This window comes from Peromyscus maniculatus, chromosome 3 (assembly GCF_049852395.1).
Source record: "Peromyscus maniculatus bairdii isolate BWxNUB_F1_BW_parent chromosome 3, HU_Pman_BW_mat_3.1, whole genome shotgun sequence".
Lineage (NCBI taxonomy): Eukaryota > Metazoa > Chordata > Mammalia > Rodentia > Cricetidae > Peromyscus > Peromyscus maniculatus.
Window position 1 is genome coordinate 162,421,336 of NC_134854.1, and position 126,379 is coordinate 162,547,714.

Consider the following 126,379-nt stretch of genomic DNA (forward strand, 5'->3'; position numbering starts at 1 on the left):
GTAGCTTCTCATACTACTTCTTGCTGCATGGGGGTGATGGCAATCTAATGGGGATCCTGAAAAAATTAAGAATTATGGTTAACTCCTGACTGGAGTAGTCTGTGAGGTTGCATTGTCTGAGCCAGTTGCCTTGAAGCTGATCTGGATGATGGATCATCTGGAGACCTCTCAGGGGGTCTTCCTTTATCAAACCATATTATCCTGGAAGCAATTCATAGGTTTTCATCTCCTGTGGAAACAAAAGCAGACCCTCCTTTCCAAAGCAACATACACTTAGACACAAATTTTCAAGTCAAGATACCTTAAAATATACATATTGGTTTAACTGAGTAGCCTTTACAATGAAATGTCTTTCTTCAAAACAATATAATCCAGACTCTGTGAGTGATTTCCATCTTTATGTGGCTTATTTTTTATATTACTTTTATTGTCTCTTTAAAGACTTTATTTTTTCTCTATATAACTGTCTATATTCATTTTACTCTCTCTTCCAAACCTATGTACATTTTATACACACTGTAAACCATTTAAAGTTTTATTCCATCTAATTCTGCCTTATTGTGAATCTATTATTTTGAACTGCAGTAGCTAGTACTGAAGTGGCAGCTTTGGCTGCTGACTCTGCCCACCTCAGCTTCCCAATATGGCAGAGGAAATTCACTGCCAGATCAGGGAGCCACACTCTCTGTTGACTCTGGGAGGCAGTGGGTCCGTGCCTCCATCCAGCAGCACATAGCCCACAAACCTTTTTGTTTTTTGTTTTGTTTTGCTTTTTCTAGCAAAAGCAAAATCCACTACTCAGTGCACTGTACAGCTTGGAGACATCACTGTGTACTGTGGCTGGAATCCACCATGCTGCAGGTCAAGCCCACATGCCGCTGCGAACCCGCCATACTGTAGCTCATGGCTGGCCTGAGACACAACTAGGACTCTGTTTTTAGCTCCATTTTAGAATCTCTTAAGTTCTCTCAGGCTTTAGGTGGAAACCCTTGCCACCACGTCTGAGCACTCTTTGTGGTCAGAAGGTTTCTTGGGGTCCTGCCCAGCCCTGCAGTCCCATGGCCACTTATAAAATAATCACTCAAAAGCTTATATTAATTAAAACTGCTCAGCCATTAACTCAGGCTTATTACTGACTAGCTCTCACACTTAAATTAACCCGTAATTCTTATCTATATTTAGACTCGTGGCTTGGTGCCTCTTCTCAGTTCTGCCTTGACATCTTGCTTCCTCTGAGTCTGGCTGGTGACTCCTGACTCAGCCTTCTTCTTCCAGGAATTCTCCTTGTCTGATTAACCTGCCTATACTTCCTGCCAGGCTACTGGACAAACAGCATTTTATTTATCAACCAATCAGAGCAACCCATTCACAATACAGAATGACATTCCCCAGAACCAGACATAGGGGTGAAAGCCCGAGAGAGATCAGGAAAATATGGAAAGCCACAGCTAACCTCACCTCACCAACTCGGCAGCTTCCACATGCAAGCAACTCCCTGTCTAACAACGCCTGTGTGCCTTGCTCTTCTGTCATCTGATTGGCTCTCTCTGTCCAGCTACATCACTTCCTCTTCCTGCCCAGCTCTGTCACTTCCTATCTGTCTATACAGACCTCCATGATTAACTAGTGTTGGAGTTTAAGGCATGTGCCACCATACCTGGCTGTTTCCAGTGTGGCCTTGAACTCACAGAGATCCAGACAGATTCCTGCCTGCCAACTGATAGGATTAAAGGCCTGTGCTACCATTGCCTGACTTCTTGTTTACTTATAATGGCTGTTCCTATTCCTCTAATCTCCAAGCAAGCTTTATTTATTGAAGCAAAAATAAAATATCAGCACAATTCATCACAAATAAAATATCACCACATTTTCCCTTTTTTTGTCTAATTAAAAAATAAAAGTTATAACTAATATAAGAAAAACTATATACAATAAGTATAATAACTATATACAATATATACAAATACATCAACAATGTCTAGTCCATTTGCATTTGACAAATTCAAAGAAAATATTCCATTATCTATCCTACTTTTGTGAATCCAAAATGTATCTAATTCAGTTTCTATTCTACCTTCTATTACCAACAGAAAACTATTTTATGATGTCTTTCAAACTTATACACTTAACACCTCTTAGTGAGTTTCTTTTCTAAAATTTCTTAACTACAACTATCTAATCTTCAACTCCCTCAGAGACCTGAGGAGAAAATATTATTACCTAGTAAAACAGGAAGTGCAAACAAGCGACTTCGAAAAAATGAGTTATGACAGAAACAGCCAGCAGTCTAGACAGTCACTTGAGGTTTCTCTGCAACATTGGGGCATCACCTTTGGCCTACAGGTTTAGCATATCTGACAAACTCATCTGTGAAGCAGGATGTATGCAAGGCCTACTGCTCGACCCCACAGTTGGTGTGAATATTCCATGTACCAGATAAACTTGAATTCCACCAGAGTCATGTCATGATTCAGGATTTTAAATTCTGGAATTTGCTGGTGTTTTTGGAATTCAGCTTCCCATTCTTCTCTGCTTGAGGGTGGTTTCATCTCCTTTATTAAATGCCAGTCTGCCATTGAGAAGCCAGACTCAGTCAGCCTAGTTACTCCTTCAAGAATAACTGTTCCAGCCACTGTTCCACTGCATTCCAGAAGCCATCAGCCCCCTGCCTGTTCAGCTGCCTTCAAAGGAAAGGGCACTGTACCTTTTCTGGATTGCAAAGCCACTTCAGCAATGGTGCTATTTCCATTTAAAAACTAAAGCTGTCCTTGGAGTTGGAGAATGGCTCTCTCCTTCTCCAAACCCAAGCATGTTTGTTAAAAAGAAAATGAAAAAATCTCTGTATCATGTTAGAGCAGCCATCTGATATGGAACAGAAGAAAACCAAAATTAAGGGACTATTCTATTGTTACTAATCTCAGTTCTTATGGTTCTATTTTGATTTTTCTATTTTTCTATTTAAACTTTAAAAACTCACTCCGTAGACCAGGCTGGCCTCGAACTCACAGAGATCCATCTGGCTCTGCCTCCCAAGTGCTAGGATTAAAGGCGTGTGCCACCACCTCCCAGCACAATTGCAGACTCTTAATGACTTTCAAAAACTACTGGGAAACATTAACTGGCTATGCCCTGCAATTGGATTGAAAACTCAAGAACTAAGTAATTTATTTCAAATCTTTCAAGGTGACAAGGTCTTAAATAGTCCAAGAAAATATCAGCTGAGGCTGAGAGAATTGACTTTGGTAGATAGGAAATTACAGGATGCACATGTGGATCGTTTGGATCTAGAGCTTGATTGCATTTTGGTTATTTATCCTTCTAGGTATTCTCCTATAGGAATTTTAATATAGAGTAAATATAATATCTTAGGGGGCTGGAGAGATGGCTCAGTGGTTAAGAGCTCTGACTGCTCTTCCAGAGGACCCTGGTTCAATTCCCGGCACCCACATGGCAGCTCACAACTGTCTGTAACGCCAGTTCCTGAGACCCAACACCCATGGCAAAACACCAATGTATGTGAAATAAAAATAAATAAATTTTAAAAAAAAATATATAATATCTTAGAATGGATATTTTTACCACACAAACAAAATAAAACATTAAAGACCTATGTACAAAATTTTTCTGAGTTGATTCTAAAAGGAAAATTGAGACTTTATCAATTAGTAGGAATAGACACAGCAGAAATTGTGTACCTGTTACTAGTGCTGAAATTGCCTCTTTAATAGCAGAAAAATTAACATTGGCAAAAAGCTTGTAGTAATTTTTGGGGGGAGAGAAAAAAACAAATACCTAAAAGCAAAGAATTCAGTTTACAAAGAGAACTAACTGGATACTTCTTCACATTGTATAAGGAACACCAATTTCTGGAGTTCCTACATTTAATACTGATGCAAACAAATCAGGAAAGGCAGGTTATAAATCAAAAAATTTAAATAAAGTGACTTAAATCCCTTATTACTTTGTTCAAAAGTCAGAATTATATAGTATTCTCATGGTATTATTAGATTTTCATATATATATATATGAAAAAAATATATACTTTTAATATGCAGAAAGAGATTTTTTACATATTGAAACTGCCGAATTTATTCAGCACGATAGAGAATTGACCTTAGTATTTATTCAGTTACAAGAAGTAAGCAGAAATAGAAATCACCCCTTATATATAACACATACTACAATCCATACAGGTCTACCAAGCCCTCTAGAACAAGGTAATGATGTAATTGATCAACTATTGGTAGGAAATGTGCCAGAAGCATCAGCATTTCATTAAAAAAATATCATGTCAATAGCAAGGATTTGAAAAAAATTTCCATCACTTGGCAACAAGTCAAGGAAATTATAAGAAAATGTCCTACTTGTTCCTTGTATTCCTGTAGGAAGTAACCCAAAGATTATCCAAAGAAATATAATTTGGCAAATGGGAGTGTTTCAACTTGCAGTGTTTGGGAAATTATAATATGTATACCACACCATAGATATATATTAAGGATTTCAATGAGCAACATCATTGAGTTCTAAAAAAGCTGATTCTGTAATCACACATCTGTTAGAAGTTATGGCCAACATGGGGATACCTATACAAATTAAGACTGGCAATTCTTCAGCATATATCTCTAGTAAAATGAAACAATTTTTTGTGTATTACAACATAAAGCATATACAAGTATACCACATAATCCTACAGAGCAAACAGTTATAGAAAGACCTAATCAAATTCTAACAGATATGCTTAATAAATAGAAAGCAGTAATAAAGACCCCCAGAGACAGATTTCATAATGCTTTATTAACTTTAAATTTTCTAAATGCTAATGAGAAAGAAATGACAGCTGCAGAGAGACATTGGATAATAGAAAAAAAACTACTGAATTAAATCAGCCTCTATACTTTAAAGATGTGTTGACCTCAGAATGGGAAGCAGGATATGTGTTACATTGGGGAAAAGGTTTTGTTTTTGTTTCCACAGGAGAAGAAAAGCTATGGATATCATCAAATATGATAAAGATTATATTTCAGCAAGGGAGACGTCCTGATGGGGAGAGGTGTTAGTTCATCAAACAGCAAGACCATTCATTCTAAACTAACTTATAAGGCTTACAAATACTTTTCATTTGATCAGATAGGGAAACTCCCCAAAATTAGGGTTGTGGCAGGGTTTTGTTTTTGTCTTTCCAGGAGAGTGAAGGCATCCAGCTAAGGAATCTGAAGACCACTGGATAAATGAGACAGCTGAAGAAAAATAATGAATCATCCAGAGAAAGTGTCCCAAGAAAAAGAGTAAGTTGACCTATTGGTATAGCACATTTCCAACAGGATAAAATTTCATAAACCTTCCCAAATGTTTGTTTCTGCTTTTCTTTACAGGCATATAATGCAAAATAGTCTTTTTGTAGTTCCATTTCAATTAGAAACTAAGCTGGCTTTAGAGGTGGAGCATGGCTCTCTCCTTCTCTAAACCCAAGCATGCTTGTTAAAGGAAAATCCAAAGTCTCTGTCTCATATCAGAAGAGCCACCTGAGACAGAAAAAAAGGGACTATTCTATTGCCACTAATCCCATAATCCACTTGTTTTATTTTGACTCTTTACAACTTTTCTTAAGGTGTAATATCATCTCAAAATTTATAAAATTAATATATATTTATATATTCTAAAATTTTGTCATGATAGTAATGGTCATATAGAGAACTAATTATAGAAAAAGGCTTCATCTAATTTCTTGTATATGACTTTAGGTGTGAATATCTATCGGGTAACTAGGAATTAAGCTTTTGTTCTTTGGATGTACATAAAAAAATGTGGTCCTTTAACCTCTTTGAGATCTGCTGCATATGACAGGTAAAACTAAAAAACTAAACTAAAAACACATTAAAAAACAAAAAAAAATAAAAAATAAAATCTAGGGTTCAGTAAAAGACCAAACAACTAGACAGAGTTTTACACATGGTTATTTATGATTTATACACTATGTATGGACAAAAATGTCCCTCCCTACATAGGTGATATGTAGATACACATATTTATATGCAATGCAGAGAGGTGACTTGAGCTATGTGCAACTGTACTAGCCTCATCAAACTATTTTGTATCTTGAAAGTAGGATATTTTTAATCACCATTGAGGTAGTCTGCCTGTAATTGGCCCCCATAATCCTATAGGAAGTAGCACTAGTCGGAGGTATGGCTTTGTTGGAGTGATTATGGCCATACTGGAAGAAGCATGTCACTGTAGTGGTGGGCTTTGGGATATTTTTTAATACTTAGGATACTGCCCAGTGTCTCAGTCTACTTCCTGTTGCCTGTAAGATGTAGGACTCTCTGCTACATCTGCCTGCATGCCACCATGCTCCCCACATGATGATAATGGACTGAACGTCTGAAATGTAAGCAAGCCACTTCAATTAAATGTTTTCATTTGTAAGAGGTGCCTTGGTCACAGTGTCTCTTCACAGACTAGAAACCCTAAGTAAGACAATCATCAGAGTCTTTTAATTTCATACTTATTCCAGAAATCATTTCAACATACCAGTATGATTTCTCAGCAGTATCCACAGCACTAATTTATGAAAATCCTCTGAACAATGCCCATTTAACAAGTAATCCTGAATGGCTTTAAGTTTGCTCTATGTTTTTAAAATATAAGTTCCAAGTCCCAGGTGCCTCTGAGGGATTATATATGACCATAGACGTCTCTACTGCCTTGCAGTGCAATGAATTCTTACTTAACACTTGCTATGTACCAGTCACTCCATGAAACACCAAGACCGAAAAAGGACGTGATAAGCTTGTTATTCTACAGAGAAGTGAAGTTATTTACTTTGCCTCAGTCACCACACAAAGTTACTTGGACCCAGATCCCAAGAAACCTATGGTTCTCCTGGGAAACATAAAGTATTTTTAAATAAATAAATGTACACTGGGATAGAAAGGGACCATGTAGGCTGAAGTATAATTTACTTGCTGTGAGGGAAGAAAATGTATAGACTATAGATGTAAATTATAGAGACTGTCCAGGAATCTCTCAATGTTAGTGGTTATTATCCTTTCATTTCACCAATATTTATTTTGCCTTTACTCAATTCCCATCAGAGTAGTAGGTATCAGGGATCCAAAGATAAATATATTGTGCTTTCTCTAAAGGTCTTAGAAGCTATTGGAAGAGATAGATAATTAAGTGGTGTTCTAGTTAATAAGACAATAACCCCCAAAGAGAGTGGCACCATTAGGAAATGTGGTTTTCTTGGAGTAAGTATGGACTTGTTTGCAGAAGTGTGTTACTATGGAGGCAGACTTTGAGGTTTCATATATGCTCACACCACACCCAGTGAGACAGACCACTTCCTGTTGCCTTCAAGTGAACATGTAGGAACCTCAGCTACTTCTCCAGCACCATGTCTGCCTTCACACCAGCATGTCCCACCAGAATTTTAATGGACTAAACCTCTAAAATATAAGCCACCCCAATTAAATGCTTTTCCATTATAAAAGTTGCTATGGTCAAAGCATCATTTCATGGCAATAGAAACCCTAACTAAGACAGAAGTGTGGTATGGTTGTGATAGGCCTGACCATGTTTTGGTTTCAAAGAATTTGGACTTTGGGTTAGGAAAGCAGTGGAAAGTTTTAAGTGCTGTTTAATGGGTCATGATAGTGGGTGCATGGAAGATTTGAACTGTGAAGGCCTGGCTCAAGAGGTTCAGAGGGGAAGAATATTAATTTGTGTCCTGGAGATCATTCTTATGATATTTTGTGAAGAATATTGCTGCTTTTTCCCTTGTTCAGAGTCTGCCTGAGGCTAAAACAAAGAGATTAGCATTAATTCCATTGCCAGTGGAAATCTCAGAACAGCTTAGTATAGACTCTGTCATATGGTTATTAGTGGTAACTCTAATGAAGATTTGTAATGAAAAGAAGGAACAAATCAGGAAGAAAGATAACACCAGGAAGTAGAATGGAGCTAAGTCCTATGTTCAAGGAAATAAACAGATTAAGAAATGAAATAAAGGGAGCTGTGACCTCAGGGCGAGATCCCACCCAGCTAAATTTCCAACTTGTGAAAACAAATTAAAGAAAAACATAGGTAAAGATGTGATAGAACACACCTTTAAGAAGAGCTAGAGAGCTAATGCTTAGGAGTTCTTGCTGCTTGGCCTGAGAACTGCACATTGGATCCTGGCATTGGCCAGAGGATTGTGCATGGGACCCCAGCAAACACATCAGGTAGCCTTCAAACACCTGGAGCTCCAGCAAAGGATGCAGAAACCAAAGCATGTTTATGGCTTACATGGGCACCTACGCACAAGTGCACAGACACATAAGTAAATGAATAATTTTTTTTTAAATGATAGTAAGAACAAGCCTATAATCCCAGTTTTATCACTTCAGAGGGAGAGGCAGGAGGATGGTTATAAGTTTAAAGTGACCCTGGTCTTCATGGTGAACTCCATGCTAATCAAAGTACACAGGAGGAACCTTCCTCAAAAAGAAAAATATATATATAACAGTTGTAAAATTAATCAGTGTTACTGGAATTGACCTTTTAATATAAACAGAATACTATGCACTTCTGAGCCAGACTGATGTTACATGGTAACTATTTTTGTTAATTACCTAAATATTTTTATTTCACTCTGCACGTCTGTTCATTCTCCTCATTTGCTCCCTTCTCTTGCTTTACATAGATTTGAGTTTAATGAGACAGTCCAAGGCCATCCTAAGCTTCTAAGCAGAGACACTGAATGACCAACAGGTGCCTTGAGTCACCACTCAGAATGCCCTACTGGCTGCATTTGTTAGAGGTCTCACACAGTCCTTCAGGTCAGCTTCAGGTCACTTGGTCATCTGCTTGATATGAAAAGACAAGTGTCTCCATTGAATGTAACTCCAGCACAATGTCAATGCTGAAGATTCATAAGCAGCAATGGAAGAGGTCAAGGGATGCACCAGTATGCATGACCCACATCCATTTCTATCATCATTACCATGTCTTCCCCCATGCTATTCTGTCCCACTGGAACATCCTGCTTTCTCTCTTGCAGTATCCCACTGACACCTCAAAGTCAAATATGTATGCATGGATGTGTATGCATGTGTGTGCATACGTGTGTGTGTGTGTGTGTGTGTGTGTGTGTGTGTGTGTGTGTGTATGTGTGTGGGGGCACACACATGAAACCAGCTGAAAATACCTCAGGTCCTAGCTTTTTGCTTTGTTTTTATGTGCTTTTACATGTAAGATTCTGAATTACAATTTCATTCTAATTAATTCATTTTGGTTTTATGTACTTGCACTGAGGATTAAACCTGGGGTTTTGTGCATGTGAGAAAAGTACTCTGTCACTGAGCTATCTTTTCTTTTCAATCTACTTAAATTAAATTAAATTTTGGTGAGCCAATTGTGTTTAAAAAAATTCATCTATTTCTTCTTCTTTCCAGTATTTTAGTGTGTAATTTCTCATAATAGTTTCTTATGATCTACACTGTGTAAATATATGTCACTGTGATTAGTTTAATAAACAAGCTGACTGACCAATAGCTGAACAGGATACAGTTAGGAAGGAAAGCCAAACTGAGAATGATGGGATGAGAAAGGACACAGTCTGAGGAGTCACCAGCCAGATGCCCAGGGAGTAACAGATGATTCTGTGATGCTAATAAAGGTACCACCATGTGGCAGAGCATAAATAGAAATATGGGTTAATTTAAATGTAAGAGTTACCTACCAACAATCCTGAGCTCTTCAAATTTGGTAATTTGGAAGCAGCTACTGGGATGGGGAATGGGCAGTCAGGATAGGAAAGTTTCCAACTACCTATGGTGGCCTAATGTTGGGTAGGAGTTACCATAAAAGACCTAAAAATGCTTAAAATGGGTTCTATACACAAAAATGGACTCAAGAGCAGCTTCATGGTAACTGTCTTTTCTCTGGTAGGCTCTGTTTGCTGGCAGCAAGGAGAGGTGTGGCTCCTTTAAGAGATGGCTTTCTGGCTCAGTGCTAGCAACAAAGACAGGCATCTTTTGAGAGTCCCTACCAGCAAACACTTATGTGGTGTTGATGAGCATTTGGTGTCATCTACTCTGTGTCTGGCTGGACCCAGAAACTTCCCAGAGTTAGGACAATAAACACGGCTCCCAGAACTGGCAGTAAATATGCCTCAGCCATGAGATTAGACGCTCGGGGAACAACAGGGGAAGAGCCAGTACAAGCATGCCATGATCTGAGCAGTTGGTTTTGTTTGTTTGTTTTTTGTTTTTGCTCATGCAGACAGAATTGGTTACAGATGTGCAGTAAGGACAGATTCAGATAAAAGGAGCCTCTAAACAGGTCATGGTGTGTATGTATGTATATATATATATATATATATATATATATATATATATACACATATATATATATATAGAGAGAGAGAGAGAGGCATGGAAGAGAGAAGAGAATAAGTATATACAGTCTTCGATTTAAAAATAGTTTTAAAATAACAAAATTAAGTCTTTAAAAGGGGAAATAAAGTAATATAAAGGAAATAAGCCATGTAAATATGAAAAATACACAGAGTCTTGATTATATATATTATTGTGTTTGAAAGTTTTGGCTAAGAAGGGACCTTGGAATATGGAAAATGCTAGATTAAACCAACTTATAGATTTTAAAATTATCTTCACTTCAAAATTAAGTCAAAAGATATGTCACCTTGGGAGAGAGGGTATGCTTTTGTTTCCACAGGAAATAAGAGGTGATGGATTCATTCTATGTTAAGGAAAATCAGATTTAATCCAGAAAGACCCCCTGAAATCCTGGCTACATACATAAAAATTAAACCTATGAAAACTATAAAGCATATAACATATATTTTACCTGCTCAAACACATAACAAAAAATCATCTTTGGCTGATTTGTGTACAATGGATAGTCTATACTTGTATTAATATAGATATGTATGTTACCATTAAAATTTTGTGTGTTTTCAGAGTAAGGAAACCACACACCAATAAAAACTGAATGGCCTAGATGATCCAACATCCAGAAGGGCTTCAAGGCTGCTAACTGAATTGATTCAGCCTAACAGAATACTCCAGTCAGGAATTGACCATAATCCTGAATTTTCTCAGGATCCCCCAAAGATTACCAGTTCCCCCAATCAACAGGAAGTAGTATCAAGAACTGTGCCACATTCCCCAAAAAAATTAATTATAGAAGTTTGTCTTTGTTTAGGGGGGTTGGTTGCAAGTTATTCTTGGTCATGTTAAAAAAAAAGGAGTTAGATTTAAAGATCTCTTTCTAAAGAAAAGGGAGAAATAGGATACAGAAACATGGGAGAAAAAGGTAGATTATTGAATCTACGTTAATTCAAAAGCAACTATTAATCTTAAATATTTCACATTGGTATGGATTTTGGTTTATGGATATAAATTTAAAGTTAATTTTGTTATACTATGTGTGTATTTCTACTTTTGTGTGGGTTGTGTTTATAAAGTTTAAAAATTCAATGCATAATAAGAAATACAGTTTAATAGTCATTTATAATAAAACATATACTCACGTTAAGTATATTTTCAAGGTTAAACAGCTATATTTAGACAGAGATATGGTCTTCAAACACTTCAAAGATCTACTGAATATGGCATTTAATATGTTTAATAACCAAAGGTGTTTCATGACAGTAAGACATATCTTCTCCAGACAGCACTAATCTACTTCAGAGAAGATATAGGCATCAAAGATACTCCACAGGGAGTTTGTTTTCTTTATGGCAAAAACTGGCCAGTGGGGCAAGAAACTGCCCTTGCCGCAATTGCTGACAATTACTGTCCAAATTGAGCCAGGAGAATACAAAAAAAGTCAACTGCAAAACTTTGCCAACGTAATGTAGGACAGTCCTTCAGAATTCCTACCTTCATAGGAAGGTCTGTCAGATATGTTAGGCCTGTAGGCCAAGGTTGGATGCTCCAATATTGCAGAGGAAGCTTGAGTAACTATCCAGGCAGCCTGAGGTCCCTGTCCTTAGGTAACATTTCACCATTCTGAAGTCTTTGATGAAGCTAAAGACTAGATAGTTGTAGTTAAGGCTTTCTAAGTTGTAAGAAGATGTAAATTAGATATAAAACTTTAAACTCTCCCAGATAAGATAGATAATAGAGTATTTTCTCTGATTTTGCTAAATACAAATGGACAACATTGTAACTGCAACTCTTACTTGATAACTGTTTTTGTTGTATATAATTTTACTATGTTGAAGTTAAGACCTTCTTTTATAATTAGACAAAAAGGGGGAAATGCTTTGGAATAATCCTTCTTTACCCTGTGAATGTGCATTACTCTCATTAGTTAATAAAAAGCTGATAGACAAGTAGTCGGGCAGGAAGTATAGGTGAGGCAGCCAGAAACAGAGGACTCTGGGAAGAAGAAGACCAGAGTAGAGGAGATGTCAGCCAGCTGCCAAGCAAGCAGGCTCTGTAGAAAATGAGGTAACAAGCCATTAGCCATGTGGCAAAGCATAAATAGAAATATGGGTTAATTAAAATATAAGAGTTCGCTAGTAATAAGCCTGAGCCATTGACTAAACACTTATAAATAATATTAAATCTCTGTGTGGTAATTTGGAAGCAGCTGCCATGATGGGGAGCAGGTGTTCAGGACAGGAAAACTGACTACAGCTATTTCTGACTCTTTTGCTGGCTTTTGCAACCCTTATCCTCATACTGGGTTGCCTCATCCCACCTTCAACACAATATCCCATGTTTGTTTGATACCTGTGGGAGGCCTGCACTTTTCTGAATAGACATGGAGGAGGGCTGGATGGGGAGCAGGCATAGGGGTGTTGGGCAAAGGACTAGGAGGAGAGGAAGAGGGGATGCAGAGGGGAGGTGGTAGTGTAAGGACTGGGAGGAGAGGAAGGTAGAGAAACAGCAGCTGAGTTGTAAAAAAGTAAAATTAAAAGAAAGAAAAGGCAGACAGGTTTGCCTTCCTCGCAGGTTTCATATAAAAGAATAAACAGATTTCATGTGTAACTGTCCCCAAAAGGAGCATGCTTTGCAATGATTGTTCTAAGTAAAAATTACTCATGTCTCTGGTAAATGATTAGATTTTTTGAAAGTCCATGCAAGGTCTGAGGATATAAAAGTTTAAATAAGTTCCGAGAGTCTAAGAAATAATTTAGGCTATATACATCATGAGAGTTATTTCAGATTTGTCTGTCCACTTCTATGCTATTGTTACACTGAGATTTCAAAGATTCAGTTTTAACATTGATCAATGGAGTTCTAGTAGAGCACTGACTACTTACAAGTCAGTCACAAGCTCAAGATTTTAACTTTGCTTTGTTTTTTAAGTGTATACTTAAAGGTGCTTTTCACTGGGCTAAAATCATCTCTGTCCGAGTTATATATCCTGCTCTTGAAACAGAGCAAATAATGTTCATGCTTTTTATCCCAAAGCTGAAGCTTTCACTAGGACTTCAAAGACATGAGTCTACTCCTGCGGTTTTAAAGACAGATGTTAACTGCTTTTTCTACAATGTGGATTTCAGTACATTGATAATGTTAATATATCTAAAACATTTATCCTTTTTTAACTAAAACATTTATGAATTAGGGAGTTAAAGAAATCATCGACTTGAATCCACCTGTCAGAGGTCAAATGGCCTCCAGATAAGTACAGCCTAAGTTTCCCTACCTGTCTATTCCTGAACTTGGGCTCTCTCTCCACTCATCTTAGGATGGGGTGTTGCTGGAGAGCTTCTCTCCAGGTTCCCCAAGCCCCGCAGTCCCACAATCCACTTATAAAATAATCACTCAGACGCTTATATCACTTATAAACTGTATGGCCGTGGCAGGCTTCTTGTTAACTGTTCTTTTATCTTAAATTAACCCATTTCTATAAATCTATACCTTGCCACGTGGCTGGTGGCTTACCAGCATCTTCACATGCTGCTTGTCCTGGCAGTGGCTGCAGTGTCTCTCCTCCTTCTTCCTGTTTCCCCAATTCTCCTCTCTCTTTGTCCCGCCTATACTTCCTGCCTGGTCACTGGCCATCAGTGTTTTATTTATATAGAGTGGTATCCACAGCAATGGGGTGGTCCCAGTGTCCCAGACCAACCAGCTTGGCTACTACCTAGACCCACATCCTAGGCCTTGGGTTGGCCCACCCTAACATCTACCTCATTTGTGACCTGCTGGAGTGCATGAAGGAACTTGTCCTGCAGAATGATAACTACAGGATCTCCCTGACTCTGGGCGACAGCGAGATATTCAAGAGGAATTTCAGTGAGGTCCAGTGATGATGGTGCACCAGAGGCCCTGGAGCAGAGCAAAGACTCATTGCACTGATCATTTTGCTGGCGGGGTCGATTGGACAGAAGGGTGAACTGTGTGGCACACCACAGCTCCGGATGACACTGACATGAATGGAGAGGTGTTGGAAAGACAGAGGAGTGAGGTGGAATTTTTTATTTGCTTGCTTTTTGTTTTAATTAGTGTGGGGAGACATTCTGCAGCATTGAGGGGAGGATACGGAGGGACTGGAAGGTGAGCAGGATTGGGGTATGCAATGTGAAATTCCCAAAGAATGAATAAACAATTAAGTTTAAAAATACCTAAAATGGAGATAGCACATCTTACACTGGCTTTGTCACCCTTTCCCGGCATTCCAATGACTGTTTGAATAGTCGTGTGCATTCTCTCACCATCTTCAGATGGAAGGTTTCTTGGGGGAAGCAATACTGCATCTAGGACACAAACTCAGATTCCGGTGTGTTTTTCATGAGGAGTGGTGGTCCTTTCAGCTAACTCAAAAAGACAATGTTCCATTTAGAACAGCTTAAGGTGCTGTTATTGCTCACTAATCAGTTCCCAAAATCCAGCCCCATGACTTGAATGTGAAGAACTCTACAGTCTGCTCCCATCACTGTCAAGAACATCTTCAAATGGAGATTGCCCTGCATTGATAGATCATGTTTTCTACTATCTTAAATCTATTAGTTTTCAGATTTACAGACCAAATTCTAATCTTAACTCTTTTTTAAGAAAAGTCTGGAAACACTGGCAAAACTCTTTAAAGCATTAAGTCATTTCTTTGAAGTACCGTGTTCATGTGTGCTACAGCTTCAAAGAAGGGATAATATCCCTGAGATGACAACAGATGAGAAATGTGGATTGCACTGAGTGTGGTGGCACACACTCGTAATCCCTGCACTAGAGAGGGGCGGAGGAAGACGATGCTGGTCTGAGATTAAAAAGTGGGAAACTGCTTCAAAAAATGAAAATGTTAAAACCAACATTTGGGTCCTGCAGTGGGCTTTCACTGTTTCTAACTATCAAAGAAGAACCTGTGCTTTTAGAGTGAAAGACTATCTCCTTCATAAGGAGTGAGTCCCAGGCACTGGGTATATGCATGTGAGCACATGTACCTTGAAGATCAGAGACATCATCCCCCAGAGCTGAGGTCAAAGGTGGTTGTGGGTGGTGGGAACCAAACTTAGAACATATGCAAGAGCAGCACATGCTCCTAAGGGTGAGCTCTCTCCATCCCCATGACATTTTCATGGTTAGGACACACTCACTAATTCAGGAAATCATAACATGAAGGTAACTGCAGAAAGCCCTTCAGTTAAGTTGTCTACATTCTCTCCACCGTTGTTTGCGTTTGGTCAATGCCCCAATGTGTTAAAATCTTAGTCTTCAGCAAGGTGCTGTTGGAAGGTGGTTGAAGCATTAAGAGGTGGGGCCTGGAAGGAAGAAGTTGGGTCCATGGCCATAAGCCCTTAAAGAGATACTAGGCCCTTTGCCACTTCCATCCCTCTCTCAGATTCCAGGTCAATATGAGGTCCCCAACTTCCTTCCTTTGAGTTTCTTCCCCAATGTGCTGTATAGACACAGCTCCAAAGCAGCAGGGCTGGGTGAGCATAGCTGGAGACCTCTGGAGCAAAATAAGCCTTTTCTTCTTGGAAGTGGATTGGTTTCAGTTCCATTAACAGAAACTGTCAACTCTCCCATAAACATTCTGGTTCCCTTTAATAGCTTTTCAGATTGTGGCTGCCTGCATTCTGCTCTAGCAGGTAGATGTGTTCACTTTATTATGCATAGATAACCACAGCATATTGACCTCCACCCCTCATCTTTCCTTCCTTCATTCTCCCCATCTTTAGGGATTTATGCCATTTTTATATTATGGACTTTCATTACCAAGGGAAGTAAAATGAGGAACAGAAAGAAATAGTTTTGATCATGCTATTATCGTGAACAATGGCTCGACAACAACAGACAGGCTTGTTGTTCCTTAAAATCTCTTCATTCTTTATCAGCCACGAAGTAAGATGGGTTCTGCATCAGTTACTTTTCAATGCTGTAATAAAACACCACAAAGCAACCTGTGGAAGAAAGGAGTTTATTTTTGCTTATGATTCCAGAGGGATAGAAGTCCCTCATGGCAAGGAGGCTTGACAGCCACCAGCAGACATGGTGACTGGAGCAGAAAGCTGAGATTTCAGATTCTCCAGCAAGACACAAAACATTGGGAACTGGAAGTAGGTGAGGCTTTTACCAATTGATGCCAGCCTAGTGACTCACTTCCTCCACTAAGGGTGCACTCCTAGTCCTCCCCAAGCAGAGTTATCAACTGGAACCCAAATGTCCAAATTCCCGAGCCTAGGAGGGACAGTTCTCTAACAAAGTACCACAACTTGATTTTGTTTTTAATGTGCACCTTAAATTGTATTAATCACAATTTTATGGCAAAAGACACACTTTACAACTTTCTACATTTTTTCATTTATTTATTTATTTGTAGATGAGGAAGTACAAGAAAAGAGGGAATGGAACAGCCTGCAAGAGATGGTTTTCTTTCTTGGTCCCAGGGATCAAAACCACCTTGTCAGGCTTGGCAGCAAACACCCCTTTCCACTGAGGCATCCAGCTGGCCCCTGTTACATGGTTTTACTCTAAGATGTTTTTGAATATTTGTATCCACGTGTTTTGAAGATACATGAGTAAAATGAACACTGGGCCAAAGAGGCCACCAGCACATGAGAAGGTAGTTTTTTGAGAACATCAACACTTCACCCAGTCTTTATTTTTATTTTATTTTATATATTATTTTATTATGAGTAGTAAATTCTACATTGTTGTTGAGCCCAGGGTCTCCTACATACTAGGCAAACATTGTACCAATGACATATTGCCCCATCTCTACAAAAGGGCCTTTGAAAGGCTTGGTTTTCTCAAATATTTGCTTTTAAGAAAGTTTCATTACCAGATTTGAATTTCTAGGGGAACAAAAGTTCCTACCATCTTTGCTACATGATTTTAAATAGCCAGATTAAATTTATCAGTGCTCTAACAAAATGATCAAACATGTGACGTGAGTATCGAAGAAGGGACTGAAAACAAGAGATGTCACATTAATGAGTAGACTAACTTTGGAAGCATCGTGTCTAGAATAAAAAAGAGAGCTTACAACTCCTAAATAGGTAAAGAGGTATTCATATGTCTTGTACATAGAAAAGATAAATTTAAATAAATTATCCCAATGTAACACAACCAAGATGTAAATTTTCAGCTCTAAATACCTCTAACATTGAAGTATAAATTTAATGAAATTGAATTGTGTTTCAGAAATGGACAAGTTTTAATGCTTTCTGAAGATATGTGAGAAATATCCACTTGCTATGATTGAGTTAAAAGAGAAAATGCTCTTTGAAAATGAAGACAGCTTTAAAGTTCAGTGTTGGGTCACCATAGACTTTCCTGGGAAAATCCTAAGTGCTACCCCAATGTTCTAATAATGCTACCAGTAAATATTTTTATCATGAGTAAAATAATTTTTGAGGTCCTTAAGGATAAGAAATGAGTTTGTATAATATTCTCATGATTCAAAAGAACCAAATGCACACTCTGTCATGGGCTTGTGCAGGCCAATAGAAAACTCATTACAGCTTAGTTTTCAGTTCTCTATCATTCTCAACCCCAGGACTTTTGTGTACATCCACGCACTCGCTTTTTTTCTCTTTGAGCTTTGTCTCTGCAAGTTCAGTTTCTGAAGAGTCAATTTCCCCAGGGAGTTGTCGCTTCCTCATGAGTATTAAAATGAAGAACGCTGGGAAAAAGCTTGATCCTCTTAGTGCTGCAGGCACGCCGATGTAAATGTTCCTATTGAAAACAACTAATCTGTATTAATATAATTCTTAATGAGTTCAGTTGAAGCTAATTTTCTATATCCTTACAGATCATTTATTCCTGGAAGAAAACATCAGGTGATTACTTTGCCCATGTACTTTATATAATCTATTTTGCTGAGTTATTAAGTCTGTTTAGTAGAATGTCAAAATTTTTTCCAACATAAAATCTTAAATGCATTTTCTTCATTTTGATGATGGCTAGTTTCCATTGTCAACCTGACTGGATGTAGGATCATTATAGAGAGACATCTCTGGATGTACCTATGAGAATGTTTTCAGAAAGATTTAGCTGAAAATGAAGTTCCTAATACAGCATGCAACATGACCAGCCCCCTCATACTCTGCCACCATTTGTCCTCTGCCATTACGTCACACTCAGCCATAGTTCTGCCATTATCATATGGTCCTTAAATAACGAGCCAAAAGAAAAAAAAAACCTCTATCAGGTAAAGGGAACTACTCTTTTCTATTTTGTTTGCTCTGATTTTGATGACACATGTATAAAACACATGTATAGAACAACATACAGTCACTTTTCAAGATTTCTACTCAGCATTTGTTTGCTGCATTATACCAATAGATTTTATGATACTGGAATCATTCTGTATCTGAAATAATCATATTACTCATTTGTACATTTAGTAGATTCAATTTGTTAATTTTCATGCAGAAGCTTGCTTTTGCAATCAATTACTTTATCTTACAGCATTTTGCTACCTTTAACTATGTGTATGTGCTGGGTTTCTGTGTGGATATGTGTCCACGAGTCCTGGATACCGGGGAGTCCGAGTAACAGGAACTTGTAGGCTGCCCAATATGGGTTATGGGAATTAAACACAGGTTCTCTGGAAGAGCAATGTGTGCTCTTAACCCCTGAGCCATCTCTTTAGCCCCAAATCCTTTCCATTTGCTGAACTTGTCCAGTTTAAGCATGAAGACTACAGAAGCTTCCTGAAATGAATTAGGTAATTTTCCCTTTCACCTTTTCTTAGAAGAACTTGTAAACTGTTAAAACTTCATTCCCTGTAATTTGATAAAATATGCCTTAAATTTCCAGACTTAATGAATATTGGAAATTTTTGACATATGAACATTTCTAAATTACTATGAAAAATTCCTTCATTTTCTCAATGTTTATAGTAAAATCTAGTGTGATGAATAGTGTTGTAAACTTAATACAATCTATAATCTCATGGGAAGGAAGTTTTAGTGAAGGACTCACGTGTGAATGTGTAACCTGTGAATGTATCCCTGGGAGATATTTTGATTACATTAATTGAGGTAAGAAGACCCAGTTCCACAGTGGGTGGTACCATTCCTTAGGTAGAAAATCCTAAACTATATAAGCATATAAATATGATCATGGCTACTTCTACAGTGGGAAAGTATAAGTTTAGTATATATGTATAGATGCTTAAGACCAGATATAACAGTCTAGAAATATAATTGAGTTTTTTTCTAGATGGGTAATAGATTAACAAATATCTTAGTTTATTTTCCTGCCACTGTTATAAAAGACCCTGTCAAAACCAATTTGAGGGAGAAAGGGTGAATTTGCTCATAATTCTAGGTTACTGTCCACCATTCTGGGGACGTCAAGGCAACTGGAGCTTTAATGCAGACACACTGACAGAAGTAGTTGAGGCCTTCCACACGTTTACTATAGGCACGCCAGGCTGAGAATGGGATAGTAGCCACCCCAGCCATACACATTCGTGGACAGGAAAATAGCCAGCACTTTTTCTTTCCCAGAATTTTTCAGTATCCTCCTCACCCAGAAACAGACAGAACTGGGTCATACCTTCAGAGAGCCAAAATTCCTTTTGGCAGAAGGGGTTTTACAAGCAAGGAGGAGCACAGTGCAGTCTGTAGCAAACACAGGTTCTCTGTGGGGTTTTTGGGGCCTCCTGCCCTATAGGGACAGCAAGGTAACAGCCTAAGCAGACTGTCATGACCTCTGTGTGTAGGTCAGCAGGGAACCCACAGTTCTTTCCTATAGTGTTAGTGACAGGGGCCTGTGAAGCACGAGAGTGGTGGGAACCATGCAGGTAACTGCCTTTAGTCTAAACAGCAGCAATGCCCGGATCTCAGAGGCCAGGCCCCCTGGTCTGCTGGCTCTTGAGGTTAATGGTTTCGGTTATGTATATGTGTGACAGCATCCTCCCACTTTGTGAAACTCTCAGCCGGTTTGTACCACAACTGCTCTACTGAGCCAGGTAATGTCCATGAGGCAGACAACCACTAAGTGCAGTGGAGCATCTGTGGGTTCCCAGAGACGAGACCATCAGTCAAATTCAGGTAGCAGGCCCCTTCTCAAGGAGGCCCCTGGTGACAGCACCTGGCATGCTGTTAAACTGCAAGGGCCGTCCACAGATTTGGGTTCTTATTATATCAGGCTGCAGGCATGAGAGAGCTGTGACCTTTCCAGGAGCTAGAACGTCAGAATCCCTGCTGCTTGAATGTGCTGGGACTGCCATACTGACCCCTGTGGAAGGGAAAAGTCCTTCTCTCTGTTCATAGGTATGGGATGGTGGGAGCCAAGAGATTTGTTTCCACCAACAGTGCCATTGGTCTCTGAATCTTGCTGTCCTGTTTATCTCCAGTGTTCTGCTATGCTAGCTCAGCTCCAGATGCAGCTCTCCCCCTACTGCTCCAGGGCCTCTACACAGACACCTGCTCCCTTTTAAAAGTATTATGAAAGGTTAGGTTAGGAAACCCACACATGCTTAATTGTATCAAACATTTTAGAAATAATGGGAAATATTAAAATACAAAATAAGGAAGTTATACCATCCACATGCATTCTGAAAATGAAGCCAAATGCCATCTTATCACTCAAGAAAAATGTTAGATTATGAATGGGGAAATTTTATGCACTACAAAAGTAGGTCTCAAAAATTATCTTTACCTTTGGGTCTGAGAGATGGTTCAGCAGTTAAAAGCACTGGCTGGTCTTCCAGAAAACCTGGGTTCAACTCCCAGCACCCACATGGCAGCTCCCAAACTGCCTGCAACCCTACCTCGAGGGGATCTGACCCCTCACACAGACAGACATGCATGCAAATACTCATGCACATGAAGTCCAAGAAAATAGTTAAAGATTATCTTTACCTGAAGTTATTTATATCATACATCCTGCACGCCCCTGGTTCTCCACATTTCAGAGTCCCCCAGTGTAAACAGGTTCTGTCTATCAAGGCACCAAAGTAAATAGGTGCTGGAATGCCAGCTGCAGTGAGAAGAGAAAGAAAAACAACCCATTGCCAGGAAGAGAGAAAAGAGAGAGATGTGTTATTTTATTTGGAAGTACTTCACTTTTTTCTCTTAAAAACCAACATAACAAATTATGAATCAAAAGTGCTACACTTATGTTTAGAAATTATAAGGTAATGTAAAGTTTCTAGATCACAACATATGAAAACTATGTATAAGATGCTAAGAAAGAATCTATTGAGTTCATAGCCGTGAGCTTCATGTATTTTCTGAAATGTCTTGTTCTGGTTTTCTATACATCTAACAAAAACATTTTCCATTTTATTTTATTTTTATTTATTTGATATAAAAGATCAAATTTGTAATTAAGTTCAAGTAAGCTCTTTAAAGACAAGGGGAAATATTTTTTCATGTCTGCAGTTACCTTATTCTCAGACTAATTACAAGTTGCCATTTCTAAACACATGTGCTTGTGAACTCCAGTGGGTACAGCACATGTTCATTGAAGATGCCACCAGATCATTGGGACCTCCTGGTTGAGGACAATTGGGATAGTGTAGATCCAGAGACAAACTACCTTTCATATTGATCATGCATTGCCCCTCCCTCTGTCTGACTTTACACCCATGTAACTATCACATGAAGCCTTTGGTGGGATATATTCACTTAACAGGTTGCTAGCCTCCACTCAAACAAACACTAAGAATGTCATCAGATATCAGCTGAGCCTACAGAAGAGAATTCCATGCTTTGCTCTCACCAACCCACTAGATATATTTGAGAAGTCTTGTATTAATGACTTCCTTTGTTCTCCAACTATAAATATAACTAACTGTCACCATGTTGGAGCCTGATATTCGGATGACCTGAATCTCTGTTCCCGTTATGATGACTTATGTTTGATTCCAGATCAAAGTCTCTTACTCCCTTTAAGATGAGGGTTGTGTTTTGAGTTGGCAAGAGAGCTGCTATCTTTTTACTGAGTGAAAATTAATTGGTTTACTAAGTACTTAATATTGGTCTGATATGATGGAGAAATTGTTCATACCAAATATTCTTGTGCAAAATGCATGTAACCCAATTCCAAGTGACTTCTCTTCAGACTTGATACACCTGAAAAATACATATACATAAATAAAAGTTCATCATGCAAACCCATATCTGTCCTAGCATCCTCCCAATGACAGGTGTAGTTCGTGATCCTAATGGTTACGTTTTTCATTCTGAAGTGAGGATAATACGGTTCTACTATTAAGTCCACACAGAGAGAGGAGAATATGACTTCTGAAAGCTGTCCTGTGACCTCCACACTTGTAAAGCAGGGTGGAGCCCCTTAACCTTGGCTGCTAACCTAGATGAACAGTTTTTTGGTTACCATGGAGAACACCATGCTATCCCCAAAACTTTGAAGCCACAAACCAAATAGATAGATCTTCTTCTCTTAAGTTGTTTGCCAGGCATTTTGTCATGTTGATTAAAAAAAAAAAAATACTGAGCCTGGCGGTGGTGGCGCATGCCTTTAATCCCAGCACTCGGGAGGCAGAGGCAGGTGGATCTCTGTGAGTTCAAGGCCAGCCTGTTCTACAAAGTGAGATCCAGCAAAGGTGCAAAACTACACAGAGAAACCCTGTCTCAAAAAACCAAAAAAACAACAAAAAAACCTACCATATTTTATATAAAAATTCAAGGTATAGTAAAGGTGATCCCACAGATAAACAAAGAAGGAAGACTCCATCATGTAGACTATGACATTAAGAAAGTGCCTTTGTTAGCTGGGCAGTGGTGGTGCACGCCTTTAATCCCAGCACTCGGAAGGCAGAGCCAGGTGGATCTCTGTGAGTTCGAGGCCATCCTGGCCTAGAGAGTGAGTTCCAGGAAAAGCATCAAAACTACACAGAAAAGCCCTGTCTCAACTCCCCCCCCCCAAAAAAAGAAAAAAATGCCTTTGTTTTACAAAGTTAAAAACATTGGACCTTTGTCTTTCCTGTACTGCCTACAAAATTAGATGAGATGGTTTGAAAATTACATACAAAGGGGAGACTTATAATGCAGTCAGGTTAAAATCTGACAAATGTTCTTATAAATTAGGAATGTAGAAGTCCTTTTAAAACATTGTCTTTCCTCACCAAATACACATGGGTAAGAAAAGCATAATAAATGCAACTATTGAGACTTCATTTTGGAAGTGATTCCATGAAGAGTTCAAGAAAACACAACAGACTAGAAGAGTAAAGATTTTGTGCACACAGTAGGACTGTGTCATCCCTCATTGACATCGCAATCATCAGTTCAGCAAAAACGAGCAAAGAAACATGAGAAAAAATAATTTAAATAGACCTTAACTTCATTAAATCAAGAAATCATACATTAGGGCCTAAAAGATGGCTCAGTGGGTAAAGCTGCTTGCCACCAAGCTTGACAAACTGAGATCAGTACCTGGAGCCTACATGGTGGCAAGAGAACCAAATTTTACAAGTTGTCCTCTCATTTCAACATACATGCCATGGAATACAAACACACACACACACACACACACACACACACACACACACACACACACACACAATGCTTTTTAAAACCATACATTAAAACATCAAGAAGCCACACTTTCATACCTAGTGAAGAGTCAATGTCAGAAGGTAAGATAATTGAGAAAGTAAAGAGCATGACAGTGAGTCATGGAAGTAGGAACAGGCATGCAGTAACAGGAGAGCAGACCTTGAGAGTGTTTGGAGGTTTTAACAAGAATGTACAACTGCTGACAATTCCCTTCAACTATAATGATCCTCGTCTATGAAGAAAACTCATCCTTATCAACTGAGCACGCTGCTTTGAAACAGAGGCACCAGAGTAGTGAAGGAGAAAGAAAACATCATGTAGCCACATCAGCTAAATCAGCCTGGCATGTGATAAGGTGATGTATGTCACAGCCAATACTCTCTCACTTATAAGTCTTAAGAGCTAGCAATACTGGTGCCTTTATCTGCCTGTGAACCTATGAACAAGGCATATACCACATCTCCATTTGTGTGAATATAGGAACATAACATCTTACAAAGGAAAATGAAAATGTAAGGACAGATAACAAGTTTGTCCTAGTGAGTATCTATGAAGTGTGGAAGCAGGGGAAAGGAAGAATTAGGGGAAGGGAAGAGAAGGGAAGGGAGGGTAGGAGAAGGGGAGAGGAAGGGAACAAAAGGGGGAGGGGAAAGGAGAGGAGAGAAAAAGAGAAGAAGGGGAGAGGAGAGGGGGGAAGCAAAGGAGGAGGAAAGGGGACAAGGATTTTGAAAAAGAGTAGAAGGAGAAGAGGATGGGGTAGAATGGGAGTGTTGGCAAGGTAACAGAAAAGCACAGGGAAAGGAAGGAGCGAGTAGGAATCTTGGTCCAGTCTATGGATAAAATACGACAAATCATCAAATGGTATGTAACATTGTGGTTAACTCAACATTGCTTCTGAATCCCAAAGATACAAGAAAAGGTGTTTGTGTGGGAGGGAACTGCTTCCCCGTTGTTAGTGGGTATGAAGTTTGCTAGGCTGGAAAGAATACCTACTTAATAAAAAATACCTTGAAAACTGGCTTTGAAACTTTAACACTTTATCTTAGAAAGCTGAGTATCTGTTATTGCATTCATATGTCTCCTGGTTAGATAGTGTCTATCACTGCATTCATGTTTTTTGTTAAAGACAGGTTGAGCTCAGGATGTCAAGGGAGCCTGGTCACTTTTACACAGAGGGTTTCACACTCTGCCAGTCAGTTAGCTGAGTCTAGGGAATGAGTCCTAAACAACTCCTCTCTCCCTGCCAAAACAAGATGTCCCTTAATGTAGGCTTAATACATAAGGAGGGAAAATAGGAAAGGGCAGGCAGGAAAATTCCAGAAAACTTTAAATAGCTGTTAAATATAGCAATGCTCAGTATAAGAACCTTGATAAAGGTATTTCAGAGCATTGAATTTCTGGGAACCTTGACTCCAAGAGTCTTTCTTGGGAAATGGAATTTCAGTAAATGACCAAAAAAAATCTAAATGGCATTGATGGGGTGCTCAGTATGTAAAGTTGCTTGCCAGAAAGGCTAGATGAACCAGAACCCAGGAGCATATGTAAAAAAAATAGTTAAAAAGCTCAATTCAGGAGCATACATCTGTAACCCCAGCATTCCCATAGTGAAATAGGAAAAAACAGCATTGCTTGGGAACTTGAGGGCCTGGTATGCTGGAGTACACAGCCAGGACAGCAACAGAAGAAAGAAGAGAGACCCTGCCTCAAAACAAGAGGAGCAGAGAACTGATTCCCCAACACTGTCTTCTGACCTCCCTGTGCTCTTAGTGGCACTCAGGAGCCCCCCCCCCCAGAGAGAGAGACATGGAGAGAGAAACAGACAGAGAGAGAGAGAGAGAGAGAGAGAGAGAGAGAGAGAGAGAGAGAGGGAGAGAGAGAGAGAGAAACATCATACACTTGCATATGCACATACTACTAAGAAAAAAGATAGAAAGATAAATGAACAAATCACTTATTACCTCAGAAGAACCATATATCCAGGTATGGCTGCTAGCGAGTAGATGAAACAGCCAATTACTGACATGATTAAAAAGTACTGCAGCCTGATAGTACAGTCAGGGCCTTTTTTACACAGCCCAAGGACTGCAGATGCGTTTCCTGAAGACTGAATGCAGCTGCAATTTTGAAACACCTGTAAAAAAAATGTCCTATTTAAGAAAGAAAAATATTGGGCATAAATCTTCAGTGTTTTCTACACAGCCAGTTAGATCAAAATGGAGAGTGTTGGGGTCAAAGACATGGCAAATAGGAAGACACTCACCCAGTTTGAATGAGGACCTTAAATTGAGCACAAACACCATTGAATAAAAAAATACTGAATAAGTAAAATAGAGGTTTACTTCCACCTTTATTTTCATCTCTCTTTTTGGTATATTATAATTTTATTATAAAATATAAAGTGGTACTGTGGTTGGTATGTAAAGTGATTAGAAAATTTCTTAATAAAAAATGAAAAGGAAAAAAATATAAAGGGGTAGATTTTAAAAATAAGTATTTTTTCTAAATGCATAGAGTAATTTGCAAAAATTCAATTATACTGAATTCACATTTATTTTGTTTTTTTATATTTATTTTCATGTGTGTTTGGTCTTTGTTGGTGTGTGTACATGTATGTGTGTATGTGTGTTCATGTGTGTGCATGTGTGTATGAACACATGTGTGCCACATCTACATACATATAGAAGTCAGGGGATAAACTATGAGACTAAGTTCTCTCCTTTTACCATGTGGGTTGTAGTTTTGATGGGAAGGTTTGGTGGCAAATGCCTTTACCCACTTTACCAACTTTCTAGCCTGTACATAATTTTATAACAGTCAATATACTGCTGTGTTTTGTTTTGACCCTAATACAAAGAACTAAAACAAAACATATTTCAGAATGATGATGGAATAGTTAGATGCTTACTAATAAACAAAGTCATGTTCCAAGAAAAGGAGTTTATTTAAACAATATTTCAATTCTTTTTTGAATTGTTATATTTCTGAGTATATTAAGAATCAAAATTTATATTTCACATTGATTACCAACCAAGTCTGTAAGTATTATAACAAGTTTAAGACAAGGAAAATGCTTAACTCTTTCCTGCTAAGCCATCATGAGGGGATGGCACAGTCTATAGAGTCCTGCACCAGCATGAGGACCCGAGTCCAGGTCCCAGTACACATGAGAAAGATGCACGTGTGGAGGATGTGCATGCAACACTGGTGCTCTGAAGATGGGAGCAGTGACTCCCTGGCATCACTGGCCAGGCGGCCTAACAGAATCGGCAAATTCCAGGCCATGAGATCCTGCCTCAGAAGCACAAAGTGGGTGGGACCTGAGAGTCAACAGCCGAGGTTGTCTTCTGACCTCCATGTGCACAAGCACCTGCATACACACACACACACACACACACACACACACACACACACACACACGACTACAATAAATAAATAAATAAATAAATAAATAAATAAATAAATAAATAAATAAATAAATGACATTCATGATACCAAAAGATAAGTTTTCTGCCTGCCTCAGCTATGTAGCTAGTTTGAAGTCAGCCTTGGTTTCATTAGATCCTATCACAAAAGGGGCAGATTTTTTAAAGTTGTAATTTTTATGTTTTCTTATGTGTCTGCTTCTTTGTCTGTGTATATACAAGCAGGAACATGTGGGTGTCTGAGGAAGGCAAAAGAGAGTGTCAGATTGCCAGGAACTGGAGTTGGGAGATGCTCCAAGTGGGTGCTGGGAAGCAAACAGGTCCTCTGAAAGACCAGCAAGTGCTCTTAACAGCTAAGCTAGCTCTACAGCCCAGCCAGAGCATTTTAACTCCAATCATTTGAATAATGGTCTCAACTGCTTTGAAATTACAAAATAATTCCCAGACTCTGACAAAGTTTTACATAACATCTAGAAATTGTAAGGTCAGGTATAAATATATTAAGGAATTTAGTTATTCATAAAAATATATTATGAATATTTTAAGCATGGACTAATTTTTGCTTTTTAGCAGATGTAGGCTTAGATCATAGCACATATTAATGTAGTACACAAAACATCAGCCCAGATCACTGAAAGAGTGTTTACCATGTTGATTCCTGTTCCAACAGACTTCTCACAACCTGCAAGGCAGGCTGACATGTATGCTAGGCCATTCTCTCCACACACTGGGTCCCAGGTTTTAGTTAAGCAGTTACACCTTGTGTTGCAGTCAGCAAGGACATTATTCTCCACGTACAAAGGCTGCTGGATTCTGAAATGATTTTAAACAATGTTATAGATACTGCAAAAACCACAAAAGTACTTTATTTTCTTCTTTTCATCTCAGTACCTGCACACATACACACACACACACACACACACACACACACACACACACACACACACACAACAGTGTGACAGAGAGAAAGGGGGAGTGAAAGAGAGTAAGAGACAGACAGAAAGAGAAACATTTCATCTTCTCCCCAGGACAGAAACAGAAATCAACCATTCAAATATCAACTAGTGGTCTCTATACCATGTTTCGGTCACACAAGTAGCAGAACTACTTTTTCAATTACTTCAAAAACAAACATTAAGTGCCTACCCTATAAGAAAGTACCATGCTGTTAGAGCTAAAAAGGAAGATGGTAATCTCTAATTGACCTGCATGATAAGAAATCATGAAAGAGGGCTGGCTTGAGAAAAATCTGCAATTTCCATTTATAAAATAAATGCTGTGGTTTTGCCCCCAAAGCAGAGTGGTTTGAGTGACCAGGCATGCTCTTCTGAGATATACAGAACCCAGCACTTACAATGGGATTGAAAGAGGATAATGTAGGAGTCTAGAGTCTGAATTCACATTGTGTCACTCAAACAGAGTGTGGAGTCAGCATGACTGGAGATGGAGTGAGAACATACAGCTCTACCTTGGCATTGTTAAAGCCATTTTCTGTAAACTCACTAATTTCCCCCTGAGTTTCAATTTCTACATGTACAAAGTGAAAAGAATCAATCCTGTCTTAAAAAAAGATTCAAACAAAGTGATATATATTTTATAATACAAAAATCTAAGACTACAGCATATATAAGATTGAACTATACCAGTGACACACACACACACACACACACACACACACACACACACACACACACGTTGACTTACAATGTATTAGATTCAGTTGTGCTAAATTTGAGGCCATTGTAGAACCCTATGAAGACTTGCTGGCCTGCATAGTCAACTTTTAAAGCTAAATGCTGTAGAATAATCTTCTTATACATTGTAAAGATGTGTCGCTCAAACTGGTTTAATAAAATGCTGATTGACCAGTAGCCAAGCAGCAAGGATAGGTGGGGTGACCAAACTAAGGATGATGGGAAGAAGAAGGGCAAAGTCGGGAGTTGCCAGTCAGGTACAGAGGGAGTAGGAGATGAACATGCCATGCTAATAAATGTACTGCCATGAGGCAAAACATAAATAGAAATATGAGTTAACATAAAATCTAATAGCTAGTTAGTAATAATCCTGAGCTTGTGGCCAAGCATTTATAATTTATATCACCTTCTGTGTGTTTATGTGGGACTGGGTAGTTGGGACAGGAAATGTCTGATTATATATGGCACTCAAACATTTGGCAAGAATTTTCACATAAAGCCTGAAAAACCTTTAAAGTGGATTCTAAACACATAAAAATGGAGTCAAAATCCTTCTTGTTAACCGCTTTTTCTTGGATAGGCTCTGTTTGCTAGCAGCAAGCACAGGCACGGCTCCTTTAAGAGACAGCACCATGAAACAGTGTTAGTGGCAAAAAATGAGTGGTTCTTTTCAAAAGCCCTGCTACCAAGCACTTAAATGGAGTCTATGGGCAGCAGGTGGCACACTACTCAGTGGTGGCATGGACCCAGAACCTCCCTAGAGATGGAGTGGTAAACATGGCTCCCAGAGCTGGTTGTAAATGTCCCTCTGCCATAAGACTGGCCTCTCAAGGAACCAAGGAGCAGGGCAGAGCCAGCTGCCAAAGCTACTGCTTTAGTCCTAGCCACACTGCTTAGCAGTTTAAAGACTCAAGTAGTCAGCAAAACAGAGAGGACAGATTCAGACCAAAAAAAAAAAACCTCTAAATGGGTTACAGTGTATTTAAAAATATACACAGGCTTGGGAGGGGAAAGAAAAAGGGTAGAGAAATTCCTTTAAAAATAGAGTAATAAAAATATAATAAGCTACATAAAGATGAAAATGATGAAAAATACACAGAGAATCTGGATTCTGTATGTTATTGTGTTGTCTTTAAATTTTTTGACTACTAATGAACAAATAACTGCTGAGAGACATGTGATTATGAAAGATGCTAGGTTAAACCAACCTATATATTTTTAAAAATAACTTGACTTCAAAATTTAAGTCAAACATATGTTACTTTGGGAAAGAGGTTCTGCTTTTATTTCCACAGGAATTGAGAGGCTCTAGATTCATTCTGGGTTCAGAAAAATCAGGTTTGTTCAAGGAAGACATCCTGAAAAATCTCCAATGGGAATAGGTCGCCCAGATGATCCAATGTTTCAGAGATCATCTGTTGCAGTTTCCTCTGAATACTACATCCAGAACAGCTTCAAGGCTGCTGGCTGAGATGATGTAACCTCACAGACTACTCAGTCAGGACTTGACCACAATCCCAAATTTTATCAAGGTTCTCCAAAGATTAACATTGCCCCCAATCAACAGGAAGTAGTCTGGAGAATGCCCACATTTCCCAAAACAAATTATGAATGTTTGTCATCGTTTAGGGGGGTTGGTTGCAAGTTTTTATGGATAATGGTCAGGAAAAAAGCTAAAAAAGGAGATTAGATTCAGGAATATTTTTTTGAAAAGAAAAGTAGGTTATAGAAATGATAGATTAAAAGGTAGATTATTGGATCTACTTTAATCCAAAAAACAACTATTAATCTTACATATTTTACAATGGTATGGATTTTGGTTTATCAATACAAATTTAAAGTTAATATTGGTATACTATATGTTTTTCTACTCTTGTTTAAGGTATGGTGTTTATGCAACTCAGTTAAAAATATATAATGTATAATTAAGAAATACAGATTAATAGTCATCTATAATAGTCTGACTTATAGTTATGGTAGATATTTTCCAAGATCATAAACAGATATATTTACATAGATAGATAGTCTTCAAACACTCCAAATACCTACAAAATAGGCATTTAATATGTTTAATAACCTAAGGTTTTTCATGACAGTGATACACATCTACTTATGGCAGCACCAATCTACTTCAGAGAAGACAATGGGCATCGAAGAAACTCTGTATGAGTTTTTTTGTTGATGGCAAAAGCTAGCCATGTGGGCAAAGAAACTGCCCTTGTCTCAACGGCTGACAGTTACCATACAAGCTGGACCAGAAGGATGCAAGAAAGGTGACTGCCAAACTTTGCCGAGACTAGGTAGGACAGTTCTTCAAAAATTCTCTGCTTCACAGAAAAGTCTGTCAGATATTCTAAGCTTGTAGGCTGAAGATGGATGGTTCAGTCTTGCAGAGGAATTTTAGGTGACTATCCAAGTAGCTTGAGGTCCCTGTCATTAGGTAACATTTCACTCTTCTGGGGTCTTTGATGGAGTTGAAGACTAAATAGTTATAGTTATAGTTTTCCTTAGTTATAATAGAAAGTAACTTAGATACAAAACTTTACACTCACCAAGGTAATATAGATGATTAAGCATTGTCTCAAATTTTGCCAAATGCAAATAGATTAATAGTGTTACTGTAGTTCTTACTTAATAACTATTTTTGTTGTATATAATCTTACTATGTGAAAGCAAAAACCTTCCTTTTAATATAGGCAAAAAGGGGGAAATGCTGTGGAATAATTCTTTTGTACACTGTAAAGATTTGTTACTCGAATTGGTTTAAGTGCTGATTGGCCAGTATCCAGGCAGGAAGTATAGGTGGGGTGACCAAACTAAGGATGATGGGAAGGAGAAAGGCAGAATCAGGAGTTGCCAGCCAGATGCAGAGGGAGAAAGAGTGTGGGCTGATATAGGAATGGTGAGTTGAAGAAAAATACAAGATAACCATGTATCACTGCCACTAATTTGTAATAAAATGATCTTGTCATACACAATCCTTGAAGAAAATAGACTAGCCATTGTAAAAATATTATGATCTTCATTAGGAAGCAACATACCCTTCATAAGAAGTAGTTAAGCCAGCAACTGGGAAATTATCACAGGTCATCATGAAATTAAAGAAAGATAGAAGGTACTCAGTCAGGGATAGGCAGAATGCTATGTATGCAGCTTTCTTGACAGTAATCTTGAACTTCTTCATAATCAAGCCACCAATCAAATATCCAACACATATTGGAGGTAAGTTATAAAGACCTGTAAATGTGAGTAAAATAGTATTTTTAAAAGATAGCATTAAAATAAATGTGTTATCAATTTGTCTAATACATCTTATTTAAGAAACTATTTAGCTCTAATATAGTGACCCTAACCCCTATAAGCTCACATATTAAATAAAAAGAGGTTTTTAAGTGTCCCATAATGTCACTTTAAAAAGACTATTACCATTTATTGCAGCAAGTTATATATAAGTATCACACACATACATATATGATATTAGATATTTCATGTATTTTTTTCACTCTGTTTATTGGGAATTTGACTCAGCTCAAAATGATTTAGAAGGTCACTGTAATGTCCAAGCTTATCAACTGCAGAATATTCCATGTATTGTTGATATTGCCCATTATTCTTCCTCTCTGAAGAATGTTTACAGCTCCATACCATTGCATTTAATTGTACCCATCTAAGGGTAGTGGCTGGGATTTGGAGGACACAGAACTCTAGATAATATAGATGCTGTCTTCCTGTGATTATCAGTTATCAAGAGTAAAAATGACCCAGGAAAAATCCAAAGTTGGATATACCCCAGGATTTAATGTACTAACAAGAAAAGCAGAGTGTGGTTGCACAGACTCATCAGGCCAGGGGACCCAGTGACTAAATAAGGAGTCATATAGAGGGTAAGAATTGAAGCCCAGAAGTAAAATCTGGAAGTAAAATACCAATGAGTTAAGCCTATTCCTCTCTTAATTAACATATTTACTCTTGAAAACTGACTGATATGAGCATGCCCCAATATTTCCATAATGATGACAATTTTCATTCTGATTGGAGAGAGAATAGAGAGGATATTTCTGGCCTCTCCTTCTCTCTATAGCTTCTTGATTTCCCTGGAGAGTGGAAAGAAAAAATTTACAAGAATGTCCTAACAGATTTTAATTTTGTTGTAGTCTCCTAGTCACATTATCTTACTGTTTATCATGCCCTTGGGGTGCTGTTTATCATGTCCTTGTGGAAGGGAGAAGTGGTACTAAAGAAATAATGAGACTTCATACCTATGAGAAAGACTATCTCTGCAGTTGATTTTCCATACTGCTGTTCCAGGTATTTAGGCATGAAGGTAAATGTATTGATAAATGCATTGAACTGGAGCACACTTATGAGGATGAAAAGCATGTAAATCGGATTACAGGAGAGGCTCTTCATGAATGGCAAAAAATCTGAAACAAGAGAGTGTCAATACAATCAAGCTAACTTGACCTTGCATTTTATATCCAGTGTTCTCCTAAAATCTTCTCACAAATTCTGTGCTGTGACACAAATATATCTGATAAATCTTTACTCCTTGGGGATAAAGTTCTATATTATTATTTAATTCACTTCTAGAAGTTAGTGATACAATTGGCCATATAAGAAACAGAACCCAATTGTGCCATCATTCAAAACTATAAGGAGATGGAATCAAATCTATGGCTATACTTTTTATTTTTCTTTTCTTTCTTTTCCTTTTATTCATATCCTATATTCACTAGAGAGTGACTAGTCTGTTCTCTGGAATCTGCAAGGTACTTTTTGATGAATTTTGAGTTCAGACAATGATGCTATCACTCCTTTGTGCAAAAACAGACAAGTTAAATGCTTAGGAATGCTCCAGGAATCATGCTGCAGCTAAGCCTACCACAGCATTCTTGCAGCACTTCACAACAGAACATTCATTAGAATCACCTAGTGATATTTTCAAACATCTCAACACGAGGATTACTATAAGGAATGCTGACTCATTTGGTGTATACTGAGTACTTTTCAACTGATGTAACCAGAACTTTTCCCTGTTTAAAAAGCTGAAAGTCAAGTTTGTAGCCTGTCTCTAATAAATGGACTGGATCTCACAGAAAATAATGAACTTCATTCTTAATAGACTCTTTCCTTTTTCTGTCTTCATGTTTCCTATCTTGATTTTCAAATTTTGTATTATTCTTAATTAAATTATCTAAATTTTTTAGAGAGTAAAGTATAAAGAAGAAACAATTTAGAAGTTAAGGCAAAGACGTTTAATAAAAAGAAGTGAAATCTAGTGGTAAAATTTATCTTTAGGAATGAGAGGGTTGCAGTCAGAATTTCCAAAGGCTTTTGAACTCACTCATGTTTGCTGACATCTCTGTTCTTCTAAATGAATTTTCAAAATTCACATTTATTTTCTGTATCTCTTATATTATGCTAAACTCTTTTATAGTTTTGAAAATCAGGTTGACCTGGCACACCACACAGTCTAATATATCAGTATTATTCCTTTCAGAATTGTTAACATGACTATGATTCTAAGAATGTTCAAGTCTCTGAATTGGTTCCCAGTGTCCTCACAAACTTATCCCCAATCCTTAATCTTTTGGCTTCAACATGTCCCAACCTCCTACTAAGGCAAAGACTCTCTGATCTACCAGACGCAATAGCTGTAAGAAGTCAAGCCCCCAACGTGGGCAGAGAACCTTGCTCAACCCTAGTCCACACTGACCAGAAGACAAAATAATAAACAGAAACCAAGGGAACAAAATCCAAGGAAGACAAACTCAGAAATTGACACCTAGACCAACAATCACCCCAAACGTAGATTACTAGACACCAGCATAAGAAATAATCAAAAACAGCCAAAGAAATATGTCAAAGCATGACAAACACTGCACAAACTGCAGACCCATCTAAACCAAATACAGGGTTTAAAGTTTTCCTTTTGCCTTTAGTGATTCCATGTTTTTCCTCCTTGGCTTTTCCTCCGTGTTTCTCTTCTTTGTCACTTTTAGTCACATCCACATTATCCTCTAGTCCTTCCTTTGGGAGTGTTTTAGGGAAACAGAAAAAGGGGATGCTGGTCAGGACATTCACTCCTGCACAGATCAAAAAGCCAACCCACCAAGCACCGACCCAGCGTGTGTCAGTGGGAGTTATGGTCAGGTCATCTGTGGAGAAATACAGACATTTTATTAGCTTGCACCATTCTTTCCTGTGTAAACTGCAGAAAATTATTAAGGATCCTAAGCCATCTAAACACAAAATTTATATATTATTTGTAAACTTTTCACACATTAGTTATTCTTATTTGGGCCTTGAACTTCTGATCCTCTGCCTCTGCTTCCTAAACGCTGGGATTACAGGCATCTGCTACCCCCTGGGTGAATTCAGACATTCAGAAATAGTGCCTGAGGTTAGTCAACTGGGTGAAGTTGAAATTAAGTAAGAAGAAAAAATTCTCGATTGCTACATGACATAATAGTTAAAACTTCATTTCAAAAAGATAGAAAAAGATTTGAGACATATTAAAGCAACCAGGTTTAACCCGATGTATTCATATCTCAAAACATCACAGTGGGGAAGACAGGGGGCTGGAGAGACAGCTCAGTGACTAAGAGTTATTGCTGCTCTGGTAGAGGTCCTGAGTTCAAATCTCGGCACCCACATGGAAACTCACTACTGCCTTTAACTCTAATTTTAGGACATCTGAATCCCTCTTCCAGCCTCAGCAGGCACACACACACACACACACACACACACACACACACACACACACACACACAAAGATAATAAAATAAAACATCACATGGTATCCATTTTTTTATGGTTTGTGTGTGCCTTAAAAAATATTATCTGATTTTATCTAGTAATATAGGTGATGTATTTTCCAGCAGTAAATGGGAATTTCAATCTATCTTGTGAAAAGTTTATAAATTGGTGCTTATCACATAACAGAAAGATCTGTTTCATTTTCCCCAGTGACTGCCTCATTGAGAAAAACCTGTGTAAGTAAATCTTTTAAGACCAAAGGTGTGGCTGAACTGTACTGGGAGAATGGTGGATATTTTTATCAGAAGGTGACATTTTGTCCTTGTCTCTGCTCCTCTTAGGTCTGTAATCTGTAAGTACTGATAATTTGTCAACTGAGGATCAAAGGAGGCAGTGGCATAGTATTCTGGAACATTCTCCCACACTCTAGGGACTGGACTATATAAATACAATGTGTTGTGTTACCTGTATTCACAGACCCAGTGTCTACGTAAATATTTGCACAGAAGGATCCCAACAAAAGTCCAAACAAAGGGCCAATGACCATTCCTGTTTCTAAAATCCCTGGAAGTAAACAAAGAGAGGAAGTTACACAAACACACAAAGAATTTGCTTACACAAAAAAGCCTTGGGGTTGAATTGTTTTTAATATTAGATTTATTTTTCTTCCTTTGCAGAGTTGGGTATCAAATCCAATAGTCTAAGCAAAAGTGCTCTACACCTGAGCTACAGTCCCCACTACCTCAGATATTTTTATATCCAACATATTAGAAAAATTAAGCTTGGTATGTATAAGTACATATATATATATATATATATATATGTGTGTGTGTGTATACATATATGTGTGTATGTGTTACATGTACACATGTGTGTTGCATGTACATATATTGGTTTTTATAAATATTGAGAAGGAAGCTCCCATTGTTTCACTATGGAATGTGCCCCAGAAATTCTTGTGTTACTGACTTCTTCCCCAGGGGACCCCACTGGAGTTCAAAGGAACCCTTCTGATGCAGGGCATGGTGGTGGGTATTCAGGTCATCTGGAGTAGAACCATAGCTCTTTCGGCATTCTGTTTTGCTTCCCAGTCACAAGATGAATGGTTTCACTCCACTCATCCTTCCACCACAATGAGCTGCCTCATGACAGGCCCCTAAAACACACAGCCCAGCAACATAGATCAAAACTTCCAAAGCACTGAGCCAAATGAATCCTTTATCTTTATAAATAACTATCTCAGTTATGTATTAAAATGATAGAAATCTGATTGACACAAAAGGTTTATCACTCAAAACCACCTTCCAAATTCTCTTTTATGCTGAGTTGAAGGCAAAGGCTGTACCATCACAGGCAATCCCATCAAGCCATGATGTGAGCAAGGTCATTTTGATGCTTCCATAGCCCTGTTTTCAAAGGGACTCTGATAAGTAGCTATAATTGTCAACTTGATACAGCGTTGATTTACATGGGGGGGGGGTAGGATTTTAATGAAGTATTGCCTACATTGGGTTTACCTGTGGCATGTCATCAGGAGGCTGTCTTAAGTTAATTGATGTGAGAAGAAGCAGCCCACTGTGGGCGGCTTCATTCCCTAGTCAGGGTGTCATCAGCTATGTGAGAGTGGGAAAAGAGCTGAGCACAACCATGCACGCAAAGACATATGCATGCACAATTCACTCCCTCTGCTCTTGTGGGTGTGGCTAGCTGCTTCAAGCTCCAGCTGCTGTGACTTCTCTGTTGTAGTGAATTGTAAGTCAAATGAACCCCTTACTCTCCAAAGTTGCAATTTCTCACAGCAACAGAAATAAAACTCACACAGTTTCACAAGCAGTGTGAACTGTGATGAATTTCCTGTGATGTGTCTTCATCAAAGTTCTTCTCCTGAAACTTCCTCCCAAAGAGAGAATGTGTCCTCATAACAGCACTTCTCTTGGATGCTATCCTGGTCCTCTTTCTTTTTTCTTTTTACATGTTTTTTTTTTAATTTATTTTACAGGCCAACCACAATTTCCCCTCCCTGCATTCCTCCCAATTCCTCCGCCCAACTCCCATCTACCCTCTTCCCCATCTATACTGGTCTTCTTTCTTATCTTATTATTTTTATTTCCTTGGTCCTTCCAACCACACCTGGCTTCTTTGAACCACCGCCAGCATCTCCCAACTTATCTGAGTTCAGAATCTCAGCTGAGCCATCCCTACTCACAGAAAAACTAGAGACAAACAACTTCAACTTCCTGCCTTCTCTTTATATTTTGATTTTTCCTCTTTCCCTGTGGTTCCATGGGTTAGTCCTCCTCTGTGTGCCTGACTTCTCAATACCAACCCTTCTGTCTTCCTTGTTCTCTCCAACACTCTTCACTGTTTGATGCCCTCTATGCAATGATTCCTATAAGATTTCCAACCTCCACTGAGTTCTTTCTTGTCCTACTGTGTCTGCCTTGACTCCTAACCTCTCATTCTGCTCAGACCCTTTCTAATTCTAAGATACTCTCTTGGTACCACCAGTGATCCCCATCATGGATCACTATCTTCACTTTTGATATTTTTATTGCTTATTATGAGTTTCACATAATGTACCCCCAATCATATTCACTTCTCAGTCTTCTCAAGTCCACCCCCTTCACTGTGACCTCCCCTAAAGAAAAGAAGAAAAAAGAAAAGAATACAAAGTCCAATTTGTGCTGCCCTAAAGAAAACTGAGTGATTCCCCACCCCTATTCCTGCCAGAAACCATCAACTATGAAGAGCTATACTTCTGGATCCCTAGCACAAATTTTAAGAATTCTCTTCAATGGATTCCTCTCTGGACAGTTTCTTTTCTTTTGGGGGAGGCGTGGTTGTAGGGAGAAGAGGCTGTCATAGAAGCCATCTATGTCTCTCATTCTCAACTGTGAGTCTGCAGTCATCAACACCACTGCAAAAAGAAGCTTTCTTGCTCTTTACAGTCTGTGGCAGTGTGGATCATGGACTTCCATATAGTTTCTGGTGGCAGAACAGACCACAAACAGCAAAAGCACCGCCCTCAGATGCAGCATGAAACACAGACACTATCATGTTCCTCGCTGGCAGAACAGGCCACAGACATCAACATGACCTCTAGAGGCAACATGGGTCAAGGACACCAACATGACTTCAGGTGATAACAGAGACCATGGACATCTACATGGTTTTCAGTGGTAACATGGACTATAGACATCAACATGGCCAATAGCAGGAGCACAAACGATATGGACATCCACATGGCCTTGGACAGATGTATGGACCACAGACACCATCATGCAGCCCCCTGTAGTAACAAGGCCCATGGACAACCACATGCCCTTTAGTAGTAAAACAGGCCACAGGCATGTACAGGGACCCTGACTGAAGCAAAAACACGGATACCAGCATAGCCCTAGGTGGCAGCAGGGACCACAGATATCAACATGGCCACAGGCAGCACTACAGGCCACACATATCAACATGGACCACAGACATCAACATGGCCTCCAGGGGCATCACAGACCTTGGAGACCTTTCAAGGAGTCCCAATCCAGAAAAAGAACCATTCTCCCTCTCTGATACCCTGTCATTATTCAGAGCCTGGGAGATTTGCAGCTGGGCAGGATGTTGGGGGTTATTAACTAAGAGATGCACATTTTTTTCTGATAATTTCAAGTAATACAACTCAAAGAATGAACTTGGCTATTTGTTAAAACTATGAAGAACCCCGTCTAGGCTGAGGGATTATAAGGAAGGACACTGTCATTATCTCCACAGAGGAGCAGGGTGCAGAGCTCTGAGTAGTAAAAGAGCAGATGGAAAATAAGAAACTAGATGGTATGGTGAACATGACTGAGAAGACACGATTCGGTATCATCACCTTTATAGCGAAGCAGGATGCAGAGACCCAAGAAGTAAAAGAGAGCAGATGGCAAACAAGAAATCACTTGGTGAACATGGCTGAAAAGACACGAATTTTTTTTTTACTTTATTTTTTTCCATTTTTCTTTATTATGAAATTTTCTACTCACTCTACATACCCCCCACAGATCCCACCTCCTCCCTTCTGCCACCCCTCAGCCCTCCCTCCCAAGCCATGATTAAAACCATACTTGGTAAAGCTTAAACTGCAAGAATGTTTATTAGAATGCAACAAGAGGAAACACTACAGAGCTAGGCTAATGGCTCAGGCACTTGTCCATGAAACCTGGCCCAAAGATTTCCCTTGGACCCCAGGCCAACTACCAAAAGCTGTCTTTTGATCACAACAATTTCATGCAAATTCACACACACACACACACACACACACACACACACACACACACACACGAGGAGAGTAAAAAGTGTAAAACTATATTTTAAAATCCTACAGATACAAAATGGCCAGCGTTGGAGCCATAATGACATATAGATGAAAGAATGAGAAGCTAAAAGCAGAAAAATAGAAAAAACAATTGAATTTATGGAAGACGTTCCAGGAAATATTGGTGAATCTCTAATGCTTTAAAGATAGTGTTGGCAGCATCAGAGAGTGTGCAGATCAGAGGGATTTCCAACAGTGAGAAGCAACTTGATGACACAGTTTGTCTGGAACTACCATTTAATTCCCTCATTGAACAATCTTATGACCTCTGCTCATAGTCCTGGAAACCACAATGCATCCAAATTAATAACTGATTTCTACCCTCCCAGAAAGCTTGATTTTTCAAACTTACTATGGCAGTTTGAAAGAAAATGGCTCCCAAAGGGAGTGGCACTATTAGAAGCTGTGGCCTCGTTGGAGTAAGTTTGGGCTTGTTAGAGGATGCATGTTACTGTGGAGGTGGGCTTTAAGGTCTCATATGTTCTCAAGCCATGCCCACTGAGACAGTCTACTTATTGTTGTCTGCATATCAACATGTAGAACTTTCTTCAGCACCATGTTTGTCTGCACGGCACCATGCTCCCCACCATGATAATAACGGATGAAGCCTCTGAAAATGTAAACCACCCCAATTAAATGTTTTTCTTTTATGAGAGTTGCCATGGTCAAGGTGTCTCATCACAGCAATAGAAATCCTAATTAAGACACTTACCAATGTATAAAGGGGAGTTTTCAGATTTAGCAAAATCTTCTATGTAGGAAATACCCAAGGGCATGATGGGAGTTTCACCAATTCCACGTATAACATTTCCCACTACTGCATATATCCACATTAATGATTTAATTTCTTTCACACACTCTGCATTAAAACAAGAGAAAATAACATGAATATTTTGACAGTCAAGTGTTGCTAACAATTAATTCAAAAGTTTCTGTAAGCCTTTCTCAAGTCACAAGCCCATGATGACCACCAAATGACTTAGGTAACTATGCTGGCTTTGAAACAAGGGGTCATCCCTACTGCATATTTGAAAAAATATTTGGCAATGGAGTAAAAGTGCTATGCTGGAACCAATTCCCACTTGGGTGGGAGAGATTACTCTACAGATAGACACCACTTTCCAAGTCAGTGTTCAGTGACAACACATTGATTGGGAGAATTTACACAAGCAAAATAGGAAAACAGTAAAAAATGAGGACTTTCCCTTACTTCCAGGGACCCAGTTAGTTAATATGTGCACTACCTCACTCCTCCATGACTTTGAGGGAGGAAATGGAGCACACATGTACATATATTTCTGACAATTCATGCTGTACTGACACAACACAGAGAACATTAATGCAAGTTTGAATACCCACCTGCCTCAATTACTTTATAGAAATTAAATAATTAGCTGAAGAGTAAACATATATTTTTTCTATAGATTCCATCTTTTGCTATCAACCAGCAGATTGAATAGCAGATAATCAGTGGAATAACACAAACTAGGCCAAATGGACTTGAAAGGCAAAAGGAATCATCTTTGAAGGTTTTCATGTACCTCCTAAGTTTGTTCTAAGCTAAATGAACTTCCACTCCCTAGGGAAGCTGGACATTGTATTTTCAGGGAAGTGAAGGACAATGTATCCTGAACTGTGGACTGGACGGAGGCTGCTCATAAACGTTCTAAGCACAACTGGGTCATGAGGTTTAACTCTTACTTACTCCTTGTTCAATAAAATCAGTTTTCATCTCTAGGAATTCAGATTCTTATCTTTGATAAACATAATTTCTGTCTACAGATCACAGGGAGACTATAAACCCTCCTCTAAGGCAGAACTGAAAGTATCAGACACTGCAAGAATCAAGTGCTTTGCCGGGGCTCTGCACATGGGAAGATTTTAACTTATCCACCATAATGCAAGGAGCAAAGGGAAGGTTTTTCAAATGTCAGTGCAGGAGGTGAGAACAAGCTAGCATTGAGGCCACTGTTTCTGGTTGCTTTGCTTAGAGGGTTTCTATGGCTCAGAGATTCAGAGATGGCTGCTCTTTGATTCTCAAGTTACTTTGATCTCCACCAATTCCCGGAAACAGTGACAGTCTAAGCTTTGGAGACTGCTGCAATTTCTGTGGCATGGATCATGACAAAATGGAGATGTTCTGGCCTGAGGTGATTCTGTTGAGACAGCTCCAGACTAAGTGTCCATGAGACTTGTTGGGTCCTTTAGCATCTGTGAGTTTTGTTGGAACACAGCCAAAAGAATGATGCATGGTGAACAATACCCTGGGGAACTGTGGCTCCAGGTACAAAGGCAGAGAGGCTTTTACAAGTGCATTTCATTCCCCAGATTGTTCATAGACATTATTTTGTGCTGCCTGTGACAAACAACTACATTCAATTCATAAGTTATGTTGATTCTTGTTGGAAGAGAGAACATAGCTATGGAAGCCAACCTGGTCAGTGTTCCTTGAATCTGGATATTCACTTCTGCCTTGCTTTCACGCTTTCCCAGATATAATCTACAGTCTGTGCCAGGCAATTGTGTTTAAATTGGCCTGCCCTGAGATAGATTTGGAGGGGGCTGCTCTGTTAACATTTAGTATGTGCTTACTGATGTTTATTTACATGTGTTTCTGATCCCAAACGATGCTCTTGAGACCATTGCTTTCATTGTTTCATTCATGTATAAAGTCAACTGAAACTGAAGCAAGGTTGTCTCAGCATCAGACTGTATCCACCCCATCCTTCTAGGTTCTCAAATCCTGATCCCAGGTACAGCAGATCTGCACAGGTCCACTGAAAAGTCAACAATTTTAATACTTTTTATAAATATACATGTAAATGTGTGTACCTTCATGTGCATATGTGCAACTTATGTGTGCAGGTGCCCAAGAGGGCCAGAAGAGGGCACCTAATTCCCCAGGACTGGAGTGACAGGGATTGTGAACAATCTGATGTCTGTGCTAGAAACCAACCCAGTCCTCTATAAAAATGATGTGCTTCTCTGAATGGAAATATCGCCCAGAAGCTCCAGTATTAAATAGTTAGTCTCCACTTGGTGGTGCTATTTGGGGAGGTGGAGCTGGTGCTATCTGGGGAGGTAGAGGAAGACTGTCACTGGAGATGGGCTTCAAGGGCTTAAAGTCTCACTTTAATTCCATTTTGCTCTCTCTGCCTTATGCTTACAGTTGAGATGTGAGCTCCTCATTCCTGCTCCTGCTGCCTTTCTCTCTACCATGATTGATTCTCACTCCTCTAGAGCAGTGGTTCTTAACCTGTGGGTCATGACTCCTTTGAGGGTCCAATGACACTTTTACAGAAGTCATCTAAGACCATCTGAAAATATAGCTATACCTTATCATTTATAATAATAGCAAAATTATAGTTATGAAGTAGCAATGAAAATAATATATTGTTGAAGTCATAACAACATGAGGAACAGTATTAAAGAATTCCAGAATTAGGAAGGATGAGAACCACTGCCCTATAAACATAAGCACAAATAAACTCTTCCTTGTATAAATTTGCTTGGTCATAGCATTCTGTCAAAGTCAAAGAAAAGAAACTAATACATACAGTAAGTACCTTTACCCAACATCTGACTGTGTCTATGAGTTATGTACAGAGACAGGTCACCATGGCTCTGATATAATCATTAATGAGCTAATCTGTTGATGGAGTTATGAGATGGGAACTATTGATAAGTACTGAAAGGTAGCAGGTGGACCTAATTGGAAGTTAGTCATTGGGGTAGCATGTACATAAAGGCTATATTTCACCACTTCCTGTATTTTGTTTTCTATTCTTCCTGCCCACCAAGAATTGAAGAACAGCATCACCCAACACTCATGTCACCATGATATTCTATCCATAAACATGGAGCCAAGTTCCCATGAACCCTCTAAGACAGTGAGTGAAAACAAATCTTTCCTCTCTTGAGTTGTTCTTTGAGGTTTTAATCACAGTGATTTAAAAGTTAATAATATAGCATATGAAGGGCAGGAGCCAGGACCACAGTGCCTGGGCCCCTAGGATAAGGGAACACCACTCTTGGTTGAACTGCAAAGTAATGTATCTGTTAAAGAGGGAAAAGGAGACTGAAAGACGAATTTCTGGATAATCAAGGGATTCTGAAATGTGGCATAGGCATGTGCTTTCCCGTGGTACATCAGGTGCACAGCATAGAATGATGGAAGCTTCTTTCTGGCTATATTTCTTATTTGTATAATCACTGGTATGGCTAGTTTTTGTCAACTTGACACAAATCTAGACAGACCTGAGAAGAGGGTATCTCAACTGAGAAACTGCCTTCATCAAATTGGCCTGTGGGAATGAATGTTTATGAGGCATTTCCTTCTTGGTTAACTGATGAAAGACAGCATAAACCACTGTGGGCAGTGCCAGGGCTGGGCAGATTGGCCTATGCTGTATAAGAGAAGTAGCTGAGCATTCCAGTATGCAAGACTCATTGGTGAACTCTGCTTTGGTCTCTACCCCCAGGTTCCTGCCATAGCTTCCCATATGATGGACTGCATTTTGTAAGCTATGTAAACTCTGTCTTACCTGAGTTGGTTTTAGTCAATGTTTTATTGCAACAACAGAAAACCAAACTAGACCAATCACATAGATCTCATCATGTGTCCAAATCCATCCTTTAAGTCATCTTCCCTTGTGGACTAATTCTGCAGTGGTGCTGCAGTGGATACCTTTGGCTCATTTTTAAAACACCCACTTTAAGAAACAAAGGAGTCTTAATAAGCATATTCAAACTCAGGAGGCAGAGCATTCTATGTTATTAGACAACTCCCTTTCCTGAAGAGGGAAATAAAGTTTGTCCATTTGTCTTGTATCCCTACTAAACCCAGTGTCACATTCAAAGCCCTTCATAAAAGAGTAAACATGAGTCAACCTGCTGGGTCATGCGTTGGTGTTAAGGTCTGGGTTCTGTTTCCCGAACACAAGAAACTGTTTGAGGACAAGTTGCTTGCAGGTGAAATTGTTGTTTCATATTCATATCTGTGTGAACACAAAAAACATTCATTGTGAGGATCTGAGTGCAATGGGAGCTTCTGCAAATTAGTGACTACTGCTTCCCTGAAAACATAGCATCCAGAACCTATACAGACACATTTCCACAGCAGTCGTTGTCATCATCATAAATCCTATTGCAGGGCCAGCAAGATAAAGAACTTTCTGCAGAACCCTGATTACCTGAGTTCAATCCATGGAAATCACATAAGGTGGAAGGAGAGGAATGACTCCATAAAGGAGTCCTCTGATCTCTATACTTGAACACCTACACACACACACACACACACACACACACACACACACACACACACACACACACACATACATAGAGGCAACACAAATATATACACAAATACATATGTATTTGAGAGAGAGAGAGAGAGAGAGAGAGAGAGAGAGAGAGAGAGAGAGAGAGAGAGAGCCATCTGTATCATTAGGCTGGACATGTAGTTCTAGGTTTAAACTCTAGAACTGCATAAACTGGTTGTAGTAACTCATGCCTCTCACCCTAGCACTTGAAAGATGGAGAAAGGAGAATCAGAAGCTCAAGGCCATCTTTATCTAAGCAGCAAGTTTGAGTCCAGTCTGGGCTTCATGAGATCTTATCTCAAAAAAAATAGGATGGAAAGAAAGAAAACAATGACCTGAATGAATAAAAGTAAGTAACCAATATCACCAAAAGAACTTGATAATCACCAAAAATGTGCCCCTCTTTTACAGTTAGATCTCAAGTCTCTACATGTAGGTAACATTGCTTTCAGATTCTCTAATGTTAAGGCTCTGTGATTTCTTTTTTTAACTTTATATTTTTATGTATAAGTGCTCTGCATGTTTACCTGCATGCCAGAGGTCATCATATCATTTATAGATGGTTGTAAGTCATCATGTGGTTTCTGAGGACTGAACTCAGGAACTCTGAAAGAGCAATCAGTGCTCTTAGCCTCTGAGACATCTCTCCAGCCCCCTCTGTGATTTCTAAGTGACTATTTCTTAGACATAATTGAGGTGAGATAAAGAAAGAAAGCAAGAAAAAAAAGAAACTCACAAAAGTAGAGTTAAGATGATAAAAGTTTTAGAAAGACACAAAATAACACAATAAATCAAGATACCTGTTTTATGTTCTCTGAACTGTGGTCCTACCCTTCCTCAAACAATCATTCTCCTGTGTATTCATTAAACCCAACAGAAGAAAATGTTCACATGTCATAACAAGAGATGGCATTATCCATCACCTGACAACACTGTGCCATGGCACCAAAGGTGCAAATAAACTGTGGTCATTTAACTCTATCAAATCACCAAAGGTCAGCTTGTCCTAGAGAGAAATGACAGAGCAACAGTAGAGGAGAATGTGTCAGCTAAGTCCCTCTCCATTGTAGGTATGCTGGATTTATCTCTAAGTGCTTTTTAGAAAAGTGATAACCAGAGAAAACCATGGGCTGCTAAATTCTATATGAGTAGGGAGCTATACTTGCCAAAAATCTAATTTCTATGCTGCATAATATAGCACAGAAGTCAGAATCACTTTCCCTAAGAACAACTGCCTAAATATCCCCACAGAGTTGGCCAGTGAAGTGTGGACAAACTTATGTGTCTCTCTACTCATGATCCCATGAGGCAAGTCAGGTTCAAAGAATAATTTGGGAGAATGTTGGAAAACACAATAATAGTCAAATATTTGTTGATGATTTGAATAGAATAGAAACTAAAAAATAATTTTTAAATTCCACCCACAAATTTTTAGTTCCCTTCAAAAACAACTGAGAAGATAAAATATCCTTCATTTAGTTCACTAACCACTTAAAGTTGAGTTGTTCACTCAAGGTCCATTTATTCCCCAATGGACAATAAAATTGCAGAAAAGTGTTTCAAAAAAATGAGGAAAGCTCATTTCCTCAAAAACAAAAAACTCCAGATATGGGGATGATTTCAATTGCTACATTGGTGCATGGCATGCACCAATACTGGGTTTGATCCTGAGCACAAAATAAAACAAGATATGGTGGTCCATACCAATAGCACCAACACTCAGGAGACAGAGGCAAAAGGATTAGAAGTTCATGAATATCCTTAACTACAAAGTGAGATTGAAGCCACCTTTAGCTAAATGAGACTCTCATTCAAAGAAAATAAAAATAAAAGTCTTGTGAGATACCAGGTGTCTCTATGTGTACAGGTGCTTGTGTACAAGCCTGACAACCTAGATTGCATTCCAGGACCAACAGAGTAGGCAGAGAAAACATAATCCTGAGAGTGGTTTCCTGACCTCACACAAAAGCACATACACTCCACCACCACAACATATACAACAAAATAGATAAAAATAAAAAACTGTAAGTGAGAGACTGAAAGTGTAGACAACTTAAGCTCAATCAAATCTTGAGATTGGGATATAGATGTGAGAACCAAATCAGAAGGTAAGGGAAATATAACCATCATGCTTTAGGGAGTAACAGGATATGTTCCAGGTCTCTATTGAAAGTTGCATGAAAAAAACTACTAATACAGGGCTTAGCTGGGCACACAAAGCAAAGTCTAAAGTGTGGGTTAAAGTGCACATAAGGAATAGCTAGATCCTCAGACTCATCCTCCATCTCTCCAAGTGGAAATGCTCATAGACAGGAGAGGAGCCAAACTGGTACACTGAGGACACAGGACAAAAAGGAGGATCATTATGTTTTAAAAGTCCACACAGTGAAAGATGATGTTCCCATTCCTTTCTAGATAGTAGTCAGTTTCTACCTTTTTAGCAAGTGCAGGGAATTCCTACCTAAGATCACAAATTATACACATTTCTGAGATAGCTCAAAATCAGCCCATCCAGCTCAGTTACCACCCAGTCCAGCTCAATTACCACCCAGTCTAGCTGAGTTACCAGCCAGTTCAGTTCAATCACCACCCAGTCCAGCTCATTCATCAGCCAGTCCAGCTTATTCACCATCCAGTCCAGCTCAATCATCATCCTTTCCAGCTCAATCACTACCTGGTCCAGCTCAGTTACCACCCAGTCCAATTAAATCACCACCCAGCCCAGCTCAATCACCTTTTGATTCATCCTACTGCAAAAGACAGAAGACTCCCATTAACCAAGTCTATAGTTGTATACAGAATTTCCAGTTAGCTTTCCATTGTAATTCTCAATTAAATATGAACCAATAACCAAGAGCCATCTATGGGGGACACTCTATTACAGTAAGTCAAAGACAAACAAGAGCTACACTTGAAGGGGCCAGAGACAAGAGAGACAGATAAAGAGAGTCACACAAGAAAAGATGCTAAATTCTTAAGAAAATAACAAGATGTCCCCTCAGAGGAGATAATCGAAGTAGAGAGGTGTCCTTGGGTGACAAGCCCATCCAAGAGCCTGATGACAAAGATAAATCTCCCAGGAAGTACCTAAGAGATGCAAAAACATGAAATTAAAAAGATGACAAGATATGAATGAAATCTAGGATACCAGTGCTCAAATAGGAGCTGAAGAAGAGTGGGAGAAGGAGAAAGTTATCATCAAGTAGAAAGGAGGGAAAAAAGTACAAAAACTTTACAGACTGTCCTGACTGAAGGCACCTGATGGAGGTGGCAAAGATCGTAAACCAATCGTCATCAGTGTCAGACAGTGGAGCTAAAAGAGAAACCAGTCACAGGAGTTAGAACTCTAATTCTACTTCCAAAACACACAAACTTTGAGGCAATGTCTACAAAGGCTGTAGGGGATCTTTTTTCTGTACAGGAAGAAGTGAGGGAGAGTAAGAGGGAAGCAGAGTAGGATGCTCCTCCAGTGAGTATGTAAGAGAAAGAAAGAGGCGAAGCAAGGCAGTTGTGGGTGCTCATCCTTGGAGTACCAACACTTGGAGGGCTGAAACAGGAGGATCACCAAGACTTTGAGGCCAGCCTGAGCTACATAGTGAATTCCAGCCTGGGCTACACAGCAAGACCCTGTCACAAAAAGAATGAAGCTGGACTGGAGAGATGGCTCAGTGGTTAGGAGCACTTGTTGCTCTTGAAGAGGATCTGGGTTCATTTTTCCAGCACCCACATGGTAGCAGACAACCATCTCTAACTCCACTTCCAGGGGAAACGATACCCTTCTGATCTCTGTGGGCCCCAGACGCACACATAGTTCAGACGTATACATGCAGGGAAAACACTGACACACGTCAAATTGATGAAAGATCTTACAAACAAAAGGAGAGATAGAAGAAGGAAATGATGAAGAGTAGAGGGGAGGCGGGAGGAAGAGGAGAGGGAAAGCAGACAGATTCATATGGAAGAGAATGATGGGGAATTACAAGGAAATAGCACTGAGCTGGCCTAGAGGTTTGCAGTTCAGAGGCAGGTGGAGAACAGCAGACACCAGCGAGAGGCATGCCCGGGACAACCGTGCAGCCCTGACCTGTTCTGAGGGAAGTTCACCCTGCCAGCCTGTGAGGGCTAGGGAGACGGGGAGAGACTCAGAGAGTCAATCTAATGGGGACATGAGATAAGCATTCAGTCTAGAGAAAGAATCCAGCTCCATAACAAAGAATAGCACGATCCTATGGTGGAAAGCAGTATTTCGTATATAATTTAAGGTTAAGGTATTAAAAACAAACAAGACTCATAGGCAAAAAGAAAGAACTGAAAACTTTCCCCAGAAAGCAGGAAAGTGGGGGGGGGACCACAACATAATTTCACTTTTATAATTTTCTGTATAGAACACTTTGGTAAACATGAAAATAAAATCAGCCTTGACATTGGTCTGTCCCTTGCTGCCTGTGATTAAGTCACACTGTAGACCCCTTGTAACTGTAGGGTCTAAATAGTCCTGATGAAGGACTCAGCACAAGCTTTGGCAGATTCACAGAATCTGTTTGGTATCTCAACTTCATGAAAGCAATGTCTCAAATTCCCACTTCACAGTGGACAGGACTGGACCTGAAATGGACCCAGGCTACACGAGTCACAGATCACACCAGCAGAGTGGAGAACATAACTTCTAATTTCCATATTAGCATTCTGAACTTTGGGGAAACATTGCTCCTCACAGAGACAAAATTCTGAACTTCATTTCCTGTAGGGAAAAGTTGAACCTAAAACATCAAAGAATGGAATACTCACCGGTCCATCAAGAAATGAGGTAGTGATATTATGAAACACCCTAGGCCCATAACCGCACATCCGACACCAATCACGATAGGCCTGTGCAGTTTTGTTCCAAAATAACTCACAAATATAATCAACAAAAGGTTTCCTAGGAGAGGGGAATGAGAGTGCTTGTTTCAGTAAAGTAATAGCAGATCTTAGTCAACAGCCTCTCCAGCATTTGGACTCTAAGTTTCATTGTTTAAACAACCACCTTAAGGATACAGGAATGGGTGCTTGGGAGGTTTGGGCATTGTTTGTGTGTTTGTGTGTATGTGTGTGTGTGTGTGTGCGCACGCGCGTGCATGCATGTGATCCTTCTCCTGTCTATTATGACCCTGATGGAAGGTTTTCCTCCATTTTGGAGAATATTAAAGGCTCTTTTCAGGATTATCCAGTCCTTGGGAATAGATACAAAAGCAGCTGTCAGCCTGCATGTCACCTCTGACCTCTCCTCTCATGTTAAAAAGTCAAACCAAAAATTTATCTGTGGTTTAGGAGAATGCTTAGGTTTAAATAAACTCAGTGGGAAACACTATTCTGACAGAGAGGCCTTTGATGAAGATGTTAAGAGATGAAAGAACCAGTGTGGCCTGGTGGCACAGACCTGCCATCCCCAGTCACAGGGAAGATAAGAGAAGAAGACTACAAGATCAAAGTCAGCCTGGGCTACAAAGGACGTTCAAGACCAGCCTGGGCATCTTACTGAGAACTTCCTCAAAATAAAGAGTTAATAAAGGGGTTGTGGATAGAGTGGTAGAATGTTTGCCTCATGTGTGGGAGGCCCTAGGCCCAATCATCAGTATTATGCACATTTTAAAAAAAGATTTGAATAGAACCCAATATATCAGTAAGTTCTCTACAAGGCACTAATTTTTAATGTGATGAAGAAATTTACTATGATCATACTACACATAAAGGAAAGATCAGAAAACTCAAACATATTTCTTTGATGACTTAGCAAATCTCTAAGTGATCGCAAGTATTTGAGAGATAATGAAAGACTTTGTTTTTCTTCCAATTCCATTTCTCTCTAGTCTGCTATCTAAGTAGAAGAGATGTTGCTTTATTTTGGATGGGGGTGTGTCCCACATCTATATCCTTATTACCCTAGAGTAGCTTCTCTTTATTTCCAAAGTCCCTGTAACCGAGGTCATCATGCAGAAGGTAATGTCCCAGGACACCCACTGTTTGAACTTTCTATGTGTCTTGCTAGTCTACAGCTATACCCTCCAGAACACACTGGATCTTGTCTGAAATCTCTATTGTGTGAGAGGAAAAGCATTCACCCTCCTATAACACTAGGCTGACTTTGTCCACACACAAACTGTTTGATGCTTTACCTTCTACAGAAATCCCGCCTTCACATTTACCTCTCCATTTCCCCATCTGGAAAACCTTTCCTCCTTTAGGAGACTGTCTTCCCAAGCACAGTGTGTCCCATAGACCTTGGATAACCAATGGGCTGCACTTGCTGCATCTAACACACTAGAACGTGACTGAATCTGTGAAAGGTCTATGGAAGGCATTCATCCTGACTGCACTGTGAAGGCCAAGGACACAGGGGCAGAGCAAGCACTACGGAGATTGATCCTGGAGACAGGATGGAACATCCTCAGTGTGGGTTTGCTACTTCACCAACTCGATTTTCTTTGCTGTTTTCAATAAATACATTAAAGGCAATTTCACCTTGAAGGAAGTAAAAACTTAGATTAAACTAGAGGTGAGAGACACCACGATCTCCAGGTCACTTTGTCTAAAGAGGGCATCTTTCCCTCCTTCACCCTTTGTACTATCATATCCCAGTTCTTTACACTAAATCAGGGGCTAAAGTTCATTCACTCTTCTTAGCAATCTTGTCTGGCACAACTCAAACACAGGAAAGCACCCTCATCTTACAAGTGACTAGGAGTGGAGAGCTGACAACCTCACAGACACAGTGGGGGAAGAGAAGCACTTGCTCTCTTCTTCAGGACCCCAGTTCCTCCAGGCTCCCACAGCAACCTTGTAAAATGCCAAGAAAAAGTATTTAGTGTCTCTTTGAGTTATCAAGTGATAGAATTAAATATTAATTCTCTAAATCTTCTGCCACTTGTCAGAAAAAAGAAACCATGTCAGGGTATGTGGCAAAAATTGGGTTCCATCGTGGGGATATTTGAATAAGTATTTTCTTCACACCCAAACAAGGCTACTCAATCATATCAGGAAGGATGTAACTCAGTCATACCAAATAGTCTACTGCAGGAAATAATGAGAGAATATCAATATATAACAATAAGTAAATGTGAAAATCACTCACCAATCTCAAAGCTCCCATTGATAAATCCAACTGTAGATGTTGGGATATCAAATTGTCTCTCTATTTGTGTGAGCATGGAATTCATATAAGTTCCTGATAGTGATTTGGATACAAATGCCCATGTTAATGCCAACAGAAACATCTAGGAAGAAAAATATTTAAGAAAAAGTAAGGGCTTTGTTTCCCCAAATGTATATCTGCTATCTGTTGACAAAACAGTGTTGTGGGATATCTGTATACTGTGTGAAGGGTTATGGCTGTGATTGGGGTAATGAAAAGTTGAATAGCCAATAGCTAGGCAGGAGGTATGGGGGAAGAGGAGGAGAATCTAGGCACCTGGGAGATACCAGGAGACTCAGAGAGTAAATAGGAGGTGTGAGATGGAAGAGAGGTAACATCACGTAATAAAATATAGATTAACAAAGATGGCTTAATTTAAGTTATAAAAACTAGTTAGGAACAAGCCTAAGCTGTAGGGCAAGCTTTCATAATTAATTAGTCTTTGTGACATTATTTGGAAGTGGTCTAGTTGGACAGAAAAAGACTCCTTACAAAACAGCCTCTACCATGAGATGAGGATTGTATCCAACATAAACAGTCCTTGAACTTGCAAAAAACTTTGAAGTGTAATCTCTGCTCGGTCATGGTGTCGTAACTCTGGAAAAGCAGGGTTAGAATAGCTGGCTAGCAGTGCTGAGTTCTGTAGGCTTTGCTCATGTATCAGTGTCCCTTATTCACACAGAAAGACAGGCAGTTATTCTATGCAAGACGCAGCTATTGATGGCTCCTCAGTACTATACAGTTATCTGCAGGACAAGTGTTATCCACTTTACGGAAGGGAAGGAACAGAACACAGAATTACACGACAGCATCATTTCTGCAGCAAGCCTACTCTGTTCTATCTGCAAGAATGACAGGTCTCTGGATGTTCCTGGCCAGTTCAACATTTTGCCCTCTTTCTCTGCATCCTTGAGAACAACAAGCTACATTCTCACTGCTGGAGGCAGCATGACCTGTTTTATTTTTCTTCCTGGGGCAATATGCCCTATAACCCTTTATCTCAGTAGTCCAAGTGGTGTTCATGGCATGAAGACACAGGAAGAACATTCTGGGGGTCTCTTGGGTGCAGGATGAAATGTGGCTGTGTTCTTATAAGACTCCTCCCTACCTGCCTGTTACTAATGAACTCTTGAGTGATGTAGTAAATGAGCTTCCTGTTTTCCTCAACTTCTCTTCCAGCAGCTGGTTGATGGCAAATGTCATCAATCCAGCATCTGTGTACTATCAAAAGTCTAGAGAGTACTTCCATACTATCTCATCTGAAATAATAGGCAGATCATACTGTGTTAGATTAGTTATCACTGCTTATAAATTTATTGTCACTAGCACCAATTAATTTGGATAAACGAGAACAGAAATAAATGTTTAAAAAAAAAGAATTGAGAAACATGAACACCAAGTTCAGTATAGCTCAAAAGTACTCTATGATTGTAAGAAAGTGTAACTCCAGCTCTAGAAGTTTGTCTTCTAACTCCAAATGCCATTTGCAGAGAAGTTCTCTCTTCCCCCTACAAATCCTTCAGAGGATGTGATTGACACTTGATAATTTTCACATGGGTTTTCTAACTCAGGTCCTATATTTAAAAGCAAGATATATCAAATTAAAAAAAAAAAACAAGCTTAAGGAGATCTTTTATTTGATTTGTGTTTTTGAAGAGAAATCTAAGCAGGTAGTGAGCACAGTGCTCTTTCTCTAAAGCGTTAGGTTCTGGGCAGAAAGTGAACAAAACCAGTGTCCATGCTGGTTCACGTCCACTGCTACACAACATCTGTATTTATAAAGCTAATCCTGCTGACTGTTCACCTCAGCACTCTAGAATCTGAACCAAACTCCTTTGGAGCTGTCTTTTTATTTCTTAAGGGAGTTCTCTTTTTTCTCTTTTTTCTTTCATTCTTTTTCTTTGTGTATGTGTGTGCATGTTAGTGTAGGATGAGTTTATGTGTGTACATGCACATGGGGAGACAGAAGACAGTATAATACACACCTATAACTTTTTAGATCTCACCCTCCTTTAAGACCCTCTAAATCAGTGGTTCTTGACCTTCCTACTGCTGCACATTTAAATACAGTTCCTCCTGTCATATTGACCCCAACTACAAAATTATTTTATTTGCTACTTCATAACTGTAATTTTCCTACTGTTATGAATCGAAATATAGATATCTGATAATGCAATGTATTTGATATGTGACCCCTGCGAAAGGGTCATTTGATTCCAAAGGCATGGTGACAGACAGTTTGAGAACCACCACTCTAGAGCATTCTTACTAAGTTTCCTGGATGAATTATCCTGGTTAGACATCCCTAATTATAAAACCAACTTCTTTAAGGCAAGAAATTAACAACAACTTGGGTAGAGGCAAAATGACTTTTGTGTTGGAAAAATTCTTGTAATCTGAGCAATGTTACAAGGACTATCAAAACTTTCTTAAAAGACTCTCATGCACATATACATGTATACAAGCTAACAATCCATACCTTGATCTTGGAAAAACATTTCACTCCATGAGTCGCAACCCTGTTCTCAGGTTCTGCCATGTTGTTCTTCTGATTCTTCCCAGATGTCTATGCTTTAAATGTCTTACTGATGTGTTTGCAAGAAAACAGACAGTTGTTAATTATTACTAAACAAATCATTAAAAAAAAAAACCTCTCAGGACCGGAGTGTATCTTTTTTAAAAATATTTTTAAACAGAATTCTTTATTGATTCTTTGGCAATTTCACAACATGCACCCCAATCTCACTCACCTCCCAGTCACTCCGTATCTGCCTATCAACTCTACAGCATACCCCCCAAAATTAATTTAAAAAATCATCACTCCTCCATCTTTCCAGTACCTCTTCATTCATCCTAATGGCATCAGGAGCTGCAGCAGGTCATGCAGTATACTCTTTTGTCCAATCTGTCCCACTCACAAAATGTTCATGGGTTTTTTTTTAGGTTTTGGGAGGGTTGTTGTTGTTGTTGTTTATTTATTCTTTGTGTCTTATACATCATGCCTCCAGATCCCACCCATCTTCTTCCCCACACCAAATAAAATAGAAGGGAAAAAGAAGGGGAAGAAACAAAGAAGGGGGAAATCTCGTCATGGAAGCTGCAGTGTGACACAATGACTCACAAAGTAAACCTGTTTATCCATATATATTTTGATGCAGATTTTATCAGAAAGAATCATTTGTCTGGTTCACGGCCCCTGGTCTCTGCTGCACCATTGATGATGGTCCCTCACTGGGACTCTTCCTCGACATCCTGTTGCTGCCCTGTGTGTGGAGATCCTGCATCCCTGGGTCCACAGGACTGACACCCCCACTCCCTAGCCCTCATGCTCCAGCAGATCACAGATGGGGTGAATGTTGGAGTGGGTGAGCACATAACCCTGGTTCTGGGCCTGTGTGGTTGCAGGGTTGGTCAGCCTGCCAGCTCTCCCCTGTCTTGGCCACCATCTAAAGAGATGAAAAAGGTGAGGAGTGGGATGAGGTGTTCATTATTTTTTAATGAAACATTGGTCTGGTTCAAGGCCTCTAGCACACCATCATCACTGGACCCTCACTGAAACTCCTCTCAAATATCCTGCTGGTGCCCCAAGACATGGGGATCCTTCAGTTATTGTTCTGCAGGACCAGTCTTTACATGCAGCAGGTCATAGAGGTCATAGATGGGTAGATATTATGATAGGCCAACCAAGACCCAGGATGTTGGTCTGAGTGTTAGCTGAGCGGGTCCTCGCATCGTCACTGGGACTGCCACCTTCAGACAAGGGGCAAAGCCAGCTCTCCCAGGCCCATGGTGAAAGGTGGGGCCATCTCTCCCAAGTGTGTGGGGGGTACAGCTCTTTCATGGGGGGATGGGACCAGCTCTTCTGCTGCAGTGTCCAGCAAGTGGCTGGACCAGCTATCACAGGGCCAGTGTGGGGTTGACTGGCTCAGCATGGCCCTTGGATTTCAACAAGAATAGTTCTTATTTCCCTCCAAGGTAATGTGGGCAATGGACATCATCACAGACTCCAGCTGCAGCAGGAACATGGACCCAGACATACCCTTGGCAGCCACTCAGGCCTAGATATCACCATGGCCCTGGTGGCAGCACAGGCCACCCAGATCAGTATGGCCCCAGCAGCAGCAAGGCCCTTCCTTGGACACCAAAATGATCTCAAGTGGCTATCCAGACCCCAGGTATCTGTATGGTCTTTGGGAGGACCATGGGCCCAGACATGGTCCCTGGCAGCAGCCCAGACTCAGATGTCACCATGGCCCCAAGGTGGCAGCTCAGACCCTTGGTGTTGGCATGGCCTTTGCTGGTATCAAGAGCCATGACATCAACCCAAACTGTGGCTGCAGAAGGGCCACGGAGGGCTGGGTGTCTTACTCAGGGTTTCTATTACTGTGAAAAATACCAGGACCAAAAGGAAATTAGAGGGGAAAGGGTTTACTTTTGCTCACAGTTCTTTATCACAGTTCATCACCCAGGGAGGTCAGGGCTGAACTCACAGCAGCAACCTGGATGCAGGGCAGATGCAGAGGCCATGGAGGAATGCTGCTTCCTTCTTTGCTCCCCAGGGCTTGCCCATCCTGCTTTCTTATACAACCAGACCTGTCTGCCAGGATGGCCCCAGCCACAGTGAGCTGGGCCCTCTCACCTCAGTCATCAATCAGGAAAATGCACCACAGGCTAGACCATCAGTCAATATCCTGGGACATTTTCTCAGTTGAGGTTCCCTCTTCCCAAGTGACCCTAGCCTGTGTCACGTTGATATAAAACTTTCCAGCACAGCTGTGTAGGTGGTTCACTGGGTAACATGTTTGATTCCTAAGCTTGAGAATCTCAGTTTGAATTCTTAACAACCAAGTAAAAACCAGGACTTTCTTTGCACCTGCCTGTAACCCCAACACTGGGAGGACCCAGACATCAGGATCACTGCAGTATGCCAACCTGGCACTCTAACAAAATGAATAACAGACAAGTTCAGTGAATAGACTCCATTATAAAACCTAAAGTGGAGCATTCTAGAGGAAGACACTCAGCATTGATTTGTTGCCTTCATAATATGCACACCTGTTTATGTGCACTTTCACCTGCACACATACATGTATATATACACACAAACCTATTCACTGCATGCACACACACATACAAACATGGTGAAATGTGCTCCAACAAATAAAGCTTGCCTGGAAATCAGAGTGCAGAGCTAGCCACCAGAGGCAAGGCAGTGGTGGTACACACCTTTAATCCCAGCACTTGGGAGGAGGAAACAGGAAGTGATATGGCTGGGTGGAGAGAGGAAGTGATAAGTGAGGTGGAGATAGGAGCTCCCCCTTTTGGTCTGAGTGTTCAGTAGAAGTAAAGAGTCTCTCTAGTGGCTGCCTGCTTTGCTTCTCTAATCTTTCAGCATTTACCCCAATATCTGACCCCAGGTTATTATTAAGATCAATTAGAACTTGTGATACTTCTGGCATCCAACTAGTGGGGAATGAATTCACAAAAAAAGCTGCTTGCTTTTGTAGCCATGGCATAGGCTGAAACTACATGAGGCGGGAGTCACTACCCCAATGGCTAAGTTTCTGTTGCAGCCTATCTGCAGCAAACGCCATAGGCTTTTGGGCTCCAAAAACCATAGGAGTTAGCTGCTCTTGCACATTACCCACATGCAAATGGCTGGCTCTTTGGCTTCTTCTCTCCTGGTGGGTTGTGGGCTCTCCCTGGAACCACTCTGTGGGCTGCTACCACAGTAGGTAGCTGCCTTGTAACCTGTCCTAGCTTCTACTGTTCTACACAGAAGCATTCAACTTCACATTTGAATCATCATTGTCAGCAGATTTGGTGAGACAATTGGGAATTCTTAAAGGGGGGAATTAATTAAAAGAGAGTTTTTTCCCACATTAAAAAATTGGAAACACTATTATAATGGAGGGAGTTAGGTCTCTGTATGATGATACACTGGATGGTTTGAAAATGGAACAATTAAATGAAAGGGTAATTAATTTAGTTGGGATTTATATAATGTCAATTATAAATATTATCTGTTATTTTTGTTTATCACTAAAATATTTGGTTAATATGAGTGCTAAGACACAAGTTTTAGAATAACTTACTAAAACAGGTCATAGAGATATTCAGACCCAGACAGAGGAATTTAAAGGAAAACCAATCTCAGCGTTGCATTATAAGGATAGAGAGAAATAGCCTAAGGTTTTCAAACAGCCAACCTTAATTTATCCTGTAACCTTACAGGAACTGCCAAATGATAGATAGCCTAAAGGCTGTGTGCAAAGGCAGACATTGAACTAATGAATGTAGATCAACAAGAGACAGACAGGGTAATCTTTTGCCATTGGGAATGACTTGGAGGCCTCTCACAGACCACCATGTCAAATTCAGTTCAGTCATTTCCTGTCATCATTAAGGAAACTCCTTCCCAGAACAATTAAAGAACCCAATGCATATTGGAAAAAAACATACTGCTCTGGATGATAGAACAGCTGTAGAAAACAGAACAAAAAATTCAGGAGAAGCCATAAAGCAAATATTTTGGCAAGCTTCTATAAATGAACAAAGACCAAAATTAAAAATACATAAAAAAGACATCATCATTGAAGGTCTTGTAGACACAGGTGCAGATGTAACAATAATTGCACCAGAATCTTGGCATCCAAACTGGTCTCTTCAGGAGGTAAATGTTCAGCTTTTAGGGATTGGAACATTATCTCAGGTAAAACAGAGCATGATATGGGTCAAATGTATAAGGCTAGAAGGACAAAGAGGAAAAATTAAAGCCATATATGACTAACATAGCAATGAATTTATGGGGATGTGACTTGTTACAGCAATGGAATACTCAGATTAACATTCCTCCAATCTCAGAAACAAACCATAAATTAACAGATGTTTCTGGGGAAAAAATATTAGAATATAAAGAACAGTCACCTAACATTCAGGTTGTACAAGAACAGGGCACAACAACTGCTGAACTTTCAAAGGCAACAACAGCTCTACCTTTAAAATGTTTAACAGACAAACCTATATGATTTGAGGAATGGCCTTTAACATTAGAGAAACTGCAGGCCTTAGAACAGCTAAATGCTCAGAATCAGCCAGCTCTTGGAATTCTCCTGTATTTGTTATTAAAAAGAAATCTGGAAAATGGAGAATGGTAGCAGATCTAAGAGCTGGTAATAAGGTGATTCAGCCAATGGCCTCTCTACAGTCTGGAATTCCTTTGCTTTCTCTGTTACCTAAAGGAAGGCTTCTTATAGTTATTGATTTAAATGGCTGTTTCTTCACTATACCTTTACAAAAAAAAAGACAGAGAAAAAATTGCCTTCATGGTGCCTACTTATAATAATTCTCAGCCTGTTAAGAGATATCAATGGAGAGTTTTCCCACAGGGAGTGTTAAATAGCCCCACCTTGTGCCAATATTTTGTAAGTCAACCATTGGGAATGATACATACACAATTTCCTCAATCTATTAATTATTTAGGATATAAAATAGGTCTTCAAAAAATTAGACACTAAAAGGTGCAAATTAGTAGAGATCAATTGCAAACTCTTAATGACTTTCAAAGATTGCTAGGAGACATTTCCCATCTAAAGCCCACTATTGGAGTAGAAAATAAAAAACTGATTAATTTGTTCAAAACCTTAAATGGTGACAAGGACTTAAATAGTCCAAGAAAATTAACAACTGAAGCTGAGACAGAATTGGCTTTTGTGGGAAAGAAATTACAGGATGTACATCTGGATCGTTTGGATACAGAGCTTGATTGCATTCTGGTTATTTTACCCTCTACACATTCTCCTACAGGAGTATTAATTCAGAGGGAAGATATTATCTTAGAATGGATCTTTTTACCAATGAACAAAGTAAAACATTAAAAATGTATTTGGAAAAGGTCTCTGAGTTGACCCTAAAAGGAAAATTGAGACTTCATCAATTAGCAGGAATAGACCCAGCAGAAATTGTAGGACCTTTTACTAATGATGAAATTGACAAATTATGGGCATAAAGTGAACCCTGGCAAAAAGGTTGCAGTATTTTTGGGGAGAGGTTAACAACAAATACCCCCAAAGCAAAAGAATTCAATTTATAAAAAGAAGTAACTGGATCCTTCCTCCAATTGTAGGAGGTACACCAATATATGGAGCCCCTAAATTCTATATTGATGCAAATGAATCAGAAAAGGCAGGTTAAAAATCAGAAAATTTAAGTAAAGTGATTCGAAGCCCTTATGATTCTGTCCAAAAGTCAGATTTATATGCTATTCTGATGGTATTAATGGATTTTACAGAACTTCTTAACAGTTATTGACCCTAAGTATGCAGAAAGAGTTGTTTTACACCTTGAAATGGCTAAATTTATCCCTGATGAGTCAGAATTAACTTCACTATTTATTCAGTTATAAGAAATAATCAGGAATAGGAATGATCCCTTATATACAATACACATTCAATCCCATACAGGTCTGCCAGGACCTCTAGGACAAGATAATAAAGAAATTGATCAACTACTGATAGGAAATTTGCTTGAGGCCTCAAAATTTCATTTAAAAAACACCATGTGAATAGCAATGGTTTGAAAAAAGGATTTTTCCATCACTTGTCAACAAGCCAAGAAAATTACAAGTAAATGTTCTACTTGTTCTTTATACAACCAAATTCCACTACCTACAGAAATTAACCCAAAGGGTACTCAAAGGAATGAAATTTGGCAGATGAATGTGTTTCATTTTGTAGAATTTGGAAAATTAATATATGTACACCACACCCTTGATGCCTATTTAGTATTTCAATTGGCAACTGATTTGAGTTCTGAAAAGGCTGATTCTGTAATCATGCATTTGCTAGAAGCTATGGCCATCATGGGTATACCTGCACAAATTAAAACTGACAATGCTCCAGCACATGTCTCTGGTAAAATGAAACAGTTTTTTGCTTTTTGCAATATGAAGCATATTACAGGTATACCACATAATCTTATAGGCCAACCAGTCATAGAAAGATCAAATCAAACACTTAAATATATGCTAAATAAACAGAAAGGGGTAACAACCCCCCCCCAGAAATAGATTACATAATGCTCTATTAACTTTGAATTTTCTCAATGCTAGTGAGAAAGGAACAACAGCTGCAGAGAGACATTGGGTAATTAAAAAAAATCTACAGAACTAAATCAGCCTATATACTTTAAGGATGTGCTGACTTCAGAATGGAAACCAGGATATATGTTACATTGGGGAAGAGGTTTTGCTTTTGTTTCTACAGGAGAAGAAAAGCTATGGATACCATCAAAATGGATAAAGGTTTGATTTGAACAAGAGAGACCTCTTAATTAGAAGAGATGATAGTTCATCAACCAGCATGACCATTCAATCCAAACTAACTTATATGACTAACAAATGCTTTTCATTTCCTCAGATATAACTTGGCAAAAGGGAACCTCCCCAAAGTTAGGGCTGGGAAAGTGTTGTGTTTTTCTCTTTTCAGTAGAATAAAAGTTAAGGGATCTGAAGACCACTGGACAAATGAGACATCAGAAGAAAAAGAACAAGTCACCCAGAAAAAAAAATGTTCCAAGAAAGAGAGTAAATTGGCCTATTGATATATCACATTTTCAATTGAATAATATTTCATAAGTCTCCCTAAATGTTTGTTTCTGTTGTTCTCTACAGGCACATAAATCAAATGGTCTGTATGTAGTCCCAGTTCAATTAAAATTAAAAATTAAAGCTGGCTTTGGAGTTGGAGTGTGGCTCTCTTCTTCTCTAAACCCAAGCATGCTTGTTAAAGTAAAATCCAAAATCTCTGTCTCATGTCAGAAGAGCAACCTGATATGGAACAGAAGAAAACCAAAATTAAGGGACTATTTTATTGCCACTAATTTCACAATCCTTTGGTTTTATTTTAACTCTTTAGAGCTTTTTAAAGAATAAATATTATCCCAAAATTTATAAGATTAATATATATATATATATGTATGTATATATATATATATATATTAAACTTCTTATCATGATATTAATGGTCATATAGAGTACTAACTAGTTCTAGAAATAAAAAGCTTCATCTAGCATCCTGTACATGATTTCAGGTTTGAGGCTCTATCAAGTAACTAGGAATTAAATTTTTGTACTCTAGATGTACATAATAAATATTGATCCTTTAACCTCTTTGAGATACGCTGCATATGACATTTAAAATGTTTAAGTTTTCTGCAGTGAACCAAGACTATGCCTAACAGAGAACTTTGAAGTCTCCAAAAGGATGATGGGGCCCCACAACAATTCCACATAGACTGTGAAACGCCACTACGCTGAAAAGCACCACCTGAAGGCTTTGGACTACAAACTGCTCAAGGTGCTTGCTGAGATGATCCAGCCTCACAGACTACTCTAGCCAAGACTTGAGACAAGTTCTGTACTTTCCCATTACTTAGAAACTAAACAACAAATTATACTGTTATTTCTCCCAGGACTTGACAATTAACCCAATTTTTTCTTTTCAGGATCCCCTAAAGATGCCATTGCCACCAGACAGCAGGAAGTGAACTTAAGAACATGACACCCACATTCCCAAGAGGTGAGGGTGGGTGGTTTTTGGTCTTTCAGTGGGTTGTGGATATTTGTCTTCATTTAGGGTGGTTGGTTACAAGTTGCTATTGGTAATGGTCAGGAAAAAAATCTGAATACAGATTAGATTAAGGGTTCTTGTTTTAAAAAGAAAAAGGGGGATATGGATATGATAAGATTTAAGGGTAGATTATGAAACCTGCTCTGAAAAGAAATAGGGGGGATATAGACATAGAAAATAGGTAGGTTATTTAATTACTTTTAAACCAAAAAAGCAACTACTAGTTTTAAATATTTTACATTGATATGGACCTTTGTGTATTTTTGCAAAGTTGAGATTAATTTTAGAGCATACTGTACATAACATTTCTAATCTTGTTCAAGGTGTTATACATATACATCTCATTTAACAATGTAATGCAAATTGCTTGTCCTTGAAAGTTATTATTACCAACTATTTAGAATAATAAATAAATGCATGTTAGTAGTTAACCACCTATTATAATCAAACTTGTGGAAATCTTAGGTATGTTTTCAGGGTCAAACAAATATATTTTAGGTAGACAGGTGGTCTTCAAACACTTCAGAGATCTACATGATATGGCATTTAGGATGTTTTAATAACATAGGTTCTTTTTTATGACAATGAGACATGTCTGCTCCTGGCAGCACCAATCTGCTTCAGAGAAGGTAATGGGCATCAAAGAAACTCCATATGGAGTTTACTTTCTTTCTTTTTTTTTTTTTTTTTTGGTTTTTTGAGACGGGGTTTCTCTATGTAGCTTTGCACCTTTACTGGAACTCGCTTTGGAGACCAGGCTGGACTCGAACTCACAGAGATCCACCTGGCTCTGCCTCCCAAGTACTGGGATTAAAGGCATGTGCCACCACCGCCCAGCTTGGAGTTTACTTTCTTTCTTTGTGGCATAAGTTAGCCATTGGTCAAGAAAATGCCCTTGTCTTAATTGTTGGCAGTTACTATTCAAACTGGACCATCAAGATACAAAAGAAAGGGGAGGCAGAGGCAGGCAGATCTCTGTGAGTTCGAGGCCAGCCTGGGCTACCAAGTGAGTTCCAGGAAAAGGTGCAAAGCTACACAGAGAAACCCTGTCTCAAAAAAACAAAAAAAAAAGATACAAAAGAAAGAACTACTGACTTGATCAAGACAAGGTAGGACATCTCTTCAAATATCTTGCTTTACAAAAAAGTCTGTGAGATATGCTCAGCCTGTAGTCCAAAAATGGATGTCCCAACATTACAGAGGAACAATGGGTGACTATCCAGGCAGCCAATTGTTTCTGTCATTGCTCACATTTTTGGAAGTTCCTTGTTTGCACTTTCTGCTTACTCAAGTAATATTATTTTCTTCATGGGTCTCTGATGGAGTTGAAGACTTCATAGTTATTGTTATAGTTTTCCTTGTTACCAGATTCAGAAAAGAAATTCACTAAAGAGGTGTAAAGTATATGAAGTTGAAAGATATTAAAAGATAGTTTTGGAATATTTCAAATAGAAAGTGAATTAGGTATAACCTTTTGGACTCAACAAGATAGGATAGATACAGAGTATTTTCTCTGAATTTGTCAGTTGTTAATTGACTAGACAATGTTGATATATTTATTGCCTATTTTTTGCATATAGATATTGTACTTATTATATATAGTTTTTCTTATATTAGTTATAATGTGCTTTTTTATTTTAGACAACAAGGGGAGAAATGTTGTGATTTTTTGTGTGCTCTAATAAATAAAGCTTCTCTGGAGATCAGAGTGTAGAGCTAGCCACTAGAGGCAAGGCAGTGGTTGCACACATCATTAATCCAAGCACTTGGGATCTCTCATGCCTTTGACCCCAATACTTGGGAGGCACATACCTTTAATCACAGCACTTTGGAGGAAGAAACAGGAAGTGATATGGCTGGGTGGAGAGAAGAAGTGATAAGGCAGGGTGGAAACAGGAGCTCGACCCTACTGGTCTGAGGATTCAGTAGAGGTAGAGGTAAGAAATCTCTCTAGTGGCTGGCTGCTTTGCTTCTCTGATCTTTCAGCATTTGCCCCAATATTTGACTCCGGGTTTTTATCATTAAGACCAAATAGAATTCACACTACACACACACACACACACACACACACACACACACACACACACACACACACACTCATACACACACACTCATACACACACACTCATACACACACACTCATACACACACACACACACACACACTCATACACACACACACACACACACACACACACACACACACACACATACACACACCCCACTTGAAAAGGAACAACTTAACCAGTACCTTGAATATTATAAAATTATCTAGAAAGTTTTGGTTCTGACTGACCTTGAAAATAATGCCATGAGGGAAGATTTGGCTTGTTTGATTGGCTTTTTCAAAATGGTGATATTAAAGCTAGCATCAGAGCTTGTTAAGCTCTGACTTTAAGCCAATGACAATATGGTTAAAATAAAGCTTTTCAATTCTTTATCAAAGCAAATGAAACCCAGATGATGCCCTTTGAACTCACTTGAAGGTTGCAACCTTTAAGAACTCGAAGACATCCACTGTGTTTGTGATAAATCTCTGCCTTAGTGAGACCACAAAGGCCCTTTAACCAGGCTTCCTTTTTGAGTTCTTTGCATTCCAAGACTTCCCTGAAGTCTCAAGAAGAGAAACAATTTCTGGGATGCTGTTGATTCACAGAAACCTGGGGAGATACAGAATTTTAGTCAAGAAAACAACCTAAGTAAAAACAACAAATAAGTCAATGATCAGGGACAAATCCAACACTTCCAGCTTTAAAAATGCAGGGCTAGGAAAAGACCAGACACCCAAACAAAGATTTATACATGGTTGTTTATGACCTACATTATGTATGGGTGAACATACCCCCCTCTGTATAGGCTACATGTAAGTTCAAGTATTTATATGCAATGCGGAAAGGTGACTTGAGCTCCATTCAAGTGCACTATCCTCATCAATCTATCTATTTTGTGTCTTGGAAGTAGGATATTTTTCATCACCATTAAATATTTTAATTTCACATTTATTCCAGAAAAATCTATTTCAACATATTTGTATGATTTCTCAGCAGTATCCACAGCACTAATTTATGAAATCTCTGAACAACATCCATTTAACAAGTAATCTAAAATGACTCTAAATTTATAAAACACTTAAATAAAACATTTACCAGAGTTCCAAATCCCAGTTGTCACTAAGTGATTGTGTATGACTATAGTTATATTTACTGCCTTTCAGTTACAATGAATACTTATTGAACACCTACTATGTGGCAATCACTGCATGAACCACTAAGATTGAACAAAGAACAAGAAAAGATTGTTGTTCTATGGAGAACTGAAGTTGTTTGAGATGCATCAATCACCACAGCAAGTTGCTTGGACTCAGATCCCAGAAAACCTATGCTTCTATTGGGAAAAAAAATGGGAATAAAGTTGACAGTAAATAATTATAAATAAATAAACAAAGGTGCACTGGTATAACTTATTTATTGTGTAAACAGGAAAAAATTCATAGGATATGGATGAAAATTATAGGGACTATCTTGGCAGTTATGAACATACATAGGAACAAAACCTCAGACTCAAGGCTCCCATGTTGCTGGAGGGCTTCTCTCCAGGTTCCACCAAACCCCGCAGTCCCACAATCCACGTATAAAATAATCACTCAGACGCATATATTACTTATAAACTGTATGGCCATGTCAGGCTTCTTGCTAACTGTTCTTTTATCTTAAATTAACCCATTTTTATAAATCTATACCTTGCTATATGGCTGGTGGTTTACTGGCGTCTTTACATGTTGCTTGTCCTGGCGGTGGCTGCAGTGTGTCTCCCCCCTTCTTCCTGTTTCCCCAATTTTCCTCTCTCCTTGTCCCGCCTATACTTCCTGTCTGGTCACTGGCCATCGGTGTTTTATTTATATAGAGCGATATCCACAGCACTTCCCTTTTTCTTCTTTTTTTTTAAAAAGGAAGGTTTTATCTTTAACATGGTAAAATTACATATAACAAAACAATTATCGAGCAAGAATTACAGTTACAATATTAAACAAGATGTCCTATCTATCTTATACTTGTGAGTTTAAGGTTTTATATCTAACTTATCTTTTATCATAACTGAGGAAATTACAACTATCTAGTCTTTAACCACATCAAAGACCTCAGAAGGATATAATATTACCTGAGAAATGGGAGAAGGATATATGTAACTTTCAGGAGTCTTACAGGGTGGACAGAGACAGCTGACAGCCTGGACAGTCATTCAAAGTTCTCTTATAAAGTTGGGGCGTCAGTCTTCAGCCCGCAGGCCTAGAGTCTCTCATTCACTTTTTTCTGTGTCCTGTAGAATGTCTTGTAGTTTCCTCTGTAAATCAGGATCCTGAAGGATCATTTTGTCAAGCAAAGTTCAGTGGTTACCTTCCTATGGGTCCTGCATGTCCGGTTGATCAAGCAGTCCAGGTAAGAACAGTTTCTTACCCAAATGGCTATCTTTGCCAAGGTGAAGATAAACTCCAAATGGAGTATCTTTAATGTCCATCCTCCTCTCCGAAGTAAATCCAGTGCTGTCAGGAGCAGATATGTCTCACTGTCCAGAACGTCTAAATTTTTAAAACATTTTAAATGCCATATTCTGTAGGTCTTTGAAGTGTTTGAAAACTACCTATCTATCTGAAATATATCTATGTATACCTAGAAGACTTATCTAACATGGCTATAAATATGATTATCATAGATGTAGCAGGAATCTTAAAAGTTCTTTTTTTTTTTTTTTTGGTTTTTCGAGACAGGGTTTCTCTGTGTAGCTTTGCGCCTTTCCTGGAACTCACTTGGTAGCCCAGGCTGGCCTCGAACTCACAAAGATCCGCCTGCCTCTGCCTCCCGAGTGCTGGGATTAAAGGCGTGCGCCACCAACGCCCGGCATCTTAAAAGTTCTTATTGATAAAATCAAACCCGAGACCAGTTATTGGGGTCAATGCTGGAAGATCAGAGAGACAGAATAAGCCACAGCTATCTCACCTTGCCAATTCCTCAGCTGGTCCTGTTTCCTCAGACTGGAAGCTTCTGTGTCCTCATCCCAATGGCTCTCAGCTGAACTGCTGCTTAAAAGCCTGAATGCTTAACCAGCCAAATGCTGAACCATCCAAATGCTTCTAGTTTCTGGTCCTCATGCCATATATATCTTTCTGCTTTCTACCACCACTCTCTGGGATTAAAGGCTGGCTTTCTGGGATTAAAGGCGTGTGTCACCATGCTTGGCTTTTTCCAATGTGGCCTTGAACTCACAGAGATCCAGAGGGATTTCTATCTCTGGAATGCTAGGATTAAAGGTGTGTGCTATCACTGCCTAACTAGTGGCTTTTCTGTTCTCTGACCCCAGATAAGTTTATTAAGGTACACAATATTTTGGCGAACACAATACCACCACATAGACGACTAATTATTAATCTATTTCTTAATTATCCATTACAATTTTAAATAAGTTACATAAACATAATACCTGAAACAAGAATAGAAATATATATACAGTATAACAAAATTAACTTCAAGTTTGTATCAATAAACTAAAATTTATACCAATGTAAAACATTTTAAACATAAACTAAAATCTATACCAATGTAAAACATTTTAAACAAGTTGTTCTTTAAAAGTAGGTTCATTAATCTACCCTTTTATCTTATCATCTCTATATCCTCTACATATCTATATCATATCTCCTTTTCTTTTTTAGAAAGAGATCGCATTTATAATCAACCTGTTTTAAATAAAAATATTGGTTTTTCTCTGTCCCACACTCAGAGTGCTCTTCTGATTTGGGACACAAGAATCTCTTAACCATTTTTTTTAAGCAATATGTCTGGGTTTAGACGGGAAGTGAGCCAATTCCACCTCTAAAGCCAGCTTGGTATTTTTGGGAATTTGGGCGTAGCATCTCTTACTACTTCCTGCTGGAGGGGGGCGCTGTATCTTATGGGGACGCAAAGAAAATTTTAGGCCTATGGGGTGGTCCTTGAGGCTGTATTGTGGGAGCCAGTTGCCTTGAAACCGTTCTGGGTGTTGGATCATCTGGGCCATGGTGTCATCGGAGATCTTTCAGGGGGTCTTGGCTGGTCAAACCTGATGTATCTTAATCTGGAACAAATCCATAGCTTCTGGCTTTCTGTTGAAACAAAAGCAGAACTTCTTTTCCAAAGCAACATATCCTTATATCCAAATTTTGAAGTCAAGGTACCTTTAAAATTTACATTTTGGCATAACTGAACAGTTTTTACAATCAAATGTTTTTCTTTAGTTACGAATATCAAAGACAACATAATCCAGATTTTCTGTGAGAGCCATCTTTACGTGACTTATTACCTTTACTGTTTTTTAAACACTTTATTTTTAGATACTATTTGTTTATATAATGGTATATTTTTTTCTCCTTTAAGCCTATGTACATTTTTACATGCATTATAAACTATTTCATCTGAATCAGTCTTATTGCAAACCTATGGCTTTAAACTGTAGCCTTTTAAGCCTGAAATGGTGCTGTGGCTGCTGGCTCCACCCCCTTCAGGTTTTCAACATGGTGGTGGTACGTTTTCTCCAGCTCTGGGAGACATCAAGTCTCAGAAATAGTAGGTCTACACTTTTATCAAAGCAGCGTGTAGCCCAGAAACCTCTTTTTTTTTTTAATACTAGTAAAGACTAAATCTATCACACAGTGTAATGTGCCGCTGGCAGACGCCTCATTCCCGCCATGCTGCTGGTCAAACGCACACGCCAGGAACCCGCCAGTGTTCAAACCTGCATTTTGCGGCATCTAGCTGCCCATATGAGACAAGAAGCAGGAACCTGATTTTGGCTCTGTTTAGAATTGGTTATTAAATATTCTCAGGTTTAAGGTGGAAACTCGAGCCGTTGGGCACCATTTGTTGCTGGAGGGCTTCTCTCCAGGTTCCACCAAACCCCGCAGTCCCACAATCCACATATAAAATAATCACTCAGATGCTTATATCACTTATAAACTGTATGGCCATGGCAGGCTTCTTGCTAACTGTTTTTTTTATCTTAAATTAACCCATTTTTATAAATCTATACCTTGCCACATGGCTGGTGGCTTACTGGCGTCTTTACATGTTGCTTGTCCTGGCAGTGGCTGCAGTGTCTCTCCCTCCTTCTTCCTGTTTCCCCAATTCTCCTCTCTCCTTGTCCCGCCTATACTTCCTGTCTGGTCACTGGCCATCAGTGTTTTTATTTATATAGAGCAATATCCACAGCACTCCCACATAAAACTTCAAGTTCATTTAACTTCATGGGAGGACCTAATATTGTTTTTTGACAGAATGGTAGAAGGGGGTGATTTCCAGGAGAGAGGAGACTCATGATTTAAATCTACACCAATATAGATGAAACATCAACCACTTGACTCTCCTCACCTGCCTCTCTTTTCCTCATCCATAGAACAATCTCTCATCAGTCTTTTCTTTCTTCTCTTCCTTCTTGTCCATGCCTCAGTCTGGGATGATCTCCCTACCCATGACTAAAAGAACTTACTCTTCTCCCTTATCAAAGCTGTCTTTGCTTTACTTAGTGGCTTAACATATAAACATTCTCCATATCTAATTTTCATTTTTTTAGCCAAGAGAAACTGGATGATCCAGACGATCACTAGATGGCTCTTTCCGTGCACACTAAGTAGTCATCTGGATAGTTTTTATCACAACCTTGAAGATTCCTATCAAAACACTTTTACTGTGTCAGTGAAGTTTTGCAAACAAATGTCTTGACTGTAAATAAAGCCTACAAAGCCAAGCACTTGAAAACAGATTCAATGTTACTGAACTAACCCGCACCTTCCTCTAAGGTACCCACACTTTCAGAAAAGATATGTTATGAAAAACATATCTTTTCAGATGCATTTTAAACATGTCTATAGAAGAAAAGAGACAAAGCAACATCTGTTTCATTGATTCAATAAAACCTGTGAAACTCAATGCTGAATCATGTCACATTCCCTTGCTGAGCACTATGAACCTAAATGAGAAATGAGCACAGAATAAGTGGCAGCCACATGAACAGTGTCCCTTTGTTAGCACGGCATTGTTTAAACAATGACTTCTGTTCCCAGAATCACACAGTATCACAGACAAATCCACATCAGTCATCAATGCTCATGAAAACAGGACATTACACTTTTATTAAGCAGACAACACTCTCATGGCTCACCGTCTTTTGCATCCACATGAGGAGTGGGAACACACCATTCTCATTCTCGAGCAAAAGAGTCCACGACTCTGAACCATTTGCATTGTTTGTGTTATTGTAAAGATGCATGATGGAACGTGAGCTCTCTCAAACTTTTTAAGAATACAGTGCAGAATTTCTAAGTAGTTAGGTGAGCACACTACAAAACAAATCTCTAGAGCAGTAACTACCTTGTAGTATTTGCACTCTAGACACACTGAGCAGAAACCCTGGAGGGGGGACCCTTTGGTTGATGGTCCTTAATAACATCTCAATCACAGGAGAATACAACTCTTTACAAAGTGAATAAACACACTCATTCATGCTCAGTAACCACACAGTTTGTGATTGTCAGAAAATGCATGCTGTTCATTCCACCTTACTCTGTATTATGAAATTAATAAAATAAAGGCTTTGCTTTACCATGGCCAAGCAAATAGTACATACATGAAGAAGCCTGAAGAGATGGTCCTCTCCCTGGTGAGGGAAAAAGAAAGTCACAGCAGTGAAACTCTTATGAAAAGCACCTTTTTCTGGAATCCTCAAATTGCCTTTAACTACTAGAGACAGCCTATTGGGTGCTTTCCAGCTGAAACAATTTCAACCACTACCAAGCCAAGGAAGGGCGTGGAGAATCAACAATGACTTCTTGTTTGTTGCCCAGCAAATAATTTGACTTTGGTCAGATTTTTCCAATCAGAAATCAAAGAACACAATACTGAATTCTACCTGTTAAGTCTGACACATATAGGAACACTTTTATTTCCTCCATTCAAGGCACCTGGAATGGGCTGCTCTGAGGAAAACTGAAACAGACATCAAGAACATTACCTATTCCTGAGGTTTCACCATGCAAAACAAGACTGGAACACAGACAAACCCTTCTCCAGAAATCTAGGCAGTTTGTGACTTTGAGTGTGTTCTAAATCTAGACTGAGAAGCAGAATTGGAAATTCGAAACACCTGTTCTACCTTTAATGGAGCTAACTGTGAATATCATCAATGTCACTTCCTGTACTAAACATACCTAGAGAATGAGCCAGTTCCCACACTTGCTTTGACTTAGGTCTGCCCAGGCAGCTTTAAGCTCTCTAGTGCACAGTCCTGTGGGGCCCTGGACTCTCCAGTTAAAGCAGGAATCAGGCCAAGCCAGTGTGGAAAATGCTCACTCTTGATACCCAGTTGCTTCAATGTTTGGTCCGTTTCTGCTCCCCCCCTCATCATTGCCAGCAAGAACTGTCAGGCTGGCTTAGCTAGCACTGGAACAGCTGGCATGCTGTTTCCTCTGGAGGACATCCCCCCTCGTCTGTAAGTCCCCACTGATCTCCCCTGCATCCGGAACCTCACCCTGTCTAGACTGAAGCCTTCTCTCCAGTTGCTGCAGTTCCTGAAGAAAGCGCGCCTTACTCCACTCACTACCCAATACTGGCTTTTCTCAGAGAGCAATACAAGGAGAATTATAAGTTCTTCAGTTTGTCTCGATTGTTTCCTTCCTTTTGTCTATACAGGCATAGTTTGGGGGCAATAGTAGGTAGCGCTAATTAATCTCATGGAAAAATAGTTGAACTCCTTTTTTCTCATAGAAGAGTATGCTTCCTTCCAATGTACTGCTCATATCTGAAAATCCAACAAAATCCCAGCACTTTTCCCTAATCCATTTATGTATGCACCTTCTTATTCTCATAGTAAAAAGGAGACAGCTGGAGAGTGTCAGGTGTGAGACATCATTCTGACTTTATTCCCAGATGAGCTGACTTGTCTATATGGGCTTTTAGCCTATTTATGTTAAAAGCCAGGAATCTTTATGTCTATCATGCACGACTGTTATGAAGACTGAAGTATAAAACTGTCATCAGCACCCCCACATGGGGCTGGAATGAAACAGTCACCCTGTCATGGCAGTGAATATTATTCATTCATTCCACAAATATTTATTAAGACTTTACTAAATTCCAAACACAGTTGGTGTGAGGGAGGTGAAGAAGAATAGCCTATGCTTGCTCTTAAGAGGTCTCAGAAGCTGTTGAAAGAGACAGATCATTAATTGGTAATGGGTAACTGTTGCCATGATTCAGTCAATGTCAGAGGGATTTAAAAGATTAATGAAAACCATTCTCCTGCCTGTGTCATTTTGGTGAAGTATATTTGTTTTAGAATAAGCACAAGTTTGAAGATCTGTTTGCAAACTAACCATGTACTTTTGGACAGGACACTCAGTTTCTCTATCACAAATGAAAACAACATCCATTGTTCTCAAAGTACAGATAAGAAAAGAGAGTTCGTGACAGAAACCAGAAAACAGTCACAAATGCACAAGAAGCGTTAGAAAGCCAAGCTGGGAAGCAGGGTAAAGGCTGTATCGGAAAGGGAAAGAGCTGAGATGAACAGGCTGGGGTTCTCAAGATCATAAAGCCACCACTGGAAGCTAGGAAAGCCCTGGTGTTTTCCCACTTCTCCACAATCCCAATGTCACACAAATATTTCCCAATAACACAACCTAACCAAGTCTGATGAACAGGGAACCTTAGTCTTCAGATGTCAGTCTCTGAGATACAGAATGGATAGATCATGGGGAAGAATGTAAGTGAGACCAGATAAACACTGACAAGACAACCATAATACTCACTGCAGAATTAAATATGCCTAATACATATTATAAAACAGGTGTGCAAGCAACATCCAACCAATGATAGCTATTGGCTGCTGCAGAATAGACTTAAAGTTCTTAGTGCTGTTCAGACTGCATCAGGAGACAGGTCCTTACATATATCAGCAGCTCTCACTTCCTATACTCACATCTCTGAACCACACTAAACACAAGATTTGCCATAAAGCCAACTGGTTTCTTTATTGACTTGAATGTATGGACTCATCTCTTCTGCATCACTGCAAAAGGAGCCATAGTCACCAGGTCTTCACAGAGCATGGTGTGTCCACAAGGAAAAGACTAACTGTTCCGAGGCTTACTGCCAAGAAATCCGCTTGCCAACAGACAACAGAGACATTCTGAAACACCAGATTATTGATTACTCAGTGATATTTTGAACTCCATGTATGATGTGTGTTGTTCAGTTGAGTGACTAACACTTAAGGAAAGTGTAGAAGAGTCTTTGTTCCTGAAGTACCACTGCTACATTTGAAAGCCACAGCTCTGATCTCATTTAGATAACACATTATCCTGAAAAAGCTGAACATCGTGGGAGATTATAGACAATAAACATCAACCTGACTTACTCTTCACATATTTTAAGCATTATTTTGGAAACTTTTGTTATATAAGTGCATTCAATTATTATCAAGGACTATGGGGATCCAGCCCCTCGAAAGTCCCCTCCCAGGGTCCAGGAAGAATCTACAACCAGCTGATAATTAATCTTTGATGAAAAGAAATGAATCTATGTACACGAGACTCCTAGTTCATATACTTTATTATTCTGTGATAGTTCTTTCTCTACACAGCTTCTATTCTGCTCTCATGTTTAGCTCCTTTCTTGCCTGATTTCTCTATATTTATCTACTGTCCCCTCTAGGTTCTATCTTAATTCCTTCATCTAGTTCTGTCCCTTCTAGGTTCTCATCTATCTAGTTCTTTCCCCTATCAGCTCCTCTCCCATCTCCTTCTCTCTCATCTGGCTCTTCCTCATCTTGGTCTTCCCCATCTGGCTCTTCCTCATCTTCCATCTTGTTCCTCTAGTCCTCTCTTCTAGCCCTTCAATCTAGTTCTTCCCCATCTCAGTTTGTTCCTCTCAAGTTCTTACCCATCTAGTTCTTCCATTCTCTTTTCTCTTCTCCGTCCTGTCGTGCCCTGGGAGTCCTGGTATATATACACTTACAAGCAATATTCCCTTAGCAGTGCAAAACCAGGTTTCCAGGGTCAAATGGAGGGGTGATAAGAATCACATAGGGAGGCAATAACCGTTAATTATCATTTGCAACCCCAAAGGGAAGTGACCAATGGGGAAATGAATTAACTAAAGGCTAAATTCAGGTAATATCTAAGAAGAGGGCTCTTATGTGCTGAACTATAATCTTAAACATAATTGGTAGAAAGTGTTAAGAATCTATAAGTTGCTAGGTCAATGGGAGAAAATAAAACTGTCTTCTTTTTTCCTGTGGCTCCTATCTGTCCAAGCTATCTGCTGTTTTTCTGCAGGGTGGGGGAAAGTGTGCTCAGTCGCTAGGCAACCTGTGTACAGGTAGATGCCTCTGGTGATAGTTAAAGGGAGATCTGGAACTAGAGGTAAGGTTTGGGAAAGGAGGAAGTAAGGCTTAATTGGCACATCCGCCAGGCCTTCTCAAACAGGTAGCCTGGATGCTTAAGTCTGTTCTTAGAGAGTACAGAGGTATCTCTGATAACGTACTTTCCTCCATCTGGGGATGGACCTGGCTGGATGCTGCTAATGATAATTACAGGGAGGCTTGAACTGGGAGTTCTTGCTGAGCAGTCAGTACAGAAGGTTATCTAAATATTCCTAGAAGTGGTTAGGTAAGGAGTTAGCGGTCTATAAAGTTGGTAAGGCTATAACAAAAGGAAGGTCCGAGCTGAATTGTGTAAAGCTATTACTAACGTCCACCTGACCTAGGCGGTGTCTCCTTGTGGAATTTATCTTAAATCAGGAGACTAGCATGTGGACTGTTATTACTGCTAGTCCTTGAAAGTAGCCAAGGGAGATATCTGATTCCAGAGAAAGCCTAAGGCAGTTCTCCAAATACCTGGAATGTGTATGTCCAGAGAGTGATCAGTCCACACTGTTAGCCCTTCTTAGGGAAAAGTCAAAACCATGAAGGCACACATGATTTTCATAACAGAATACAGCTGATATATAACAAGCCAAGTAACACCAAAAACTCCTTGGGATTTGGCTTCCTCTGGAGGAATTCCCTGATTCCTCCAGGTAGTGACTTTGCCATAACCAGCTGGGTTCTTATAATATTCCTTTGGCCCACAGCAAATTATCATAAAGCCCTGTGACATGAGTACTGTCATCCCAACTTTAAAGGTACATGATTTAAAGCACAGAGGGGTCAAACAACTGTCTGAGGTCACACAGGTCAGAAGTGGTAAAGTCAATGTTTATCCCTGGAGACTCTTACCAACTGCAGCAAGCTGTCCCTTCTAAAGTGCATGTGTCTGTGTATAAGACCTAAGAATCTTCTGAATGGGTTTACAATTGGTTTTCCTTCTCCTTTGGAAATTTCTATGCTGTTTTCTGTAAGTGTCACTGGAGAGAGATTTTCCTGGTTAAAAATGGTGGAAGAGTTAGCGAGCTGCTACTTAAGAGCTCTTGCTGCTTGGCCTGAGAACTGCACATTGGGCCCTGGCATTGGCCAGAGGATTGTGCATGGGACCCCAGCACACACATCAGGTAGCCTTCAAACACCTGGAACTCCAGCAAGGGATGCAGAAACCAAAGCATGTTTACAGCTTACATGGGCACCTACACACAAGTGCATAGACATATAAATAAAATAAATGTTTTTCAAAACCCATAAAGGGAACACAACCCTACAATCCCAGCTTTAGTACTTCAGAGGCAGAGGCAGAGGCAGGAGGATGGTTGTAAGTTCAAAGTGAGCCTGGTCTTCATTGTGGACTCCATGCTAACCAAGGTACACAAAGCCTGCCTCAAAAAGAAAAAAATTTTAGAGACAGTTGTAAAATTGACTCTTTAATATTAACAAGAATACTATGAACGTCTCATCCAGACTGATGTTGAAGCTTAACTATTTTTGTTCATCATTAGCTAAATATTTTTATTTCACTCAGCACATCTATTAAGTCTTCTGATTTGCTCCCTTCTTTTGCTTTGTATAGATTTGAGTTTGAGACAGTCCAAGCCCACCTAAATTTCTACCCAGAGACACTGGATAGCCAACAAGTGCCTTGAGTCACTGCTCAGAATGCCCTACTGGGTGCATTTGCTTGGTGTCAGAGCAGCATGACTCAGATTTCTAGGTGAGAGATGGAAAACAAAACACTCCTGTAGACTTCACAAAGGGAACAGCATGTGGCTCTGAGTAAATACTGGGGATGAGCAGGGGCTGGTTTCATCAGGGGTGTCTCTATATATAGCTTGTCATCATCAGCATCATGCCTCGGATCATTAGACAACCTCCAGTGTTCATTTGTGGCCATGTGCCTTTGTGTTTACACTTCTAACGGGCTGTGAGATCAGGAGGGAGGCATGAGGAGTTCTGATGGTAAGAGAGAGCCTCCTGAGCTTAAGAAAAATGACTTGATAAATTACTTTCTCTTGATCCTCAAATTTCATTTGTGATTCAAAATTTTATCTAGTTTTATTTCTCAGAAATCAATTTTTGAAAAGTAATTAATAAGGAAATTTGTATATACTTAGGCATTTCATAATTTGAGAACTATCTGCCAATAAAGATACAAAAAAATCTCTTGCCTCCTCAGTTTTAAAGAAAATGAACATTATAAAAGTTGATTCCTTAAAAAACATTCTAAGTCTTTGGGTGTGAAATTTGAAGCATGATATAAACAGCTTTTTCTGATCTTAACAACTTAACATATAGAATAAATGCCAAGTTACAGTACAAAATCTTTGAATTTATTTAACAAGTCATTTTCACTCACATAATGTTAATGGACTAGAAAAAGTGTATATCATACATTAAACTGCATCATATGTAAGAAAGAAATTTGTTTATAGTACGTGTTGCCAGACATCATAATAAACTTCATGCATTATCTGCACATTATCCTAAATAAAACACTTTAGGTGGAGCCATCTATAAGAACAACCATTTTAGAAGTTAATGATAAATATAAGTAATATCTTTGGGGATCAACTTAGATAAAGAAGAAAGAGCAAAGTTCAAAGAGAACCCAAAGACTGCTGCCTCAGCAGCTCTGAGAGCTGACATATAGAATAACGTAGGGAGGGAGGTAAAAGGAGGAAATTCAGATTTTGATATAGAATGTTTCACAGTCAGTTGGTTATGCCCAGTAGGTAATGGGACATGAATCTCACAGTTGATTATCAGCATAGTAAGTGACCATGTCACCCCAATGCAGAAAGATGGGCCACTGGATCAGAAGGGGAGAGACTAAGTTGCCCTGCTGCATCTGGATTTGTAGTCCTCATCTTTTTAATTTTTAAAATTTTAATTATTATTGGTGTGGGTGTGTGTATGTTTTCTGTGTATGAATGCAAGCACAAGTGTGCCATGGAACAGTTGTGGAGGTCATAGAACAAATCTCTAGAATCTATTCTTTCTTTCCATTGTGTGAGTTTGGGGGACCAAAATGAGGTTCTCAGGCTTAGTGACAAGTGCCTTTACCCACCAAGTCATCTTACTAACTCCAAACCTTTTCATCCCATCACATCCTTATCTCCCTGGCTCATATGACTGACTGCTTCTCTCGTGTCTCCTTAAAAAATTTGCAACACTAATTTTTCCTGGTCCTGTGATGATTTCTTCCTGCTCTGAGATCAAATCTTACTATCTTCTACCCACCACAGCCATGGCAAGATCCTGTATACAGCAGGTGATCAATAAACGTTCATCTCTATTGTCTATAGTCATATAAATATCTCCGTTAAATTTTATTCCTTTTTGTTGTTAAGAAACTTCTGTTTCTCAAATTCAACATCTTACAAACTTCAGACTACTTCAGGGTTGACTTTGAGATATAAATGGGCAGCCCTTGTTCAAGGACTATCTTCCACTAAACACACCACTCATTGCAGAAAACAGAAGCACTCATATGTTTCTCATTTCAAGGAAGATTAAGAAGTTTACGGAGGTGAGATTCCACAGAGAATTAGGGTAACAGTAATACGGCATGACAAATCTGATTCCAGTTGGTATTGGAGGTTGAATTTCACACCTTGGTCTAGTTACAAGAAAAATACATCCAAGAGAGTGACTAAGAATAACCAAGTAGACTCTTACTGTTGGATGTCTTGGCAATTTTCTGTAACAAGGAGCCAGGGAGCATGAAGGATTTGAGTTCAGTTTTCCTTGGAATGGGTGACAGATATTCTTTTTACTATCATTGAAGTTCTAGGATCTGTATGGGATAATCACACTTGAAGGGTGTGGGGTGTGTTCAAAGAAAAGCACATTTACTTAAAGGCCCTGGAAGAATGGGGTATATCCCCTCAGGTTCTCTCAGGGCAGCTGTGTTCTCTTTGCTGGACTTCCATTGTTACATTGGATAAAGGATTTTCATTATCACAAAAATCTACGAACCATTCAGCCCTGGATTTTCTCAAACTCTTAAAACACCACGAGCAGGACGCTTATTTTTTGCCATTCTCTTGGCATTCTGGTCTTCAGTTTCCTACCAGAATTATACATTATGTTCTGCTTAAACCTCTCTAGACATTCTCTTGAGTGAATCTCCAAACTCTTCCACCTTCACACAAACCAGTTCCAAGGAGTAAGGTCGTGTGTTCAGGTGTATCATAGCATTGACACCATTTCTTGAAGGAGATTTTCTTTGTAATTTTGACTTTGTGAAGGCACATGCGTAGGTGAATGTTAGTAACATGTACTACAGCGGACATACATGGAAGTTAGAGGACATCTATGGGAAGTCCATTCTCTCCTTCTACCATCTCTGGCTAGATTCTGTCCATGGCTGAAAAATAGAGTAACAGTGAACTAAAAGGAAATGGATTGATCTCTTTGGTGGAGTAAATCTCATGATAGCACAATGGTCAGGCTGGAATATGGCTACTGCTTACTGCTCTCATTCAGATCTCCAGTGAGAAAGAGGAGAAAGACAAAAATGTGAAGTTTGGTGGAGAAAGTGTGTGAGCAAGTTTAAAGGGGAAGATGAGGAGGGCACAACAGGTAGAAGATTATGAATTAAAACATATATGCTTGGATGTCAAGTTGACAAGTAGATTAGGATGGTTAATACCGATTGTCACTTTGGCAGATCTAGAATCATGACAGATCGAGAATTGACTAAGAAACAAATTTCCAGGTATGTCTGTGAAGGAGTAGGGTTAACTGCATAGGTAAAACCAACCCAAAATGTAGCACCATTCAATGATCTGGGGTTCTAAATATAATAATAATAATAATAATAATAATAATAATAATAATAGAGTGAGCTGAGCACCAACATCCATCTCTCTCTGCTTTCTGAACACAGATGCAATGTAACCGGCTACATCAGGCGCCTGCTATGATGCCTTTCCTCAAAGTAGAAGCCAAAGTAAGATTTTCTTTTCTTCTGTTGACCTTTTCATGTATTGAGTAGAAATTATTCAAGACATTAAAAGAGGTTGCTATTTATCAATAAACATGTTTACTGGATGCTGTGTATATTAGAGCTCAAAAGTTATCATTAGTAGAATATGATAACTCCATATGACAGAAACCTATGTAACTTTGGAAATTAAATAACAAAACATATAGAAAGGTGCACATGATAAAACAATACAGAAAAAAATAAAATTTGCTGAACTGTAAAAAAAAATCCATGAACCTTTTTAGATGCACCTGTTTTATGTTTCTCTAATGAAGCCTTCTTAGCATTCTGGAAGCATCTCCTGCTGTGGTATTTGCACCATGGCATCACCAATGTGATTTCTAAATACTGGAGTCAAATGTAGCCATTTGGTATTTCATTTTGTGTGGATACCAATTATCTGTCTGTAACTCCATCAGGGATGTACATGAGGCTTTTATACTAATATCTTTTCTTCATCTTTGAACTTCTGTGTGGGTAGGTGTGAGAGTGTGTGTGTGTGTGTGTGTGTGTGTGTGTGTCTGTGTGTCTGTGTGTCTGTGTGTCTGTGTGTGTCTGTGTGTCTATATGTGGTTGGTGCATGAGTGTATGCATTCATGTTTGTGTGTGTTCACACATGGGTGTGCATGCCTCTGTGTGTGTATGCAAGTATGTAAATGCATGGGATCAAAGTGACCTAGAAAATCAAAGTGAACAAGGCATCATGGATGAAATGAAAACACTACACATGGTCACCATAAAGATTAAAAGCAGAAGTTAAATAGAAGTGAGTGAGGAATCAGTGACTCCAACTGATTTTTCACTCTGAGGATATGGATGAGAGGTGTTTGCAAAGAAGTTAATCAAGAGCACGAAAAGTGTGCAGGAAATATTTGGTGTGTTTTAGTGTGTAATTGCTCATAATAGTTTCTTATGATCTTTTGTATTCCTGTGAGATCCACCATGGTGGGAAAGACAGTGTCAGAGCTCGAGGCAGCCTATCACATCACACTCTCAATCAGGAAGGGGAAGAGATAAAGATTGGCATTCAGCTCACTTCCTCCATCTCTGCTGAGTTAACAGCTATGGAGACTCACTTCTATATAGCTATATTTGAGTTTCGACATGTTTACAGGTTAACAAACATGAATTATAATATGAACACCACAAGGCAATGGTCCAAGTTTCATCTATTCTAAGCTGTTCCCCATGAGTCAATGGTTTCTGGAAACCTACAAGCAAGTGACCTTGTAGCCTCCCATTAGGGGTGTTTGTTAGAGTTGGCAGAAAGAGAATTCATTTATGCAACCCAGTTGAGGATAACACTTTTATGAATGGAGAAATGAGTCAACAAAGACCAATGCATTCCCCAAAATGAGGGAAATAGCCCCAACACAAATGGCAGTGTTCAGCTACTGAGGAGGCTGAATGTAAAATTATATAACTACAAGAAAATTCTTCTAAATCACTTAAACCAGATGTTTCTGCCAACAGTTTTTAGATAACTACCAACCTTCTTTAACTTGGAGAATGAATAGAATTAATATCAGTATATCAAACAGTTCCAACATCATCTCCAGCTCACCGAGAAAATTTTAAAGCAACTCCCTAGAAGATATTATTTTAAGAGTTTATTTTTTATTATTTTAATTTATATGTGTGTGTGTGTGTGTGTGTGTGTGTGTGTGTGTGTGTGTGTGTGTATGTGCGTATCTGCATGAGGTCAGGAATATGTGAGTAGAGGTGCCCAGAGAGGCCAGAGGTGACAAATCCTTTGGAACTGGAGTTACAGGCAGTTGTGAGCCTCCCAACAGGTGCTGGGAACTGAATTGGAATCTTCTGGGGGATCACTAAGTGCTCTTAATCACTGGATCCATCTCTCTAACTACCCTGAAAGATGCTAAAATGTAACATAGATAGACATAGGTTAAATACAAACTGCAGCCTATCTGAGTTCATCTAATCTTCCAGTTCTTAGCACATTAGCTGAGTCACAGGAAGAGTCTTAATTCACACAACCAAAGAATCATGGTGCTAATTGGCTATGGCCACAGGCTTCATTTCCCCTGAAGTTTTTGCAAAAGACCCTTAATCATGACTCATCAGTACTAGCTAATATAATTAGATGAAGTTTTACATTTATTACTAAACAAGCTGTAATTATGCTTTTGTGGACATGCATCTTTTTTCAATTTCATCTGCGCATAGCTGAAAGGGTCTTGGTTAGACAATGCAGCAAATTGATGTAATTTACTCAGATTCCTTTTCTTTGGAATCCCATTAGACCTACCATCATGCAGTTACTGCTTTCTTTTCCTCTGGATGACAGTGTTCATCTACCTGGTGCAATTTTAAGTAAACCAGCTCCAAAACATTACTTTCAGGTGGCTCAGGTTTCCCATGCTTCTCTGTAAGGAGGCACTGAGGACTTTCCATTAAGAATGTACTTTAGGATGTGAGGGTGATGTGGCTGTGAAATCTGTCATGCCATTGATCATCAGGGTTAATCTAGTTGATCTGGCTAGCTAGAGAGGTACCCTTTACACTCATTTAGTTCAGGAACCCCTGGCTAGGAATGATGCTACCCACAGTAAAGTTGTCATCCAATATCAATTAACACAAACAATCCTCCACAGACATGCCCACAGGCCAACCCAACACAAACAATTTCTCATTGAAACTTTCCTCCAAGATGAATCTAGGTTGTGTCAAGTTGACAATAAGCTAACCCTGATGCCAGCTTAAGCTATATAGGTGAGTTACAGACCATCCTGGATACATTGTAAGACCCTGTCACAAAACAACCAAAAGAAAAGAAAGGGAAAAACAAAGCAAGAGAAAAAGAAAGGATGAGATGGATTAAACATTTCTTTACCCAAGAAGTAACTAACATCCTTTGATGCTCCTAAAAATTACTCCTGAACACTGAGAATTGGTACTTCCATAAATAAATTCATGTATTTTCAAAATTTAGATAAATCTCATTCACCAAATGACTGAGGGAACTAAAAAATTATATGTACTGCCTTTGAGGAGATTTCGTATATCAATAAGACTGAAGGAAGCACAATACCACACCTTTATCCACGGTCCCATAGACCCCCGGTAGATCTGAGCATTGCTGGAGCCTGAGACACAGTACCCTACCCCTGACCCACTGTCCACAGCCTTCCTTGCCAAGCTCTACTTTAGCTGCCAGAAAGATTACCTAATTAGTAAATTCTTACTAATGTATTACTACCTTCAACTTTAATTTTGTGTTTCTCCCAAGCAGATACATATTTAAATAAGGGTCTTTTTGTTGTCTCTCTTTTTTAATTAAAAGGACTGGTTCACCTCTTTTGAGAATTTTAACATACTCAAAGCCAAAGAGGTAAGTATATTAAGTCTAAATGATCTTTTGAGATCTGTCATAATTATTATATACATTATAATATTATAAAAAATATTATAACTACTTTTCAAATGAATACCACAGAAAATAATTTGCATAAGGGAAATAAAATGAACAGGTTAATCACACAGACTCACTCCATGCAAGACTCACAAGCATTCAACTCATTAGGTTTTAGCTTGTATATACAGGACACTCTCCCTACTCCATATTCACATAAACACAAAGATACTATTTATTCATGGAAAGTTCATAGGGGAGATTTCTTCCCCACAGTTCCTCAAGCTCTGGCCAGCAGAGAGCTTTTCCTTTGTGCTGCTGGACTGCACTGGCTTTTCTGTTTGGCTGACTTCACTTCGGCAGCCATTGTCTGCATGCTACCCTGAAATTACTTTAGAATGTTATTCACCATCACTCCTTCAATTGCTAATGCTAAATGCCTCTAAACCAGCTAGACCTGAAGCTCTATCAAGCAGGAACTTAATCCACTTTACCTCTAATTCACCTCCCCACAGCTCTTGCACCTCAGTATCTGGAACAAAAGAGATACTGGGGGCTGGAGCTAATGCTCAGTGGAGGAGTGCTGCCTAGTGTGCAAGGAGCCTGGGGTTCAATCCCCAAGTAGGAGGAGTCACATTTATGTATTTACAATGTTGATTTTTCAACTCTTTTGATGAAAAATAAAACCCAAGACACATCAGACAAAATTTCACAGGCCAAGAATAAAGAAAAGATCCAAAGGGAGTCTGTAGAGTGTTTTAAAAGTCACCCTGAAGAATCCGGAATGCTCTCTCTATAAGGAAATCACTTTTCTTTACAGCCATACCAGTGGTTAAGTGGTATAGTTGCTAAAGTGGTCATTGCTGACATATAATGCCTATGAAAGTCTAAATATAAATTAAGCGACCTATCATAAAGATCCACTTATAGCAGAGAAGACATGCCTGAAAGCAAGGAATGGCATCTGGAATGCTAACACTCAGGAGATGAGGAAAGATGAGGAATTCAAAGTCATCCTTGGTTACATGTGGAGTTCAATACCAGACTGGCCAACATGGGGCTGCACATCAAAACAAAATAAAATGTTTTAAATGGAATAAAGATATGATCAGAAACAAAAGACCATGAGTTTTCCTGTGCAAGATCTTTCTCTCGGAAAGCAATTATAGGACAAACTCCATTTGAGTAAGGGGATGGGGACTGAGACAACTCAGTCATAAAAGTGCTTGCCTCACATAAGGGTCTGCCTTTAGAAGCCATATAAAACTGTGGGGTGCTGTGGGATGGTCTGTATGTCAAATTACTCTGATTGGTCAATAAATAAAACACTGATTGACCAGTGGCTAGGCAGGAAGTATAGGTGGGACTAACAGAGAGGAGAAAAGAAAGAACAGGAAGGCAGAAGGAGTCACTGCCAGCCGCCGCCATGACAAGCAGCATGTGAAGACACTGGCAAGCCATGAGCCACGTGGCAAGGTATAGATTTATGGAAATGGATTAATTTAAGCTATAAGAACAGTTAGCAAGAAACCTGCCACAGCTATACAGTTTGTAAGCAATATAAGTCTCTGTGTTTACTTGGTTGTGTCTGAGAGGTTGTGGGACTGGTGGGTGACAGAGATTTGTCCTGACTGTGGGCAAGGCAGGAAGACTCTAGCTACAGTGGGGTGTGGTGGTATGTGCACCTAACCCCAGAACATGAGAAGGTGAACCAGAAAGATCCTGGGGCACCCTCACCAAAAATGTCTGGCAAGTTTCAGGTCCATGACAATTTGGTCCTTTTAAGGTTGACTATTGAGATTGTCCTTGGGCCTCTACATGTATGCACTCAAAACCACACTTAAATATGTACACACACACACACATACACACACACACACACACAAATAAACAAACAAACAAATAAATAAGACTGTGTCCTTACGTACAATGAGGAGTCTCTTAACTCCTGATAAATAGTATTTTAGATGTAAAATCACTGGATTTATGTCTTTGGTGTTCCCCCACTTCACTATAAATGGCTCCTATTATTGTATACACACACACACACACACACACACATTTCTTTGTTTCTTGAGAATTCCATGTATGCTTACAATGTACTTTGATCAAATCCATCCTCCACTCCTTCCCCTCCAACTCCCCCCAGAATGCCTCCCACTTCTTGTACTCTCTCTCTTAACTTCCTATAATCCTTTTTTTTTGGGGGGGTGTCAAGACAGGGTTTCTCTGTGTAGCTTTGGAGCCTATAATCCTTTTAAAGGCCACTGAGTCCATTCAGTTTTCCATTTTATGAACTGCTTACAAAATAGTTCTTACAGTTTTACAAACTATTTCTGAGTGTCCATAGCCTTGAGAGAGTGGCTATAACTCCCCTATTTCTCTAGCATTCTCTTTGCATATAAGCACACTTTATTGTTATTCATTAAACTTTTTAAAATGTCACTTGATTACTGTTATACTAATTTTTGAAAATATCACTTATATTTCACAAAAATGGAAACCCCAAAACTTCTTCCCTTGATGGACCATTAACCCCACAAAGGCACTCAGTATGTGCTCTGCTAATATTTACCCAAGTGTTAATGAGATGATGGCCCATGTGCTCCTGCTGCCTATGAAGCACTTTCCATCCATAAGATGGAAATTAATGACAGAGCCTCCCTGGTGACAGAGCTAAGCAAGGCGAGGGGTGTATAAAAGCCAGCTTGCTAGTTGTCAAGCCAGGCGAGCGGAGTTGGGCTGTGGTTCCTGAAGCTTCTGGCTATCAAGGCATTTTCTGATATTGCTGCCACTGATTACTAAAAGGTAAAGAACATCTTGTGCTTGGGAAGATGTTATTTACTAAAAGAAAAGTAATCTTTGTGCTACATGTAGGAATTACTTCATGAAGAGAGTAAAAGAATAATGTGTTATAATAGAAATTTTCATGTTGTTTTAAAAAGAAACTTGAACGTTTTGAAACTATTTCAAAGTTGACAGGCATAAGTAAAAAATAACAGAAATCCTTGTAAAGTATGCTTTAAATTTTCTTTGAAGGTTTTAATTTAAAATTGCATCAATCAGAACTGAAGGACGTGGCTTGACTTCAATGTTTTCTCTTCTCAGGGAACTTGAGAAGCAATGCACATCTTAAAGCTGCCAGCTGCTCTCCTCATCCTCTCTGTGGCACTAAACCACTTGAAAGCTACACCTGTCAGAAGGTTGGTAACCTGAAAATCCCTACTTCTTTTGAAAAGTGTGGGGAAAATAGAATTCAACACCGCTATGTAACTAACAGCCCTTGTATTCTTCAATTTCTAAGCAATTCTTGCCGTTAGCAGTACTTGAAGGGGAAGGCTTCCCAAGTCTGTGTTCTTCCAGGACAAAGTCAGTGACTGAGGAATGACTGGTAGAACTTCTTGTAGATGGCCATGGACAGCAACATTTGTCTGGAATTTATTAGAACCTACAGGGGCCAAGCCAGAGTAAGATGCCAGGAAAACTGACAGGCAGACAGTCATACTGTTTGAACCCAATACAGAAAGAAACTGAAGGGATTGAACAAAACATTGGTTTTTATGTCACTTGGAATTCTGCTGCATATTTAAACTGCTTGTTTTTCCTCTTCAGAGGGGTCTGGAAGTATCCAAACTTATACATCTCCTTCAGGAATTTGAAACTATAAGAGTGGAAGCAAATGAAAGGTGTTTTTAAGAAGTTAAATTTCAGAAATAGTTAAAAAGTCATTTGCTGTTTGAAAGTCATTCCATGTTGTGGTCACACAGAGATATAAATTCTGCACAAGATGACTCTGAGCATCTGTGGATGTTAATTAGCAATACCTGAAATATTGTCACTGTGTAGACTGTACATAGACATCATCATGATTTCTGAGGAAGGCTTGTTGGAAATATCAAAGGGAAACAAAGAAAACTAAACAGTGGTTTGAGGAAATCTAAGGTCATTTAAGGCGGCTGGCAGAATAGTAGTGATTACAAGCTTCAGACGGAAACCACTAAAAACTGTAATTCTCCATCTATTTAAAAGATTCCTATTACCAAATCCATGAATCTGATTTAAACAAAGTAACAAAAATTTATGCCTAAATCAGTTTTGCTCCATATATCTTAGGAGACCAGACGTAATCACTCTTGACAGCACAAAGAACTAAATGCACCTTTGAAAAAGAATGTGATTTAAGTCTCTCAATAGATTATCATCATCATCTCTTTCTTTGTCTCTGGGGTATTTGTTCTTTGGTGAAAGTCTGTGTCAATGTGCAGACATTTCTATAGCACTAGCTATGATTAATAGCAGGAATTATTAGAAAATGGTTTTTGTCATCTGAACACTTACCTGGTTTCACACAGTGTTCTCTGAACTGACTGTAATTTTCAATTGGCTTTTTCATGGCTAAAAATAACTGTAAAACCAATATGAAGTTTCTAATAAGAACAATTATATCATGATGGAAAATTTAACAGTATTACCTAATGTGTCTGCCAGTGTGTTTGATTTTTTTTCTACAAGTATATATGGAGATTTGCTCAGCACCTCTACCAAGTGTGTCTGTGAGTGCTCACATCTTATACAGTGAACTTTACTCTAAAATAGAATAAATCACAGCATTACTGTCTGTCATATTATCTTCCTGTTTTCTCATAATGATTTATCTTGTACACACTCATAAGACATCCTTAAAATGCCTTTTAGTGCATTTCTTTACATCAGTACCCGTTTGGGGGATGGAGGATACACACACACACACACACACACACACACACACACACACACACTCACACTCACACTCACACTCAAACCTAGCTGGATCACTAGCAGCTCTTAGCAGTAGCCTCACACCTCTACAAAAGAATGTTAATGTAGACAAGTCATTAAGAAAAGAAATACCTACAATGGAGATAGCACATCTTGCACTGGCTATGTGACCCTTACCGGACATTTCAATGACTGTTTGAATAGTCGTGTGCATTCTCTCACCATCTTCAGATGGAAGGTTTCTTGGGGAAAGCAATACTGCATCTGGGACACAAGCTTAAGAGATTCCTGTGTGTTTTTCATGAGGCGTGGTGGTCCTTTCAGCTAACTCAATGTGAGAATGTTTTATTTAGATAACGTAAGGTGTTGTTATTGCCCTCTAATCAGTTCTCAAAGTCCAGCCACCTGCTTGTGGAGAACTCTACAGTCTGCTCCCATCACCATCAAGAACACCTTCAGAGACTGCCCTGCATTGATAGATCATGTTCTCAACTGTCTTAAATCTATCAGTTTTCAGGTTCACAGACCAACTCCTGTGCCCAGATGTTTTTTAGGAAAAGTCATGTTATTTAAAATTTAATGTCATGTGTTTGGAAACACTGGCAAAACTCTTTAAAGCATTAAGTCATTTCTTTGAAGTACCGTGTTCATGTGTGCTACAGCTTCAAAGAAGGGATAATATCCCTGAGATGACTACAGATGAGAAATGTGGATTGCACTGGGTGTGGTGGCACACACTCGTAATCCCTGCACTAGAGAGGGGTGGAGGAAGACGATGCTGGTCTGAGATTAAAAAGTGGGAAACTGCTTCAAAAAAAGAAAAAAAAATTGAACATTTGAGTCCCACAGTGGGCTTCCTTTGGCTACTGACTGTTCCTTTATTGTATATTTACACAAAACAGATAGCCAGATCACTCGATGCTGACGGAATCTAACTGGGGGAAATACAGCAGTAAGGAGACAAAATAATTTTAAAAATTCATATAAAACATTTAGGCCTAGGGTATCTCTGCACAGAGGCAATGATGATTCAACACTCCCACCCACAAAGTCCTCACAGAGGCATTCATAGCACTTAGTTCCCAGCTGCACGTCCTCTACATTGTCCTGGGCATTGAGTTTTTAGCCCCATAACTTTTACTTTCCACTTTACATGTATCTAAATCCTTTGTTGTTGTTGTTGTTGCTGCTGTTGTTGTTTTGAGACAGGGTTTCTCTCTATAGCATTGGTGCCGGTCCTGGATCTCACTCTGTAGCCGAGGCTGGCCTCGAACTCACAGAGATCTGCCTGGCTCTGCTTCCCGAGTGCTGGGATTAAAGGCAAGTGCCACCGTGGACCAGCCTAAATTTTAATAGTAATTTGATTTCTATGGAGCTGAAAACTACAGCACTTCCCAGGGTGTTCTAAAAATCAATCCAGTAGTCAGCGTTCCTATTCTATATCCATCTGAAATACCATTTTGAAAGCACACTGATAAAGTTTATTTCTGAAATACATTTCAAAGCCCCAAGTCTCAAAAGTTTGGTCCCTAAAGCATGGTACCTGTAAGAGGTAGTAGAAACTTGGAGAGGGGAAGGCAGAGCAAGGGTTTGGGGCCACTGTACTTGTACTTTCAAAGGAGGTTTGGAAAGACAATTTATTCTTCTCCCTCTTTTTGTTTGCTTCCTAGTCACCAGGCCGTTACCAGTGTGCTTCATCTCATAATCACCTGCTGGTCACGTGTCCTTAGTACCAAACAACAGGACCAATGACCCTGGGCTGAGTCCTCCAAATGGCAAGCCCAAATGTTTTTCCTGTTTGTAAGTTGATTTATTTAAGGTGTTCTTCTACAAGCAGAAAGCTGACCAACCAAGACCTGAGATATTCCACGTCTATAGAGTTGAAATAAATAAATGTCTCAAATAGAGGTACATCCGGGTGTGGTAGCACATACCTGTAATCCCAACACTTGGGAGAAGTGGAATAATCACAAGTTGGAAGCCAGCCTGGACTATATAGAAAAGTCAAGGCCAGCCTAGGCTACATGGCTAGACTCAAAAATAATAATAAATAAATGTACCAAAATTCAAATGAATTTTAAATCACAGTTATAAGTTTTGAGATATTGCTAGTGTTATTTTAGTGGCTAAAAATGTGGTGATCTTATGCCCTCGACATACAAAGACTCCAGTTGTCACAGTTAGCCTAGCCCTAACATGAAAATTTTTGAAAAGTAGAGGTCTGCATATTCATGCCAAGGACTCCCATGGTGCAACGAGCACTGGAACAGTGATCAATTCATTTGTCCTGTGACTGTATAGTAACTTTTAGATGATCTTTTAATCACCCAATATGATCTGTCTTTTTTGGGGGAGGGGGTTGGTTTTCCAGACAGGATTTCTCTGTGTAGCTTTGGCTGTCCTGGAACTTGCTCTGTAGACCAGACTGGCCTCAAACTCACAGAGATCTGCCTGCCTCTGAACCCTGAGTGCTGGGATAAAAGGCATACACCACCACCGCCCAGCCTTATCTGTCTTTTTAATGTTTCTATACTGTTTATTGTAGTAAGAATACTCAATGTGAAATCTGCTCTCACAAAATGTTTTAGCATGCAAAAATTTTGTACTGCTGACCAGTGATCTTAAGAACACATTCACCTTGCTGCCTACAGCTTAGTAACCAGCAATTTGCCCCTTACCTGGTGAACAGCATTCCAGTACTTGATTCACAAGTTTGACTGTGTGTGATGTCTCCTTTGTGTTCACTGTATGTAATTTCCTGTACCTGAGTTATCTCACTTTGAACAATGTCTTTAGTGTTGTATATTGCAGAATTTCCTCATGGCATCTTTCTCTTGATATTTTAACTGAGTAATCTCAAGAAACAGAAAAATATTGTTTAATTTTTGTCAAAAAGATAGAGGAAATGAATGTACCTTTAGAATATCCACATATTCCAGGCTAGATTTAAATCATACATTCCAAATCCTTTATGTATAACAGAAAATATGTCCACCAACAAGACTTAGAAGATAGAGATTTTTTATTATAAGAACATGTGCCCCAACTATCCAGAGATTACTCCTTGTATTGTGAACTGCAATGTTGACCCCAGTGGAAGGTGCTGTGTGGTTTTGTGGTCAAAAAATGATTCTTCTACATGTTCTAGGTGTCAGAAAGAGCCAAAGTCCTGAGTGACTTCTATAAAAATACTCCCCTTCTTTCACTGCACGAGATAGTGGAGATGACATGGCTACCTCTCAACCTGGTACTTCTTTCTTATTTGCTCAGTGGTACCAATCACCTGGTGGACAAACGGAAGTGCAACACAGCCACATGTGCCACACAACGCCTGACAAACTTTTTGGTCCGTTCGAGCAACAACCTTGGTCCTGTCCTTCCACCAACCAACGTGGGATCGAACACATACGGCAAGAGGAATGCAGCAGAGATTCTGAACAGGGAATCTTTGGATTTCTTACTCCTTTAGAGCCAATGTACTTCTTCATCTCTTGTTACTTTATGTGTAAATGCTGTAGTAATTTCATTAGTAATTTAACAGTGCCTTTTTCATTTACACTATGAATGCAAGATGATGTGTCACATGCTTTCTGGCTGTGTGTGTAAATCCTCATTCTAAGAATTGTTTTAGGGCTGATCAAGGTCAGGCTACAGACAGTGTCTCTTCACACATGTTCTTGAAATACCTAAAATTTCTTTTTTTACCTTGTAACTTTATGATTCAAGTGCAACAATAAAGGAGACCATAGGAGCATGAAACCTGACAAGTCATTAACTGCTAATAGCAAAGTTCTGATTCTGGAAATTGGAAAAGCAAGTATTCTAGGTACCTGTTCAGATGCCATTTCAAAATAAATTAGCAAAATTGTTGCAGGATATTTGATCACACTGTGAACCCCAAAATTGTGTTACTTACTGGAAAAATCTGTTTCTAGTGGTAGTGTGGCTTAGCCCTAGCACACATACCTTTAATCTAAGAGCTTTCTAGTTACTGTAAACAGGATTAAATAAAGTCAGTCATAGGTCAAGAGATGGAGCAAGCATCCAGTTGACAGGAAGTGAACATAAAAAAAAAAACAGAGAGTAAGAGGGAGTCAGGAGGAGGATGCATTAAAAGATGCACAGGACGCAGAAGGGAGGGACATTCGGTTTGAGGTTTTTTGTTGTTGTTTGAGACTGCTTAGGAGAAAGGCCTTGTTTTCTGGGACACCAGTGGAGGAGGTTCTACCTCTCTGAGCTAGCAGGCTTTCACCCCAGTGTCTGGCTCCCAGGCCTTTATCATTAAACTCAAAAATTTGAGATCTAATTAAAAACAACACAAAATCTTGTTCTGATTTAATTTAAAAAATTTTAATTCTGTTCTTTACTGTGCTTGCTGGTACTAAAAAGGTGTTTTGAAAGATAAAGGTGGTTTGTGTCCATAAGGGGTTCATTGCATTTTCTGCAGTGAGTTTTAATGACGTGTCTATGACTTTATTCTGTTGAATATTTACACAACCGTATTTATATCCAGCATATTTCAAAAGGATCCTGTCTTCTATTATTTATGTCTTCAACTAAGAGACCACAGATTCTTAGAACTCAAGTCTATATGTCAACTTACTCTCTTGGCTAAGTTAGGCAAGTTTCTAGATGAATGGTGTGACCCTGTAAGTCAGTGTTACAATCTACATGCTTTTCCCTGACTGTAAATTGGAACCACTAGAAACAACATTCATGTATACAAATGTCTATAACACTACCTTATATCATCTTTTTAAAATGTAGTCTCATTATGGAGCCACAGCTGTTCTGGAGCTCATTATGTAGACCAAGATGGCTTCAAACTCACAGAGATCTGTCTGCCTCTGCCTCTCAAGTACTGTGATTAAAGCTGTGATCCATGACACCTGGCACTGTTTTTTTAAAAGACAATAATAGGGGCTGGTGAGATGACTCAGAAGTTAAGAGCACTGACTGTTCTTCCAGAGGTCCTGAGTTCAAGTCCCAGCAAACCACATGGTGGCTCATAACCATCTGTAATGAGAACTGGTCCCCACTTATGGCCTGGAGGCAAAACTCTGTATACATGATAAATAAACAAATCCTTAGTGTTTCATATACATAGATAACATATGATGATCATATTCTTTATTTCCCCCTCCAACATCCCTGAACTCTCCCAATATGTCTCCCTCCCAATTTCATGTCTTCCTTCTTTCTCTCTAAAGGAACTTAGCTTACACTTCCAAAAAAAATAGGAAATAAAATAGTGAATCTCATTCTTAGTGAGAATCTGACTTACAGACATGACTTGAACATTGAAATTCCCTTCATGAAGTGTGCTTTACATTACCAAAATATTTTTTTTTTTGCTATTGCTGTTGATTTTAGTGTTGGGATTAGGAAAGGATACTTATGTGAATGTTATGTTATTAGTTTCATATTTAAATGAACAAGTATGTAAATTTCTCTTTGTGATGTACCAACATTGATCCTGCTTTGAAAACAGACTCATTCCCAGGATTTCAGGTGGGGTGAGGTTCAGCTTATTTCAAAATGTGCCATAATAAAGTCAATAAAGCTTTATTGTATATCACATCTCTATGTAATAGTATCTATAGTACAAGAAATAATATTATAGCTGGGCAGTGGTGGTACATGCCCTTAATCCCAGCACTTGGCAGGCAGAAGCAGGTGGATCTCTGAGTTCAAGGCCAGCCTGGTCTACAGATCAAATTCCAGGACAGCCAGGTCTACACAGAAAAAGAAAGAGAGAAAAAGAGAAAGAAAGAAAGGAAGGAAGAAAGAAAGAAAGAAAGAAAGAAAGAAAGAAAGAAAGAAAGAAAGAAAGAAAAAGAGAGAGAGAGAGAGAGAGAGAGGAAGGAAGGGAGGGAGGAAGGAAGGAAGGAAGGGAGGAAGGAAGGAAGGAAGGAAGGAAGGAAGGAAGGAAGGAAGGAAGGAAGGAAAAATATCAATTAAACTATATGTGCTATATAATTTCTATTATAATTAGGTTTTATATTAGTTGGGGTAATCTAGAGGAACAGATAAGATATATATACATATACATGCATAATACACACACACACACACACACACACACACACACACACACACACACATATTCCCAAGCCCCAAGATGAGCAGCTTTGCTCTGCCACACCCTTTCACTATGATGTTTCAGCCTCACCAAATTTAGGGAAGTCTGTTGTCTTTCTTCATAGATCTATAAACTAAATCATGGATATTTAAAAAAAAAAGAAAGAAAGAAAGAAAAATCAGAAGAGAATTAGAAGGAAAGAGGAAACAAGGACTGGAGAGATGACTCAGCAGTTCTGAATTGTTCTTACAGAAGCCTCAAGTTTGGTTCCCAGCAACCACAGAGAGTAACTCACAACCATCTGTAACCCCAAATCCAGGAGGATACAACTCCCTCTAATGATCTCCACAGGCACCTGCAGTCATGTGCACAGACACATACATTCACAGAGTAAAATTAGTAAAAATAAATATTTTTTACAGAAAGTAATGGGAAAATATCTAGGCATATTTATATCTTTGTTATGTGAGTCATTATTAATCCTCATAAAACCCTGTAATACTAGTACCTTTATGGAATAACATCAATGGGCTGATCCATTTAAGACCATGTAGCTAAGAAATACAGTAGGCCCAGAGCTACAATCCAGACACTAAGGTCCAGCTAATTTCTGTATTTTATAAGCAAACAGAAAGATTACTCTCCTCCTTCCACTGTGCACCACAGCTTCTCCTTTACGGAGCTGTGCCTGATAAGTCTCTTTTGAGATGACCCTTAAGTCGGCAAACAGCAATGGAACTAAAATACTTATTCAAATTGTGAAGAGCTTGACATTGAGAAAAATGGTCTTTACCCACACACTATGAACGGGATTTCTTATCTTACATTTTTAGAACCCAAACTGGAAAAAAAAAAGTTTGAAAAACACTAAATCTAACAAACTTAAATACTTCCAACATTGAAAGATTGCTCACAGCGTATATTTTTCCTTCCAAAATTATAATTTTTTAATGGTATATTTCTACAATCCAGTGTGCACCTGTGTGTGAGTGTGTGTGTGTGTGTGTGTGTGTGTGTGTGTGTGTGTGTGTGTGTGTGTTTGGTGGACATGTATGTGGGGGGGCACACATGTGCTATAGTACATGTGTGGAGGTCAGACGATAATGCTGGTGTCAGTCTCCACCTTCTGCCTTGTTTGAGGCTGGCTCCTCTGTTTGCTGGTCCCTCGATGCAGATGGAAGACTTCCAGTAATTCGCCTCTCTCCTCCGCCCCTCTAGCCACAGTTCTGAGATTAAGGAAGCTAATCCCAGGATCCACACGCAGGTCTTCAGGCCTGTGTGAAAAGTCCTTTACCCACTGACTCCTCTCTTCAGCGCTGTATTCATCTTCCTACTGAGACTCGTATTTCTGTGTTTGGTAAAAAGCTGGGAAAACTTTCTTTTTTGATTCAATGAGAACTTTGATGCTAGAAATGCTACCCTTGGGCACCTGACTTCTGTCCATTTCATACCTCACATTTGGCATACCTCCACCTCCTGGCTCATATATCCTGATCACACAAAACAGCTTTCTCCACCTCTGGAATATGCTCAGTTCTGTGCAAATGCTACACACTGTGTGTGTGTGTGTGTGTGTGTGTGTGTGTGTGTGTGTGTGTGTGTGTAACCTCTCCTGCTCCATTCAACTTTCCTCTGAATTCCAAGTTAACTACTTCTTTGTAGATTGCCAGATTGCTCAAACATTCCCTCAGTCACTGACAACTGTGTATGTAACTTGTTTTTGAATTTGATACTGTCATAGTGATTACAACCTCAAAACTACCTAGTAGAAGTCCATAGTTTCTTATATTTTAATCATCATGCTCAATTGTTATCTCTCTGTCTATCCGGCAAGCTTCCTGAGATCGGAGCTATATGAGAGCTAATATAATCCTCATAATATTTAAGATCATTATTTTCACAAAATAGGCATTTGATGCATAGAGGTGTAATTACCATCATCTATGAATGATGCGTGAGTAAATGCATGAATGGATTTTGGTATAACAATAATTTTGTATAGTACAACGAAGTTAAAAGAGACTAGATTTTTTTTTACATTCTCTTTATAAAACAAAGATAGTAATGCCTTCCACACATATTTTTATGAAAGATTAGGACTAAAATAAAGCACCTGGCAAGTCTTTTGTGTTTAATCGGCCATGGCTATTTTAGCCATGATGAGTGTATCTAAACAAAGGGTAGGGTGGCTTGGTATTATGGAGTATACTTCTGTTGTTGACTAGTCTGACTGGAAAAATGAGAAAGGGTAACCTGATAAATGTTGGCAGCATAAATGGACATAAAACAATATTGGAGAAAGCCTTGAAGATAAACAAGGAGAGAAATAGAATGACAATAATCCACCCACATACTAGGATATGCACCACCAGATCTTTTCCTGCCCCAAGAGCCAAGTGACACAAAGACATACGTACTGTACAATTACATCTAGAATTACAAAAATTTGACAGAACCGTGCAAGACCTAGGCTCTGCAAATCCACCTCCTTCCCTGTGAGAACATTCCTACTGTTCTCTAGTACAAAAGCTAGGATCTCCAAGGAGCCATGAAAATCTTAGTTATAAGCAGATTAGGAAAGTAGGAGGATGGAGCTTAAGTCAGCAGAAATTTTACCACATGCCTTGGCTACTCTTCTTGCTGCGATAAAATACCCTGACATGGGACACTTTCAGGAGAACGTGTTTGTTTTGATTTATACTTCGAGAGTACAGTCAGTCCATGTAGTGGGGGAGTCAAAGCAGCTGGAGCTTACAGCAACTGGTCAGATGGCTGGTCACATGGCATCTGCAGTAGGAGGCAGTGAGCACTGAACACTTGTGCTCAGCTCATTTTCTCCTGTTTCTACAGTCTAGGATCCCATCTTGGTTAGGGTTTCTGTTGGCGTGGTAAAATCATGACCTAAAGCAACTTGGGGAGAAAAGGGGTTGTTTCAATTACTTACTCTTCCACATCACAAACCACCATTGAAGGAAGTCAGGGCAGGAACTCAAACTGGGCAGGAACCTGGAGGCAGGAGCTGATGCAGAAGCCATGGAGGAGTGCTGCTTACTGGTTTGCTCCTCTTGGCATCCTCAACTTGCTTTCTTATAGAACCTAGGACCACCAGCCCATGAGTGGACCCACCCACAATGGACTGGGCCCTCCTACATCAATCACTAATTAAGAAAATACCACAGCTGGATCTTATGGAGGCATTTTCTCAATTAAGGTCTCCTCCTCTCAGATGACTCTAGCTTGTGTCAAGTTGACACAAAAACTTAACCAGCACACTATCCAAGGAATTTAGGTGAGTCTTACCACTTCAATTAATCAAGTCAAGATAATCCCCCACAAGCACGCAGAGGCTTATCTTCCAGATTATTCTAGATCTCATTAAATTGACAATTGAAACTATCATACTACATATATAACAAACTGTTAACAAATTAAGTTTATTTTAAATTGACTCCATGATCAGGCATTATAAAAAGGAAAATTAAGTCCATCAAACATGTGAAGCTAATTTTATATATGTGTGTATATTTCAATCTATAGACAGATGGCAGATAGATAAATAGATAGATAGACATGTAAATGACAGATAGATATGCATATATACTTCAATCTAGGTTCTACACATGACAGAAAACATGACTTCTGTAACTAGGCAGTTTTTTGAAATTAATTCTGTGGGACATGATGTTTCACACCTATTACCCCAACACTTGGGAGGCTGAGGCAGGAGGATTGTTCAAGGCAGGCCTGTGTTCTCCAGAAAGACCTATCTCAAAACAAAACCAAAGGATTCGTGTGGAGGGGTGAGGGTTAATTTCTGACACATAGAAGAACTTTGAAATTCAAGAGTCTCTAAAATAAACATCCCTCTGGCAGGGGAAATTCTTACCAAGTAGTAATTGAAGTTAGTTAGCAACTATCTAAGGGCTGTAAAGGAATGGATAGGCATAGGTACAGGATAAATGATGGAGGAAGGCTCCAGGTAAGCTGAGAGGTCAAGAAGAAGGTACTAGAAAAAGGCATCAAGTAGTCCTGGCCAATTTCCAATACCTCTGTGCAGCCATTTTCTTTCACATAAATAGGCATGACCCTTTTTTAAAGCCTCTCTTCCACTTCACAGTTCAAGATGCTAGAATGCTAATCTTGGGGTGCAGATGATCTGTTGGGACAAGATAGGAAAAAGGCAATAGAAGCAAATTCATTTCTCTGAGGCTTTCTCAGACAAGGTTGGAGTCTTAGGCTGTGCCTAGAAACTCCTACTCCCTTTCCAGAATAGTTCTTAAAGAGTTAACACTGATGCTGGGCAGTGGTGGCGCACGCCTTTAATCCCAGTACTCAGGAGGCAGAGGCAGGTGGATCTCTGTGAGTTCAAGACCAGCCTGGGCTACAGAGTGAGACCCAGGACAGGCACCAAAACTACACAGAGAAACCCTATCTCAAAAAAAAAAAAAAGAGTTAACACTGAGGGGTGACGTGGCTGTGAAACAGGACCAGCCCTTGGAGCATGAAGAAATTCCAAGTCTGGCTCTAGAGTTTTACTTGATATTGAGTTTATTATTTACACAGAAGTTTTCACCTAAGTGTGTTCAGCTTCCCAAGTGTTAAAGTAAACATTGGATTTTCTATTAGATGGTAAAGAGTCAAATAACAATAAGGCATTGAAAATAATAATAGTTGGGCCACTGGCATGCTGAGCAAATGGCATGCTGAGAGGTGTGGGCTTCGGGAACAAGGCAGGGCTCTCTGAGCATCCTGGGCATGTTTTCAAACCTTTGTGCACATTCCTAGCATTTTTTAGCTTCAGTTTCTCCATTTGTACAAGAAATAGTGATGTGCACACATACATATCAAGACATAAGAAGAGATGACAGAGCAGAGCAGAGGCCTTCAGTAAATGACAACACTTGGCAGGCTAACAGCGAGATTTTTGCACTCTAGCATTTTATGGAATTGTTGAAAGCATGGAATGTTGAAGAAAAATATCAATCAACAGTTTTCACACTTGGTCCCAGCTTATTGCCAAGCCTTTTGAGCAAACAATGAGAAAGAAAGTACAGTCATGGGTCAATGTTTGAGATATTCTAATAGCTACATCTGGTAAATTGCTGCAGGCCTAGGTTCTGGAATATATCTGGATACAGAGACAACCTGGCTGTACCTCACCACTGTAAGCATACACTACAGTCCAATGACTACCCAAGGTGGCTGTTTTGAGACACAATGTGCTGAGCTTCCTTAATGTCTGAGATTGCCCTCATCTCTAGTGCAGGTTATCCTTTGGTTAGCTGCAGGGGCTGAATTGTCCAATACACTGTGTTACCTCCAACAAAGAGCTTGGTCACTGTGATCAGAAAAACGGAAGTAAATAATTTTTTCTATCTATGAGACCTAAAGTTAACACGATATGAAGACGACTTATTTAAAAATTTGTCTTCATCATTCAGGTTACCCTGTACTTTTCTTACTGTGGATATAGCCTCAGAAAAGCTTTAGAGCTTTTCCTCTTTTTTATGACCACCCATATACTTTTCTTTCTAGTGTTTTCTGGGAATATATTAGGAACTATCCACCATTAAAAACAAAAAAGGGTATTTTATTGGTCTGAACTCAAAGGAGGCGATGCTGGCTGGTTAGCTAGCCCTGGGCTGCACACAGCCCCACCTTTCCACCACTGGGTACAAAGCCTTGCCACCATACTCGGCTCTTTTCTACATGGACTCTGAGGGCCAAACTCAGGTCCTCCTGCTTGCAAGGCGAGCACAGTGCCAGCTGAGCTGCCTTTGCAGACTCAAGCAGGGCATCTTTACACACACACACACACACACACACACACACACACACACACACACACATTAATTAAATTTATTCATTTATTTTACATTTTGACTGCAATTTCCCCTCCTCCCTTTCCTTGAATTCCCTCTCCCATCTCCCACCACCCCTCAATCTTCACACATTCCACTCCTCCTCTGAGTCTGTTCAGAAAGGGACAAGCCTCCCATGGGTGTCAACAATAGCATGACATATTAAGTTGAGGTATGACTAAGGTCCTCTCCTTGGCTGGGCAAGGCAACCCAGTATGAGGAATAGGTCAGAAGCCAGTCAAAGTGTTAAGGACAAGACCTCCTTCTACTACTAGGAGTCCCACAAGTAGATCAAGCTACATAACTGTCACACATATGTAGAAGGCCTAGGTGAGTCCCATGTAGGCTCCTTAGCTGTCGATCCAGAGTCTGTGAGCTCCTATGAGCCCAGGTTAGTTGTTCTGTGGTTCCCTTGTGAAGCCCTTGATCCCCAGGCTCATACAGTCCTTCCTCACTCCCTTCAACAGAATTCCTAGAGCTTGGCCCAGTGCTTGGCTGTGGATCTCTGCATCTGTTTCCATCAGTCACTGGATGAAGGCTCAAAGAAGTTATCATAACAAGGGGAGATCCAGCATTAGCTTAGTGAATGGTCAATGCTCTGGTTAGAAAATGGAAAATTTTCTGATGTCTGAGCCCTTCTTTATATATGTATATACATATGTGTATATATATATTTCTCTTATGTATAGAAAAACATCATTATAAGAGAATCAAAGCTATATTCATGAAAGTGTGTATTTCTGACACTATAGTACTTGATGAATTCAAATATTCAGTAGCCACACCAATTAGCTTCATTTAACACCAAGATTTATAGACTAGAGACCAGGAACATCACTGGGACATTTTAAAAGGATATCACACACATGTGTGCGATATAGATGAAAGACTTCCTCTGGGCTTTTCATAACATTACCTCAGATGTTGTTTTAAGAGTTTTGTAGAATATTTAAAATGCATAAAGAAACCTTCTGCGTAGAGAAGCATACAATGATCACACATGTGGAGGCCCACAGAGGTTTCCTAGTGAGATCTGAGCTTGCTTTGTCCAGCAGAGCTGCATTAGAGGATTGCTTGACCATGTGCATGGTTTCTAGGTGACTGGAAGGGTCTACACCTGTCTGAGCTGGGGGAGGGGGGCTTTTACTCTACCCCTTGGCATGCCAATAAATAGCCCTTAGAAGAGCCAGAAGGGGCCGATGGATAAGGATCCAGGCCCTCCCAAGGCTATTCTGTGTTTCTATCTGTCTCTCTCCCCTCTATCCTTCTATCTAGATCTCTTAACCCTCACTCCTCAAGAGTTCCCTGGGGTCTGAGCTCCCACACATCCGTGTGCAAGATGTCCAGTGTCAAGCTATTGTCACTTTATTGTATTTTATACATATAAATACAAACCTCAAACTCAATCTATGCTATCCAAACATGGAAGGAAGAATGGGAATTTGTATAAAAGAGTTTTACCAAGACAGCATCTCACTTCTTTAGCCTGTTTTTCCAGGCTCCTCTTACATAATTTCTTCTCCCACATTTCAGATGAAAGCCTTATCTCTCACCTTCTTAAAATGCCCATTCCTTCCCCTTTATCAAAGAATTCACTGTTATTTCCCCAGGGGACACCCATGAGAACAGGCTTCCTGTGCATGTCCTCTGTAGTAGGAGCCAAATACTTTAGCTTTGTAGTTAATTTTCCTACAGGGGATTTCATTGCATTCTTAAAAGCACAATACCTATGTGTTTATAGAAGGAAGGCAAATGCTCTCCAAAGCCATTGAAGTGGCAACACCCTAAACCTTAGGAAGCTGTTTCCTTTGTTTAGGAGGGATATTCCTGCTCAGAGGATGATAAACTCTAATTTTTTTAAAGCACTGTTGATTTATGAAGGAAATGTCTCATCAATCTAGATACAAAATTCTCCAAAAGCTATTCTTCAATCCATCTTGAATCTGTGTTGAAGCATCTCAGAGACTTCCAGATTAGAAAAATTAGAAGTTAACAGAAGCAAATATACCTTCCCTTAACTTATTAGGGAGCAGGGAAGTCCCACATTAGACATATCCAACTAATTATTTGGTTAGAGTTGATATCATCTAAGTGGGACAGGTGTGGTCAATAATCCTTTCATACATCTAGAGAATATATTTCAAAATATTTCTCAGAAATCAACAAAGGAATGATTCTCATAACCAAATAACAAACTTCTCTATGAATTTTGATTGTTTTCAATAAACTTTAAGAAAATTAGCATTCACCAATAATCTTTGGTCTTTTGGCTTTTTTTTTCTTTTTTCTTTTTTTTTTTTTTTTTGGATATGTAACTGTGAAGAATTCAAACCAACAGGGCTTGGTGGAGGAAGCATGTTTGTGATTCCCGTGCTCAGGAGGCAGAGACAGAAGAATTGCTGTAAGTTCAACCCTAACCTGGCCTACATAGTGAGTTCCAGGTTATGATGGACTAGTAGGACTCTTTATTTTTAAAGGGAGGAATTTATACAATTAAATGGAATTCATAAAACTAGCTCTTTACACAAAACATTAAGAATTGAAAATGAGTCCAGGTGGTGGTGGCACACACCTTTAATTCCAGCACTTGGGAAGCAGAGGCAGACAGATCTCTGAGTTCCAGGACAGCTAGGACTGTTACACAAACAGAGAAACCTTGTCCTGATAAATAGATAGATGATAGATAGATAGATAGATAGATAGATAGATAGATAGATAGATAGATAGATAGATAGATAAATGAAAATGAACCTTCTGTCTTTTGTGAGCAACAGAAACTCCCACAAAGCCAATTAACTGATGTGAATGCCAGTGGTTGTAGAGAGGTTAGAACGTGACAGGTCCAAAGACAAATAATCTTGGGCCATTTTTATCCCTCTTCATAACTGTGTACAACTGTTCTCTGTGCTTGCACACAGCTTTGTGCTCATTGCTGAACCATTTGAAACGTACAGAGTGCTGGCTTTACACCCAACCAAAAGGTTAAAAACACTGCTGGAAAGTATCCAGGCCTACGGCACAGATGTCTCCGCTTTGTTTTAATCCTCCTACCTGATGTTTCCACTGAGGGGTTTGAAAATGAATTGATCTATGAATTTCTTTGTTCTGTTTCTCTAAACTGTTCCCACATTGGAGCGTGGACCTTGGGGTAGCCTAAGCCTGTGTTTGTGAGCCGTGGTCACTCATTTTTGACTCCAGACTAAACTACCCTTTATCCCCTCTTAGATGAGAGTTTTGTTTTTGCATCAATACTTTTGATCAGTAAGTCTAACACAGTCGTAATTCAATGACGATCTTCACAGAGAAAAGTTGAGTTTCTGGAAGTGGTGAACTGTTGCCCCCACAGACAAGCATTAAATCCTTAGGAACGTCTGAAGCAGACTCATCACGTGACTGACTCTACAGGCATCTTCCCCTCTTTCATGTCAGCTTGATGAAGCAGCTGAGCGAAAGCATGAATTGTGACTTCACTTGAGGGCAGCAACTAGAGCAAGTGTCCCCTGAGCAGTTCTGGAGAGCTCTACAGACTCACCTTTGGGAAGGACAAAACATGCCTTAACAGCCCCTCCTTAGCTGTCATGGATGAAAATGTCGTCCACAGGCTCAGGTGGCAAAGCCACTTGGGAGGTGAAACCCATCTGAAGGGCGTAGGCCTTTGTGGAGATGGCCTTGTGGTTTCTAGTCTGGCCCTACTTCTGTCCCGTCTGTTTACTAGTCCACCAACAACCCCCTCCTGCAGATGCCACCATGATAGATTGTACTTTAAACCATTAGCTAAAATAAGCCCTTCTTCCTCTAACTTCCTTCTTGTTGGGTATTTGATCACAGTAATGAAACAGTAGTTTAGTTGATCAAGAAGCACATATAACAACCTTAGATATTTATATATTGCTAGTACTTAGAAGCAGTCTTTTACTCAAGCCTCTGGTGGTCAATGGATAAGAGAACCGAGCACATACAATAACAAATCTCACTGCTCATCCTGTGCTAGGGATGGAAGAAGATAAAACAGCATAGCAGAAGTCTCACTAAGTTCTGCAGTATCCATGAGAGAAGCAAGCCATCCCCACAACAGCACTAGGATTAGGTAGCAAGGCAGCTTTTCTAGCCTATTAGGACAAGAAATGAAGTGTGTGTGTGTGTGTGTGTGTGTGTGTGTGTGTGTGTGTGTGTGTGTGTGTCTGTGTGTGTGTCTGTGTGTGTGTCTGTGTGTGTGTGTCTGTGTTAATAAAAACAAAATTGCTTTAATTATGGAAAATTATGAACACGTGTAAAGCCCACAATTTAGGGCTGATGAGATAGGTCAGCAGGTAAAGGCATTGACAGAGAGGCTAACAGCCTGTGATCCATTCCTGGAAACCAGGCACTGGGAAGAAAGAACTGATTTTCTTGGCGTTCACACACATGTGTTACATGTGCCACACATATACACTCACACAGACACACACAGACAATAAATAAATAAATAAATAAATAAATATGTATAGTTTTAACAAATAAGTTGTGCTGTGGGATGGTCTGTATGTCAAATTACTCTGACTGGTCAATAAATAAAACACTGATTGGCCAGTGGCCAGGCAGGAAGTATAGGCAGGACTAACAGAGAGGAGAAAAGAAAGAACAGGAAGGCAGAAGGAGTCCCTGCTGGCCAATGACAAGCAGCATGAAAAGATGCTGGTAAACCACGAGCCACGTGGCAAGGTATAGATTTATAGAAATGGATTAATTTAAGCTATAAGAACAGTTAGCAAGAAGCCTGCCACGGCCATACAGCTTGTAAGCAATATTAGTCTCTGTGTTTACTTGGTTGGGTCTGAGCGGCTGTGGGACTGGCGAGTGACAAAGATTTTTTCTGACTGTGGGCAAGGCAGGAAAACTCTAGTTACAAAATTGAAATAACTTTAAAAGTTAAGTCAAAGAATAAATATGTCAGATTTGCCTATGAATACTGAAAATTGTAGGCACTGCCATATGAGATCCATTCATGGCACTGCTTTAATTAAAACAGTATGCTTTGAGCACAAATACAAACAAGCAGGCTGATGGCAGAAAACTGAATCCAACCAGAACCAGGATCGATGGAGGTATAATATGTAAGAATAGCTTAACAGGAAAAGCAAAGCATTAATAAATGGTCTTAATCATGTATCCAAGTCCCCTCTAGCAAAACCAGAAAAGAGATGGCCCTGGCTAATATTATGCGCAAAAATTTAAAAGGCAGGAGATCAGAGATTTTAATGGAAAAAAATTTTAAGTTGCAAAAACACTAGGGAAATATCAAGCTGAGGAAAAACATCTTTTAAAAGATATTATTAACAAGGGGAGGCAAAAACAACATAAACCAAACAAAAAGCATAATGAGAAAATGTGGACCTATTGCATAATAATCCAATAACATATAGGTTTAATAACACTAAAAATAGAGTAAAAATGATGTCATGGGGAAATGTTTGAAACATATATGAAAAGCAAAATGTTCCATTCTAATGTGTGTGGGGGGAAATCCTGTAAATGGGAAAAAACACATAGGGAAATGACCAGAGTGAGGTTTTTACAGGGGTTGCTGGTGCTGAGGAAATGCACCCCAAACAACATATGCCTCTGAGTTCACACAGCAAATGAAGGAAATGAAGAGGTGCCCAATACCCAGTGGCTGGGGGACACACCTGTTGTCACCTAAGGACCAAGTATGAATTAGGTGTGCATGCTAACACTGAAAGATTTCCCCAAGGCAGCATTAAATGAATACAGCAACATATCCTGAATATCCAATGGTCTTAAACTCATGAATGAGAGACGTCTCCATGGTTACATGTAATAACATATGCTTTCATACGTTCTTCATGAATACAGAAAGAAATATGAAGATAAGCAGCAACTGACTGTGCTTTCGTGTTTGTTGTTTTTAAGTAATGGTCTTGCTTTTTCATTTTCAACAGAAATGCCCATGGTGTGTGTGTGTGTGTGTGTCTGTGTGTGTGTGTGTGTGTGTGTGTGTGTGTGTGTGTGTGTGTGACTGTCAGCAGTGTGTGTGGACAGTGTGGGTGGTCATAGCTCCAGGTTTTAGACTTGAAGAGTGTGGTGACAAGAACATATGGAGAGAGCAAGGCTTATAAGAAAGGAACTAGATAAAGGAGGGGAGGCCTTCCAGGACACTGGCAAAGCAGAAAGAAAACAGCACTCCTGAGACTCAGTTAGACTCACTTTGAATCCACCCAACCACTTGTAGCTATACATTTAAAAACTCCAGGTGCACCAAACTTTGTGTAGGAACAAGCAAACATCATGCTGCACTGCACAGAATACATCCAGTATTAAATACAGTTGCTGTTGCTATAAGGAATTTAAAGATCAAATATTAGAAAACTCAAAAGAATCTTAAATTTATAATTTAGAATTAAATCTACCTTGTGTTTCTCCAAGCAAAAATTGCTGGATTGCACCCACAACAACCAGAGGAAATGAGCGACTTTTACCTGAGCGTTCTTCACCATTGACTGTGGCTTCTGGTCTGTAAGCTCATCAATGCTGCCATGTCTTACCTACTGGGTGATTGGCAGGAGAGAAGCAAAGCAGAGTGTAGGCAGGAGCCTCCTGTTCCTTGGAGAACTAGAGGGATAAATAAAGGGATCTTTGTTTACATAACTTTTAATCCTTTGTTAAAGTTTCTTTGGTTCTGAGGGTTGCATAAAGCAGGTTATAATCTTGGAAACAGACTCCAAGATTAGCCACTTGGAGCCTGGGGCTCCTCCTTCCTGATCTGTGATTTCAGTTAACTCCTCAGTGGCCTTGTCTCCCATTGCAACATCTTATCAAAAGACCACAGAAAGCTCCCTTGATGTTCCTTCATGTTTCCTTTTCTGATTAAGAAGCCTTGAACCAGCCTCCTGTACTGCCCACTTGATGAATTCAGATGTGCATAGAGGGTTGGAGAGCTAGCCCAATCAGGAAAGTATAGGCATGATACAGCTGCCAGGTGGCTTCTCTGTCTCCATCAGTTAAAGAATTAAAAGACAGAGAAATGAGACCGTGTACAGTCAGTGTGTTTATGAGCAAGCCTTGCAGACTTCTTACACAGAAGAGGAGCCCTCAGAGCAGGGCAACCATCGGCTTTAAAGGACCTGAGGTTTGCTTGGTGTCTAGGATACCCTCCGTGGCTAGTCGCCCTCCTTCACTTTTCTTTGCTCTGGAGATGTCTCTGTACCCCTTCTCTAGCAGAGATAATGTTTCTGCTTCTGGAATTGTTGATCAACTAGGGTAAAAGTGGGTCCCTTGACCTCCTCTGTGCTTTGTGGTGTAGCCAGTACAGACAACCCCACTCTATGTGAAGAAAATGGGCTATATTTTAGAGAAATAGAAACTTAAACTGCTGGAGACAAAGGCAACCACAAAAAAGGGGGGGTAAGAAAAGAAAGGAAGGAAGGTAGGAAGGGAAGGAAGAGGGAGGGAGAGAGAGAGAGAGAGAGAGAGAGAGAGAGAGAGAGAGAGAGAGAAAGAAAGAAAGAAAGAAAGAAAGAAAGAAAGAAAGAAAGAAAGAAAGAAAGAAAGAAAGAAAGAAAGAAAAAAAGAAAGGAGAAAGAGAACTTACTACCCGTTGTTGGGGGCAAGAGGTAATTTTTTAAAAAGCTCAGTGGAGTTGTGCCCCCTTTCTTCCATCCTCAGTGCCCATGGCCTCGAAGCTGGCTTTGATCTCCAGAACCCACCTTTCAAAAGCTGGTGTGCTGGCGTACACTCACAACCTCAGCACTTGAGAGGGAGTCAGGCTGGTCCCCGGGGCTTGCTGTTGAGCTGGCCTCACTGTCTCAAACACTAGGGTAGACGGTGCCTGAGCAATGACACCTACAGCTGACCTCAGGCCTGCACAAGCACACATACCCGCACTCCCGTAGACAGGGACCGGCACACACAAATGTACAACAAACAATCGAAAAGAAGGAAATGAAGATAGTGGAGAGACGCTTAGTGTCAGATCCCCAAAGAAACCTGAGTCAAGCCGGGCGGTGGTGGTGCACGCCTTTAATCCCAGCACTGAGGAGGCAGAGCCAGGCGGATCTCTGTGAGTTCGAGGCCAGCCTGGGCTACAGAGTGAGTTCCAGGAAAGGAGCAAAGCTACACAGAGAAACCCTGTCTCGAAAAAACAAAAAAGAAAAAAGAAAAAAAAACAAACAAACAAACCTGAGACAAAGTCTCACTCAGTACTGTAGTTCGTCCCAACACTTCCAAACTCTAATTTAAACCTCTCCAAACCAGGGACTGGGTTTCACTCTCCACCCCCAGCGTCTGGGATCCCTGTCCACCTCAGCTACTTTGGCTGTGTGCCCTCTTGGTCTCTTTGCTTTTGGCCTGTCGGTCCTTGCAGCTCCTCTCTTCCTCCTCTCTTAGTCCCCTCTCCCTCTCTTTCCTTCCTCTCACTGACCTCCCCTTACATGGCCCAGTTCAGCCTGGATCCTTCCAGATGCTCTGTCTGTTCTCTCCCTCATATCTACAGTAGAACCTTCTCCTCGACCGTACCTAGGAGCAATCATGTCCTCAATTTCATTCACTTAGCAGGTTAGTGTACTTGTTGCTCTTTCAGAGGATCCGAGTTCCCAGCACCCACTTGGCCGCTCACAACCTCCTGTGACCCCACCTCCAGGAGATCTGATGTCCTCTTGTAGACTCTTTGGAAGCCAGCACATGTGTCATACATGACATGAGTAAAGAAAATATTCCTAAAACAATGAAAAGATGTGCCTCAAACAAATGTTCCATTTCAGGGTAGCTGGAGGGGCTCAGGCAAGCTTAACAGGAAGAACTGGAAGGGCTGAGTGGAAGGCATATGCTCGCTTCCCAGGATGCTGCTGATGCTTGTCAACACCAGATTGTCTTGAGAGAACCAGTGCTCACAGATTAGTGGACAGTGATTTCTCTAGCTAGATTGAGATAGTCTGTGTCAGGCCACAAGAGAGTCACACCCCAGGGAAATCTAGGACAGAATGAAAATGATAGTGGATTACTATCTTAAGGTGAGAAATGTGACATCATGCAAAGGCTTTGACACATCCCAGCTCTAATAGTGACTACTTGTAACTTGAGACTAGGTCATTAGCCTGTGTTTTTAATTTCTTTTTAAGATTTGTGCATTTGTATGGTGTGTGTGTGTGTGTGTGTGTGTGTGTGTGTGTGTGTGTATGCTTGTGTAGTATGTGTGGTTGTGTGCTGTAAGATGAATCTTAAAAGGTTGAATTAATAGAAAAACCCAGAGCCAGATATTGGGGTTAAAACCTGAGATATTAGAAAAGCAGAAGGAAGCCAGCCACGTTCTTACCATTTGGAGATCCTCAGCCAAAGAGACCTACTTCCTGTATACTCACGCCTATATGCCTTTCTGTTCTGCCATCTCACTTCCTCTCTCCACCCAGCTACAATGTGTTCTGTGCTACGTGCTGTGTGTGTTTGTGTGGTATGTTTATGTATGTGTTTGTATTATGTGTGTGTGTGTATGTATATGTGTGGTGTAAGTTGTGTGGTGTGGTATTTGTGTGTAGTGTGTATATGTGGTGTGTGCGTGTGTGGTGTGTATGTGGTGTGCTGTGTGTAGTGTGTGGTGTGTATATATATGTGTATTGTATATGTGTGTGATGTGTGTGCATATGATGTGTGGTGTGGTTGTGTGTGTGTGTGTGTGTGTGTGTGTGTGTGTGTGTGTGTGTGTGTGTGAATGCACAGCCTAGTGAGGAGGGATGCATGCTTATGCATGTGTACTGGCCACAAGAGAGCACTGTGTCCTCCTCTGCTACTCTCCACCCATCCCTTTGAAGCAGCAGCTCTCTCTGAACCTGGAGTTTACATTTCTGGGCTCAGCTGGAAGCCTGCAACCCCCTAGGATCTGTCTCTGCCTGCATCAGACCTAGAATTGCAGAAGTCTCTGGGACAAGGGCTTGTTATGTGAGTGTTGTGGTCCAAATTTTGATCCCACACAACTGTAACATATATGCAGAGTGCCTAGGTCATGCAGGCTCCTTGGTTGTCAGTTCAGTCTCTGTGAGCCCCTAGGAGCCCAGCTTTGCTGATTCTGTGGGTTTTCTTGTGGTGTCCTTGACCTCTCTGGCTCCAACAATCCTTCCCCCCGCTCTTCTGCAGGATTCACCTGACTCTGCCTAATGTTTGGCTGTGGGTCTGCATTTGTTTCCATCACCTGCTGGTTGAAGCCTCTCTGATGACAATTGGTCTAGGCACCAATCTGGTCACAGAAGATGGCCAGTTCAGGCTACATATCTACTATTGCTAAGAGTCTTAGCTGGGGTCATCCTTGTAGATTCCTGGGTGATTCCCTTGCACCAAGTTTTCACCTGGTCCTGAAATGCACCTCCCTTTCCAGTAAGTCTCTTTCAGTACTCTCCCACTTCATGCCACAACCCCTAGACCTAATTCTTCATGTTCCCATCCTCACTGGCCCTCAGTTCACTCATGAAATCTCTTCTATTTCCTCTTCTCAGGGAGATCTGGGAGTCCCCCCATGAACCTTCCTTGTTACCTAGTCTCTCTGAGTCTGTGGATTGTAGCACAGCTGTCCTTTATTTTACAGCTAATATCCACTTATAAGTGAGTGCATATCATGTTTGTCTTTCTCTGTCTGGGTTACCTCACTAAGGGTTTTTTTTTTCTAGTTCCATCCATTTGCCTTCAAATTTCCTGATGTTCTTTTTTTTAATAGCTGAGTAATACTCCATTGTGTAAATGTATTTGGTTGAGGGGCATCTTTGTTGTTTCCAGGTTCTTGCTGTTATGAATAAAGCTGCTATGAACATAGCTGAACAAGCATCTTCCATAGGACACTAACCAAATCATCTGGAACATGTTTCAAGTCTCCTTTGGTCTCCGATGTCACCAGCCCCACACATCAGCTGCTGCTGTTGAGATTTCTCATCATTTCAGTTCTTCCATCATTTCCAGAAAAACAGACTTCCCAAATGCCTGAAGAGCAGCAAGCTCCACTGGTGGAGCTGGGCACTGCTTCCAGTGTGGGAGGCTGGTTGATCTCTCCAGTCACCTCACCCAGGGTAGACTTGAAGTTCCTACCTTTCACCTCTCTCCACAGGCTGGATGGTTTTCTCTTCTCTGGTGAGAAAGTTAACATTTCCTGAGTGCTTCTGTGCTCAGCTGGACTAGGAGCCCGTGTGTGCAAACCTCCTGTTTTAATCCTCTCACTAACAGGAATTGGCTACTGTCATGATCCCACCTCTGCAGAGGAAGACTGAGTATAAACAGGCCCTGAGGCCCCGAGATCGCATGCCTGGTAAGCACATGATGAGTGTCTGGTTTGGTTTCAGGAGTCGACACTGCACTCCTTCTAGGTAACTGACAAACAGCAGACAGATAATTTTGTAGAGAGCTGCACGTGCTCTTTCCTTCTCTTGTTACAATTTTAATAAACTGTCAAAACCTTGGAGGACCATACTCAGGAAAAAGTTATGGCAGGTCATGCATTCATATATGCCACCTCTCTTCAAAAGAAACTCTAACAGAATTACCACTGTCCAAAAAAGTAGGTCTCCCACGGCTGCCCGATGCCCTCCTCCTCCTCCATCTTCCTTCCCCACTTCAGCTTCTGACAATGTTTCCCCCATGATTTGGTGGAAGGGTTTAACAAAATGGCCTGTGAAAGGCGTGTTATGAAAAAAATCCAAGTGGCAGGACTGAGTGGCAAGGAGCCCACCCAGTGTGGTGGTCTGGGAAGGTGTGTGAGGAAACAATGCTTGGACTGAGATGAGTGCAAGAGCCCAGCCCTTAGACATCCAGAGACAGAGCCTTCCAAGTGTGTGGCGCTGATCGTGCAAAAGCTCAAGGAAAAGGGAAACAAGCACACAAGTCTGACAAGAAAGGCACTGTTGGCAGAGAAAGGTGACTCACCGAGGAGCCAAGAGACAAGAAACGAGAGCAGTGAGCACTGGGCCATATCAAATAAGTTCCTAGACTATGAAGCAGGAAAATGACCTGATTAAATTCTTATGGTTTTGCTTTAGATTTTTTCCTATACTTGGCTTTAAAAAAAAATGCTATTTTTATTGGCTGTAGGTGTAGTCAAATTTCTAAACAGTCTTATTAAATAAGAAACACAGAGCCAAATATAGGGGTGAAAGCCGTAGAGATCAGAGAAATATTGATAGCCACCAGCTAACCTTACTCACCAAGCCGCAGTTGCTTCCACAGAGAGAACCGAACCAGCTTCTTCCTGTCTAACCTGCGCCCTTATTGCCTTGCCGTTCTGCTTTCTCATTGGCTCTAAGCCCAGCCACATGACTTCCTCGTCACTGCCTGTCTGTACAGACCTCCAGGTCTCTATGGTTGGTACTGGGATCAAAGGTTAGGGTCACCACTCTTGGCTGTGTCCTTGAATACACAGAGACTCTGCCTGCCATATGATCAGATTAAGGCCGTGTGCTACCACTGCCTGACTTTTGTTTATGGATGGCTCTCTATGTCCTCCGATCTCGAGGCAAACTTTATTAATTAACATACAAATAAAATATAACCACATTTCAGCCCAAATAAAACATCACCACATGTAGGAGTTTTCTGATGGCATCTCTAGGGTTTTTCATGTATAGAATCATATATGCAAAGAAATATAATTTGAATTCTCACTTTCCCATTTGTAACCATTTTATCTTTCATAGTGCTACTGGGAGAAACAGATAAACACCAATCGCACCAAGCTGTGAACCCTGTGAATTATAATATTGGCTGGCCTGGCAAGACGTGCCCACTGGTTACTCATGGGAGTAACCAGCCACTTTCTGATTGGATTTAAGGTACCCTCTGCAATATGAAACCCAGACCTGGTTTCATTTCTGGGCTAAGAACCTATGGCTAGACAAGTCATAGACCCTAGGGGAGAACCTACTCCTCTTATGCTGCCAAATGGACATAGTATTAACCCAGCTCCTAATGACTTATCATTGTACCCATACATAAATGCATCTTTCATTCCTCATCTGAGAAGCTTCTACTTGCAGTCGTGCAGGTGGTGGTTAGCACAGAGACCCACAACTAACCAAGAGAACAAAAGAGACTGCAGAATGCTCAGCTCTGAAGGGAACATATATACTGCAGCCTCCCTGACCAGGACTCAAGGGTCTTTGCAGAAGAAGTGGTGGGAAAAGTGTGAGAGCCAGAGACGGCAGATGAGGACAAGGAAGCGGCACCTCCCACCTTCAGGAGACAGCCACACATAGGAACTCACAGTGATGGCAGCAGCATGCGCAAAGCCTATGCAAGTCCAATCCAGACCGAATTCCAGCATGGAGAGTAGAGTTGGCCATGAAAGCCCACCTCCACTCATGGAGTTATTGGGCAACCGTTAGCTGCTGTGAGAAGAGAAAGTTTTCTCTAAGACTGTAGCCCCGGTTAAGCTGACCACACTCCAATGGATGACCACACATCCAAGAATATTTGAGCAGCACACATTAGTCTCTTTTCTTAAAATAAACTTTATTATTTAAAAATACAATCAGCACATCTAAGAAACTCTCAAAGAACTGAAAAAACATCATGTAATTTATTCTTTGAAAGTTTCATATATACATGCAATATATCTTGTTCATATCTATCCCTCACTTCTCCCTCCAGCTCCTCCGGGAACCTCCATTGCATCTCTCTCCCAACTCCATGTCCTCTTTTCATATTTATTTAATGCTGCCCACATGCACATGTCAGGGGACTGTCATCACTGAGGCATGGGGAACCTACCAGTGTCCACACTCCTAAAGAAAAGTAACTCTGCCTTCCCCAAAAGCCATCAACTGCCAATATTCTTTACACAGGAGTGGAAGCCTTGGAGCCTCTCCCAAGTCCATGCTAGAATTTTCAATTGGCTTGATTTTGTGCACATCTTGTGTAGGTGACCATAGCTACTGTGAATCTGTGTGTACAACAGCCCTGGCACATACAGATGACAGCATTTCGTGGAGTTCCTCTGTCCTCTGACTCCTACATTCTTTCAGCCCTATCTTACCCCATGTTTCCTGTGCATGTTCAGAATACTTTGGGGAGATACACCAAAGACTTACTGATCCATGCTTTCCAGAGGAATGGTTTAGAAAACTCCATGGTAACTCCCCGGATAGGGCTCTCAGCAGTTAGGACACCATTATTTCTTCTTTTCCTTTTTAAGATTTATTTATATACCACGTATATAGTATGCCTGTACACCAGAAGAAGGCACCAGATCTCATTATAGATGGTTGTGAGCGATCGTATGGGTGCTGGGAATTGAACTCAGGACCTCTGGAAGAGCAGCCAGTACTCTTAAGCCCTGAGCCATCTCTCCAGCCCACCATTGTTTTTTCTAGTAGTCATCATTCTGAGAGGTTTTTTTTTTTTTTTAAATACAAAGTCATTATCCTCTGACAAACTGACTGAGTGACAAAAGAAGGTTGTCATCTGGAAACCATCTCTGCTGATAATTGCCACTTGGTTACAAGCAATATGTTTTCCCCATCTTTTTGTTTCAGTCAGCTACCCTCATTTTTTTCAAATCAGAAATAATGCCTCCTCTTTTGAATACTCATGTATCAAAGGTCACCATCCTTCCCATGGATGCAGAAAACAAAGTGGATTGTAAGACAGCATGGTTGCCTCTTACTCTGAGTTGAGATTCTATGTGGTTTCCTAGACCTCAGTACTACCCTACCATACAACAGTGCAGCCAGATGTGTGTGCCCTTCTGGAATTTGAATGAAGGTCTTGTGTATATACTCAGCACTTAAAAACTCCTCAAAAATGAGGGAGTAAGCCAACAAAAGAATGTCTGGGGAGTCGGGGAAAGGAGGGATACATGTAAACACTGAATGCTGATCGTAGAATTATAATTGCATTGATGTATCAAAAAAAAAAGTTTTCTAAAATCCAGTGTAGGCTCTTGACTAATGTCAAAACTCGGGAAGTAGAGGCAGGAGGGACACCACAAGTTCAAAACCAGACAGCTCTACACAACAAGTTCCCAGGCCAGCAGAAGCTACACAGCAAGGTCCTGTCTCTAAGAGCAACCCCGAATAAAGGAGGATGCATTGCGCATGTGTTGGTACATGGGAAAGTGAGTTCTATCTAGTGGGTGATTTAAGAAAGTTCCATCTCCTGTAGAAGCAAAACACCTTTTTAAAAGGGTAGAAGCCAATCTAGCTTTTATCTTTTTACAATAAAAAGGGAGAAATAACACAAGAAGCTATGAAAACAGTTGTGTCCAAGGAGAGGGATTTCATGTTGTTGTTTTAAGTCTTGTAAAATAATTTGATTTGTTCAATATCTGTAAAAGGTTCATTTAAAACAAGATAAAATAAATATAAACTATATCATTAGTAACACACAATGAGAAAATAAGTAGAAGAGAGGATGCAGCCAATATCACAAAGAAATTAAATCTAAGTTTAAGAAATTAAATGCTGGGGCTGTAAAGATGGCTGAGCAGTTAAGAGCACTTGCTGTTCCTGCAGAGGATGGGAGTTCAGTCCTAGCACTTCCACTCAACAGCTCACAGCTGCCTGTAACTCCATCTGCTCAGGACAGCTGACACCCTCTTCTGGTCTTGGAAGGCACCTGCATGCATAGACAGAAACATGCTTGTAAATAAATACAAAGGCTTTTTAAAAAGACATTAGTACCAAGTTTACTAAAAGATATTTGAGAAAATACCAGAAACACTTTTAGACCTTACTGTGAGTGTGGGTAATACACATATTTACAAAGTACAGGTAATGGGTAAACTTGTAAAAATAAGATATTGACCTTTGTTGTAGATCTGATTGGATGAGGGCACTGTGAGGCCTCAAACTGCAGGGCACATAGCTCCTTCCAGGAAAGCACACTTTTCTGCACACTGTGGGTGTCCACAGAGGGAAAGAAAAGAGCCTTACAGTTCTAAGATGGTTCAGCCCTGCCCTCCTCACAGGCTGCCTCTGGTTACTCTAGAGTGAGCAATTCTAGGCAGCAGTTAGATGTAATGTCTCAGTCCAGGGACAGCAGAGGGAAGCTAGTCAAGGGCTCTTTCACAGAGCCAAATCTCCAGAGGAAGCTTCCAAGTTGATGTTCTGGTTGTCAGCAGAGACAGAAGGAAACTATACCCATATAGTGTGTGGTCCAGTGATGATCTCCACAGACAGTGAAAAAGCAAAAACCTTTTGAGTGGGAATCAGAAGAGATAATCAACATGGGGTGACAAAAACTATTAGATTATAGAAACCTCAGACACAGATTATAAAAAGTCTTACATAAAATCTTTTAAGGGGTGAGAGGGTTTCCACTGAGGGCAGTACTAGTCTAGATGGCTATGGTGGTTTGAAAGAAATGGCCCCCATATGGAGTGGCACTATTAAAAGGTGTGGCTTTGTTGGAGTAGATGTGGCCTTGTTGGAGGAAGTGTGTCATTATGAGGGTGGGCTTTGAAGTCTCCTATGCTTCTGCTATGCCCAGTATGGTACACAGTCTCCTTCTGCTGTGGATCAAGATGTAGAACTCTCAACTCCTTCAGCACCATGTCTGCCTGCATGCTGCCATGCTTCTTGCCAAGGCAATAATGGACTAAACCTCTGAAACTGTAAGCCAACTGGAATTAATTGTTTTCCTTTATAAGAGTTGCTGTGGTCATGGTGTCTCTTCACAGCAATAGAAACCCTTAGATGATGGCATGTTAGTGAACTACCAGCCTGTGGGCTACATTTGGTTCATAATCTGTGTTTATGTGACTTGTAAGTTAAGGACAAATTTTATGTCCTTAAATGACCTTTTAAAGATGTAAGATGAGTACTCTGTAGTCCAGGAAAATCACATTGATGTGCTTTGTCTCTGGAAGGTAAATAGATAAGTAGATGGGGACATGACAGGCCCTGGAATCGTCCTAATTTCCTTTGTTGTGTTTTGTTTTTCTTTCTCTCGTATAACCAGTTTTGCTGGAGAAACCAGGAACCCAAAAATAAGTTCAGCACAGAAAAAAAAAAAAAAAAAAGGAAGAAAGAAAACAAAAACTTCTTTGTTCTCCTTAACTAGAAGATCGGGGTGGGGCAACCTGGCCAGACAAGAAACTTAGAGACATTTGCCTCTCTTTTCTAGCTAAATACCAGAGAAATGGGGATGACCACTGCTATCAACAGAGCTGGAGTAAGATCCCAGCCTTACCCCTTCCCCAAAATAATTCTCCATGTAGTGGCATCACAGAACGAAAAACAGGAGTCAGAATTATCCAGCTGGCCTGCCACCCACAGCGGTGTCACGGGAAAAGCCTGAACTTCCATGTAGCACAGCAATAATACACTGCTCCTTTTTCTTCATAGGCAAGCCAACAAAACCCTTGGAGCATGAAGACCCTTAGCATCTCCCAGTATTACCAAGGCAGCGCCCACTGAAAGAACCACCAGGGAGTAGCATCCTCTCCCAGCACTAAGCAGGAGGCTCAACCCCAATCACCCAGCTACCAAGGAAGCCACAGATGAGACTGATTTCATCCTCCTGGCTGAGAGTGATAACCATCCACTCCTCTCCTGAAGGAGCAGCAGAGAAAGCCATCTCAAATGAGTTTAACAATGGATGCATGCCAAAAATTGGAATCTCCAAATGATCAAGGGAAGAGAAAAGGGGGCAATTCCAAAAGATTGCTTAATTGCCTGATTCTATTTCCATAATATTGTGTGGCAGAATTACAAAAGCAGAAAGCAGATAAGTGGTTATGAAAGCATGGAACGGGGTGTATAGACATGGCTGTTAAGGGAAAGGAGGAATTGGTGTGAGGAAAACATTCAGTGCCTTTCTCGTACAGGTGTGAGTAGCTGTCTGTGATACTGTACTATAGCTTTCAAAATGCTTCCTGCAAGAAAAAGTGGGTAGAGGGAACATAAATCTTCAGAGAAAGCTGGGTCCGGGACTGGAGATACAGCCAGTGGGTATAGTACTCACTCAGCATGTACAAAGCCCTGATCTCCAGCACTATTTTTTAAGGTGTTGAGGTCTGTGTGTGTAACCCAATACTTTCAGAGGTGGAAAAGGAGAATCAGAAGCCAGCCTCGGCCATGGCTACATAGCAATTTCCAGGACAGCCTGGTCAAAAAAAAAAAATGAAGTAAAGAAGAAAGACAGGAAGGAGGGAGGAAGGGAAGGGAAGGGAAGGGAAGGGAAGGGAAGGGAAGGGAAGGGAAGGGAAGGGAAGGGAAGGGAAGGGAAGGGAAGGGAAGGGAAGGGAAGGGAAGGGAAGAAAAATGCCCATCTATCTGTTTTTTGAGATGAGGTCTTACCCTGGAACTGAAGAACCTCCTCGTCTGCCTCCGGAGGGCTGTACTGGAGTACAGCTACTCTAATTCATTCCCTTACTCCTCGTGACTGTCCTTACATCTCAATGACAGAGTCAATACTTCATTGCCAGAGAGACTACATAGCTCTCCAAGTCACACAATTACTCTCTTAGCCTTTATTAAGAAGAAAATTGTTGACTCATATAAATCATATCAACAATGAATCCCAGAAAGATACATGTACACATGCATATACATACATACACACAAAAAAGAAAATGAAATGTGATACCCTCTCCCATTATTAAATGATGTTTTTGTCCAGAAGATATTTTTTATCTAGAATGAACAGTGGAAAAATCTGACCCATGGGGCCACAGCAATGGCTCAGCAGTTAAGAGGCCATAATTCTTCCAGAGGACAGAGTTGGTGTCCAGCACCCACATCTGGTGACTCACAACCAGTTCCAGAGCATCTGACACCCACCTTCATCCTCCACCATCACTGTACACACGGTGCACATATGGACACACATACACATAAATAAAATTCATTTTTCCCTTTTCTTTTTCAAGACAGGGTTTCTCTGTGTAACTGCCCTGGCTGTTCTGGATCTCACACTGTGGATCAGACTGGCCTCAAACTCACAGAGATCTGCCTGCCTCTGCCTCCCAAGTGCTGGGATTAAAGGTGTGCGCCACCATGCCCAGTTTAAAATTTTAAAAAGAAAAACTGATCCACTTCTATCATTTGTGAGCACAAAATTCCAACTAGAGTGAATTTACAAGAAAAGAAAAGGAGTGTTCCTTTTAAGGTCAGTATGAATGAGAATTCCTAGAAATCAAAAATTGATTGGCCAGTTGATGCTTCAGTGAAGGAAGGGGTTGGAATGTTGCAGTTCCATAAAATGTTAAAATTTATCTTGGGTAATCTCTAGCCTACTATGTAGCCAGTCTTTGCTCCCCTGTATGTGAAAATCTTCACAGTGACAGGCTTTTCAGTCATGCTGAGTAACCTTAGTATAGAAAGGGTGTGGGATTTGTGTCTCACAAATGTGCCACACCTCCCAGTGTAAATCCACTAAAGGTGCTACAGTCAGGAACAATTAACTACCAGCACGGTCAGGGAGTGCTATAAAGAAATCAAACTCATGTCACCAAGGTCACCATGCCTTTCCCCCCACACCGTGAGCATAATGATGGCTTAATCTATATATTTAAATATCCTCAGCCTTAATCTCACAGGCACATTCCAGAAAGGGAGAAGGAAGCAGAAAAAGAGCCAGCAGTGAGGGCACTTGGAGAGTGAAGGCTTTTCCCTAGTTCCCTGCTCACACCCACTTGCCCATCAGTCAGAACTGCATCAGGTGACTACCTTAGCTAAAAAGGGGGTATGTAGGGGCTGAGGCTAGAGCTCACTTATGTTCACACATTCTAGATAAAACCAGAGGTGGGTATACGTACCTGTAATCCCAGCACTTGGGAGGTAGAGGCTGAAGGATCAGGAGTTCAAGGTCAGTTTGAACATTACCTTTAGTAGTAGGAAAAACTGGGCCAAGGGGTAGACATGTGTGTAATTAGCAACCGTGGCTAAAGTGTGGCCTGACTGATCATGGTCTCAACGCTTTTGCAAGGAACCTAGAAGTTATCTACATTCTGAGGAGGGAAGTGTAAGAGTCAAAGTTAACCTGTAAACCCCACTTGCCCAAAGGCAAGATAACTTCCTGGAATGCTGGGAGCTGTAGTTCTTGGGAAATAACAAGCCACAGGTTTTCATTCTCCTAAACAAGTTTGTTTGCACCAGATGTGCTTGACCGGATGAGGGTAGGAGCTACATAGACAGGAAATATGTCAGGATGTATGTTTGCCCTGATTGGACCTCTTGAGAAATGCAGTGGATTATGGATTTTCCTTTTTTAGCATCTACAAAACATGACTCCCAGGCTATTCCTGGGAAACACAGGGGTGGACCTGGCCAGAGTCCATTTTCCTGGCCAGTATTTAATTAAAGCTTGCTTCAAATTTGGCTCAAAATTGTGGCACTGATTTTTCTCTGGAGAATCTGAGGATTAACAGAAGCGACCTGGTTTCTAATGGTTAGTTCTGCTCTGGGGTGCAGCCTCACCATCGTGGATACTCTCATCTGAAGATAGTCCACCTCACCAGACTTTGCTGTTCCTAGAATCCAAAGAAACTGAAAGTTCAACAATGACTTATTGTTATGCCTCCAGTTTTGAAGGGAGTTGAAATGTTAGATGGACAAACATTCCTTGAGTAACTTTATACTTAAATTATATAGAGCAAAGCAGAAGTCTGACCCAAAGAAAATAGACTCAAAAATCAGGCAGAGATCCATACTGCATTTGTAACCTATGAGCTCAAGTGAGATGTCAATTTTCTTGCTTTTAGAAAAATTAATGTCCAAGTACCTGTTATAAAATGGGAATATTTCCTTTTTATCTTATTGTTTGGGGTCTGGCATTTTCAGTGTGAATCAATGCTACTATATTTGAATTGATCTGATAATTTTTGATACCTAAAACTTAAATGTCTCACAAAACCCTGAAAATATTTTTGTGTTACTAAGGGTTACTGTTACTATGATGAAACGCCATGACCAATAGCAAGATGGGGAGAAGAGGGTTTATTCGGCTTACACTTCCATGACACTGTTCATCCTCAAAGGAAGTCAGGACAAGAACTCAAACAGGGCAGGAACCTGGAGGCAGGAGCTGATGCAGGCCATGGAGGGGAGCTACTTACTGCCTTGTCAGGTCTTACTCACCCTGCTTTCTTATAGAACCTAGTACTAGCCAAGAGGTGACACCACCCACAATGGGCTGGGCCGTCCCCCACCAATAACCTATTAAGAAAAGGTCCTATAGGCTTGCCTGCAGTGCAATCTTGTGGACGCATTTTCTTAAGGTTCCCACCACCACCAGTTGACTGAGTTTGTATCAAGTCAGCATAAAGCTATCCAGCACCATTTTCAACGGTAAAAAGGAGAAATTTACTAAAACTTAGCATCTATCTGTGTTAACTTGAGAAAATATTCCTGTATAGAACACTGTTAACCGAAACAACAGTAGTTACCAGGGTCTTGCTCTGGTTTCCATTTGTCCAGGCCTTGTAATCTCTGTCAAGAGAACTTAGAACAAACCATGTAGTGTTGAGGATGGGTAGAGTTTATTACAAGGTAAAGTGGACCATCATAAAGGACCAGCATGGCCAGAGGAACCACTGTGCCAACCTACTGTTTAGGCTGGCTTTCTATGAATTCAGACAGCTTTCCTGATGGGTGCTTTACTGCTCAAGTGACTGGCTGGCCCATTGGGACTAACTCAGTGGTATGGTGCAATGATATGCAAAGCATCCTTCTAGTTATCTTACGACCTCCAGAGCAGCTCTGACTAGCATGCCTCCTCCCAGGGCGAGATGACTCAGACATCCTTTATAAAATTTATTAAAAAAAAAAAACTATGTGCACAATACATATACAACCTTGTATTCATTTCTGTGTTAAAATTTATCAACCTAACATTGGAATTCCCAGCCACTCCTCCAGCTATATGACCGCAGTTCAGTAGCCAAGCAAGGGGCCTCACGTCTTACATAATCAGTGTGCTGTGTGACCACACAATCTGTGCATGCATGGTGTAGCTCTCTAAGCCCATATGTGCATGTGCAGGGGAATCCATAAAAAGCAGGACAAAGACCCCTCCCCTTTCTCTTCTTCTCCTCCTCCTCCCCTCTCTTCTGCTCTCTCTTCTCCTTCCTGCTTTCTCTGCATGTGTCTTCCACAGGCCTGGCTACACTCTCTTCTGTCCCTCCCTTCTAATAAAACTCTGCTCTGATAATGGGTCTTGTTGTGCTTCCTGACCTTTCTTGCAGAGTAACAGTGCTGCTTATTAAAACCAACACAAAATCTTTACTATTACCTACCTCTTTTTTGCTATTTTACATTCTAGATCATAAATTTCATTTTATTGATTTTTGACTTAGCATATAGAGTAATACAAAGTATGGAATATTAGTGTTATTATACCTTTTTTTGTTCTCAGTTATTCCTCTCCCTCACATATATATTTTTCTTTTTTTAGCTTTCTTTTTATTTATTCTTTGTGTCTTTTACATCATGCATCTCGATCCAATTCATTTCCCATCCCTGCATATCTGCCCTCTGCCCTTGCAGCCCCCACCCCCAGATAAAATTTGAGAGAAAAACGAAAAAAAAAAGGGAGGGGGATCTCGTCATGGAAGCTGTAGTGTGACACAGTGAGTCACGCAGTAAACCCTTTTGTCCACATATTTTTACTTGCAAGTGTTCATTGCAGAATCATTGGTCTGGTTGGAGGCCTCTGTTTCTGGTACACTATCAATGCTGGGCCCCCACTGGGACTCCTCTTGGTTATCTTGCTGTTGCCCTGTGTGGTGGAGATCCTGCAGCTTTGGGTCTGCAGGACCGTTCCCTTCGTGTGCTCCAGCAGGTCACAGATAGTGTGGAATTGGGGTTGGCTAACCCATAACCCTGGTTCTGGGTCTCCATAGTTGCAGGGTTGGTCAGCCCGCCTGCTCTCACTTGTCTTCACCACCAGGGGGAGCTCTCCCGCATTGCTCTGGCAAATTCACCCCTTGCAGCAGAGATGATCAGGGGCAGGGCCAGCTCCCGGATCTCATGTCCCATAGCTACACCTTCAGAGCCAGCTCTACTGTGTGCTCCAGGCACAGGGCCACTCTCCTGAGAGCTGCAATACTTTTATTTTTTAATATTTATTCATTTTTAGGTATATGGGTATTTTGCCTGCATGAATGTCTGTGCACCGCGGGCATTTGGTATGCATAGAGGTTCTCTAGCAGGTATTTTTAATAATTCTTTAAGAATTCTACACACATTTTGATCATATTCACCCCTTCCCCTGTATGGTCCCAGACCCACCCACCTCATTAATCCCATCAGAGCCCCCTATCTGCACCCAGGTGTGTGGCCACCTACTGGATCTTGTTAGACTTACCATGCACTGTACCCTTAAAGCTAACTTGACTGTTACAGCTATCAATTGCGGAAAATTCCTCCACTAGGGAGCAGTACTTCTTGTCCACCTTCCCTCTCCATGTTGTCATAGTCTCTGTGAGTTCCTGTGTGCAACTGCTCTGTTGGGTCCCTAAAACACAATTTCGGCACAGTCGTTCACTGTGTCTGCTTCTTAGGCCTTTCCCACTTCTCTTCACAATGATCCCCGAGCCTCAGGAGGGGATGGGTATGAGAATAATGCACTGCAGAGATGGCTCAGCTGAATCTGTGCTTGTCATGCAAGCGTGAGGACCTAAGTTTGGATCCCCAGACCCCCAAATTTGGGTGTGACAGTGCACCTCTGTAAACTCAGGGCTGAGGTCAGGGGAGACAGGCCGGTCCCTGGAGCTCAGTAGTTAGTCAGCTAAGCTGAACTGGTGAGTTCCTGATTCAGTGAGAGATCCTTCCTCAAAAATCAAAGTGGAAAGTGATCAAAGACGAGAGCAAGCATTGACGGACGGTCCTGTACACACATGTGCATGCACCTGTTAAGAAAACCGAGGAAGGTCTGGAGACATGGCTCAGTAGTTTAGAACACTGACTGCTCTTCAGAGGACCCAGAGTCTATTCCCAGCACCAACACCACAGCTCATGACCTTCTGTAACATCAGTCCCAGGAAGCAGATGCCCTATTCGGGCCTCTGCTGCCATTGCGTGCACATGGTACACATATATACATTCAGCAAAACATCCATATACATAAAATAGTAAATTTTTTAAAAAACTGAGTAATCCTCTTTAGCAGCACAGCAGCATATCTTTTTGAAATGATTTTTATTTTGTGTGTTTTTCCTGAATGTGTGTCTGCATATCATGTGTGTGCAGTGCCCACAAAGACCACATATGTATGTGTGTATATGTATGTATGTGTATATATACATATATAATACAATACTTATTGCTATTTCATTGTAAATTCAAAAAAGGATTTATTCTTGAACATCCCTTCACTGTTTTTCTGTTGTTCTTCTTTTGTTCTAGGTAGAGAATAATAGCAACTGATGAATGAATGCAGTTTGAATATTGGTTAATATTTCTATTTGTGTTGACAAGTAAAACAGAGGCGAAACATAAACCCTGTAGGCCAGAAAGATGTTTATCTGTGACTTGTCAAACTGAATGTTGATTTTCTAACATTGGAAGGATGTTTCTTTATTTTTTGAGCTTTTCACAATATATAACTTTTGTTCTGATATAACTTATGTTTTTATAGCTTTGTATTTAACAATAGCTGGGTTAGGATTAAGGAGCGTTTGATGCTGGTGGAGTTGGGATGAAATAAAGTGGGGTAGGTTTAAATTCAGAAGACCACAAGATGTCTTTGGACTACATAGAGACAACTCCTTACACTGTTTTTTTTTTTTTGTTTTGTTTTGTTTTGTTTTTTTTTTTGTTTTTCGAGACAGGGTTTCTCTGCGTAGTTTTGCGCCTTTCCTGGAGCTCACTTGGTAGCCCAGGCTGGCCTCGAACTCACAGCGATCCGCCTGTCTCTGCCTCCCGAGTGCTGGAATTAAAGGCGTGCGCCACCACCGCCCGGCTCCTTACACTGTTTTTAAGTTATTAAAGTTATTGACGAGGATCGACAGCTTAATGAGGAAAAGGAGTTGCAGAAAGCATATGTCTACGTGCTCAGAGAGGAAAAAAAGCAGCGGGCATCGGGAGCTAAGTGTTGATCAAAGCTGAAAGGATCAAACGTTCTCCGGTAAAACGATGGAGGTGAGAACTAAGCGGACTGAACACACTATTTCCTGCCAGGAGGCTGTCTAAACTAGAAACAGAAACTAGAATCGAACTGTGTACATTTAACTTGGTAGACAAAGAACAGTGAGTATTAGGAGAAGCAGTAAATATCTATAAACATACAGGCAAGTTTTCCTATTATACAGAAAAGGGCACCAATAACTAGCAGTATTACATGGCAGCAGCTGAGAAATACCTCAATATTACAATAAAACACCTAGCTAGATAAGCCATGAAACCACAAGATAAAAGCAAATAGAGAATACTACAGAGGAAAAACCTGAAAATAACTCAGCTTTTTTCTCAAAGCTACTCCTCGTACAAATGAACACTAAACAAAAAATTATATCAATGCTGAATTAAGAAATGCTTTGGGGGTGGGGGCGGGGGGATACCTGAAGTGTTCATTGATGAGGTGGCAAGCAACTCTATTTTACGGCACATTTTTACTGAATTGGGAATTGGAGGCTAACTTCTTACGGAACAATTCGATAATATTTGATTGTCACGAAGAATCA

At 40.0% G+C, this 126,379-nt stretch overlaps 2 protein-coding genes across 7 annotated transcripts; one reads left to right on the top strand and one right to left on the bottom strand.

Moving 5' to 3' along the window:
• Positions 1-16,747: 16,747 nt before the first annotated feature.
• LOC102909681 (solute carrier organic anion transporter family member 1A5) lies at positions 16,748-113,014 on the bottom strand. 6 transcript variants are annotated; one of them, XM_076568211.1, is made up of 17 exons: positions 112,965-113,014; positions 107,271-107,403; positions 65,764-65,943; positions 55,136-55,241; positions 52,597-52,738; positions 50,274-50,406; positions 45,055-45,161; positions 40,877-41,023; positions 36,282-36,380; positions 34,994-35,215; positions 33,317-33,481; positions 32,099-32,294; positions 28,011-28,176; positions 25,900-26,072; positions 22,431-22,495; positions 21,281-21,398; positions 16,748-18,140 (listed from the first exon to the last, which is right to left on the bottom strand). In XM_076568211.1, exons 4-17 carry the CDS (start codon positions 55,193-55,195, stop codon positions 17,921-17,923), a joined length of 2,013 nt encoding a protein of 670 aa, XP_076424326.1. In that variant the 5' UTR covers positions 55,196-55,241; positions 65,764-65,943; positions 107,271-107,403; positions 112,965-113,014; the 3' UTR covers positions 16,748-17,920. The 6 variants fall into 6 exon arrangements, with proteins under 6 accessions (XP_076424326.1, XP_076424327.1, XP_042130194.1 ...); XM_076568212.1 differs by lacking the exon at positions 112,965-113,014 and adding an exon at positions 71,936-71,965 and having other exon boundaries at positions 107,271-107,494; XM_042274260.2 differs by lacking the exon at positions 112,965-113,014 and having other exon boundaries at positions 107,271-107,622.
• Iapp (islet amyloid polypeptide) lies at positions 87,215-93,724 on the top strand. The gene is made up of 2 exons (XM_006976478.4): positions 87,215-87,296; positions 92,122-93,724. Exons 1-2 carry the CDS (start codon positions 87,217-87,219, stop codon positions 92,318-92,320), a joined length of 279 nt encoding a protein of 92 aa, XP_006976540.1. The 5' UTR covers positions 87,215-87,216; the 3' UTR covers positions 92,321-93,724.
• Positions 113,015-126,379: the final 13,365 nt, after the last annotated feature.

What these genes read in the sequence shown, in the direction of transcription:
- LOC102909681 (XM_076568211.1), bottom strand. Translation starts at nt 55,195, where the DNA reads ATGGCAGAACCTGAGAACAGGGTTGCGACTCATGGAGTGAAATGTTTT. An exon ending in AAACTCCCCTTTATACATTG is followed by an intron (nt 36,381 to 40,876) that starts GTAAGTGTCTTA and finishes GTTTACTTCCAG; the next exon opens with GGATTTTAGAAACAGGAATG. An exon ending in TATGATATAAATAACTTCAG is followed by an intron (nt 18,141 to 21,280) that starts GTAAAGATAATC and finishes TGTTTTCAATAG; the next exon opens with GAACATTTACATCGGCGTGC.
- Iapp (XM_006976478.4), top strand. Translation starts at nt 87,217, where the DNA reads ATGCACATCTTAAAGCTGCCAGCTGCTCTCCTCATCCTCTCTGTGGCA. An exon ending in AAAGCTACACCTGTCAGAAG is followed by an intron (nt 87,297 to 92,121) that starts GTTGGTAACCTG and finishes TTATTTGCTCAG; the next exon opens with TGGTACCAATCACCTGGTGG.